This window comes from Lepidochelys kempii, chromosome 1 (genome assembly GCF_965140285.1).
Source record: "Lepidochelys kempii isolate rLepKem1 chromosome 1, rLepKem1.hap1, whole genome shotgun sequence".
Taxonomy (NCBI): Eukaryota; Metazoa; Chordata; order Testudines; family Cheloniidae; genus Lepidochelys; species Lepidochelys kempii.
Genome location: NC_136380.1, coordinates 155,804,100 through 155,948,278, shown reverse-complemented (window position 1 = coordinate 155,948,278; position 144,179 = coordinate 155,804,100). Strand labels below are relative to the sequence as shown.

The window sequence follows — 144,179 nt, the reverse complement described above, 5'->3', positions numbered from 1 at the left end:
ACTGATAATAATGTGATAATACCATAGTTTTATGTGTGTATCTTCTTAATTTACCAGCCTGTTGACCTGTATTTACCTCAAAATTTTAAAAAGATGGCTGAGACTTTTGTACTGAACTACTTACAGTTGAGAAGCTCAGAACTAATGCTTTTATAACTTGCTTTGAACACTCACTAAAAGGAGAATCACCTATGTTATTTTTTATTTTTATTTTTTTAAAGAGCACGACAGTGATGATGATTCGTATGAAGTATTGGATTTAACAGACTACGCAAGGCGTCACCATTGGTGGAATCGTGTGTTTGGCCGAAATTCTGGACCAATTGTAGAAAAGTATTCTGTAGCCACTCAGATTGTAATGGGCGGAGTGACTGGTTGGTGAGAGAGGATCACTTTTGATTATCGTGCCATGCATTTGACTGTTCTTAAATTCTTGACTGTTCTGTATCATTCGAAGTGATAAACTGTTTGAGCTTGCATGGTTTCCTAATTAATAACTGTAAATTCAAGAGATAAGGAAAGAACTTGCCAGTTATTGCAAAAGAGCTTTGAAGAAGTGACAGAACTCTTAAGATCATTTCTTTAACAAACAAATGGGAAATTACTGTATATAATGCTAGTGTTACTAATGAGTAGCATATTTTATTTGTTATAATACAGACATGAGGCCTGTTTGTTTTGTTACTGTGAATAAGACTTGCATGTAAAACAGGTCAGAAGAAATGTGGGGCAGACTTAGTCAAGGGCCCCAAATACATTTTTTTTTTTTAGGTGAAGATGTTTTTTTGTTTAAAACAAAAGCCACTTGAAATTGAACAACTTCTATGCAGTTTTTACAGATAGTGAAATGTGAAGTTGTGTTATATCACCTCAGCTAAAAAAGACATTTTATCTGAGTATTCTGTTTTAAAAAAAAGTTTACAACCATAAGTACAAAGTATTAACTTAAGTTCTAATGTTAAAACATTAATATTATATGACAACACTTTTTAAGTTAATGAAAACAGATATTTTTGGATTTAAACAATGCTATTATGTTTAAAATGCAAATACACGGGAACCTGAAAGTAAAATGGGCTAAATGAAAGTGAAATGAATCTCTATTGTACAAGCTGAGTGCAGTGTAAAAACAAACAAAAGAGCATAAATGGTGAAAAGACCATTATTATTTTAAAATTGTTTAAATAATATGAGGTGTTTAATAATAGAGTTGGGGAATTAGTAGTTTCAATATGATTTTTAACCTGTCTGTGTCTCCCTACAGTTTTTATAAATAATAGATAAATGTACAATAGCCTTTGGAGTTTTTAGAACAAAGTGTAATGGGAGTTTAGTGCCAAAATCATGAAAAGTGCCAAATTGAGGAATCTAGAAATGGAAGTATCTTTTCTATAAAACAGGTGCAGTTTGTGGAGTGACAGTGAAACCTGTTTATAACAGCCCTACAAAAATACCTCAGTCCCGGCACACACAGGCCAGCGCTAGAACTGACAAGGTGGTAGACTCATCTCAGAGTGTGCCAACAAGAATGTTAAATAGAAAGGAAGCTTTTCTCCACTCGAAAATAGACTAGGACCTTGTCCACATGCAATTTTTGTGCTGATTTAATTATTTTGTTGGGGTGTGTGTGTGGTGGTCTTGTTTTTTTACTGAAATAGTTAAATCGGTATAGCCCCTACTGTGGATGCAGTTATATTGGTACAAAAGTCCCTTTAACCAGTATAGCTTATTTCTCCTTCCCTACCAGAATAGATATATCTATAAAAGCACCTTTATTCTGATATAATTGTTGGCACTAAGGGGGTTGTAATGTTTTAACTGATTGTACCAGTTAAAGTGATGCAATTTAATTAAATTATTTTGTGTAGACAAGGCCTGAAGCTACCAACTCAATTTCCAGAGAACATCAAATAACCATTAGTTGATAACGCCCTTTCTGATCTAGACTTATGCTTCATCTAAGTCACTGAAAAGTGTTTGTATTACATAAATCTATAATTTCTCATAAATTGCAGGCTACAGAGTAAGAAATAGGAAAGTGAAACTCTGTCATTTTAGCAATCCAAAATTTTAGTAGGGTTTAATATGAAAATTCTGAAAAGTGGCACTGTGGGCCAGACAAACTTAACTTTATTGGAATGTTGTTTTTTTGGGTCTTCTAAGGTGTGCAGGATTTTTGTTCCAGAAAGTTGGAAAACTTGCAGCAACTGCAGTAGGTGGTGGATTTCTTCTACTTCAGGTATATAGAATTTCATATTTTAATATTTAGGGAATGTTTTATATTTGAATTATATGGAAAAAACTCAGCAACTGGCTTATACTTGGGTTGGGAAGGGGAAGGTGAGTTCCATATCTATTTCTTATATTAGCCTTAGCACTTAATAGAAAAATACCAGCACAGCAGCAGTATATTTTTACTTAGTTTTACATTCAGTTTTTAAAAGCTATTGATCAGAAATGTTATAACAAAAAGGAATAATCAAATATTTTAAAATAAAAATAGTTTCAAGTGAGCTGAAAGAATGAAAACCGTAATGCAGAAATTGAAATACTATTTTTGAGTTGATCTTGCCAGACTTAGCAAATTGATTATAAAATTACCACTGCAGAGATCAAGGAATGTAAGCAATCTTTATTTTCTGTTAACGGGGATGGAATCTCAAAGGTACCTGAGTGAATTAGACTCCTTTGACAATCATAGTCTAGGTGTCTAGTTTATTATTATTGTAATGTTGAAGACGTAAAAAACTGATACAAATAATTGCATTAGGAGTTCTTAATATAAGAATAACTGTGGACAGGTTGCCTCCTCCAGCATTTATTTGAGACTCCTTCCACATTTTGTTTCCTTTTCTTCATCTGCTGCTAGCTCAGCTCTCTGGCCTACTTTTGAGAGTAGCCTTTCCCTTAGCACTAGTGTTGCTAGTTATATTACCTTTTCCTCAGCAGCAGCTTCCTCTGACCTCTCCCGGCTCCACAGCTTTCTCCCTGCCCAACTGTTCTCACCTCCTCAGCTCTACTGTAGGGCAGATTAATAGGTTTTTGAGGACAAAATAATAATTTTATCACCTAGTCTGACCTCCTGCATTATATCCAATGATTTGGGATTGAGCAAGAACATACATTTTAGAAAGACCTCAAATTTTGATTTAAAGACTTTGAGTGGTGGAAAATCTACCACATGCTTTGGAAAGCTGTTCCAGTGGTTAATTATGGTCACTGTCCCGCCCCATCTCAGAATGACATGTGGCCTAATCCATTTTCTCCAGGTCACTTCAGAGGAAGTGAACTGAGAGCCTAGTAATGAACCAGTAGGTTCATTCAAAATTTATACCCACCATTTTAAAGACTGGACAGTCTTCTCACTAACAGAGTCCTTGAAGTTTCTGAAAAACCTCTCCCACTTTTCTTTTATTTATTAGTATGGGACCTGTAAGTGCTGCTCCTTAATTAGCCAAAATGTTGTTGTGCTGTGAGGTCACTTCCATCCACTAGCAACTTTTACTTTTTACTTGATTCCCCTAGATCCTTGTTAAGTGTTGTGGTGTTCTCACACATAGGTACTTGTTAGTTTATATGTGTTCCAAAAATGGTGTGGGTTTTCAGCAGGTCTGAGAAATGTTTCTATCTGATCCATTTTAGCACCAGTGGGGACAACACTGAAATGGGTCAAACTGAAACGGTTCTGATAGTTTTCCCAAAAATGTCTCTCTCGCTACTGATGACCTTTTGAAATATCTAAGACTGACTGTTGCTGTGAGTTGTGCCCATGTATCCCAAGGGTGTTGCTTCCGAAATGGTTTAGAATAACCCAAATATGGAGATGGTGCACAGTCAATCTGACTAGCATGGATACACTGAATTCTTTGCCTTAAACCAGTGCCGTACACCTCTGGATCAGTTGGGAATGATTCAATTCTTTGTGTAGGCACAACCTGTGGGGTTTAGGAGTGCTCATTGTACTTAAATATTTAAATTCCATTTATCCAGAAGAGCATGGGTTTGGGTTTCAGAACTGGCTTTTCCTGCTTAGCAGTACAACATTCTACCACTTGGCTAGCCTTATCAATTTGTGTCTCACAAATTTTGAATTAAAAAAAGAAACAAAAAGCTTGTAAATCACTAAAGAGCCTATATACAAATGGGGAAAACAGGTTTGCTGCACAGTAACTCCCCACTTAACGTCCTCTCGCCTAACGTTGTTTCAGTGTTATGTCCCTGCTCCATTACAGAACATGCCCATTTAAAGTTGTGCAGTGCTCTCCTATCATGTCGTTTGGCCTCTTGCTTTGTTCACAGCTGGCAACCCCCCTATTAGCTGCCCTACGCCCTCCCACCCACTGGCGGACCTCGCGGATCAGGGCCTTCCCCCTACTCCTCCTGCCCAAGGCAATCAGCTGTCTTGCAGCATTCAGGAGGCTGAGGGGAGGAGCAAGGACGCAGTGCGCAGCCTCCCCCATTCCTCCCCAGCCTCCTGAATGCCGCAAACCAGCTGATTGCTGCTGGGAGGAGGGGGGAGGAGCGAGGACACTGCTTGCGGAGTAAAGGGGGAGGAGGTGGAGAAGAGGCGGGTTAAGGGTGGAGGATTGGGCGAAGGGGTGGAGGTTAAGTGAGAGGACATTAAGTGGGGAGTTACTGTATTAAATTGCTTGTGTAAAATGTATATAATGCCTTTTGTCTGGCAAAAAAAAATTCCCTGGAACCTAATCCCCTTATTTACATTAATTCGTATGGGGAAATTGGATTCACTTAACATCGTTTCACTTAGTCGCATTTTTCAGGAACATAACTACAATGTTAAGTGAGGACTTATTGTATCCATTTATGTATATCTTGATTTTTGTGTGTGTGTTGGCCTTTCCTGTGGAAAATATCTGATAAGGAAATTTATGAGGGGAGGGTTGGACAGGGTAGAACTATTATACTTCAGTTGTACATTTAGGTTCAGTTGTCTCCATCTTTGATTCAGATCAGATTCTGCTAGAAGTAAATGTCTTAGTCATTTAATTCTAGGTACTTTGCATATTAAAGATTAGTCATAAATTGAATGGTGGTCTAATTACGTTTCTAGTCTTTAAAGTATTTTCATTTAAAAATCCTCTGTAAATACACAGTGTAAATTCACTTTAATTCAGGAATATATGCTGAATGCATTCATCGAACAGGTTCAAGGGTTTTCAGCAGGTGACTAGAAATTAACTTTTTTTTCAAGTTTCCTTGAAGTTTCAAGTTTTGTTAATGCAAAATGTTGAGAAGTTACAGGTATCAGTGGAATCCACTGGAACAAGAAGGGGTCCTGTTTTTTGGGTAGGGTACTCAAGTAGAGTCCTATTTGTTTAGTTTTTGAGATTCGAGAAAAACCTAACTTTTCTTTTAGTGTATATTAAATTGATTTCAAGGGATCTAGTTGGAAATGAAAAACAAAATATATTACGTGGTTTGTCGCAGGTAGCAGATAGTAAGTCAAATTCTGAAAACAGGCTAGTTCAATTAGCAACATTACAACTGATCCTATTAAAAAGTAGTCTTGTAGCGTGGGGGAGAGAGAAGGAAAAGAATCCGTTAAGGAATAGGCATGGCTTTTATAAGTAAAGACCTTATTATCCTCATCAAATATCATGGAAGTTGGATATTTTGAACAATTTAATATGATTAATTGTGTATTATTTTTTGTAGAAAGAGTAAATTCTCCTAATGTGCCTGATACAAGGCCAGTTCAAGTCCACTATAATATATAGGCACTGGAAAAATAAAAGCAACTAATAAAAAATTCATTTCTCATAACAAACAGTATCAAACTTAACATCTTTCCTTTTATAGCAGGGGTGGGCAAACTTTTTGGCCCGAGGGATACATCGGGGTTGCGAAATGGTATGGAGGCCAGTAGGGAAGGCTGTGCCTCCCCAAACAGCCTGGCCCCATCCCCTCCCACTTCCCGCCCCCTCCTGGGACCCCCCGCGCCCCTAACCGGCCCCCCCCGGGACCCCACACCCTATCCAAAACCCCCTGCCCCATGTCCCCTGACTGCCCCGACACCCTATCCACACCCCCACCCCCTGACAGCCCCACAGGGACCCCTGACCCATCCATCCCTCCCCCACTCCTTGTCCCCTGACCGCCCCCTTCCAGGACCCCCGTCCCTAACTGCCCCCCCCCCCCCGGACCCCATCCCCTATCCAACCCCCATGCTGCCTGTCCCCCCCCAGGACTCCTCCCATCCAACCTCCCCTGTTCCCTGTCTCCTGACCGTGCACCCCCCCCCCACCTCCATCCCATCCAACCGCGCCCCCCCCCTTACCCTTACCATGCCACTCAGAGCGGCAGGACAGGCTTATTTGAAAGCCTGGGAGGTGGGTGGGCACAAGCTGCGCAGCTCGCACAGTGGCATGGCTGCAGGGGTTGGGGGACAGCGGGTGAGAGGCTGGGGACTAGCCTCCCTGGCCAGGAGCTCAGGGGCTTGGCAGGACGGTCCCGTGGGCCGTAATTTGCCCACCCCTGTTTTATAGCCTTTAGATTAACTGGTTCCTTATAGTAGGGAGAACTATGGAGAAACATGCCAAATCCTTAAAATGTGGTTCCCCTCTGAAAAGTGACTTTGGGTTAGGTTTTTTTGTTTGTTTATTTTGGGGGTTTTTTTAAAGCACTTTGTCACTTGAAAGATCTGTTTCTTGAGACAGAGTGCTGGGAGCTAGTAAGTGAGCCAACACTCTGATCACTTAGGCATCAATCAGCTAATTGGCTGATCAGGCCAATTTGTCCACTAATAGAGGGGTGTAAGGAGGACATAGGAAGGAACTATAGAAAGGGAGTAACTAGGACTAGCTGAGCCCAATGTGTGCCAAGATCTCAAAGAAGGGAGACCTCTGATCAGCCAATTTGTCCACTAATAGAGGGGTGTAAGGAGGACATAGGAAGGAACTATAGAAAGGGAGTAACTAGGACTAGCTGAGCCCAATGTGTGCCAAGATCTCAAAGAAGGGAGACCTCTGTTTTTTCCTGGCCCTGCAGGAAAGGGCTAAAGGTAGAGAATCACTGTATATAAAATATTGCTACATGGGACTGTAGTGGTGATGGAAATGTAAATAAATCATGCAAAGTTGCCACCTAGCAGTGAGAGTCTGAGAGGTTCCTGGGGCATCTGAGGATGTTGATGGAGCATGCCCCTTTACTTCTGTATATTAGTCATATCTGTTCAGTTCAGTGGCAAAATGTTTTTACTGCTCTTTGCTCTTGTTAGACTAAGGTCTGTGTCTGAGTCAATCTTTTGTTAGCCGTTATTTAATCATAAGTTTTATCTGTAGTAATTTATTTATTATTTCTTTTCCATATTTGGACTCATTCCATTTAAAACACCATTGATGGGTTCATGTTTTCACTCAAATGATTCTGTAACAAATGGAACCTTTGAAAACCATACAAGGTGCAAAAATAACACTAGGATTTAGCTGGCCTACTCTGGTCTACGTACTTCACTGAGGTTCTGTGGTAGCTATGATATTGCGGCATGATGCATGCTGGGACATCTCAATGAAGTTAGGAGAGGGCAAAATGCTACGGGGGGATAAAAAGGTGAGGGTTTCTCAAATTCTTGTGTTGAATATCCGACTTCACAGTTTTGTGCACCGTTTGAGAGGGGCATTCAACAGAACTGCCAAAGCAAATAGAATTTTATATTGGAAATTTGCCTTTAAGCAAATGCATTAGGTCTGACAAGTTTTAGTAGAAATATTTTGGGTCAGATCCTTAGCGTGTGTAAACTAGTGATTTTTTTTAATGGCACTATCTGAGGATCTAATCCCTAGAGTTTAAGTCTTCAAAAGGAAGATTTACCTTCTCTGTTTCTTTTAGTTCATTTGTTAACTCCTGTATGATAAAAATTAGTGTTTTAAACACCTTGTTAAAGTATACACATGTGTGGTAGGTAATGCTGCCTGTTTAAGTATCAGATTTATGAATCTGGAACAGGGTAAACTTTAAGCATTTTCTGTTGTAAAACTAACTGAATGCTATTTAATGGTAACAAGCACTTCCTCATGTTGGTTGGTTTAATGTGAGTGAAACTTCCTGTTGGAGAAGCTGGTTCTTTAGTCCGCTCTTCCTATTCCATCTGCTTCTGCATTTTCTTTATTGTGTTCCATAACAAAGGTGTTCACAGCCCATGCGAGTAACTGCAGCAAGGTAATCTAGCTAAGAAGATTCTTTTGAGTTAATGACTTCAGCAGAACCCAGTGACTTCAAATTAAAATGTGGTGTTTAAGTTCAAGACATCATGGAGGAGTTATTCCTGGCCCCATACTTAAGATTGTGAACAGGGTTCCATCGTATGACTTTCTCACTAGATGAATCTCAGATTTTGAGTTCATATTAAAAACAAAACTTACCCATAAAGTTTATGGATAATATATATAATTAATGGATATATAGACTGATTTACCCAACGTTTAAAAGACAGTTGCAGATCTTTGTAGCCTTGATTTTCCTTTCTTGATTAATTGTGGTGTTTTCCAATTAAGAGGAATTATTTGTAGTAAGTCATTGTCCACAATGTGTTCTCCACTCTTACAAGAAAATGCAGTCTCTGCCCTAAAAATTTTGCAATCTATGGCCCTCATCCTACAGCCACTTAAATGTACATTACTTTACTCATGTGAGTAGTCCCATCGACTTCAGTGGGACTATTTGTGTGTGTCAAGTTACACAGCTGCGTAAGTGTTTACAGTTCAGTGCCTAATAACAAAAATATGGGGGAAAGGGATAAATCATTCATAGTAAAAAATGTGGGATTTTTTTTTTGGCTGTTTGAGGATTGTTTTTTAAAGTTAGGGTGAACTTGTCTGCAACTGCTCCTCTATTTGCCCATAATTAGTTGCCTAATATCTTGTTGGCATTATGGTAGAAGTGGTTCATGTTATTCACTGATACTTGTACCATTTATTTGGGGCTTAGTGATGTGGAGAGGGCTAGAATCCTATAGTATTAGGTTCTTATTATGCTGAACAATTTATAACACTAAAGACAAGAGGATAGTTCTCTCTATTTCTGTGTGAGGTTTAGATAATAGATTCTCTGAGCGCCCTGTCCTAAATTAAAATTTCAACAGGGATGCTGAAAGAAACTAAAATGAAACAAAGCTGCCTTTTAGTCCTTTGATAAAAGTGCTTTCAGTTTCTGTTTTGCAGCAAGTAAAGCAGTAATAAATATTGAGTATATAAATTGACCTATATAAATTAACCTGTAAATTAATCTCAAGCATAGTATAAAATAAAAAGTAGAAAAGGAAGGAAAGAAATGAGAATCTATTGAACCTTGCCAGTTCTTTTTCAAAGTATATTTTTGATTTATTACAGAAATAATTTCTGGCATGTTAAAACACAATATCTGTAGCATCTGTAATTAAAGGACCTGAACTTCTATGGTTGTCTTTCTCTAGAAAAAGCAAACCCAAAACAGTTTTTAAAATTGGGTAGACACAAACATCGTGTGATTTGACTCTTTGGATGTTGGTTAGTGTAATTATTCTTACTTAATACTTTTTTAATTGCCCTAGATTGCCAGTCATAGTGGGTATGTGCAAGTTGACTGGAAGAGAGTTGAAAAAGATGTAAACAAAGCAAAAAGGCAGATAAAAAAACGTGCAAACAGGGCAGCACCTGAAATCAGCACCCTCATTGAAGAGGTAAGATGTTTTTAAAAAATTGTTCTGAACTGTGTGCTGTTTCATTTCGGTTAAGATTACATTGATTGAGGTTTCTGGCCTTCCACTGATCATAGTTATGCCTGATAACTAAAATTCTAGGCAGCATTTGAAAACTTGTGCGAGCATAGTCCCGCTTCTTCAGGAAGACTTACACAATCTTATCAACAGAACATAGTTCTATGTTTTAATAAATGTTAGCAGTCCTGCAGGACAGCCCAGTACCTATTTGTTATATTAATGGTCACTTCCAGGTGAGATTTTTTGTTCTCATGCCAGACCATAACAATTACTTCTTGCCTTATGCTGATCAGGCTTCAGGGCTTGTCTTCATAAAATAGAGAGGTACAACAGCCATGTGCCAGTTCTGGGAATTTGCATCCTACTGTAAGGCCAATTAACATCCCAGTATATTGGTTGCTTATCACTTTACTTGAGTAAAATAAAGTTGCTTTTTGGTGGTGGTGTTGCAGCTCAAAATTATGATTTTGAAAAAAATTACCCTTTCCCCCTTTTTGAATGAAGTAAAAGCATTTTGGAGCTGGTATTGAATCCTTAGGTGTTTGTAATCTTTGAGCTTCTTGTCACATCTGGATAACGGACTGGTGGTGCAAACATCCATCTACAAGGCTTTACTGTCCCCTGCTATACTCTCAACCAAATAAATGCAGAGAATCTCTAATTGCTGGTGGAGTACTGTACTAAAAGTAATTAACCCCTAAGTGTTTTCATATTGACTTTAAAATGAGGAATAAGTTTGCCTATGTACAAGTAATGGGAATTATGCTTTAGATTGCATGAAGTTGTCCACCTCGTTCCTTGAACCAGTTTAGCGAGTGTCCCTCTCCAAAACGTGTCTGTGGTGTGCATAATATTGATGCACTCAAGAGGAATTACCAACATTTTTCTAATATAGCTGAGGCCCATTTAGTTTTAGGAATAGCTTCTCATTCGAGGACTTCCCTTTACCAACAGAATATTAGAAAAAGTGAGTCTTTTTTGCCTGGAGATGTATGGGCTTTTTCTGACTACTTGTCTTGAAGTCTGACGTTTGTTATGCTGCAGAGAATCATAGCAATGCCCACACTGGTGTCTCTGTAGTTAAAGATGTTGGTATCTCCAACATAACCTATATAAAATTATACCTTCATTTCCAAATTGTTTTTATAATTTTAATTCCAGTCTGAAACTTGGTATACAGCTCTCTAAATCAGATGTAATTTAATCAGTCTCTTTTGACAGGCTGAGGGGTGGACCCCGGAGGAATTGAAAATAGTGTTCAAATGACTTTGATTTTAAAATTGTACACTACTCTGTTGCCTGAAATATCTAATGTTGTTGGTTTACAAAATGCCGATTACATCATAGTAAAGATGTAAATCACATTTATTTTGCATACCTGTCATAACCCACAGATTATATTGTGTTACTACTTGTATCCAAACATCTGTTGATATAGTACGATGCTTTCCTCTGGTATATGATTTACAGCATTAAAGATTACAAAAGTGTGGATCAGAAAGAAGTGACCTTGAGATTATAATTAATCTAATTATAATTAATTCCCTGTGTCTGGTTAAAACAGAAATGAGTTTAGTGGTGTTACCCTAGCTCTCACATTTTTACAAAGGAAGTGTACAGTGCAGAGTTTCTGCACAGAAGAAGGCCAGTATTGGCATAAGAGCCATGCTACAAGTCAAGAATGAAGTGTGATGTTAAAGTCTGCAGAGTCAGCGTGCACTATACCTGACTCCAGCATGTGCTATATCTGCTAAACTAACAGGTTTTGAAAAATAGTAAAAACCTCTGTTCTTATTTAATCATAAAAATACTAAATGTTCCCATTAGGTGTAATGGTTTTACACAGATCACTAAAAACTATTTTCTTTTTCAGTCAACAGAATTTATCAAACAGAATATAGTAGTATCCAGTGGATTTGTTGGAGGCTTTTTGTTAGGACTTGCATCTTAAGGACCTGAATTTGTCTTCCTGATGGCATCAACCACAACAAAGAACAGTAGTAGTGATTAGTGCACTGTCTTAAAGCAAAGCAGTGTGGGTCACTGATCACTCCAGAGCAAGGAGAATGGACTAGCCAGACAAACTGGAAGCTTTTATGTTTTAGGCTTTTGCCTTCTGACGCTTGGCATAAGATTTGCTGAAAAACTGCAGTGTGCTCATAATAGCATTTTTTGGACAAAACTGGTTAATTTTCATCATGACTTTTTTATTCTGTGACCATTCAGAAAATAGCATTTTCAAAATGTAATTTGTGGGATATCGCTATGCTACGGTAATGTAAGAAGGAAAGCTCCATTTTCAATCTGAATGTTTTCCAGATAAATGTTGCTTTATCTTTATTTAAAAGGTATTGTCCTTCATGCTGTAGTAAATAGTGCCAATTACTAATAATGTATACAATATGTAGCTTCAGCTGGAGGGCTGACAATCTTCCTTAGAAATCACTGCAATAATCTATAAACCTGTAATAACTTTTTACAGAAGTATTAAGTAACAAAGAATCATGATCATATTAAAGGTGAAAATCAAACCTTGATGGGGGTCTTTTTGTACTTTATTCTATAAACTTCCCACATCTTTTAACATTCAGGGATATGGCGCAGGTATTTGCATACAAATTACTGTATTGTACAAACAGTACACACATTATTTCATCAAATGCATATCATTCATAAACTTGCAGATAGTTACAATTGAAATACACGTATTTATTATGTAAATATGTACTCTTTAAACCTTTGACACTTAAAATTACATTTTTATATTTTGTAATCCAGGGAGAACAGCTCATTTAATCCACCTGTTGGAAATCTCAAGTGTTGAGGTTTCCGTTTAACATTGAAAATGTTTAGTTGAACTTTAAAGCATGTCATACAGTGTAATTTGAGTAATCCAAAAGCACTTGCCACAGTCAGTTTCAGTAGGCAATAATTATTCACTTCACTTCCATGTTAACCCCTGGAACTAAACAAAGCTTATATTGCTGGTGTGTTCTATCTGAGGTTTTTAGTAGAAGGCGAGTCACTTACTTTGATTTGTAGAAATGTACTCATCCAATATTAAGTAATCAAAAACTATAAATTGGAGGAGGCGAATCCCTGTTTTGTTACCATCAGTCTATTGGCAACAAATTCCTACCTCATCCTGATCTCAAAAATCTGGGAAAGAAAATGAGTCTTACAGCATGCTCCATAAGTCAGCACACTTGAGGCTGTGTCAGACCAAAGCAGGAAGCAAGTTCTAAAGGGAGGGAGGTCTACATCTGACAGTGAATTTGCAACCTTCCACCCAAGCAGAGATTTAAAAAAAAGTATTTGTCTGCTGTTATCTCTTTATTCCTAACAGATCTACCAACTTCAGGACCTGCCCTGGCCCTCAAACTTGTGAACGTGTATCACAAAGAGCAGGCAGATCCCTTCAAGCAAAGGAGATGTCATATTTACCAATTCTCCTAGTTACTCTCTGCTTCCAACCATACCGATAAGCATTTTCTCACTTATTTCTTGGATTGAGTCTGTTTCATCCAGGTTCAGCCACAGTGTCTGGTTTATATCCGATGAACCAGCCCTGAACATGTAACCCATTTTCCTTTGCTAATATGTTGAATGGCCCAATATATTTTTAGAATACACAGTGGGGAGCCCCACATGTAAGACAGCATGTGTGATATGTGGGCTATGTATGCTTGCTTCTGAATACAAGGGAACAAGGAAAGTAGGAAGTAAACTATGACTACATGGCAAGCTTAGAAGGCTATCTGAGCCAGAGACTCTTCAAAATGCAGAAATCTAACCATAGAGAAACCAATCACTAGAAGCATAAATTAAAGCAGGTAATATGTAAGAGGGCCAAAATAGATTTTGAAGAGTAAATATCTAAAGAGAGAACACAATATATTAGCTTCCTGCTTCTATTAGAATGAAAAAATCTGTGGGTCCTTAGTATCACTAGAGGTTAAAGAGCAATTAAGGAGGATAAGGACCCTAAATGATTTATTTGTATTAACCTTCATGCCAGAGGATGTTAGAAAGATTCCTCTACTGGACCTCCTTTCTAGTAATAAAGATGAGGTGCTATCTGAGTCTGAGGTGTCAGAATACAAGATATTGGAACAAACTGATAATTTTAAAAAATAAGTCACAAGGCCTAGATGGTATACATCTGAGAGTTTTTTGTTTTTGTTTTTTTGTTAATCGCTACATTACAGAAAGATTTTGAGGATAGCAAATGTACATATATTTTTAAAGGGCTGGAGGGGCAAGCCATGAAAGTACATACCACATAGCTTTATGTTTTATATATGGTAATGTGGTTGAAATTATAATTAAAAATAGAACACCTGCCAGATAGTGATATGTTAGTGTCTAACCAGCACAGTTTCAGTATCTGACTAAGCTATTAAAATTATTTGGATATGTCAGTAAAGAAATGTCAAAAGGAGAGATGGTTGACATAAGTTATTTGGGCTTCCAAATTGACTTTGGCAAGGTTCCTTGCAAGAGGCTACTGCAGAAATTAATTAGCAATGGGATGAGAGGCAACATTTTCATGGATCAAAAGCTGGCTCATGCAGGAAACTGAGTAAGAATAAATTGTCATGGGAAAAGGTGAACAGTGGGCTACATCAAGAATTTGCACTAATGTATTAGTGATCTGAAAAGGGGAGTGATCAATCAGTTAGCAAAATTTGCAACCAACCAACCTAAAGTTAGTCAAGTCCAGAGACAACTGAGGAATTTGAGAGACTAACAAGCTAGGTGAATGGGCACCATGAGGTCAGATGGAGTTCAGTGTTGATGAGTACGAAGTACTGCACACTGAAGGCAAACATTTCAACTACTCATATATCACATAGGATTTTAAATTAACAGTAGCAGCCAAGGAAAGGGATCCGGATGTTACTGTAGACCACTGGTCACCAACCCATTGATCGCGATTGACTGGTCAATCCTGGAGATTCTCCCAGTCGATCATGATCTCCGACCACTAAAAGTCCAGTGGTGTAGCAGAGATGCCACTAAGGCAGGTTCCCTGCCTGTGCTGGCCCCATGCTGCTCCCATAAGCAGCCAGTGTGGCTCCGGGGAGGAAGGGGCATGTGGCTCTGCGAGCTGCCCCTCTCTGCAGGCACCTCCCCCGCAGCTTCCATTAGCCACAGTTCCCCATTCCTGGTAAATGGGAGCTGCAGGGGCAGTGCTTGCAGGCAGGAGCAGCGTGCAGAGAACCCTGCACTCCCCCCAAGGTCTGCTCCTTTCGGGAGTGGCGTGGGGCTGGGACAAGCAGGGTGCCTGTCTTAGCTATGCTGCACTGCCCCCCAGGAGCTGCCTGAGGTGAGTGCTGCCTGGCGGGAGTCCGCACCCCAGCCCTGAGCCCCTTCCTGGAGCCAGCATTCCATACTCCCTCCTGCATCCTGAACCCCCTCCTGCACCCTGAACTTCCTCCTAGAGCTTGCACCCCTCACCCCCTCCTGCACTGCAACCCTCTGCCCCAGGCTCAGCCTGGCGCCCCCTCCCACACTCCAAACGCCCCAGCCCCGAGCCCATGCCCCCTCCCCAGCCCGGTGAAAATGAGTGAGAGGAGAGTGAATGACAGAAGGAGGGGGGGGATGGAGTGAGTGGGGCAAGGCTGTAGGGAAGGGGCTGGGTAGATCCTGGGTTGCACTTAAATTCAAAAAGTTATCTTGTGCGTCGAATGGTTGGAGACCACTGCTGTAGACAGCTCAGCTAAGTCCTCTCAATGTGCAATTGTGGTCAGAAAAAGCAAACAGGGTGTTAGGATGCTGCAGGAACAGGATGGAGAATAATGTAGAAATATATTGTCATTATACAAATCAGTAGTATACAACCATTTAGAATACAATGTGCATATATGTCACCCCATCTCAAAAAGGATGTTGCAGAACTAGAGGGGCTCCAGAGAAAGGTGACAATGTTAAGGGATGGGAAAACTCATATAAAGAGAGAGTGAAAAGATTTAGGATTGTTCACCTTAGAAAGGAAACAATAGCAGGGAACAGGATAAAAATATGTAACATAATGCATGGTTTAGAGAAGGTATTTCAGGATTTTCTGTTTTCCCTCATGTAATTTAACAACAAAGGGATATTCAAAGAAATTGAAATGTAAAAAATTCAGAACTGGAAAAGGGAAATACATTTTCATTCAGTGCATATTTGGATTGTGGAACTCATTGCTCTAGAAAGTCATTGAAGCCAAGAATTCAGTGATTATCAAGGAGGGTATCATAAATATAAAGGGAAGGGTAACCACCTTTCTGTATGCAGTGCTATAAAATCCCTCCTGGCCAGAGGCAAAATCCCTTCACCTGTAAAGGGTTAAGAAGCTAAGATAACCTCGCTGGCACCTGACCAAAATGACCAATGAGGAGACAAGATACTTTCAAAGCTGGAGGGTTAATTCATTCCAGAGAATTAAAGGTTTGTCAGTTTATAGCCCAGGGAGGAGATGACACTGAGTGGCTGGAAGGTGTCGACTACGAAGGGAAAAGTGCTGGTGGTGTGGAAGAGGTGAACCTCTCATGACCCTTGGGCATATGCAGAGACAGCAGATCAAGGAGCTGTGCACTAGCTACGTGCCAACGTTCTCAGCCACCCCAGGACTGACTGAACGGGCATACCACTCCATTGACACAGGTAATACTCACCCAATTAAAGCCCAACCTTACCGGTGTCTCCTCAAGCTAAAACTGCTATAGAACGGGAGATCCAGGATATGCTACAGATGGAGGTAATCCGCCCCTCTGGCAGTGCATGGGCATCTCCAGTGGTTCTAGTTCCCAAACCAGATGGGGAGATATGTTTTTGTGTGGACTACCATAAGCTAAATGCTGTAACTCGCCCAGACAACTATCCAATGCCACGCACAGATGAACTATTAGAGAAACTGGGACAGGCCCAGTTCATCTCTACCTTGGACTTAACCAAGGAGTACTGGCAGGTACCGCTAGATGAATTCGCCAAGGAAAGATCAGCCTTCACCACCCATGTCGGGCTGTATGAATTTAATATACTCCCTTTCGGGCTGCGAAATGCACCTACCACCTTCCAAAGACTTGTAGATGGTCTCCTAGTGGGATTAGGAGAATATGCAGTCGCCTACCTTGACAATGTGGCCTTATTTTCAGATTCGTGGGCAGAACACCTGGAACATCTACAAAAAGTCTTTGAGCGCATAAGGGAGGCAGGACTGACTGTTAAGGCTAAGAAGTGTCAAATAGGCCTAAACAGAGTGACTTACCTTGGACACCAGGTGGGTCAAGGAACTGTCAACCCCCTACAGGCCAAAGTGGATGCTATCCAAACGTGGCCTGTCCCAAAGTCAAAGAAACAGATTCAATCCTTCTTAGGCTTGGCTGCTTATTACAGGCGATTTGTACCACACTACAGCCAAATCGCCGCCCCACTGACAGACCTAACCAAAAAGAAACAGCCAAATGCCGTTCAGTGGACTGAAGAGTGTCAGAAGGCCTTTAACCAGCTTAAAGTGACACTCATGTCTGACCCTGTACTAAGGGCCCCAGAGTTTGACAAACCGTTCCTACTAACCACAGATGCGTCCAAGCGTGGTGTGGGAGCAGTTTTAATGCAGGAAGGACCAGATCAAGAATTTCACCCTGTAGTGTTTCTCAGCGAGAAGCTGTCTGAGAGGGAAAGCAACTGGTCAGTCAGTGAAAAAGAATGTTATGCCATTGTCTACGCTCTGGAAAAGCTACGCCCATATGTTTGGGGACGGCGTTTCCACCTGCAAACCGACCATGCTGTGCTACAATGGCTTCATACCACCTGGGGAAATAACAAAAAACTTCTTCGGTGGAGTTTAGCTCTCCAAGATTTTGATTTCGACATCCAACACATCTCAGGAGCTTCTAACAAAGTGGCTGATGCACTCTCCCGTGAAAGTTTCCCAGAATCAACTGGTTAAAATCGTCCTTGAGATGTGGAAAATATTGTTAGTCTTTATATACTTGGTAGTATATTTAGAGGTGCATGTGTCTTATTAACTCTGTTTTCTCCTAGAGCTCCAGGAAGAAATCACAGCCAGTGTTTCACCCTATCTTTGATTTGGGGGGCATCATAAATATAAAGGGAAGGGTAACCACCTTTCTGTATACGGTGCTATAAAATCCCTCCTGCCCAGAGGCAAAACCCTTTCACCTGTAAAGCGTTAAGAAGCTAAGATAACCTCGCTGGCACCTGACCAAAATGACCAATGAGGAGACAAGATACTTTCAAAGCTGGAGGGGGGCGGAACAAAGGTTCTGTCTGTCTGTGTGATGCTTTTGCTGGGAACAGATCAGGAATGCAGCTCAGAACTCCTGTAAAAAGTTAGTAAGTAATCTAGCTAGAAAGGCATTAAATTTCCTCTTGTTTAATGGCTGGTAAAATAGGCTGTGCTTAATGGAATGTATATTCCTGTTTTTGTGTCTTTTTGTAACTTAAGGTTTTGCCTAGAGGGATTCTCTAGGTTTTGAATCTGATTACCCTCTCAGGTATTTACCATCCTGATTTTACAGAGGTGATTCTTTTTACCTTTTCTTTAATTAAAATTCTTCTTTTAAGAACCTGATTATTTTTTCATTGTTCTTAAGATCCAAGGGTTTGGTTCTGTGTTCACCTGTACATATTGGTGAGGATTTTTATCAAGCCTTCCCCAGGAAAGGGGATGTCGGGCTTTGGAGGATATTTTGCGGGAAGATGTCTCCAAGTGGGCTCTTTCCCTGTTCTTTGTTTAACATGCTTGGTGGTGGCAGCATAGGATTCAAGGACAAGGCAAAGTTTGTACCTTGAGAAAGTTTTTAACCTAAGCTAGTAATAATAAGCTTAGGGGGTCTTTTATGCAGGTCCCCACATCTGTACCCTAGAGTTCAGAGTGTGGAAGGAACCTTGACAGAGGGACTGGACATTTATATGAATAACAAGACTATCCCGAGTTATAATAGTTAATTCTAACACATTTTTTGGAAAAGTTCTAAAACTTCATGTTTAAAGACTTAAATTAATATTTGTCTATTAAGGATTAGGATGACACCTTAATGAGGAGCTGATTAAACCACATCTGCTTCCTGGTGGGTTTTGTGCATGTTCCTCTGTAGCATCTGATGCTGGCCACTGTTGGAGACTGCATACTGACCAGACAGACCACAGGGCTGATCCAGTATGGCAATTCCTATATCCCTATATATATATCCTATATAATGAACATAATTTAGTTTTCTGCATAGTGGGTTTTGAGAGAGCTCTTTAATAAGTTGTCTATTCAATTTGTATATGTATAACTTGGTAATCAACACTTCAACAGTTATTTCTAGGTAGCTAAACCAACGTCAAGCAATTGTTTGTCATTCATACTGACCCTAGTTCTCTTCCCAATGAAATCAATGGGAGTTTTGCTATTGAATTTTCAGGGATCAGAATTTGTCTCATTGTCTGTGGAGGCCATTTTCATGCAAACTGAAATGGCAGCACTGAAATTAAACATACAGCAGATATTCAACAGTGCAGCAGTTTTCAAGTGTCTTTGTCTTAAGACTAAAGGCATAAGCATGCAGTAGTCTTTAGAAATGGAGAAGCTACCAAAATTAAACACAGAAGGAGAAAATGTTGCTCTTTAAACAGTAGTACTTCAAGATGTTTCATAAAGTCTGTAATTTCCAGTGCTGCGAAGGAAGCATCACAATATATCCTAGAGACCTTTATTCACATCTAAAGATGAGGGGGAACTAAGCAGAAGAGTGTTTTCACAGTTGAGTGCTGTTTTTATTTGCAATGCTCATGTATATTTCATAGAATCATAGAATATCAGGGTTGGAAGGGACCTCAGGAGGTCATCTAGTCCAACCCCCTGCTCAAAGCAGGACCAATCCCCAATTTTTGCCCCAGATCCCAAATGGCCCCCTCAAGGATTGAACTCACAACCCTGGATTTAGTAGGCCAATGCTCAAACCACTGAGCTATTCAATGGAAGTATCTGCAGCTGGCTGATTGTGACCCAAATGTTGTGGTGATAGAGGTACACTAGAACTCCTTTCTCCTTCCCAGAAATGAGCAGAATGGTCTTTAATACATGTGCAAACATTTCTGCGTACATGCAGTGTACATTTTTCAAATCCTTAATAGAAAATAGTATCAAGAAATCAGTGAATAAGTATTAAATCACGAATCCCATTTACAATAGATGCTTTGAAGAACTTCCATTTCAAGCAGAGGTTGTCTACATATGCTTGCCAGTATTGATTCAACAAAAGACAGAACCAGTGTGTCTTGTAATGATTGTTAATAAAACTTCATACTTTCTCAAACTATACATAAATTGGGATGGGAAGGTTACCCAATTTTCTCATATAGTTAAGGAACAACAAACTTTCAATGTAATAAAAAAAAAAAGTGAAGATGGTTTTATTTTGAGATTTTAAATTCACTGCAATGAGTCAGTCCAAATGTCTTGGTGGTTAAACACTGAATATTGAAGATGCCACACTTCATCTAACCAAATTTTTACAAGAAAAACCTACAGCTGATAAATCCAGACATTTTTTCAGTTTTCCTTTGAAATAAAAAGAATGAATCTTAAGTATTAATAATGTACTCCACCGTATGTTCCCACAGTTGCGTGTGATTGTCAAGGATAACAAATTTCTCTGGAAATTACAGCATTTTAAATTAAGGCTGTTGTTATTTATATAGCATCAAATGTGATTACTGGTTTATAAACATACAGTTTCCCCTGCCCCACAGAATGTACTATCTAAGGCCCTGATCCTGGAGACACTTATGTATGTGCTTGATTTTGAGCACGAGTAGTCTCACTGACTTCAATTTGACTGGTTATGTAAGTAAAGTAAAGCCCATGCTAAAGAGTCTGCATGATCGGGGCTTAAATGGATGAGATTTAAATGAAGGTTGATAACAGTAAAACTTTTAAGTTGGAAGAGGTAACTTGCCAGCTACACATTTTTTTCTCTTTCAACAATGAAGCTCATTTCTTCACAAACTGGTGTCGATGGCCTTCAAGTGGTCTGTAGAGCTTTCTTATGTGGATCACAAAACCAACAGAAATGATACCATCTATTGAGGAAAAATAGAAGAATTAAGGGGTTTGGAGTAATGAATGAGCCACACTCTTACAAAGTAAGGTTTAACCGACTTGACTATTGACTAGCTGGCCTTCTGTGTTTATCGAGCTGTTAAGTATTTCACATTTTCAATTGAAGTCAACACTACTAGTATATATTATCAAGTTGCAGGTGGCAGTGTTTTGGGGGCTTTTTTCAGTTCACTACCTCCAGTGATTCTTGAAATGAATTAACTCATCTTTCAGTAGTGGGAAAGGTTGATAACGTTGCAGTAGTACTGTAGAAGGCTGAGGTGCATTTTGGAATTGCCAATGTACAAAAATCTGAAAAAGTCCATATTATTCCCCTTTATTCTACCTTCCATTCTTGTGTGTTCCTGAAAAAAAAAAAAAAAGCAATCAAGTCCATGGCTTAGTCCATGGCTAAGTCCATGGCTTAGTTCCCCCCACATGAAACATTGTATAGAGGATGATGTAGTTACATTTATTTTATGCATGTGTTTTTCATAGGTTACCTGCTTCCATGTATTTTCAGACAAAGTCTTTCCATTAACTTCAGTGGGTACAACATCAGGCCCTAAGTGCTTGTATTTCTGAGTGTATAGAATAAAAGATATTCTTATGGTTAGTATCCTCATACTCATGAGTCTCATACTGACCAGAATAAATAGGTACTGAGGGCATATTATGATATTATAACTAGTTTTAGGTCTTTTTTTTTAAAAAGGGGGAGTTCATTGTATAAAAGTTTAGAGTGTAAAATAAACTAATTCGCCTTGCCTGGCTTACCTATACTGGTTGCAATATTGGAGACTTGGATTAGGATGGGTTGGAAAAGATGGATTTCTGTCTGGCCTCTCTCAGTCCCAAGAGAGAACAACCACGTAAACAAAGAGCACAAACAAAAGCCTTCCCCTGCCCAAGATTTGAAAGTATCTTGTCCCCTTATTGGTCCTTTGGGTCAGGTGCCAGCGAGGTTATCTTAGCTTCTTAACCCTTTACAGGTGAAGGGGTTTTGCCTCTGACCAGGAGGGATTTTATAGCACTGTATACTGAAAGGTGGTTACCCTTCTCTTTATGACAACAGCACTGGTAAGTGTGATACTAGAGTACTGCATACAGGTCTGATGTCCACATTTTTAAAAGGATAGTGAAAAGCTGGAGAGAGTGCAGAAAAGAGCCACCAAAATTATTCAAAGGCTGGAAAAAATGCCTTACAGTGAAGGACTTAAAGAGGTCAATCTGATTAGTTTACCAAAAAGAAGACTGAGAGATGACTTGATTACAGGGAATAAGTACCATCTGGGGAGAAAATACAGGGTACCAAAGGGCTTTCTAATCTAGCAGAGAAAAGTAGAACAAGATCAAATGGCTGGAAGCTGAAGTCAGACAAACTCAACTTGAAAATAAGGCACAATTTTTTAAGTGAGTGTGATTAACAATTGGAGCAAACTGCCAAAGGAGAAGTGGTGGATTCTCTATTTCTTTATGTCTTCAAATAAAAACTGGAGGCCTTTCTGGAAACTATGATTTAGCCTAACACAAGTTGTGCTTTAGTCAAACACAAATTATTGGGCTCAATACAGGGGTATCTCGTTGAAATGTAATGACCTGCAGCATCCAGGAGGTCAGACTAGATGATCTAATGTCCCTTCTAGACTTAAACTCTATGAATGTATGTAATTCCTCAGCAATGTGGCAGTTTGGGGAGCAGGCGAGTATAGCAGGCATTGGTATGTACTTTGCAGGTCACCTTAGCAAATAGAAATCGAGACCACTGTCCATTACTGCCATACTTCAGAATTAATGTCCCCTTGCAAATTCATAGTCTTCACTCCCATCAAGTAGCAACAGTGCATGTGGCTTGCTATCCCCCAGGCAGTGTATCAGGATGTATAATTATTTACTTGTGCAATTGACACCACACAAGGACATGGTCCGGGCAGCATAGTGATCTCATCAGCTTACATGGGTTGAGGATGTCAGTGAGACCACACAGGTGTAGCCATGAACCATCCTACTGCACGGAAATGATAGGCATGCTTAACATTCCAACCATTCCCACTACACAGAAGGTATTTTGTACCACAATGGAAGTGTGATGTTATGTTAGTATAAGGAAGTGTGGGTACAGTCCAGTGTAATCAGGGGTGCATGGACATGTTGGTGTTAGCTATGGCACCAGGAAGAAAAGCAACTTGGATGGACAGGGCATTCTTCCAGCACAGGCATTTGAGGTGTCAGAACATGGGCTTAGCCTGGACATGCACATAGTTCCCTGGACCAATACCATCTGCCACACATTTTATGGATCTCACCTGGATAGCACTCACAGTGCACAGCTGTGTTGCTCCAGATGTTGTTGCTGAACACTGAAGTTCTACCCAGGATCATTTAGCATTGTCACTCCCACATAGCTGCCTCCTGCATAACCAAGGCATCAGTGGAAAGGTGTTTAGCCATAATAAAAGAGCGTGATGTGTGGAGCATGCAATGTATGCTCAAGTTCCCAGCCATCCCTTACTTGGTTCTCTTTATTATTGATTATTAAAGTAGTGACTATGAGCCCCAGTCACGGGCCAGGCCCCCATTGTGCTCCATGCTGTACAACCATTGTGCTGATCACTGTATTCTATGGGCATGTGTTTTATATTGCCACATCTTATTGCATAAATTTACTCCTACTATCCACACCAGGGATTGACTCTTCAGCTATTACATGCTGAGGACATTGGCTAGAGGAGCTACATACTCTTCTAGCCCCTCCCTTTGTTTCTCTGCTTCCCTAGTAATCTATGCAATTCCAGCTAGGTTCTGTTTGCAAAGCTACCAAAGGTAAACAGAATGCTGTCCATAGTTTCTGGCTGTCTTCCTACCCAGTATCTTTTCATAAATTCCTTTCCATCTAATAATACTTACACCTTTTGTAAAGCACTTTGAGATGTACCAAGTAAAAGTGCTGTGTAAGAGCTAAGGATTTTTATTTATTACTATTATCATAAATGATGCTTAAGTATAGGCACATTAGAAATGCATAAACTGTGATAGATTAGATCATCTTCTGTTGTTCTGAAGAAGTCCTTGGTATGTATTGCGGCAAGCCAAACCAAAAAACCAATCTATGTGGTTAGATATATGGCACAACAAATGGCATCAATACTCATTTTGCCACTCTGATTCCATGTGAAACAGCTGGCTCAGGAGTGGTTCCACATCCATGAAGCCAGATCTTCTTTCTCTTTGTTAGCTGGCAACATGAGCAGGGATTTAAGAAGTTGTGTAACAAAATAAAGAAAATGCTAGCGCTGTTCATTTCTAAATGGGTAAAAATTAGCTCACAAGAGAAATCATCTCAGATTCACTTGAATGAGGAGGAGGACTATACACCTCATCAAATCACAACCCAACCCACTTTTTGAGGATGCTGGCTGTTCTATACACCGCAGAGGTACAAGACAGGAGCTGGGTCAATCTAGCCACAGGTTAGAAGGAGAGTGCATTGGCAGAAATGGGTGGGATTCTTGGACAGCTCCAATCTAAGCTATGTTGGCTCTGACCAGCTCTCTGACTCTCTCAGGAGAATCAGCTTCACTTACCTTTTTTTTTTTAAAAAAGCCATACAAACAAAACACGAATCTCCTCTATTTAGATCAGAGCAAAACAATTAAAGTGCTGTTACAGAGGTACAGCTGGTAAGCAGAGATGAGTCATGGAAGCAGCTTACAGACTTTTATTCAAGTAGCTCAGGCACCTGAGAACATACTTGGCTGGGGTGAAGACAATGAGTTGAGAGAAGCAGAAATGGGAGAAAAAGCATATTCTACAATGAATGAGTTAGAGCAGTGGCTCTCCGCCCTTTCTATGATATGACCCCACATTATAACAGAAAAAGGTTTTGGGATGCCCCTGCCACTAATTTACACCTCTCTCTCTCTCTCAGCCATAAAGAAAGGGAGGGTATGAGCCCCAGGTTAAGAATTTTTGCTTATACTGGTTTGGCTTATTCCCATATGGAAAGAGGAATAAACTATACCAGTATAATGCTCTTTTATACTGGTTTAACTGCATCCACACTTGAATTTATACCCATTTAATTATTTCATAAAAAATCACACCTCTATCTGAAATAGGTATACTGTTAAAAAAAACACCTCTATATAGATTAGACCTAGAGAGTTGACTGGAGCGTATATCATCCAGAACATTCCATATTTTTGTCCAAAAATTGTAATTAAAAATGCTGATGATAAACTACAACTAGGATACTATACTGAAACAAATTATTTGTGGCAGAGTGGATTAATAGTTTTAGAGAGGACTAAAAAGTGTTACTTCAAACTTCACTATAAAATGTATAAATGTAGAAAACCATTTGAAATAAACTAAACGGTAGACATTATTGGAAGAGTAACAGTAAAGTTTAATATTGAAATTTGTTCTTGCATCAGTAGGAAGGGATTTGCATAGGTTACTCCCATTTATGTTAATAGGAATTATGCATGTAAATTCTTTGTACAATGATAGACTATACTCTATTTGCATCGTTTACATTTCCAGTGACACTTATGTTTAAATAATATATTCTGTTTATGTATCCATGCTGTCACTTACTAAATTATACAGTCATGACTCATCAACATTTCCAGTTTCTTCTGTAGAACCAAAGGCAATCTCACAGGTCTATAAATTCTTGGATTTGTATCCTCTCTCATTCATTTCGGAGTATAAACTACATTAACTACTCATCAGCATTTAATAACCCTGTTTTTAAGAAGCTATCAAAAATGTTGCATAAAAGCTTTCCAATTTCATCTGCTTTCTTTAGAATTCTAGGATGTGATTTATCATTCTGGGCCCAGTGCTTCATCAACTTTTAATAGTTCTTATTGCCTTATTATCCACTCTAGTGCAATAGTAAAACCTTTTGATATTTCACTTCCTTCCCCCCAGGAAAATGTATCCCAATTCCCAGGATATTACCTTCTGTTACTTCTGTGATTACTGGGGCGAAGAATTCCTTTAGGGCCTCTGTGTTATCAACCTCATCCATCTATTCCTGCATCCCAAAGGCCCCTAGCAACTTTGTACATTTGGTTATTTAATGTCATTTTTTTTTCCTTTTTTTATTTGCAATTTTAATCTTCTTTGTCAGTATTCTACCCTTTTATATATGTGCTTTCCATAGTCTTGCTTTCCTCATAGTGGGTTTTGTGGTATATATCCCACTCCAATTTACTATTTTTAAATGTAGTTTAGGAATCCAAAGCCATAACCAGTGCGGGGCAAGTGAGGCAGCTGCTCAAGGCGCAGAGCTGCAGGGGTGGGGAAAAAAAGGTAGGGGGAGCAAATACTGTAGGAATCATGTGTGTTAAAAACCAAACAAACTGTGACCTATACACCAAGTGGCTCTGCTGCCCCATATTATAAACGTGTTTCTTACATACAAATGCAAATCTTAAATCAACTTTTTTGTGACTTTTTTTTAAGAAGTTTGGAGACAGATTATCTTTCTTTGCTCAGTATTTAACAGGAACTGCAACTGCTTTGTGGAGACAGAAAAAGTCATCTGGTTTTACTCTTACTTCTGTAGCTCTCTTCATCTTCTACAGAAATGGCATTTGACAAAAACTATAACATTAAGTCTAAGCAAACCACAGCGAATATTCCTACATGCCCTCTAGCAAAGGAATTTATTTTTCTCATGACAAAAATATACCAATATCACAGAAGAGTTTGGTAGATATCTTACACGCTTGGTGGTGGCAGCATACTGTTCAAGGACAAGGCAAAGTTTGTACCTTGGGGAAGTTTTTAACCTAAGCTGGTAAGAATAAGCTTAGTGGGTCTTCATGCAGGTCCCCACATCTGTACCCTAGAGTTCAGAGTGGGGAAGGAACCCTGACAGCTGTATACAGAGGTAAAATCACCTTCTTACTCACTACTCCTCTGTTCATACATCCAAGGATTGCATTAGCCCTTTTTTCCACAGCATCCCACTGGGAGCTCATTTTCAGTTGTTTGTCTACCATGACATTTAATCATAGAATCATAGAATATCAAGGTTGGAAGGGACCTCAAGAGGTCATCTAGTCCAACCCCTGCTCAAAGCAGGACCAACCCCCAATTTTTGCCCCAGATCCCTAAATGGCCCCCTCAAGGATTGAACTCACAACCCTGGGTTTAGCAGGCCAATGCTCAAACCACTGAGCTATCCCTCCCCGCGAAATCCTTTTCAGAGGAACTGCTTTCCAGGATACAGTCCTCCTTCTGTATCTATGGCCTGCATTCCTTGTTCCTAGATGTGTAACTTTGTATTTGACTGTATTAAAAGGCCTTTTGTTTGAATGGGCCCAGCTCAGATGTGGGAGTCCTAGTAGGACAGTGGGGGCTAATGTGCCCACAATAGAAATATTGTGGGAGCTATTTCCCCCCTCTCCCCACAATATTTCCTCTGTAGCTGGGGGGGTGTGAGATCCTGCTCCTTCTCCAGCCGAGGCCCCGCAGTGCCAGGGAAAGGGGGTGCTTGGAGGTGGGGCTGGAGGTGGACCGGGCAGGGAAGGAGCTGCACCTTTTGGGGACAGAGGGAGGGCTGTTTTCCCAGCAGGGCAGAACCCACTGACATTTATGTAAAAGCAGCAATCAGGGTAGGGAGCTGGGGTATCTGGAGGCCTGGAGCGGGATGCCGGGATACTATTCTGCCACAGATACCCTCACCACTCCACTTCCTCTTCCTGCCATGCCTCTCTGAGGCCAAGGTGAGTGCCTGCCCACCACTGCCAAAGCCCTGGCAGTGCCTGAGCTCCCTCTGCACCCTGGGCTCCTTGGCATACCCACCCCCGGCTCCAAATCTCAGCCCTCCCACTGTCTCTGGCCCAGCTTACCAAGTGATCCAGATTGCTCTGTCCTCATCGTTATTTATCATTCAGCTGATCTTTCTGTCACCTGCAAATTTTATCAACTGTGATTTTATATTTACTCCCCGTTCATTGATGGAAGTGTTGGAAGAGTGTTGAGCCTAGTACTGATCCCTGCAGAACCCCCCTAGAAATACCCCCATTGCATAATGATTATCCATTGACAACTACTTTTTGAGATCCATCAGTTAGCCAGCTCTTAATCCATTTAATGTGTGCTCCATTGATGTTGTATAGTGCTAATAAATGTCATGTGGTACATACATTACAAAGTTGGTGTTTTCTGAGTGAAACTTGCACATGCATATTTCCATAAAGGGATTTGCCAAAGGCCCTGATGTGCAGTCTCTGTTATTCCAGCTCTTCTCCTGGAGTATCTTTCAGGACCCACCAGACCTGCTCCCCTGTGTACTTTGCAGGTAGAGCATGTGAAGCTGCAGTGCTGGGGGTTGGATATGTTGAGTCCAATCGGGCTACTTCATTTCTTGCTCAGGAATGCCTACCTAACTTCTAAAAGCTCCTTCAGATCCATATCACATGGGGAGACCTCAACATTGATTCATCTGAACTGTTGGTTTGTCAGGCTGGGCATTCCCCCTGCACCTTTTTTTAAAAACTTTGGGACACCGACCTATCCATAATGGGGCAAAATCCCCGCTCTTGGACTTTTTTTTTTTTTTTTGGATGGGCTTCTCCCTGTAGCTTCCCCTCCAGAGGTCACAAGTTTTTCCTTATATCCAATCAGTTCATGCAGTGAGCAGTTACTGAGACTTTAAATTGAAGCAGTCCTGCTGTGGGCTCCTTACCTTAGGACACAAGTTAGGCTCTGGCCAGTTTGTTCAGTAAATTCTGTAATCAAAAGAAAATCCTGTATTTCTCCTGGCTACATCAAGGCCCAAAGAGGCCAGTGATAAAAAGGAAGGAGTGAATTTACCAAGAAGCAGAGCAGGTCACAAAGGGTAGTAAGTTTCATCTGAGCCCTGTGGGGAAAACTTGTTTTCAGATATTTTCCTTGCAATTTCTTTTGTTGGAGGAAGAAAGGTTAAAGATTGAACCTGTGCTGATTCTGTTTGCATCATGAAACAACTACACTTTGGAAATCATCTGTATACTTTTTTGTATTAAGTATTAAATAAATTCAACCCTCCAAAAAAAAAATACTTTGGTACTGTGAACATAGGTCCTCAGCCATGATGTGAATATTGGCCAACTTAATGCCATTGAATGGAGCAAAAGGTAAATGAAAAATATGAATTATTTTGTTCAGACTCAGGAGATAAATAGTCACCTTTACTTCATATTCCTTTGCCAAACTAGTCCCTTTAATGGTAGCATCAATGGCATGAACTGATCTCCCTTATTCAATAAACCAAACACTAAAATGATAGAATTAAAAGTCTGCAATTTTTTGCTTCTTTTTGAAAGGTGACAAACATCTCTCACAAATCAATGAAAATAGTGCCAACTTAATTCTGGGCTTTAGCAAATCAGACAGATTTCAATTTCTGTGATAAACATGTCTTATTTTTCAAAACAGAAAAACACACCCAAGTGTTTTGCAGACGTGTTTTTGAAGAGAGAAGAAGAGACAATCTTGGGCATAGAAATGAGCAGCATGATCTACAAGAATAAGAAGAGTCCAAAAAGGTATGGCAGAAGCAACAACATTGGTTCCTGGTGGATGAGGTAATGCTGAGTAATGGAGTGACTGCTCAAGACTATATCTCAATGTGTTTTGATCTCCTTGATCATCCATTTTGCTTCTTCTAATCTCTAATTAACCTTATTGGAGATGGACAATCTATTGCCTTAATATCCAAGATTACCTAATGTCGCCTTCTTTGACTCAGCAACAAATCACACAGGCCTCTACAAGTCCAATAAGGGATCAGAGGCAAAAGTCAATTAAATGTTCCAAATATTTTTATTGGAACCAAACTGCAGACCTTTATCTCATTAGAAGGATTTACAGATTATACATGGCACTGATAAATGAAGTATCAATTTAATGTCTGACATGTCTCCTGTCAAAGGATTAAATGCTGCATTTGCAGAGGGATGGAGATGATAATCAATTAGGTATATTCCGTCTCTTCTTTTTATGAAAATAATCAAAGCGATCTTGTGTCCAACTAAAACAAAAGGAAAACAATATGGAAGAGTTCCCCTGAGGATAGAAAGACTGCGCAAGTGCTCTCAGAAGATTGATACAAATCCATTAATGCTATACATTTTCATTGACTACAATGTGATATTTAAAAACAAACAAAAATCCCACATTGCTTATCAAAATCTGGGAAAGTGTCGCAACTCAAATAATTTATATTAAATAAAATTTATTTTCAAAAAGCCTGACGCTGTACTACAATGCCCCCCTTTCATCCTTCAAAGTAACCACAGAAACATAAGATTAATATTTAAAATTAAAAGAAAAATTCTTAGGCTAAACACACTAATAGAATCTATCTATCATTACCGCTTTGGTCTGAGTGGTCAGGTTGTCTCTGTTAGGATATGAAATTCATGATATGAGTCACGTATATTTCTGGTGTAATCTTGTGTTTTTACAACAAAAATATAAACAGAGCCCTGTTTCCCTGAATGTGGTATAAACAAACAACACCAGGCAGTTTTCTTGTTCAGAAATCCCCAAGTCTGCTACTCCAATGAATTCTGCAATCAAAAAGCCATGTCTCTCTGCTTCCTCTCAGTGTCATGCTCATAAATCCTTCTTATGACTTTTTTCTCTCTCCAACACAAACTAGCCTGCCACTGATATCGCAGCCCTTGCATGTGCAACCAGGGAAACCTCTCAGTTCACATAGCTTAGCTCTGCCCTGCCATGCAGCCTATTGTCTTTGAACACAAGTGACACAATCCCGACCATGACTGATTGAGCACTATGGACAAGGACAAATTATGTTGAGAAGTGGTTTTCAGGAAACTGCTCAGTATTACACTGGTTTTCCATAACCGGTTGATACAATGTTGAACATGACTTATCCCTATGTTAAGATTGCACAATTTTCTTTAACATTGTGTTAGTTAACACAACTCCTCAAGGTCATGTTCTGACACAAGCTAATTTTCTAGTGGAGATAATCTTTCATGGTGCAATAGGAGAGCAGTAACCTTAAAAATAAATAGGAAAATATGATTGTGGAACTACAGAAATTGGCAGAGGGGCCCTTTGCAGGGTTGGTACCTGAAACTACTTTAAATTGAAATTTTTAAGCTTTGTTTTGGCTGACAGGGTCCCTTTAAAACTAAGCAGATCATGTAGCTAAACTAAGCAAGAGCTGGTCTTCTGTATGAATTGCTGTGAGTCATGTTTGTACTCACAGGGAATAGCGTAATGCGTTAATTGAATCTCTCTCACTGATTTAATTTTCAATTGACAAGTAAATAGGTCTGGTTTAAAAAAATTAACATAGAAAAAGAAGCTGTCACTTTGATGATAAATTTCTCAGGTGCACATTTTCCCTTTCTCAGACCAACAAAAATTGCAAGGGCTTAGAATTTGCAGCATTCTCTTTTCAATGAATTCTACCACATTTCATTGCATTAATTTGATGGCTCAGTGTTTTGGCACTTATTTCCAGAGAGATTTTCTTCACATCTTTATATAAAGCTGAGTGTTTCCAGGAAATTTTAACACTTAATAGAACTACTAGTCATTTTCATACCCCAAGAGGGTCAACCCTGACCCAAGCCCCAATACAGAACGTACAAGTAATGCAAACTTGATAGATAAGAAGCCCAGTTTGAGAGCAACATGACTACATTTTAGAGGTCAAATGCTCCCATCCACTTACAGGAGCAGAAGGAAACTGGAACCTCTTGATGTCTATCCAGGGGCGTGGAAGTGGAGTGCATGTTCTTCTAGTTCCCCAGACTACACAGGAACTCCTCTCTTCCTTCATGGGGTTTGGACTCCACTGCTCAGGTGGGGGAACACCAAAGGTAGGATGGGGTTGTGACTGTGGGCCTGTTGTACAATGACATCATTCCTCCACCCCATTTACATGGGGCCAAGTAGCACAAGCTCTCACTGACTGAGTCAGCATTAACATGTGCCAATTCCCGTTACATATTGGAAAACCTATTGCGAGGGGGAATTCCAGGGGCAGGGATGATAAGGTTTGAAATCTAGAAGCCTCTGTTCATTGGCTGAGCCTTAGTCAGGGATGGGGCTATCAAGAAGGCCAGGGCTTTATAAAGCAGTGAGCAAGCGACCAGGGAGCTTTGCAAACAGGGACCACTAACAGGGAGTTTCAAGAGGGAGTTGGGAAAGGGAGTGGAAAGGGGGTGAGGTACACTTGCCATTCTTTAAAACCTTTAAACTAAACTATAATCAAAACTTCATGATTTAAACAAAAACCCTATCATTAACCTAGGTAGCTGTAGGAGAAAATGCAGGCAGAAGCCCAGCAGCAGAGTGGGGGCTATCTTGTTTATTGCTCTCAGTGTAGCATGTATGATTACCTGCCCTGTGGGCGGGTGGCGTATGTGTGCATTCGGTGCAAGGAGCTCCTGGCCCTCAGAGACCGTTTATGGAACCAGAGGAGTTAAGGGAGGCAGAGAGGTATGTTGATGAGGCTTTCCGGGACACTGTAGATTTGTCCCACCTCCGGTCAGACAGCCCCTCCGCTGTTAAGGAGGATGAAAGGCCCAGAGAAGGAGAGCAGTCAACGGGAACAGACAGAAGTCTTCCTATAGTTGGGACCTTCCTTCTAGATGATGTTGGGGTATCCTCTTGCACGAGGTTACCTCTCTGGTGGAGGGAACTCCAGTCATTAGGAAAAGGCAGGTGTTAGTAATGGGAGATTCGATCATTAGAAACAGAGATAGCTGGGTTCGTGATGACCGGGAGAACCGTATGGTGACTCGCCTGCCTGTTGCGAAGGTTGCGGATCTCTGGAGGCATCTAGAGAGACTTATGTGAAGTGCTCGGGAGGAGCTGGTGGTCGTGATACATGTAGGTACCAGTGACGTAGGGAAGGGTAGGAGAGACGTCCTGGAGGCCAAATTTAGGCTGCTAGGAAAGAGACTGAAATCCAGGACCTCTATGGTGGCATTCTCAGAAATGCTTCCAGTTCCACGTGCAGGGCCAGGTAGGCAGGCAGAGCTTCAGAGTCTCCATGCGTGGATGAGACGATGGTGTAAAGAGGAGTGGTTTAGATTTATTAGGAACTGGGGAAACTTTTGGGATGGGGGAGCCTATACAGGAAGGATGGGCTCCACTTAAACCAAAGTGGATCCAAACTGCTGGCACTTAACATAAAAAAGATTGCAGAGCAGTTTTTAAATTAAGAGATGGGGGAAAGCTGATTGCTGCAGAGGTGCACGTGGATCGGACAGAGACTTCTCTTAGAGGAGAGTCTATTGATAGAGATTCTCTAGGTTTTAGTCAGGACGAGGGGATGGAAGAGGACAAAGTATGGGCCAGATCAGACAAGAAACATTCACATAAAGAATCTGACATCAGAAAAGGGCAGACAAATAAACAGTGAAAAGTTTTTAAAGTGCTGATACACAAATGCTAGAAGTCTAAATAATAAGATGGGTGAACTAGAATGCCTCGTGTTAAAGGAGGATATTGATATAATAGGCATCACAGAAACCTGGTGGAGTGAGGACAATCAATGGGACACAATCATTCTGGAGTACAAAAAATATCGGAAGGACAGAACAGGTCGTGCGGGTGGGGGAGTGGCACTATATGTGAAAGAAAATGTAGAATCAAATGAAATAAAAATCTTAAATGAATCTGCATGTTCCATAGAATCTCTATGGATAGTAATTCCATGCTCTAATAAGAATATAACAGTAGGGATCTATTATCGACCACCTGACCAGGACAGTGATAGTGACGATGAAATGCTAAGGGAGATTAGAGAGGCATCAAAATAAAAAACTCAATAATAGTGGGGGATTTCAATTATCCCCATATTGACTGGGTACATGTTACCTCAGGACGAAATGCAGAGACAAAATGTCTTGATACTTTAAATCAGTGGTTCTCAAAGCCAGTCCGCCACTTGTTCAGGGAAAGCCCCTGGCGCGCTGGGCTGGTTTGTTTATCTGCCGCGTTCGCAGGTTCAGCCAATCGCGGCTCCCACTGGCCGCGGTTCGTTGCTCCAGGCCAATGGGGGCTGCGGGAAGTGGTGCGGGCCAAGGGACATGCTGGCTGCCCTTCCCGCAGCCCCCATTGGCCTGGAATGGCGAGCCGCGGCCAGTGGGAGCCGCAATCGACCAAACCTGCGAACGTGGCAGGTAAACAAACCGGTCCAGCGCACCAGAGGCTTTCCCTGAACAAGCGGCGGACCGGCTTTGAGAACCACTGTTTTAAATGACTGCTTCTTGGAGCAGCAGGTCCAGGAACCCACAAGGGGAGAGGCAACTCTCGATCTAGTCCTGAGTGGAGCGCAGGATCTGGTCCAAGAGGTAACTATAACAGGACCACTTGGAAATAGTGACCATAATATAATAACATTTAACATTCCTGTGGTGGGAAGAACACCTCAACAGCCCAACAGTGTGGCATTTAATTTCAGAAAAAGAAACTATGCAAAAATGAGGAGGTTAGTTAAACAGAAATTAAAAGGTAGAGTGACTAGAGTGAAATCCCTGCTAGCTTCATGGACACTTTTCAAAGACACCATAATAGAGGCTCAACTTAAATGTATACCTCAAATTAAAAAACACAGTAAAAGAACTAAAAAAGAGCCACCGTGGCTTAACAACCATGTAAAAGAAGCAGTTAGAGATAAAAAGGCATCTTTTAAAAAGTGGAAGTCAAATCCTAGTGGGTAAATAGGAAGGAGCATAAACACTGCAAATTAAGTGTAAAAAATGTAATAAGAAAAGCCAAAAAGGAGTTTGAAGAACAGCAAGCCAAAAACTCAAAAGGTAATAACAAAATGTTTTTTAGTACATCAGCAGCAGGAAGCCTGCTAAACAACCAGTGGGGCCCCTGGATGATGTAGATATAAAAGGAGCACTTAAAGACATTGCAGAGAAACTAAATGAATTCTTTGCTTCAGTCTTCATGGTTGAGGATGTTTGGGAGATTTCCAAACCTGAGCCGTCTTTTGTAGGTGACAAATCTGAGGAATTGTCACAGATTGAAGTGTCACTAGAGAAGGTTTTGGAATTAATTGAGAAACTTAACAAGTCACCGGGACCAGATGGCATTCACCCAAGAGTTCTGAAAGAACTCAAATGTGAAACTGCGGAACTATTAACTATGGTTTGTAACCTGTCCTTTAAATCAGCTATTGTACCCAATGACTGGAAGATAGCTAATGTAACGCCAATATTTAAGAGAGGCTCTAGAGGTGATCCTGGCAATTAGAGACCGGTAAGTCTAATGTCAGTACCAGGCAAATTATTTGAAACAATAATAAAGAATAGAATTGTCAGACACATAGAAGAACATAAATTGTTGCGCAAAAGTCAATATGGTGTCTGTAAAGGGAGATCATGTCTTACTAATCTATTAGAGTTCTTTGAAGGGATCAACAAACATGTGGACAAGGGGGATCCAGTGTACTTAGATTTCCAGAAAGCCTTTGACAAGGTCCCTTACCAAAGGCGCTTATGTAAATTAAGTTGTCATGGGATAAGAGGGAAGATCCTTTCCTGGATTGAGAACTGGTTAAAAGACAGGGAACAAAGGGTAGGAATAAATGGTAAATTTTCAGAATGGAGAGGGGTAACTAGTGGTGTTCTCCAAGGGTCAGTCCTAGGACCAATCCTATTCAACTTATTCATAAATGATCTGGAGGAAGCGGTAAAAAGTGAGGTGGCAAAATTTGCAGATGATACTAAACTGCTCAAGATAGAAGTTAAGACCAAAGTAGACTGTGAAGAACTTCAAAAAGATCTCATGATTGGGCAACAAAATGGCAAATGAAATGTAATGTGGATAAATGTAAAGTAATGCACAGTGGAAAAAATAACCCCAACTATACATACAATATGATGGAAGCTAATTTAGCTACAACTAATCAGGAGAATGATCTTGGAGTCATCGTGGATAGTTCTCTGAAGACATCCATGCAGTGTGCAGTGGCAGTCAAAAAAGCAAATGGGATGTTAGGAATCATTAAAAAAGGGATAGAGAATAAGACAGAGAATATCTTATTGCCCTTATATAAATCCATGTACGCCCACATCTTGAATATTGCGTACAGATGTGGTCCCCTCATCTCAAAAAAGATATACCATTAAAAAAGGTTCAGAAAAGAGCAACTAAAATGATTAAGGGTTTGGAACAGGTCCCATATGAGGAGAGATTAAAGAGGCTAGGACTTTTCAGCTTGGAAAAGAGGAGACTAAGGGGGGATATGATAGAGATATATAAAATCATGAGTGGTGTGGAGAAAGTGAATAAGAAAAAGTTATTTACTTGTTCCCATAATATAAGAGCTATGGGCCACCAAATGAAATTAATGGGTAGCAGGTTTAAAATAATAGGAATAAAAGGAAGTTCTTCTTCTCTCAGCACACAGTCAACCTGTGGAACTCCTTGCCTGAGGAGGTTGTAAAGACTAGCACTATAACAGCGTTTAAAAGAGAACTGGATAAATTCATGGAGGTTAAGTCCATTAATGGCTATTAGCCAGGCTGGGTAAGGAATGGTGTCCTTAGCCTCTGTTTGTCAGAGGGTGGACGGCAGGAGAGATGACTTGATCATTAGCTGTTAGGTTCACTCCCTCTGGGGCACCTGGCATTGGCCACTGTCCATAGACAGGATACTGGGATGGATGGACCTTTGGTCGGACCCAGTATGGCCATTCTTATGTTCTTATGGGGAGTTCCTGGACGCAGAGTTTCTTAGAAGCCCAACAGCTAAGGAGCCTCAGGAAGCAGGAGTCAGGGCAGAGGAACAGAGCATCTGTGCAGAGGGCCTTGGCTTCTGGTGGCACCTTGGAAACCTGTAGGCTGCTGAGCTATTGCCATTTCAAACCTTCTCCACCCCCTGCAATAGAAGTATTATGAGGAAACGCTGCACGTATCAGCTCATGGAGTTCCCAGTGCTCTACCTGAAATATTCCCAGGCAAGGAAGCACGATGTCCAATCTGGTTTTGTTTCAAAGAGGTTATTTTATTTCAGTGGGACACCCAATCTAAAAAACCCTCCCTTATTTAATCATAACCTCATTTGTGTCTATAATGTCCCCTTGGAAATTTGAGATGGAGGGCCCTGATTCTCCACTATAGTTGAACTGCACATGTATACAGGAGAGTGGTGGCGATAGGGAGCTCCTTGATCCTTAGCTGCCCAACTCCAGTGGAAGTTAGAGTAGCCCTCCCCAACTCTAACATCTGCTGCTGGTAATAGAACTTTCAACAGTGAAGGATCAGGCTTAATGGAGCTTTGCTCCACCGCACGTTCTTCTGTCTTGCTCTGTCTATAACCCATCCATGTAACATGCCTGACATACCCCATGAATAGAGGAGAGTGCATGAGGGGGAGAGAGACAGCTGGCATAGGAGGTGGCAGAGTGATCTCTGTTGTCTTTCCACAGAGAAAGTTCCCCTGTGCAAGGGAATTCTCCACTGGCTATCTTTAGCCATTTTAAGATGGTTTTTTGGTTTGTTGTTGCAAGGTTGCTTAGCAGTGTTGGCCTAGTAGTAATGCTTTTTATTTTATTTTAGAAAAAAGCATAGTCAGTCATTGGCTTGGGAAAAACACATATATAAAGAATGACACAGGCTTTGTAAGCAGATATAAGAGGATAAACTGGCACTGTAGGCCATCTCTTTAACTTTCCATAGAACAGTGTAAAATGAAAAATCTGTTAAAATTTGTCATTATAATACTGCTCCTTCTTCTCAGGTTCTATATGCCATTAGGGATGGAGCTCCCATGACTTTCATGGAGTTGATCTGAGGTGACTTTTCTATGTGTATGTAACCAAACTTCTGTTGTGTATTATTATTTCAAAAATCCCTTTAATTAGAAACATTAATAATTTACTTCATAATTGCAATGAATGGCCTCTGTGCCGTGTTTCTCTTTGTGTGGACATGTAACATTAATCTCTGGAATTAATTGTGATTGCACACCTCATTGTTTTCCTTTGAACAGCGGACATTCAAAACAAAAAGTTCATAGATGCATGAGGTAATAATAACAACACAATATTTTACTACACACAGCTGATATTTTTAATTTTTACTAATCTGTATGGGCTATGTTTTTGTAAATTATACAAGACAGACAAATGTAATGGTTGATTGTAATAGTTTACTGCTACAGCTACCAGGCATCCCACATCTCTATATTTCCTAATGTATTACTAGAACCAAGCATGCACAGAGCAAAATCAACACGCTTTTACCTTTCTCTTAAGGACGGCAGCTTCACTATTTATTTAAAAGAAAAGCCAGAATAAAAGGACTCATCTTGATGGCCTTTTTCCAATCCCACTTGTATAGATACAAAACTAAAGTAAATCTCTTCCATTGGAAACAGATTGGTACAAAGTACATGCTTTCATCATGTATAGAGAGGAAGGGCTAGACTGGGGTACACCTCAGGCAATCTAGGACTGTATTCCCAATAGAGCTTGAGCATGCATTTATTTGCAGGAACCATATGGCTTTATAATTTGTTAATAGGCATTCATATGAATAGCTTCTCATTGTTATCAGAAGAAGATAATCCCCAGGTGAATAGAACACTGACATTTGTGTAGTCATTGCAGTGGTTAATCACAGCATAAGCATGAGCAACAGACTTGGCTGGATAGACACACAAAAATGTCCTCTTCACTGATGACATTGAAAGGTGGTTTGTTGGCTTCTAGGTGCTAAACTGAGGAGGTAATATCAAACCAGTTTCTGAAAAATGCATTCCAACAATGGCAATTAGAATCAGCATTGACTAATGCAGGTTCCTCCTCCACACTTCTGAAAACCTCCCTACGGTGAGTTCTTGAGATACCTGGGAGCATGGCTTTGTGCCTGACCTACAAAATTTGGTTCTGGATTCAAACTTCCCCAAAGACCGGTGGTATTTAGATCTGGTGTTTTAGTATGCCTCATTATAAAGATGGGGCCATAAGTAAAGTCAGGGTCTGGATGTGAACTGACACCAAGTTTAGATGGTCTTTGGATCTGGAGCTTCAGTTTGAGCCCATTTGTATCAATTTTTGTTGAATTAGGAATACCTTATTGCAAAGGTTAGTCATTTCAGTTCAGCTCTTAATGATGTTATCTATCAAAAGGAATTTCATTTAATATGAATAAAATAGATGCAGAGGCTATGTAATAGGAAACATCCAACAAATACTTCATAGTTTACAGTTCTTTTACTCTGCCTCACTATAGAAAGCTGTCATTGTTAAATGAAAAACTAATTGCAGAAGTCACTAATTTTTTCATGTATAATGCTCTGTCTGATCATCAAGCTAATTTACAATAGGAAGAAAAAAAGGAAAAATGTAAAGCCTTCAATTTTTCTAAAATTGAATTGTGGCTGGTGTATAGATTAAACCCCTGATGTGTTGCACCTTTAAACTATTTAAACTCTACAACCCCTCTCCTCTGTGAAGCCCACAGACAATAACCCAACTCAATAAAATTACTGTCACCTACCCATAAGACTAAATAGACCTGAAATTAAAACAAATATAATGCTTCTTTTAGGTCTCCCAGTGCAGTTTATGTTGACCATCTACTTAGATAATAAGTACATTGGGCTATTTCGTGGATCAGAAATATTGAATGGCTATCTATTCAGTAAAAAGAAAAGGAGTACGTGTAGCATCTTAGAGACTAACAAATTTATTTGAGCATAAGCTTTCGTGAGCTACAGCTCACTTCATTGGATGCATTCAGTGAGCACCATCTATCCAGTGCACTAAATGAGGCAGAAGTCCTGTGGAAAAACAGTATGTGATCATGTAATTAAAGTCTATTCATAATGCATACACACAAGAGGGCACAGGTAGCCTTAATTCTGGAATTTCCTAAATTTTGAGGGCTTGACTTTGCAACCTTAACATTCTTGTAATGTCATTTTTGGGGATGTAATATGAAAATGATAATACCATGAGGTATCACACTAGGACCAATGTTGTTTAACTGTCATTATTTGGAAAAAGGCGGGAGCAATGTGGTCGCAAAATTTGCAGATGACACCAAATTATTTAGGTTCCTCAAATCAAGAGAAGATTGAGCAATTCCAGAAAGCTCTAACCAATTTAGGTGAGTAGACAACACAAGAGTAAAAGTATGTCAATGTTGATAAATGCCAAGTAATGTACATTGGAGGGAACAATCTGAACTGTCACAAACATTGCTAGTTCCTAAATTAACTGTAGGAAGTCAGGAAAATGACCTGAATATCTCTGTGGATAGCTCAGTGAAAACCACTGGTCAAAAAAAGCAAAGCAGCTGTTAGGATACATAAGGAATGTGATGGAAAATAACACTGTCATAATTTCATGTATGCAGTGTTGTAGCCGTGTTGGTCCTAGGCTATTAGGGAGACAAGGTAGGGTAATATCTTTTATTGGACCAACTTTTGTTGGTGAGACAAGCAAGCTTTCAAGCTTACACAGCTTCTCTTCAGGTCCAGAAGTTGGCCCAGTAAGAGATATTACCTCAACCACATTATAATTTCATGGTATAGTGTGTTCAGTTCTGGTCACCCTACCTTTACAAGGATATGATATGTAGAGGAGATTCACAAGCTGTAAATGAAAGTGACCATAGGTATGTAAGAACATTCAGAGATGGAATGTTTAATTAAGAGAGGAGATGAATACGAGGAGTATACAAAATAATTAATTGTCTACAGAAAGTAGGTCACATTTTTTTTTCTAATAATGCAAGAACAAAGGGACATTAAATGAAACTGAAAGGCAACACATTTCAAAATGACAGGAGGAAATACTTTTCCAAGCAATACACAATTAACCTATGGAGCTCATTGCCACAAGAGGCTAAGAGCTTAGCAGGATTCAAAGAAGGACTGGACATTTATATGGATGATGAGAACATCCAGATTTACATTAGTAAAGATTACATTTTAAAAATCCGAAAGATTTGAAGAGACAAAAACCCTCCTGCTTCAGAACCTAACCTAACTTTTAAATGAGTGGATTAGAAAGAAATGTTACCTACTCTTGCAAGACACCGTCTCTGCTGCCACAGGCTCAGGGCTGCCCCCTCTGGTGGTGGGGGCCTGGACTCTGATGGGAGGACAGTGTTGTGGAAGTGACTGAACCTTCTTCACTTGGGAGATGTGACAGACCTGCAGGGAGGGGCCCATTTGTGTGGAAAATCTATGAGGAAGATTTCTCCACTATCTCAAAAAACCCCAAACAGTAGTAAGTTAGCACTTTCCCTATCCTATCACCTATAATATCAATAACAGTTACCTTATTTTTTCCACTTCCTTCCCTCACATCCAAACAGTTTTAAATTCTGTATCAAGCATATTCAGCATCCCTAAGGTTAATCTGATTTGATCCTGTCTTACTCCTTATATTTAGATGTCTTTATCGGGCACTACAGCTTGAAACAGAGATGTCCCAGATACATTATATAACAACAAAATTACGTGTACATGTAAAAATTAACCGGTAGTAACTTGACTTATTGTTTGGGCTTGAGGATCAGCATGATCCTGGCCTCCTCATCCACATAAAAGTTATTCAGCCGCAAAAGGCCCTTGAGCATAACATGACATTTACAGCATCTATCTGTATTTCTTGTTTATTTCACATAAATTTCCTTTGGTAATAACTTGATAACTGAGAAACATTCTGCAGCATCCAAATACGGTACATGATTATCCCATATTTTATACAACACATGTTAAAGTAATTAATTTTCCCAGGCAAATGTCATACCATTTAGTTCATAGTTAAGAGCCAAATATTTGTGCACTCATTTGTTAGAAAGATATGCATAAGCACAGAACACTTTAGTTCCATTGTACTGAACAAGTGTAATTTAAAGGGACACTGTCATGGCTGTTAAGTTCTTAACTTTCACATTAGTTGTTGTTCCAGTTAATTGCAATTCCCTTAAGAATTCTGCTCAGTTTTATTTTTTTTTAAATATCCTTGCTACAGCATTTAACATGGAAAAAAAAAAAAAGACTGGACCTACTGTGTTGTGGAGTGCACTGCAGGCAGTCTGATATTTGTGTCCTATGGTGCCAGAAGGACAAGTTTTATTTTAACCCTCTCTATCCTTTTTATTGACACGATCTTGAGCCTGTCCCATTTTTAGTTTGGAACCATAGCAATTGGGAGCCTGTAGGTGAACTTGAATAGAATTGCAAGTTGGAGAAAGAAACTTCTTTAATCTTTCCCCCCTCCCCATCGCAGCCCCCAAAACAATAACAACTCTGGAGCAGCAATTCACAAGACAATACCCTCCATCAATGAAATACAAGTTAGCAGCATTACATCATCAGAACAATCTCGCATTGGTGAATCATGCTCTGAGGGCATGAAACCATTTCTGGCAGTTTCTCATAGCTGTTTATTTCCAAATTAACCCTTTTACATATACTACACTCTATAATACAAAAGACCCTCACAGCACTATATTTAAATTGGAACTGAACAAACCAGTTCAGTGAACTGAAGAGTAGAAATACAGCTGAGCAACTACAAATTCTCCTCACACTTGACAAGATTGGATTTCCTGAGCGAAACCAGAAATTTCTACTGAAGCTTCCAGTTCAATAATTCTAACCTACACAGCCTCTCCTATTTCCTGCATGGCCACTTGTTCTTCAGCATGTTCAACATGCTTCCAACAGCTTTGGAAGCAGGGGGCCTGATTCTCTTCTCACTTACATTGGTTTTCCACCAGTGTAAGTCCACTAACTTCAGTGACATTAAGTGAGAGGAGTTTAGGCCCACACCTCTTGTCAGTCACTGAAAGGCAGGCAGTGCTGCTTCTGGAAGAACTGATTTAGAAATGGGAATGGGTGGCTTGGCAAAAAGTATGAGGAGGACTGACAGACATACAAGCAAAACATGCAGCAGATGAGAAGATATGGATGGTCAATGGGAAGAAATACAAAAGAGGCCGTGAGAATAAGGAGGATCAAGAAGAAGCCAGGAAAGGGATGTTGTGGGGAGGGAAGAAGGGAATGTAAGAAAGCCGACAAAAATACAAGACAAAGGGGGAAGAGGACAAAAAGAGACAGGAAGAAGTGCAAAAATAAGAAAACAAAAAGATGACAAAATGAAAGGCAGCGTGAAAAGAGATGGGGCTCTGAAACATCTGATTTTATTCGTTCACAGATTTTTGAATCCTTAGAGTTTCTCCCAGCACTGCTTCTAATGCAAAAATGTACCAGCTGTTTTAATATCTTACACTGTATTAACAGTCTGTATGGACAATATGCTATCCTATTCCAGGCAAAACAGATGATTCCTCAAAGCAGCTTTGATCAATACCAGATCCTCAAAGCAGCCTGCAAGGATAGCTTGAAAGCTTTTTATTTTAAAAATAAATGGCATTTCCTCCTCTATTTTCTTAATTGAAATAGATGCTGAATCTAGGACACAGTGTACCAGTAGCATGAGGGTGGAGTATAAGTACATCCTTAGAAAAGCCTTGATCAATATTACAGTCTCAAGACTGACTGGAAAAAGGAAGCTTAAACATGGGCTTGGAAATTTTTTAAAATGTTTTTCTTTTTATCCATCAGCCTAAAAGATTAAGCTGGGAAATGCAGAATTTGGAGGAGAGAGGGAACTGGTAATTCCTTCATGCAGCTCCAACTGATGTCAAAGCTTCAAGGCAGCCTTCTTCCTAAGGGGAAACTTGGAGAAATGCCTGGGACATTGTCAAAGACAGTAGGCAGCAGGTTAACCACCCTTGATGAGCAGAGACAGCAACTGGGCTTTTAAGCAACTTGCTGTATTTCAGTTATTATATTTCATAGTGTTTACAATAGAGTATTCAGGCTGCAGACAAGTAACCAAGGGTGGAAACAAGAATAAATTTCTCTGGGCACTTCCTCTGGGCCAAATCTGTAAGTTTTGTTACTTGGGCACAGCACACAGACACTGCAGAAATTCACAAGATGCATGTGCTGTGTGTAGTTTTGTGTCCTATCACTGAAGGGACATGTTACCCAGTGATTAAAGTAAAAGGAAGTGTATATAAGCAAAGTACAGCTCCCCACTCCTCCTTGGTTGGTGCAGTGAGAGTTCCTCCTCCTCTTTCATTCTACTTTAAACTCTGACGTTGCCATTCTGTTTTTTAGGTACTGCACCTTTAAATATAGAGGCCTCTCCCTGGCAGCTGCAGGGTTGGCTGGGGGACAGATTGCCATTTTGCATTTCAGTTCAGTTGCAGAATGTCACAGAGGGAGTCACAGGGCTCTCCCGCCTTATGGTGACTTTATATTAGTTCTTTCTGTGCAGTTTCTAAATCTAAAATAAATGTCACCTAGATTGAGAAATGCATGCTTTGTGTATGAGAAAATATAACAGGGAGGCCTCAGTAAATGATGAAAAATGGTTATTGCTGCTGAGCAGTGTATTCATACTTCCCTTCGTTGCTTGTGTATGTCATGTCACAGGGGGCTAGAGCTTTCCTAGTCTTCCCAGCAGTTGCTGTGTGTTTTAGTAAAAGTGTGTCTACAGTTTTCCTGGAAAAACAGAGCATTCCAGCTCTGAGTTTAATCGGATGCTTTACTTTCACACGCATACTATTTCACGTGCTTTACTTTCACATGCATCTCGCGTTGGCCCATGATGTGGGGGTGAGTAGAAGCTGCACGCTTACAGCATATCCCAGGTCACACTGAATATATACAGTGGTTGCACTTTAAAAGTTTCTGTCAGTTGGAAAGTTTTTGCTGCTTTTACTGGTGATCCCCAGTATGGGTATGATTTTCAAATGCACTCCATGTAGGTCTAACTCTGCTTTTTTTAAAGTCAGTGATGAAATTCCCACTGATTTCAATGGCAGACATGCTGACTTCTTCTGATCACTTCTACCTACATGTACACAGTATGTATATCAAACTGGTAAGAACTTCAAAACCTGTAGAGACACTTTAAAAGTACCACTGTACCTGATGTAACTTTACATCCTAGTCTATCTCATATTCATACTCATTATTATGAAACGGCAAGCTTTTACTATGAAGTATTTCACATACAAGCTCAGATTCTTCCCTGTATTAGGGCAGCTTAGCCAAAGTAACTAGCCACAGGAAGGTCACTTCAATGTAGGGGGATCTGCCAGTAGTTTAAAATTGGCATAGCTGCTCTTAAACCGTCCCTCTCTCTGAAGCTGGCATAGGCCGTATGGCTGGGAGAAGGGGATTATGGTCCATGTGCCATGGCTCTTTCCGACCGCTATATCGTAGATGCTCCAATTACGTGAAGATTTTGCAAACATGAAGGATATATAGATGAAATGCATTCCTGGGACCGAGTTCTCTACTCATCTATACTGGTGTGAATCAAGTGTAACTTCATTGAAGGAAATGTAATTACTTCAGTGTAAAACCAATATAAATGAGAGGAAAATTAGGCCCTTTGTGACAAAACTGCCCAAGTGGTGAGTAGTTTTGTTCAAAGCAAATCAGGAGATCATAGTTTGAATATTGCTTGAAAAACAGTCCCAATACAGATTAGAATCACTACGTTTCTCTTTTCACCATGGTAATAATATATTGTATTTTTTTTAGCCCTTTGGCTTCCTTTCTGCCTTCTTCCTCCTTGTACTATAGAACCAATACAGTGTCTGATGTACGTTTGCCATTATAACTCTCTGTTGCTGTCAGGATGTACAACTCTGTCCACATCTCTATTCAGGGGACACCATCATAGGACCTAATCACATCAGCCACACCATCAGAGGCTCGTTCACCTGCACATCTACCAATGTGATATATGCCATCATGTGCCAGCAATGCCCCTCTGCCATGTACATTGGCCAAACCGGACAGTCTCTATGTAAAAGAATAAAGGGATACAAATCAGATGTCAAGAATTATAACATTCAAAAACCAGTTGGAGAACACTTCAATCTCCCTGGTCACTCTATTACAGACCTAAAAGCGGCAATTCTTCAACAAAAAACTTCAAAAACAGACTCCAAGGAGAGACTGCTGAACTGGAATTAATTTGCAAACTGGAGACCATTAAATTAGGCTTGAATAAAGACTGGGAGTAGATGGGTCATTACACAAAGTAAAACTATTTCCCCATGCTTATTTCCCCCCCTACTGTTACTCACACCTTTTTGTCAACTGTTGGAAATGGGCAATCCTGATTATCACTACAAAAGGTTTTTTTTCTCCTGCTGATAATAGCTCACCTTAACTGATCACTCTCGTTATAGTGTGTATGGCAACACCCATTTTTTCATGTTCTATGTGTATATATATCTTCCTACTGTATTTTTCACTGCATGCATCCGATGAAGTAGGTTTTAGCCCACAAAAGCTTATGCTCAGATAAATTTGTTAGTCTCTAAGGTGCTACAAGTACTCCTCGTTCTTTTTGCTGATACAGACTGACACGGCTACCACTCTGATATTAATTTAATATTACTGTCCTTTGTCATTAAAATCTTCATTTAATATAAAGATTTTATTAAAAAATATTTTCTTTTAACACTTTTTCAGTAATGGTACTAATGAATCTGGTTTTGTTTTGGCCATATTCTCAAATGAATATAAAAAGTGAGGAACAAAAGATAGCCATGATAAATCATTCTCAAAGAAAACTGGATGTTGTAACAGAATCAATGATTCTAGACAGGATATATTGCTCCTCCACTTCTGAAAGCAAAATGTGACTGAAGAGTAGATAGAAAATGTTTGCAATTGTGTGTTATGTTCTTACAGCAGTTCTCAAACTGTGGGTCAGGACCCCAAAGTGGGTTACAACCCCATTTTAATGGGGTTGTCAGGGCTGATATTAGACTAGCTGGGGTCTGTGGCCAAAGCCCAAGCCAAAGCTGAAGCCCAAGACCCCACTCCCTGCCCAGGTCGTGTAGTAATTTTTGTCATCAGAAGGGGGTCACAGTGCAATGAAGTTTGAGAATCCCTGAAACAAAGCATATGCTTCTCTCACCTGTTACATCATGTAGGCCAAGAGTAAAGTCCTAACTGTGCTGAGTAATTGTGCAGGGTGAGGGATGATGTGGAGGGAAAGCAGCAATTCTGTATGTGTTCCCCTCCACAGCTGCCTCTGGCCCCTCCAAGGCCACTATGCAGGAGCTAATTTCCATGCAGCTAAGAAAAGCTTGGCCAGAATGTGAGGAAGAAGTCATGGGACTGTTCACTGTGGATGTTCCCTTGTTAGTGAATTGTACTTTGCAATGATGTCATCTGATACAATAGTAAGGGCTGAGGCATTTTTATCACCATGTTGTCTAATCTTGCTCTGTGTTGTGTTACATGACATGGTAGCAAAAAGGTCTGAATCCTGTCTACAATATGACTCCCACTCTTACTACCTCTGATGGAGCTACACTAAAGGTGAAATATGGCTGCCAGTTTTCCTAGTGAGATGCACAAAAGAAGTAGGAAGAAGTGTGAGCTCTTTTTGGGCTATAGCTGTGTGAGTCAGACTTCCATTGCTATCTGGAAGGCAAGAACAACACAAGTCTTGCCTATATTGGAAATTTAGATCAAGTTAAACCCAACGTTGTGGGTTCATGTTAACTAACGGGATGTTAAACACAATTTTGCAACTGGTGTAGATTTGTACAAGTTATGTTTAACAACATGTCAGCTGGTTGCGGTTAAATGTATAGTTCCATGACCATCTGACACAATATTAAACACAACAGTCCCTGCCGATATTGGTTGCAAAGTCTGTTTGACATCATGTTAGTTAACATGTCACCTCAAAGTCATGTTCTAACGTGACCTAAGTTTCTAGTGAAGACAAGCCCTCATATAAGGAAACCCTTATATAGCCTGAGATCTGAAGGGTGTTCCCTGGGTATCCCTGTAAATCTCTGGGTGAATGAAAAATTCTAGTTACATATTCGTCCTGGGCTCCTGCTCTATTCAGAAGTCAGGAGAGTGGCAGCTTTTTGAAAGTCCTGCAACTTTGAGGGCTGTGTTTACACTCTGTGCATTTTTACACAGGCAGAGAAGCATATGGCCCACAGTGAATAACATGTTTTTGCAGAGTGTTAATTGTGCTAAGTATGGCTTTCAAAACCTCACTTGGAATTTACTTATGATTTTTAATAGGATGCTGATAATACTGTAGTATAAAACCATCTCTTGTTGCTTGTGACAGATGAAAGCACACATTCCTTCAGCTACAGAGAGGAAACTGATTTTTGTACACTTTCAAAATATATTTACAATCCGATGTTACCTAGCAGCTCTGTGTTCTTGGGAAACCAGGGTACAGTACCCAGCCTGTCTGACTCACAAAAGACCTTTCACCCTCTTCCCCACCCCCCGCCCAGCCTCTGCTTGAACCAAAATCGATCAGAAGAAAGACTTACAAAAAGCAATGAAAGGGCAGTGAGATACACACCTAAACCACTGGGATAAGGGTGACAGGATTAAGGAAACTCCCCTAGCCTCATTTGCATCAAAGATGGGACAAGGAGGCATCTCCATTAACATACAGAATGGAGAACAGAGATTCCAAGGCAAGAACCTCAAGGAACTCTGGGACCAGAAAAGCAGAGTAGCACTGCATCATGGGGGATCTCTGCTCCAGATGTTAATGATCCAACCCAGGCCTGCATACACCCAGCTCAGTAGCTATTCAGACCAATTCTAGTAATAAATCCTTTATTGGTATCCAAAATAGTGAAGCTCCCTAATTGCATTGTGAGCTCCATCCAAGGAACACCACCCATTGCCAGGAATGATCAGCTCCGATTGTCTAACCTGAACAAAACAACTTTGGTATACTCCCATGAGCTATCAGTTTACACATAAACAAATCTAGTGTTCTCCCTTGAACCATTGTTGTTTCTCTACAAAAAACTGCTACCCATGCTCAGGTAAGTGTTCTGATACCTGGATCCAAAATCTGCAGCAGTTTCATTAGGACTTCATCTTCTCCTGACTGATCGTGTTGGAGGCTCTGCCTGTCTCCAGCACTCCGGACCCTCAGCTACCACCACTACCTGGCCCCCCCCCGAGCGATTCAAGCTTCACGGAGTGGTGAGAACCCAGCTCTTTCTCTCTCTCTAGGTATAGCCTTCTGACCCTGACTTGTGTGGGCAGTTACAGTTTTCTAAACCTCACTTTTATAATCAAATTTAAGCTAGATTTAATATTATAACTGTTTTGTTTGTTTGGCTCCCCTATGGTTATTACCTGGCAATAAATAACTTTCATGACTGAGCTGGTTGCTTCTCTCTCTCTCTCCCCCACCCACCGTCCCCCAGGTGTTTTTTGGTTTCCTCATTCGCTCTGCAGCAACGCTTCTCGTACCTAAGCTAAAAGATCCCTGCAGCGCCCAAAAATCCTGTGGGGTTTGCTCATCAGGTAGGTTACTACCAGAACAATCGTAACGTGAAAGTGGGGATAGGGAAGTGCTGAACCTGGGACATAGGAGGGTGGCAGATTGAAAGTGCTGCTTGACCCAGCCTGCTCAGGCGCGCTCTATTCTGGAGTGGTGCCCATGGCATAGGAGGGGGACAGCTTGGAGGTGCTGTTTGATCCAGCCCGCTGAATCCAGGGACATATAAGGGGTCAGCTTGGGAGTGCTGATTAACCCAGTCCTCTCAGACATGCTCTGTTAATGTGTGTGTGTTCCTCTGATTCTGGGGCTGGAAGAATTCAGCCCTGGGGAACCTAGGTCCTGCAGGATAGCTCCATTGAGAGGGAACTTGCAGCAGGGAGAAGTAGAGCTCCATATGGGAACACAAGTGACACAAGCAGTACATGGGTAGAAGTACAGAAACCCTCCCACCCCCAGAAGAGTAACCCTAATAAATGAGCATACCGCAAAGTAATGGGCAAAGCTGGTAACACTGATGATTTGAGATGAGAAAGTTAAGGACATTATTTCAAAAGTAAAGTATGTAGGAGGAAAGTTTGCATTTTTGTTTATTTGTCTTGGATCCGATAGGGCTTTAATAACATTGTGCATCGACTACAAGAAAGGGACCAAGAGACTTTTTCCATTGGACCATATGAACTGGAACCATAAACTCACTGAATATTAAATCTCACCAAATGAGGGTCAATCCATCCTCATCATCGTATCCACTCATTATACTCCACACCTGAACATAGCCATTATATGAACAACGTAACCTCATATCTCAATGTTTGTACTTTGACCCGTCAACCTTTTACCCCCAAGCGAGGATATCGCAGATTATGTATTCCTCACACCATCCTATGTTAAACCAAACTTTTCACCCCTTGCTAATCTGTACGTTATTCCCTGATAACCAGAAACTTCTGTGCTTAAACTCTCTACCGTTCACTTTTTTAAAAATCATCTTAATAATGGCAGGAGTTCATGCTGATGGAAAAGCCATGCTCACTTCTGTATTTTCACATCTTTATAGAATTGTCCCGACCTAATTTAGGATAAACTCTGCAGTACTTTCTCAATTCTTTCTGAGTTGAAAACTGAGGTATTAAAAGGTATTTTACTAATGTAGTAATATCATTTCATCAGCCTATTGGTCAATACAAGAAGTGTCCATGAGTAGTTATTATGAAATTGCACTAGTCCATTTAAGCTTTCCCTGTGGTTAACTTATGTAGTATGGAATGGGGCTCATACCTGCAACAGAGACTGAACAGAAAACTCTATTTTGCTTAGAAATTTTAAAAAGTAGAAATAATTTCTCACCATGAATTAACAGTGAAATGTATATGAATGTAGACCTTTTAATTGGATTATCTGAGTCTATTTTTGATAGTCCCCCTCTTGCTTTCAGATAGGATTTATGATGCTGGATCTATGGAAGTGAAAAGAAGCTTCTATGCTAGTTCAATAATCATGAAAAGAGTAGGAGCATATTGGCATGTAAGCATTCCAAGATGCTTTGTGTCAATGTCCTCCAGACCCTCTCTTTCAAATGAAAGCTACTAACATTGAAAGTTTTGCTGCTTGAATATACACAGTGTTTCCTGAGGACTATACAGATAAATAAAAGGTAAAGACACATTGAAATAGATATAGAAGGTACCTGTATCGTAGGGGTGTTCTTAGAACTTCAGTCAGCACAGAAAGGGGTTAGTCATATGCGTGGTACTAGTGCTACATACACACAATGGCACCTTCAAAAGTTGTACAGCTTTTTGCAAAACTTCTTTGAAACCAGAGGTGGTAACAAAACAGGTTATTTCCCCCAAGGAAAATTTCAACTTTTCTGCAAAACGTCAAAAACTGAAATATTTCTACCAACAATCAAAGTAATTTGATCAGGAAATGCTGCTGTGGGGATTCTTTGAGTTGTTGTTTGGATGCCTCATATTCCCATTTTTCTCTACAGGCTGGGCTCCCTGATCAGACAATATAGCCTGTGATCCCCCCCCCCCCCCCGCCCCCGGTGAAGGGAGGCAGTGCATTATGGGAGTCTCATGATTATGGTGCACAAGGAGAACTGACACCTGCCTGCAGAGTCTGACCCATGGAGGATACAGATAGGAAGCAACTGAACTACAGTGCCGAGCAGGCACTGTGGTGGCAGATCAGAGTCAAAATATTTGTTTTTTTGGCTAAAATATTTCAGCTATTGGCCAAAAATCAAAATCTTTTTGGATCTAGGCAGTCCAGTTTTTTTTATAAAAAATTGAAATCTGCTGTGGAAAGCAGAACTTTCTGAATTTTTTTTTTTTGGCAAAAATCCAGTTTTCTGTGGAAAAAACAGTTTTGATGAAACAGTGCTAGACCATCCATACGTGAAACACAAGGACAGGCAGGCCATTCAGCTGCTGCTTTTCTGGACTATGTTTTGGACGTGCACTGAGCATCCAGAATGCCCCGAAGAGGGTGTCCTATTTACGGGGAAAAATTAAACCTCCCTTGGGCACTATCAGCTTAAAGTTTGTGCTCAGAACCGTGCTCGCCACTACTTATAGTGAAGGTCTTGAGTAAAACATCATCATGATGTTTTTCTTTTTAATGTCAATGAAAACGGTTTAAAAATGTTTACATATTGCCACTTAATCCTGTAAATGCAAATAGTGGGCATGGGGCCAGTGCATGGGAAGCAGAAAATGAAATCCACTGAGCTAAATTTCATGGTCAGAACCAGGTTTCAGAGTAACAGCCGTGTTAGTCTGTATTTGCAAAAAGAAAAGGAGTACTTGTGGCACCTTAGACACTAACCAATTTATTTGAGCATGAGCTTTCGTGAGCTACAGCTCACTTCATCGGATGCATACCGTGGAAACTGCAGCAGACTTTATATACACACAGAGAATATGAAACAATACCTCCTCCCACCCCACTGTCCTGCTGGTAATAGCTTATCTAAAGTGATCATCAGGTTGGGCCATTTCCAGCACAAATCCAGGTTTTCTCACCCTCCACCCCCCCCCACAAATTCACTCTCCTGCTGGTGATAGAACCGTGTAACGTGCAAGATCAAACAAAAAAGGTACGAGATTCTCTCTTTAGGGGGTGCGTTTTGCACCTTCCAGGGGGCCACGTTTCCAAGCTTTTCTCCACAGCCACCAGGGTTGGTCACTGAGCGCCCGTAAGCGGGGAAGACAGGAGGAAATGCCGCCCCGATCCCCTGACTCCCGGAGCTGGCGCTTTAAGGGAAGCACCCCGCCCCCCGCTACAAACCCCGAGGAGTCCCCGGCCCAGGGAAACCAGCAGCAGGAGCCCAGGCTGGGCGCTGGGTCCACAGGGGCGGGGCAGCCGGCAGGGGCACGTGCAGTGACCGCCCCAAAGCCGCAGGGGGCAGCCGAGAGCCGGCACTCCTCGGCCGGGCCCCGCCCCGATGCCATGACACCTCCCCCTGTGATGTCAGACGCAGGTCTCTAGGCAACAGAAGCCCAAACAGCGCGTTCACGTTTCCTCTCCGCCTGGCAGCGCGGGGGGCGCGAGCGGCCGGGGTCCGGGCAGCAACACCAGCCCCGGGGCGGCATCGGGCTCGAGACCGGCACGAGCATGGCGCTACCGCTCCTGCCCGGGAACTCCTTCAACCGCAGCGTGAGTGACAGCGGCAGCCCCGCCCCCGAGACCCCGCCCCCAGCCGCATCCTGTGCCCCCGCTCCTCGCCCTCCCCTCCCGGTCCTTTGCCATCCCGCCCAGCCCCCTGCCCCTGCCCACCCTGCAGAGCCCCCTCGGCACTCCCCCTTCCCCATCATCCTGCACCGCTACCCTCCTGTCCCCTTCCCACAGCAGCCCTGTGCATAGCCCCTGCCCCTAGCCCTCCCCCACCCACTCTGCCCCAGCCACCCCCGGTTTCCCCCCCAGTACCTCCCACCCTGCCCTCCTTGCATAGCTCTTTCCCCAGCAACCCTGCATAGCCCCTGGCAACCTCACATAGCCCCTCCCCTGCACCTACCACCCTGCATCGCCCCTCTCCTGCACCACCTACCCCTTGTACTCCCTTGCACCTAGCAACGCCTGCACCAGAGCCCCTTGTATCTAGCAATCCCACTCGGCCCCTTCACCTGTACTCTTTACCCATCACACCTACCTTTCACAGAGTCCCTACCCCTGACCCAGCACTCCTGGCACCTAGCAACTGCACAAGCGCCTGGGTCTGCATCAGAGCCCCATCTGCACTGCTTCTACCTTCTGGTACCCTCACACACCTTGTAGCTCCTGCACCTAGCAACCTCCCCCTGCACCCCTCTCCTGGCACCTGCCCCATGAATGCAACAACCCCTAGATATTCTTTCTAATCAACCCCCACCTACCCACACACTCCCAACTCCCCCTTTGTTCCTCTCTATATGCTCCCTAGGTATCTCCCCAGCATACCATACTAATCTACCATGCAGGTGTTCAATGCCTTTGTTTTCTTATGTGCGGGGAAATAGGGACAATGATACTTTGCTCCCTTGATAAAAAGCTTTTGAGATCTACTGATGAAAAATGCTCTGAAAGAGCCAAGTGGTGTTGTTGCTCCCCTGCAACGTACTTCCCAAGTGCACCCTAATGAACTCCAGGCTCCCCCAATATTCTTCCACAACATACCCTTCAGCATTATCACTTCCAGTATGAAGAAAAGGAGGACTTGTGGCACCTTAGAGACTAACAAATTTATTTGAGCATAAACTTTCGGGACTACAGCTCGTTTCATTGGATGCATGCATAGCCCCAATGAAGGCATGCATCTGATGAAGTGAGCTGTAGCTCACGAAAGCTTATGCTCAAATAAGTTTGTTAGTCTCTAAGGTGCCACAAGTCCTCCTTTTCTTTTTGCGGATACAGACTAACACGGCTGCTACTCTGAAACTTCCAGTATTCTCTCAATATACACAAGTATAGCTCTTGATTGAACTCAAGATGTGATTGCTTCACACTGTCTCTCTTATACTTATCATGTTCCTAGAAACCCATACATTTGAAATGACTGTGCTTATCCCAGGGGAGAAGGGAGTGTAAGTCTAATTTTCAGAAGATTGTTAGAAAAATGTTTATTGCCAACATCAGGTGTTGGCAGCATTTGCACCTGAGGAAATATTGCTACAAATGTGTTCTAGCAGCAAGTGTAGATGAGGACAAACACAACTTGTCCTTGTCTATACTTGCTGGTAAACAATGTTTCAGCTGTACCTGTCGTCAGCAATAGGTATTTTTCTCTGTGTATATGAGGCTTTGCTTCCAATACACTTATCCTCTCTGGCCTTGTCTGCACTGGAGAATTATATAGTGTGTGATTAAAATATTAGTTTGGGCCCAGCGTAAGTGGTATACTACTACAGTGTCCACACTATCAATTATATTTCACTTGCACTTATCTGTGCATCCACCCACAGCTGTAAAGTAAGCACATTGCCCTCAGGGGTCAGTGATGGGAGGACTAATTATCATTTACAAACTAGTTTTAGTGCTTCTCAATTTCATGAATACTGTAATACTGCAAGCTAGCATTGACTAAGAACAACTTTATTCAGACTTGCTTACAGTACGGCAAACAAAAAAAGATATAAAGTATGCCTTTAAAACATTTGTAGCAAATCTGGGACTTGGGGGAGAGAAGGGGGGGAACTGACCTCTAGTACATCAAAAAAAATTCCAACATAGGTATGTCATAGGTGCTTTCTTCTGCTTCCATTGAAGTCCATGGCAAGACTCCTGTTGACTTGTTTGGCAGTAGGATTGGGCTCCACAGTAGTTGTCACAAGCAGACTTAACTTAAATTCTGGAGTTTGCTACCTTCTCATTACACATTTATTGAGCAAAAGTAAAATAGTGTTACATTTATAACAATTCTTCTTTTTGAAGGCTAAAGTAAAAAATGAACGTATTTAGCAAGCAAGGAAGAACTGAGTAACCAACCAGTAGTTTTTAGGACAGTTTGAACTTTGCTTATTTATGTAACAAAGGAAAATGGAAAGACAAATACACTGTTTAAAAAAAACCACCAAAATCAAAACCAGGACACTTCAGGGATAAACAAAGTTAAGAACGATAATACATCATTCATAGCTGACAACAGCATTATTTATATAGTTCCATAAGTATTCATGGCTGTTTGTAAATATGTAGAAGGACAAGGTTCTTACCATGAACTCTAAAATAAAAGAAAATAGAGTTTAGACAGCCACCACTTTTTCAGATCTGTCCATTAAGGATGGGGAAATTTAAATAATAAATTTGCTGAATAGCACAAATATTATCAAATATTTTTGAACATCAGTAGGTAAATACTCGGAAGTGAGTGTGCCAAAATGAAGTTCAGGTTCAAAGGCTAGAGAGAGAGAGTTAAATCTTCATGAGAATATTCTACTTAGTCATGTGGCCTCATTTATCTATTTTGTAATCATTCTTCAGATATTTTAGCTGCTGGTTGTTATTGCTAGCTTTTGCTGTTCTCAGTGCCCTTTTCTTGGAGAAGACTAGGAGGTGGGATGTGGGGTGTAAATCTCACTCTAAAATTTTTGTCATGAGCCACTTTATCTCAACTACTACAGTTGGCCTACTGTGTTTTCATTTTGTAATGAACTGGCTGGTGTGTATATGATTCCTCAGATACTCTGGTGATGAGTGCATTCATAGGTGCTGGTGCACCCCCTGGCTTGAAGTGATTTCTATCATATACAGCAGGGCTGGCCAACCTGAGCCTGAGAAGGAGCCAGAATTTACCAATGTGCATTACCAAAGAGCCCCAGTATCAGGCTCCCCGTCAGCTCTCCCTCCCGCCTCCAGTGTCTCCCACCTGCCAGAAGCACCTAACCCTCCGTCCCTGTGCCTCCCACCTGCTGCAATCAGCTGTTTTGTGGTGTGCAGGAGGCTCAGGGGAAGGGTGGGGGGAGGAAGAGGAGCAAGGGTGTGGCAGACTCAGGAGAAGGGCTGGGGGTATTGGGGGAAGGAGTGGAGTGGAGTGGGGCTGGGGCCTGGGGCAGAGCCAGGGGTTGAGCAGTGAGCACTTTGTAGCACATTGGAAAGTTGGCGCCTATAGCTCCAGTCCCGGAGTTGGTGCCTATGCAAGGAGCCACATATTAACCTCTGAAGAGCCGCATATGGCTCCGGAGCCACAGGGTGGCTACCCCGATGTACAGGGGTTTACGGTTTGATTCAAAGGCTCTCAGCACCCCTATGATACAAATAGTTCCAGCAACCCTGGATGCATTAGAAATACCTACATAGATGTGTACCATCTCTATCCACTGGATGGAAGCAGAACTGCTCAATTGTGTACTATATCTTCTTTCTAATAGGGGAGCTCCTTTTAGCTTAATCGGTAAAGGTTTCTTTCTTGGTGGAGAAATGTTAGGAGTTGTCTCTATTGCTTCTGTGAAGTTTTGAACAGACTTTGAGAACCGTGAAGGTTCTACTTTATCACAGATTAGATACAGTACTTGGCTTTATATACTAAAGGTCTAGATAAGGAACATATATATATGGTGTGTGTATGAATATATATATATAGTTAGAACTCATTGAATTATATATACGTGTACATACACACACACACACATAGTCCAGAGAGATCTAATTATATGCATCATTTTCAAAAATTAAGTCACAGTTAGTACAAGACAGTACAGAACACAACAGAGCCAGATGGTACCATGCTCACAGCACTAAGGTGGTCTTCCAAGGCTATGCTTGCTGTAGTGTAGCAGTGATGCTTAATTTTGCTGAGAGGCATGTTTTTGGAGGTTGCTGCTTTTATATACTTTTATATACTATATACAGACTAACAAAAAGGTTTGGACCATTCCTGCCACAGCTGCCTTCCCTTCTCTTATCTTCACCATGAGAACAACAGGTGCAGAGCAGCAACAGTAGCAGTGTTCTGGATGTTTTTGGGGGTTGCTGCTTCTATATACTGGAAAACATAAAAACCACATTGGTTACTACTAGGAGCACTACCACCAGTGCCTCATCTTTTGTGGAGAAATCTAGTTCCAGCAGTAGCACCTACAAAATAAGAAGGATTAGTGGCTTTGTCCTTGCTATTCCTGTTAGCTCTTGGCTTATTTTTTTTTCTGCTGTTAATTCCATCATTCCGCTTCCTGTTGCTGTTGTCAACACTACTACAATGACCATTCTCTTCTGTTCCCACTGCTACTGTTATGCCAGTTACTATGCCTATGTGAAGGGCAAGAAGAAGTGTGGATGGAGAGGTGAAAGTACCCATTTTATTTGATTTGTACATGTGTAATCAGCAAATTTGCCGAACTAGGATGTCTCTCAGGGGTACTGGTTGAGCTTTGTGATTTTTGGCAATTATTCTAGCTCAGTGGAGATGATGAATTTGTTAAAATTGGGGCTTGTAAAGTGATTTCATGATGCTTAGATCTTTGTGTATGTCTCAGTCTCCTTCTGGTTCTATATTTGTCAAAATTTATCTATCAGCAGCATTCAGTCTCTCCTTAGCTATGACACATACAGAAAGGTTTCATCTCTGCTTGTTTCCTCTTTCCATATCAACTGTACACAATAGATTGCTAAGATGGACATCTCACAGCTGCCCCTGTTGCTGGCACTTGGTAGGTAGCATTCCCTGTCCCTGTCCTACTGTAAATAGTGCCTCCTTCCAACTTGGCAGCTTCCCAGAAAACAGTATTACTACTGAAATGGCTTATGCTGTTAGTGACCATTCTACTTAATCGAGACCAATGTCTAACCATTTGGGCACCCGAGTTAATTAGACTCAAGGATTATATATAAATCCTTATATATACACCTTATAAATACCTAAAGATAGATTTTTACAGTATCCACCCTAGTGCCCTCTTTTCACTGGATGAAACAGCAGAACTAACAGAAACCGTGCAACTTTTGATGTTTCATTTGCTGCAGAGGGTAGGATGATTTCTGGTAGAAACGGATCAGGAGGCAGCAGAAGCTTGAAACATTCACTGCTGGAAAAGGGAGGAACTCGCCTCCCTGCCCCCTCCTTCTTCTTTTTCTTTTAAGGCACTTATCATGCTCCATTGAAAAACAGGGGAAAATATATTGTGCAATTCCGTTTTCCTGATCCTGCTAGTGAGGCCAGGATTAATTAAGAACCAATGATGTCTTAGTAGTAGTTACAGCAACAGGACAAGCAAGCACAGCTTCAGGAGCAGGAAGTCTCAAAGGCCAACTAGCATTGCTATTGTTAATGTGGTGGTTGATTTTTAATCCATGTAGAATGGCAGCATTTTGAGCTTCATATAGTCAGTGCCACACAAGCTGTAGGCATACACTTTGGGAATGTTGTTTGCTGGGACAGAAACTTGTGAAGCCTGATAACTATGATCCATCTGTTGAATCTTCTGTGTAATGGATGTCCCAATTTAGTGCATGAGAGTATGCCCAAGTACAGCAAAAAGAATGCACAAGCTGTTTTGAGTCCAGAATGGGTAAGGAAAGTGGTGCAGTGGCATGCCTGGCACTATCTCCCTCTGTCATCCTACTCTCCTGCTGTTAGTACTGTCCCATCTGCCTCCATTCAAGGTAGCAGTACCATCACTTGTATTCTCTGTTCTCTTCTCCACTGGGGCTAAGGGCAAAAAAAACCCCCAACCTAAATTGGTGGTAGCAACATGAATGCCTATTATTGTTCCAATCATGCAGTGCTTTAATACCAAGATCAAGCACACCCCACCATGCAGCTGATCACACAGCTGAGATGATGACAGTGGGCATGCAGCCCTTTTAAATTAGTGGGGTGAAGGGGAGAAAGCTGGATTTTAGCTGACCAATGAATTTTTGTTCCAAAAGTTTGAGATCCTATTGAGATGCATCTTTTCTCAAACAGTTCTGCCTGGTACTTCTCAGAAGACCTGAAAGTGAGTTTACAGACCTGAGAAGAAGGGGGAAGGTGGGGGGGAAGGTCTCATCTTCTGTGCCACTAATGTTTGGAACAGCTCAAATTCCATGCATGCACCTCTGACTTCAACAGCTTACTGGAATTACCCTCAATGATGCTAATGTTGCTATTGTTACCATGACAATTGCTGCCTCATGCATTCTCTGCTACTTCTCCAATGTTGCCAACCTCAAGAGATCAAAAGTTGCCCCCCCCCAAAATCATGAGATTTAAAAAAAAAAAAATTACATTGTGTATGGCAGTGGTTCTCAAAGCCGGTCCACTGCTTGTTCAGGGAAAGCCCCTGGCGGGCTGGACCGGTTTGTTTACCTGCCGCGTCCGCAGGTTCGGCCAATTGCGGCTCCCACTGGCTGTGGTTCGCCGCTCCAGGCCAATGGGGGCTGCGGGAAGGGTGGCCAGCACGTCCCTTGGCCCGTGCCGCTTCCCACAGCCCCCATTGGCCTGGAGCGGCGAATTGCGGCCAGTGGGAGCCGCCATCGGCTGAACCTGCGGACGCAGCCGGTAAACAAACCGGTCCGGCCCGCCAGGGGCTTTCCCTGAACAAGCGGTGGACTGGTTTTGAGCACCCCCTGCCCATCCCCAGTGTGTCTATGTGACAATTAGTGCTGCCCACTCTCCCAAATGTACTGGGTAAGAGGATTTTGGCCCCTGCTGTAGGAGCTCTCACCCCCACATCTGCATATCCACTATGCAGCGATTAATCCTGTCCCTCCCAGCCTCACCTCTGGTCCTTCTCTTCATTCCTCTTTTCCAGGCCTGTGGGGTGGGGGCCATCTCTCCCTTCCAGGCTGTTGGGGCAGGTCCATGGACTCTTCCCACCCCTCTACCCCTTCCCAGGCTGGGTGCTGCAGGGGGAGGGGGTGGATCAGAGGCACTGTCCTGTCCGTGTTTCTCACAGTGGGAGGAGGAAGTGGAGCTGCATTGAGCTGCTGGGCTTTTTGTTCCCTCCTTCCTTCACCCCTCCTGAGAGTCCAGCAAGCAGAGGAGTAAGACTCTGCTGGCTTCCTGCAGGGCTGAACTTCACAAGGGGGCTGCAGCTTCTCACGTCATCATGAGATGAGTGTTGGCAACACTGTACTCTCCAGTCAGTGCCACCAGAACTAGTGCATCACTGTTTCTTCGTGTTATTCTCCTCAACAAATACCACACATCCCTAAACATATTGGATAATCTGCAGGAAGTCTTGGATGGTACATGGCTAGAAAATGGTCAGCTTAAATTTGCCTTCTTTGTTATAGCCGTAAGGTCTAACATGGTGAGAGAAATTGCCAATAGATATTGTGGCAACTTCTGTTGCTTTGCTTATCCCTCAGTTTCCTGGTCATCCATTATTTCCAGAGAGAACCTGAATGTCAGAGTGATGTCACTGCCACAGTGTATACCATATGTATTCACTTCCAGTGTTTGGTCAAAGCAACCAACAAAGTATATGTGTAAAGAGACCTTTGTGCTTTTCTTCCTTTCTTACTTAAAGGAATATGCTGGCACATACACACTGTTTGTTTGAAAAGTTTATTGTTCGCAGAACCTTTTAAGGTTAGTTTGCTTCTAATAATGATTCTGCATATAACCATTTTTAAGTGTTCTTTATGTAGAACCCTCTATGATTTTGCAGCAGACAGTGAAAGATTCATGATGGAATTTAATTATTCGGCCATTTGGTTTTCATAAAAAAGTTACATTTCCGGAAGAATTCCTATGGGAGCAAATCTTGATCACTTAACAATTTAAGACACAACTAACCAAAATAAAAAACAGACAGAACAACAGGAAGGCTGTCTCAGGACAGGCTCGAGATACACAACACCTAGTTTTGAGAGCTGTTTTCCTTTACCTAGATAAAATACTTCCCTCACTTATTGGCCATGGTTTTGACAACTGTGTTTTTCTCCCCAGCTATTGCTTCAGTAATAGAGGGGGAAAAAATAAGAAATATTAGATGTGCCCAAAGTGGTGCTATTCTGTAGAGCCCTTTGGTATAAATCAGCCATTTTTGCCTGCAAATTTATCTTTTTAAATTCAGCTTTATTATATTTATTTCCCATTTGAACTCAAATGTAGAAAGCTTTCTCCTGCTATGTCTCCTCCACACCACCTTTCCCAGTTTGGTGAGGAGCTACTAAGATAAGAAAATAAGGACACAGAACAAGAGAGCCGTTGACCAGCATCAGAAAAAAAAGACGGAGAATAAAAGTAGCAACCCGCAAACCTTTTACAAAGAAATTGCCATACTGGATCAGACCTGTGGTCCACCCATGTCCCATTTCTGAAGGTAGCCAGCATCAGATGCTTCAGAGGAAGATGCACTGTGTTATAAAGGAGTACTTCTTTAGTTGCTTTCATTATGCTTCCTTGACCATGAACATGCTCCTTATACACTTAAACAATACTTCGCTTCTCACTGAACATATGGGTATACATTCCTATTGCCAGAAGCAGGGAAAGAATGGAAAGGAGAGATCTATTCACCCTTCTACAGGCATAGGGGCAACTGCACACAAGAAGATGAGGGAGGACCAGTGGAGTAATTTTTGTCCAACAGTTGGACCGAACAAGGAACTGGTTCCACAGATGAGCACAATTCCCCCTCTTCCCAAATCCCCTCACTAGTACTATGTCCTACGTTTATACTATAAAAGTTTGTGTGTGTGTGTGTGTGTGTTCATGCGTGCTCATCTACATATGATCAAATATATCAAGGATACAAATATCCCTATCTGTAAGATGGGTATTGAGAATTGACCAGCTGGATTGGTTCACTTGACTGGCAGTATTCTGGTTATGATATATTTTTAGAATTTCCATTTAAAATTAATTTGAGGGAAGTTTTTAAGCTGTTGATTTAAATACATCTTTTTACGATTATTTAGTAATGGCGTATTCTCTTTTTTCCAATCTGTTTACAGCTAGGGAAAGAAAAGTTTCATAAGTCTCAGCATTGGGGTTACTGCAATAAAATTGCTATGTTGGTGGGAGAAGATAAACCTGGAATAGGAGGTGAACCTTTGCGTGGACAAAAGCTGAAACCTAAATATACTGTGTTTCCCAGAGGTGTGGGAAGTGATGCTCCTTCATGGGTAGCATTTGATAAACAGGTATGTAGAAGTCGATCTCTGATATAAAAGTGTTTTTGCAAGTGGTTAATTTATGCTAAAAAAGTATAAAGTGGGTAGAACTTAAAAGAAAAAGAAAATATTTTCTGCACAGCAATGGTTGACATTTATTTTTCCACAGTATTAAGTGTAGCTACATTGATCGATATACTAACTGCAACTGTCTAAATAGTCCACCACAAAGTTCCTAACTGGGGATTGGAGGATACAGTGTGAATTTTGCAGGACATAAAGTATAAGGAAGGACAATGATATATTTCTTTTTAGTGAAATATATAGGGACCAAGAAATTATCTGGTTATCTTAAAAAACATCAGTGGAGCTCATATATGAAAAGTTACAAGATGTAATTGATAACTTCTATCCCTGTCCAGTGGTGAGCTATGTATGGTTCAGAGACCCACTGGAACAGAATTGAGGCTCTGCTTCTACAAAGCAATTCGCCTATCTAGACCTTTATACCTGTGCGAAACGCCATTGATTTCCCTGGAACTCCAGATGGGTGTAAGGGTTTGATTGGATAGACTACCAAAATATTTTAAGATGTTTAATATCCAATAGAAAAAATGAGTTATTTGATTTGTCACCCTAAATTGTGTTTATTCTTAAAACATAACTAGTCATTTTTCAGTTTAAGGTAATCTCCTTTTCTCTTCCCCTCTGCCCCATCCTTTCTAAATGATTTTGCATTATTGAAATGGATGACTTAGCAATTACATATATTTCAGTCTTACAAAGCATAAGCATATTCATATACAAGGGTATAAAGAGAAACAATGTTTGTGGAGCAAAAAGCTTAATTGATCAAACTAGTATTACAAAGTGAAAAGCAATTGGGCATATGAGTACAGTAATGAATGGTTATTTAGGACCTGATCTTGCATAGAGGTCCTTGCATGTGGGCTCTTCCATCTAGACGGATTCTCATGGGGGTCAGTGAGATTCCATTTGGGCACAAGGGACCAGCTGCCTGGATTCCTGTGCGGATCAGGATATTAAAGTAGAGAGGTGTGTCAGCACATAATGCATCCCATTATTATGGGACCAATGGCTCTGCCCCAGAGGTAGGCTTGCAAACAGTCTTCTCATTATAAACCCTAATGTAACCTAATCACATCTGTTTAATCAAGAAGCTGAAAATGTGACATGCTTACTCTATGGCAAGAGGAGTTTATTTTGCCAAGTCTGAAGGATCTAGATAAAACTCATTTTCAGTAAGAAGCAAGTAAAAATTCCCCCTACTTTTGTAATATAACAAAAATAACTAATACTTTTTGGAGTGTATATAACGGAAATATTGACTTAGTTTTAAATTCTCCCTGAGCCACGGCAGCTTCTTCATGCTCCTCTCTGGGACAATGATGCTCCTGGGGGTTGGTGGTGGAATGTCTCCTTTGGGCACTTACAAGCTCTGAGAAGAAGGGTGCTCTGTGGAAATGTGCTGTCCAGATGTGGGGAGGGAGGGGAGATGAAATCTCTCTTCTGTTCTCAATGTTGATGTGTCTGATGCACCATGCCTCCAAAAGTCTTCTCCTTTCAGAAGCAACTTTGTCTCAACAGGACCCCTTCCCAAAAGGCAGATGATTCTTTATCTACACCACTCCTGCAGTGGATTCGGCAAGTAAAGGCAGAATCTTTCTTTGCCCTTTGCTGTTACCAACCTTTCCCTCTTTAGCCTTAGTTAATGGACCATTGTATGACTTACAGGAAAAAATAGAAAATGATGGAACCATGACTTCAGAGGGAACCATGACAGAAGTACTTTTCCACTAAATGTATGAGACAAGGGTTTTTCTGGCACACAGAACACACTACTGTGTAAAGAACCGAATGGGGTTGGAGAACATACCAGCCACTGGCAGCCTCATGGTCCAGGTGCCCTGCACAATTAGCCTAGTTCCAGCTTTATTTAAGTGGAAGTACAAGCACTGGTTTGCTAGAAAAGCTTGAGTGGAGATGAGAATAACCAAGGCAGACAGGCTTGAAGGCTTGGAAAGGGATGGGTTCTGGAGGGCTGTCGGGAATGTCAGGAATGAAGCTGGGGAAGACACTTCCCACAGAGAGAGGAAAAAGAGGATGGGGGAATAGTATCAGCCCAAACCATTCTCTGGTTCTTACCTTACCCTTTTCCCTCCTTGGAGGAATTCTCATTCATCATTTAACATGCCTTCTTTGAGATGCTAGCTATACATATGTCAAGTTGCCCAGTCACCTCCCATGGTTATTCTTGCTGCCAGAGGTAAGATTTAAGCTTCTACAGAATTAAAAATAAGTAATAATAAAATTATGTTTATATAGCATTTGCATGAAAGCGCTTTACAAATGAGTGGGCATTAGTGTCCCCGTATGGGAAAACTGAGGCAGAGCGTTGAAGAAAGTTGTCTGTGGACACGCAGCCAGTCAGCAGCAGAGCCAGGAATGGAACAGGTCTCCTTGTCCATTGAATCACAATACATCCAGTTTTGTTAAGACATAAGTAATGTCATCTGAAATGGTTGATGGTTGAGGGGTATTGGGCAAAGTTAAGATTGTTTATGTTTACTTCACTGACCACCAAAAATTTTAGCTAGTATTTTCACATCTGGGTGCCTAAGGTGAGGCACTTAAATCCATGATTAGAAAACTGTATAAATGCCCAACTTAGGCACCAAGTGTGAGAATTTTGGCCTTATTTTTTAACTATATCAACTCAAAGTTGATCGGAGACTATATTTTACTATTTAGACAACCTTAACTGATAACTTACAGATTTGTTATGTTTTTAACTCCTAATGTTATTGTCCTGAAGCTTAAGTGTTAACTCATTTGTTAACTTGCAATCAAGGTTACTAAAGTTCTTAAGATTTTTTTGTTTTTTTGGGCCAGGGAAAGGGTGGAAGTCAGAAGGGCATTATCATGTACTGTTCAAGTGCTGCAAGCTGCCCAGGTCTTTGTTCCTTCAGGGTAAATTTTAACCCCTTTTCTGTAAAGAGAGATTCTCCACTCTTGCAGTTACATCCTTCTTCAGCAGAGCAGGAAGGACAGCCCAATTAAGAAACAGGACTGGGAGCCAGGAGATTTGCCATAGAACTTCCTGTGTGATCTTAGACAGTGCACTTGGCCCTTCTCTGCCTCAATTTCCCCAGCTGTAAAAATGGAGATTGATACCTGCCCAGGGATGTGCTCAAGTCTACTTAATTACTATTTGAAAAAGTACTTTGAGTGTCTCTGGTGGAAATGCTAAAGAAAGGCAAATTATTAGCAATTATGTGTTATGTTATGTAGAGAATTTTGACATCTTTAAAAAATTTCGAAGCCTACTTCAGTCAGACATCCATCAGTACCCGTATGGCATGAAGAATGGATAGATAGGGTCTTTCTTCCATTGGTCAATTTTATCAATGGATTCCAGATTAAAAATGCATTCTTTCATTACGTAAATCTTGAAAATATAATGCTTATGAAAGAGGTACTAGTTAGCACTGGTTTGAGCTGGACATGATAGGGAAAACTATGCAAGTTTCCTTCGTGTTTTCTTGCCTGTTTGTGCTGTGCTTACTTTCCTCTTGGTCCATATACAAACATTTTTTACAATTTTCCCCAAGCTTGACCTCACGAATAAAGACAATAAATGGTGCCAAGTTGTTGAGTAGTTTTGCTATGTGCACAAATGAGTAGTAATAGATGAGCAAAACTCACTAGTACATGTAACCATATGGAAGAGGTCAGGGTCTCCAGAGGTGAAAGCTGCTGTAGTAAACTACTGAGCAGTGCACTCACAAACATTATTTTAGGATTACTACTAGTGTAAGTTAAAGGAAGGGAGGATCTAGATTTGTGTTTGGCGAGGCCAGCCCCAGCCTTCCCTGAGGTTCACACACTCACTGAAACACAAAACCCGGTAAGTTTTGAAGTGATTGTTTTGTACAGCCCTAAATGGCACCCAGTTTTAGGAAGCTTATATGGGGTTTCTCTGTGACAGTAGTCTGCTGATAGCTTAATATTTGATTTTTTTTCCCTTCTCTACTCAGATTTGGTGATAAAAATGCCACCCAAAAGAATATAAAAATATGCGATTTCATGTGGATTCGTATTCTTATATTTCTGAAAAGTAAATCTACCTGCTGAAATGCACACATTTTGTTATCTTTATAATTAATTGTGCATCTGTACAACTTCCCTTTATTGACATCTTTTTTTATTGCAAACACACTGGGTAAAGACTTCGCTTCTTTATATTTATTTATTTATGCTTTTTTGTAGGTATTGTCTTTTGATGCCTATTTTGGTGAAGAAGTGCCTGAAAAAAATCAAGAGCTATATAGAATAAGACATTGTAAAATATACTTCTATCTTGAAGATGACACAATTCAAGTGGTTGAACCCCAAGTCAAAAATAGTGGAATACCACAAGGTACCTATTTATAATAACCTTCCTTTGTTTCTTCACCTCTAATCTTTTCCTTATTGAAGTCTTTGTCCGTCTAAAAGGATACCTAAAGTGTCTGCTTACATAGGCCTGTTCTACACTACAAAGTTTTGCTAGCATAGTTATGTCCACTAGGAGTGTGAAAAAAATCACACCTCCTACCTGACATAGCTCTCCTGGCAAAGCCCTCACTGCTCTGCTGACAGAGGGGCAGGTATTAGCTTCTGTCAGCATAGTTAATGTTTGTGGAGATGGTGCAACTATGCTGGGAAAAGAACTTATGCTGGCTTATGCCACTTCTATACTAGGGGGCTCTGCTGGCGTAGCTATGCTGGCCAAGTCTTTGTAATGTAGACAAGTCCATAGTGTAGCTAATTTTGAGTACAAATCTATGACGGACTATAGATAAAATTCCTTTTCTTGCTATGGCCATTAATGAGTACTTCCTCACAGGCTTCAGTTTAGAGCAGGGATGGGCAAACTTTTTGGCCTGAGGGCCACATCGGGGTTCCGAAACTGTTTGGAGGGCTGGGTAGGGAAGTCTGTGCCTCCCCAAACAGCCTGGCCCTGTTCCCTCCCTCTTCCCGCCCCCTGACTGCCCCCCGCAGAAGCTCCCACCCATCCAACCTCACCTGTTCCTTGTCCCCTGACCACCCTCTCCGGGGACCCTGCACCCCTAAGTGCCCTCCCCAGGACCCTGTCCCTCGGCCTGACAGGCCCCCTGGGACTCCGACACCTATCCAACCCCCCCCCCCCGTTCCCCATTCTGGGACCGTCCCCGCCCAGAACCTCTGCCCCATCCACCCTCCCCTTGTCCCCTGACTGCCCCCCAGGACTTCCTGCCCCTTATCCAACCCCCCTGCTCCCCACCCACTTACCATGCTGCTCAGAGCAGCAGGACTGGCAGCCGCACTGCCCAGCTGGAGCCAGCCATGCCGCCGCGATGCCCGGCAGGAGCTCACAGCCCCGCTGCCCAGAGTGCTGGCAGCACAGCGAGCTGAGGCTGCGGGGGAGGGGCCGTGGTCTAGCCTCCCCGTCTGGGAGCTCAAGGTCCGGGCAGGACGGTCCTGCAGGCCGTAGTTTGCCCACCTCTGGTTGAGAGGATCCAGGTCTAGTTGACGACCCTCCTGTTTTTGAAAGAACATTCTGTGACCAAGCTGCTGGACAAAGTCCCTATTTTTACACAGCTATGATTGAAATTACATGATTATGGGTCTGTCAGCACAGTTGCATAAACTCTTAGTTTTCCAAGGGGATCCAAATTTTTATATATGCACAGGGCTCTACTTATCAGTGTTAGGGGTGAAATAAAATCCAGGAGTCCCTTTTCCTTTAGACAGTGCTTTGTGTACTGAATGACACTGCCTCTCTTGGTGTTGAGTGGCCCCTCCTTGTGATCAGAGGTCTCACTGGCTGTTCAGCAGAGGAGCTGGCTCTGGTTTCAGTAGGCACTCCTAGTCCTACCTGGGCAAATGCTCTATCAGGCTCTGGATGAAGGCTTGTCAAATCTCTGATTCTTTTAACGTGGGAAAATATGAAGAATTTAAACCCTCCGTCTGTGATTGGAGATAGCAGCCCGGAAATCTGTTCCTTGGTTCATGTGATACAGAAATGTGAGAAGCTACTTCTGGGTTAGATGTTCACAGCCTTTCTTGGCTACTAGAATGATCTTCAACAGCTGGTGCACCTGAAGCTTGAGAGCCTGCAATACAACATAGGGTGCCACTATGAGGCTTGTTGCAGGCTTGTTTCACTAAAGAAAGATAGAGAAGACCACTCTCCATTCCATTGGAGTTAGGTGTTGGAGCAAATATGTATCCCTATTGCCCGTGTAGTGGTAGGGGTTGGAGAGGCTAGGCTGCTGGGCTTAGAGTCCCACGCTGTTTGCTCAGGTTCCAGTGGGGACTGGAGGACTCTGACTGATCTCTTACATACTTGATTGAAGCTAGTGCTAACTGCTATTGGAGTACTTTATTTTTTTTTCTTTTGGTTTTAGATACTGTAACTTACCTTGAACATTATTGTAGAGAAGCAAAAATATTTTCAATGCACTATACAGGTGTATCTGGAAGAACTTTATGGCTTATACAACTCAGTCCTGATTCTTTACTACAGAATTAGCAACTATTCTTGAGAGACAAGGTGGGTGAGGTAATCTCTTTTATTGGGCCAACTTCTGTTGGTGAGAGAGACAAACTTTCGAAAGTTTGTCTCTCTCACCAATAGAAGTTGGCCCAATAAGAGAGAGTACCTCAGCCACCTTGTCTTTCTAATATTCTGGGGCTGATAAGGCTACAACACTGCATACAACAACTCTTGAAGCGTTAAAATTAATTCAAAAGGACTACTCTGAGATTTTTTTTAAAAACTGTCTAACTCTCTGTTGCCACTTGTGTTGGTGAAGAGGCTTTATGATTTCAGTGTGTCTATAGCAGAGTTTTTCAGACCGTGGGGCATGCCCCCAGAGGGGGCCATGGAGAAATATTCAGGGGGGCTCGGGTCAGCCATGCGTGGGTGTGTGTGGGGGGTGTTGGGCAGGGAGTGCCATCTCTACCCATGACTCACCTCAGCAGGCCACCCAGCCTATGGGTCAGTGTCAGCATATACATGCCCAGTGCTCGCTCTGCCCCTAGAGACCATCACATGCACCTTCCCCTACCCTGAAAACCCAAGGGAGGGAGGGGCAGGTATGGCGGGGGTCTGCAATCAAAAATTGTAACTCAAATGGGGGGGCTCAGCTCAAATAGTTTGAAAACCGCTGGTCTATAGAGAGATGATATGGATAGAAAACCTCTTCAGCCAACCAGATTACGGATTTCAGCCAAGTCATTTGAATAAAATAGTCCATAAAGACAAAATGAGGATTTTAAGTGTTCTAAATTTCATGGCGGCTGGTGAGCTTTCAGTTGCCTGATGTAGGTAAACTGCAAAATACAATGTGTCCATAAGGAATTTATATTTTGTGTTAAATATCCAGGAAAGGTAAGAAGCATGCATTAACTTGGCTTTTTGAAAAGGTGAGAAACTAGATTTTACAGAAGATTTTACAGAAGACTTCTATTACTGGTATATGTGAAAATGTCTATTACTGATGTATTGTTTAGCCTGAGCACATTAAAAGTACTTAAGCAAAGACAACATTTTAAAAACACTATTTAAAAAAAAAATCCAAAATCACTAGTTGCCAAGTACATTCAGTTGTAGATACAACAGTGGTCTAATGTTGTTAATCATACTTATATGCTGGTAACCCTCAGAACCCGTTCAGGACTCGGGCCACACTGCATTAGGTTCAGTAGAGATATGAGAAAACTCAGTCCTTACCTAGAAGAGCTTAATCTTGAAAAGGAGGAGGAAGGGAGAACAGACAAAGGGCGTGGGAAAGAATTACAGCAAATAAATGAACAGATCCTGGTAACAATGGCTCTATGTTAGTTGCATGTAGTTATTTTTATACACTTATTTTTGTTCATACTTACATATTCTCTTTTGAGTGACTGTGCACTTACACGTTACACTGCAGGTGTACGTGCACCCAATGCACTCGAGTCAGAGACTTTTGCCAGTAGTACCACTAGGTGCTGCATGTGCCCTCTCCCATCTTGTACACCTAGCCAAGGGCATAAAAAGGGCTGATCCACTGCCTCCCTCTTAGTTCCTTCACGCAACCCGTGGCAAGAGCTGGAGCTCCCCATACCTTTAGCTTAGGTTTGCCAGCTTTCTAAATAATTGTTTTGTATATAGCTATGTATAGGTAGTTCTAGTGTAGCTATAAGTTAATGTAATTACTCAGTTCTAGTTTAGGAAAAAACTGTTCATTTGGAATGAAGAAAAATCATCAGGATTCAAGCAATGTACCACATGCAGAGCTGTTTTCCGTGTGACAGGCAGGCATAAAAGCTTCTTGATTTGCCTTGGTAAGGGACATGCGCTGTACTTGTACCTCCTTCCCTACCAGGACTAAGAGACTGAGGGATTTCCGCCTCAAAGCCCTGCTGAAGCAGGGTAATGCATCCCTTTTCCTAACTGGACCCCAACAACAAAATAATTAAATCAAGTCGACAAGAAGTACTCCTTTTGCTACCTGGGATCCCAAGCAGAAATTGATGGGAAAACGTCACTCTTCACCCTCCTCCCCAGCCTCCTCAGAGCACTCCCAGCATTCTGATCCTTCATCTCATAAGAAGGCTTCCAGTAAGCACTCCACTACTGGTTTGAGGTGTCATAAGCACTCACGGGCTCCATTTTTGGTGACAGTGTCAACTTCGGCTCCTTTGGGGCCATTGAGAGTAGTCTCTTCATCCTTACTTGGTACATGGTCAGTAAAGCTGATTCAGACCCTATTGGCACTGCTGGCTGTCCAACTATCCTAGCTGAAGTCTTACCTGTCTTGGTCCCACTGGCTCCTCAGGCATTCCTGTCTGCAAAGGAATCTGTGTCTCCCCTTACCAGACTTTCCATTGTTATACCCGGCTCCAGTTGGGGCAACTCAGTATCTTTGGCACAGTTGATACGATCAGCACCACCAGCCTGCTCAGCAATGCCAGCGCCTTTGATGTAGTCTGGGCAGACAGCATGTCTCTCCACATTATTATGCCAGCACCATTGGTTCTGCCAGTACCAATCACCTTGTTGGTACTCCGGCCATCTTGTCCCTTGGTTTCTTTGGATCTGCTGGTGTCCTCCATACCCTGACCACTACAGACTCCAAGGGGGACTGCCCCTCCCTTTTCTGAAGAAACCTACATTTCTTCTTCAGACTTTGAAAGGGAGGAACTTGTATCACTTTGAAGGTCTTTTAGATCACCTTTATAGCCCTCTTACATGGGGGTTATGGGTCCTAAGAATCAGGACTGGTTTTCCACCCTGGGCTACTCAGACATTGTAGTATCCCTCCTAGCTTTACTGATCTTGGGCTGCTCTGAGGGATTCGAGACCACAATCACAATCTGAGGGGAGGATTCCTCCCACTCCAGTACAGGAAACCTCTGGTCAGGCTCCTGCTACCATCCCTTAACTTACTGGATTCAACAAAATCTGGAAAGGAGAAATAATGAAGGAGCTCCTAGACGTTCTTCTCTTCTCCCCCCCATATCTCATCCTCTTCTCCTGATGAAGCAGTCAGTCCAGATTCCACGTCTTCCCCACAGAGGACTTCGGAGTTATTAACCTCAACATTTGTGAGGTGCTCAGATTCTGCCATGATGGGGGCGAAACAGTTACTTACCTGTAAGTTAATGGTTGTTCTGTGAAATGTGTTGTGCACATATGCATGCCACTGCGGTGTATGTGTGCCAAAAACATTCGAGTCAGAGACTTTTGCCAGCAGGACCATTAGGTGGCACATGAGCCCCTGCTCTCCTCATACACCCAGCTTAGGGCATAAAACAAGCTCGTCTGCTGCCTTCCTCTTCATTCCTTCTTGCTGCTATCTAATGCCCAAAGTAGTGGGGAAGGTGGGAGGATTGTGGAAAGTTCATGCATACAACGCATCTTGAAGCGCAACACTTACTGTACAAGTAAGTAACCTTTTTTTCCTTCAGGTGATTGTGCACATGTACATTCCACTGCAGGTGACTCATCAGCAGCTCCAATACAGATGGTACAAATTCAGATCACCTGAACAGAGACTGTAATGCTGACTTGCTAGAGTTAGCATTGTCACAAGAAGCTTGAGTAATGGTGTAATATCTGGAAAAGGTATGTACAGACAACCACATTGCTGCACATAGACGTCTGCTATCAGGATATTGCTCAGAAGGGCTGATGAAGTGGACTGAGCCCTGATGGAGTAAGCCGTTATTCTCGGTGGAGGACAGATGTTAGCAGGACTGTAGCAGTTCTTAATGCGGTCAGAAATCCAGTGAAAGATTCACTGAGCTGACATGAAAGGTATGTCTATACTGCAGTTAGACATCTATGGCTGGCCCATGCCAACTGACTTGGGCTTGTGGGCTCGGGCTAAGGGGCTGTTTAATTGCACTGTAAATATTTGGGCTCATGCTGCAGCCTGAGCTCTGGGACCCTCCCACCTCGCAGGGTCATAGAACTCGGCTCCAGCTCTACATCGCAATTAAACACCCCCTTACCCTAAGCCCAAGTTGGTGGGCAAGGGCCAGCCACGGGTTTTTAATTGCAGTGTAGACATACCCTAATTGGCCTTTAACTCTCACACCGTAGGCTACAAAAACCCTGGGAGAGGCTCAAAAAGATCTAATATGGTCCAGGTAGAACGCCAAAGCTCTACAAACATCGAAGGTGTGGAGTCTTTCTTCAGCTTTGGAGAAGAAGGGGGTTTCGGGAAGAACACCAGAAGATGAACAGTTTGGTTCAGGTGGAAAGTTGACACTACCTTTGGAGTAAACTTGGGGTGTGGCCTAAGAGAAACTTTGGCTTTATGAAAGACCATGAAAAGAGGGTCACCCAGAAGAGCTTGAAGTTCTGAAACTCTCCTTGCAGAAGTGATGGTAGCCAGAAATGCCATCTTCATAGACAGTAGAGGTAGTGAGGTTGTAGCCATAAGTTCGTAGGAGGATCCCATTAGTCTAGAGATCCCATTCAGGTAGGGGACTAGACACAGATGGGTAAACATTCAGCAGACCTTCTAGATATCTGGATACCAAAAGGGTGAGAGAAAACAGAAAATCTATCTATTGCTGGTTGTAGTGAGATATGGAAGCCAGGTGGACTTTCCCAGAACTAACTGAAAGCCACATGATTTCAGGTGCAACAGATAGAATTTAGACACGTACTGGACTGTTTGATGGGGCAATAAATGTTGTGATTATGCCCAAGTCATAAACCGAAACTTTGCTGCATACGTGGATCTTTGCTGCATCTCTGCTGGATTTTTCTGTTTAACAAGATGGTTTAACTATCCTGGGAGCACAATCTCTCATGAGTTTTCAACCAGGGATCATCCATGAAGTGGGGAGACTAGAGGCTGGGATGTAGAAGAGACTTGCCCTGCTTCTGAGAGCGGTGGTGAAGTGGATAACATATCCCTCCTTTACAGTGCTGAGCACCTACTTGTCTGATGTGAAGTCTTTCCAAGCACAGTGAAAGAGAGAGGTGTCTTCTGGAGGAAGAAGATATGGTCAGTGTGCTGTCCTTGATCAAGCAGTCAAAATGAATGCTTGGAAGTTGAAGATGTCTGGTGAGAAGGGCCAGCTGTAGACAAGGTTGACTGGCAAAATCAAGCTGTTCTAGACCTTCTCTTCATGGAATCTTGTAACATTCATGAATCCTATAGTACGGATGATGCTGAAATTGTTTCCTCTGTCATTGGGGTGTAAACTCTTAGCGTAGGAAGCATTACATGGGAGTCTTTCAGGCTGTGCATAGCACCATCTGTTTTTTGGGGGACATAGCTTAGACCCTATGAAGAGCAAGTCCTTGATTGTATTTTGCAGCTTCTTTGGAATGCCAGAAGCCTGCAGCTAGGAAAAGCACTCATGGAGATGGACGTGGCCATGCAAGGTCCCATCAACGTCATCGGTGGCTGCCTGGAAGGGTGTTCAGGGTGTGAGGTGTCCTTTTGAAACCAGAGCCAGGAACTGTTCCTTATATTCTTGCGGCAACTTGTCATCAAATTTAGAAATTTTGCAAAAAATAATAAAAGTATGCTTAGATAAGAGAGTTTGATAGTTGGCCACTCTGAGGGAGTAGTGGTAGAATAAGCCTTCTGGCCATATAAATCCAGTCTCTTGAACTGCTTGTCTTTGGGAGTGGCTTTAGGATGGGACTGTCAAGAGCAGCCATGACCACCAAGGAATTGGGAACTGGTTGGGTGAAAAAGTAATTTAAGTCCAGCTGAGGGACTTGACAACATTTGTCCATCCATTCGACTTGGTATAGAGGTGAGGTTCTGCCAGATGGTTTTTGCCAGCTCCAACAAGGCTTCATTGTTGAAGGCAGGGGTTTGTAAAATATCAAGGGGGCTGTGTGTATTTTCTTGCACAAGCTCAGCGTGCACTCCTAAGGAAATGGCCACTCTGTTCATCAGGTTCTCCCTTCGCCTCCAGAGACTTCCAGTGTTAATTGATTTAACCTCTCAATACCTCTGTTAAGAAGGGAAGTAAAATTATCCTCATTATACAATTGGGGAATGGAGGCACAGAGATTAAGTGTCTTGTGCATAGTCACACAAGAAGTCTGGCCGAACGAAGAAGTGAACCCGAGTCTCTAAATCCCACTCCAGTGTGTTAACTACAAAAACATCCTTCTGGTGATTTTAAAAAAAGGCATTTAATTATTACTGAAAATGTATGGATTTTTTTTGGGGGGGGGCAGCGCTCAAGGTTGAATTGCAGGAGAAGGGATTGTTGGAGTAAGGGGAGTGGATTAAGTGAGAGGATAACGGAGTGGGGGGAAGTTGGAGGGGTGAGGGGAAAGAAAGCAGAGGGGGGTGTAAGAAAGATAACAGTCATGGAGAATCAAGCTGGGTAGCTAAAGGGCTGCAGTGATAGGAAAGGGGCAGAATGAGGGAGAAACAGCGAACAATGGCAATAGAGGTAAATGAGGCGAAAGAAGTCTCCAGGCCAAGTGTCAGGGTTGATAGAATGGTGGTAGAAGACTGAAAAGGCTCCTGCTGACTGATCCTGTTTTTCATTTGGAGAGGATATAGGAGGGTGATTCAGAGGGTCTTTCTGGGTGTAGTACTGCTAGGGTGGCTGGAGGGCCTTGACTTATCCCCTACGCTTTCAGCTGCAGATGGTTGCTTCAGTGAAGAGGCTTGGGTTTTCTATTGTCCATTCCCTGTGAGATCTCTCCAGCTTCTGCTGTATCCCATGTAGTGTAGATAGGGGGTGGTGTCCTGTGTGGGTCTCTCTGGGTATGGTGGGATCATGGAGGGTTGTGAGTTACCCACTGTGCTCTCTCTTGTGGCTAGTGCTGGCTGCTTTGGCAAAAGAGTATTATATAAACTCACATACCGAGAGAACATTTCAAGGTAGACACACTTGAAAAAGAGTTTTTCTGAAGCAAAAATTATGAGTTTACAAATGTAAAAGAATTAGCTCACAAACAAAACAGCAGAAAATGTGTGTTTACCAGTAGTCAAAACCCCCTAAGAGTAAAGGATTTCCAGAAATGATTTTCAGAGACTTGAAAAAAGTTTCTGTGAAATTGGCAACAATACAGGGATGTGAATATCTACAAAATATAAATAAGGTTGCTGTGACGGAACTAAAATTGTAAACTTGATTTAATGCTGGAAGATGAATTGCTAAAATTTGAACTTACAATACTAAAGGAGGAAAAAAACCTTCGGGTTTATTTTACACAGCAGGGTAATGTGCTCCATGGAGATGTGTTTCTAAAGCTCACCAACATGTTGCCCATTAAATGGTTCATATAGACCCTGCTGGTGCTCTTTAATGTAGTGCTGTTTGAAGCAGAACTGCATTAAAGCACATCAGGGAACCTTTACTGCACACCAGCGGGGTCTACGTGGACCAATTAATACACAACACATTAGTGCTTTGTAGAAATCTCGTTCGTGTAGAGTGTTACCCCACTGTGTATACAAGCCCTTAGAAGCATTAGAAGAAAGCTATCCAAACAGAGAAACAAATACATTCATTCATGTTTTGCCAGGCCAATTTGAAACTGACTTTGGAGAAACTGGAACCAAAGCTAAAAAATACCAGGACAATCAAAATACACAAAACTAAGTAAGGCTATGGGGGCACAGAGTGAAGGAGAGATCAATAATTTTGAAAACACAAAAAAAACCTCTACCTAAATCTTTCCAGGGTCAGAGTTTTACTGCAGAGCAGTAACAAGAAATCCTCCATGTGCAGAGGAGACAAGTTAGGGTGATTCTAATATACATTTCATAATCCCCAGCTAACTTGAACCCTGGCTAGCTGACGCTTTCTGTTATGAAAGTCATTTATGTCCCATGGGGTTAACTGTAGTTTCCAGTGCAGCTTAGGTCCCACAATCTAGAGCACAGTTAAGCAGCTGGCTGGCTTCCCCAAGGTCAGCCAGCTGAAAAGGAGAGTGGAGCTGCCTGCTGGCTGGCTTCCCCAAGGCCAGCTGGCTGAAGAGGAAAGTGCAATCAGGCAAGCGAGGTTGCAGTTAGCTCCTCCAATTTAACTGAATCTGATTATCTAAAGTTATTTGATGTTTCCTGGAACGTTTAGATAATCAGGATTCTGTCATGTTTATTTTTTAAGGTCAGGCTTGACAAAGCCCTGGCTGGGATGATTTAATTGGGGATTGGTCCTGTTTTGAGCAGGGGGTTGGACTAGATGACCTCCTGAGGTCCCTTCCAACCCTGATATTCTATGATTCTATTCAGGGCCAGATCATGCCCTTGCTGCATGCTTACACAGGTGAGTGGATATAAGGAGCCCTCTTACTCCTCCATGCTTGCTTTTTCTATTGTGGGGTGAGTAGAGGCTCCTGGGGTGCTACTCCCCTGTTCTGTGAAGGTTGCTTTGAGTGAGTGGAGTGAGGGCTTCACTCATTTCTTTCTGCCTCCCTTTACTCGATGCATGGGCCAACACAGCTGAGCTAGTGTGTATGGGAGGTAAGATATACCAGGAAGAGTGCTGGTGCTGTTTACTTTCTCTGTGGAGTTAGGGAGGAAGTGGAGACTCAATTTTGACATAATTTGTTCCCTGCTCTGCTCAGCAAGATTACAATTGTAACCCTTCTGCCTGTCAGAGTTGGCAGCAACAAGGGCCAGGTTCAATATCTAGGGGTTCCATTCCAATAACACAATGCAAAACCGGCTCGAGCCCCCACCCAGTGACCTGGGACAAATATATACCACCCCCGCTGGGCGCCTCCAAGAGGCAATACTTCCCCTCTCGCAAGCACATAGTCTGAGTGTAGCAAAAAGCCTTTTAATAACAGAGAGAAGCAATATGGCATTATGTTGGGGAAACACCACCAACAGGATTCATAACACAACCCACAAGCGAAACCCACCCCAAGCAAATTGGGGCATGTCCTTTCCCTTTGGTTCTTGAATCCAGCAACCCAAAATCACTCAAAGTCCCAAAAGTCCAACGACCCAAAAGTCTCTGTCCCTGGTCAGGGCAGCCCCAGAGTTCAAACGTTTATCTGCAGAGTTTTTACCTCCCAACCTGGGTGGAGGATGGGGGGGGGTGTTAAAGGGCACCTTATGTGGTCCAACACTGATGGCCCCACCTCTCCCTGGGGCTCCGCTCGCTGTCCCGCAAACTGCTCTGCTCCGCCAGCCACTCCACTTGCTGTCCTGCAAACTGCTCCGCCAGCCGCTCCACTCACCGTGCTGCAAACAGCTCTACCATATAGCTTCAGTCTCCCCCACTACTTAACACAACACTCAGTGATTTCAGCTCTTTTGTGATTTCAGCTTGTAGCAGGGGAGCCACAGTGCTGCTGCACCATTAGCCCAAAGTGAATTCAGCTCAGCATCCTGTAACTAGACTCCTAATGGAGTCAAAATTAGCTCTGATATTCCACAGTGGAGAGAGGAAGAAGTGCAATTAGCATGTAAGGCCCACACCAGGGGGCCCATGCCACCAGGTATTAATACCTGTTCCCAGCCTCTCTCAATTCACAGAGTTTTGGAACCCATGTCCCTTGCCTAGTAAGTGCTACTTAGCTGATGGCGTGTCCCTCCATCATAACAAAAGGCCAAGTACAGTTCCCTGTCCTTGATTCCCATAATCAGGGTAATAACAATTTATTCTTCCTGCCCCAATAACAGAGACGCTGGGGATCCCACAGCAGCCAAAGTGACCATTTGGGCAGCTATGGCCTCATTCTAGGTGGGGTGGGTGTGCCTATACAAATGAGATCAGCCCCTGAAGTTCTTTTCCACAACTTGCCACACCTCACCACCAGATGTCAGGGTGGAGCTCATCCTGACTCTGCTTACACAATCTAACCTCAAGGCTTCCTTGCATCCCTTTTTGGTATTAAAGATCTCTTGTAAGATGTCATTGGACGTGTCCAAATCAAAAATAAAAGCATACTTTAAAGAGACACAGGCATGGGTGCTCTATAAATATATCAATAACTTCCTGTCGCTCACACTCCAACTAGGATCGTGGAAAGTCAGTCCACCAGTCATGCCAGAAAAGATAATATGTTCTGGCTCCTGGAGTAAGCATATAGTGAAAATAAATGCCAGCACCATAGGCTGGTACAGAAGAGAAGCTATATTCCAGGTAGCAAAATGAGTATAATGAAGAAGAGGGTTGGCCCTACTGAACAGAAGGAGATTACAAAAAAAAAAAAATCAGTAATGCAGTAGAATAGTCTGGTGGATGCTGCACTGTATGAAGTAACATCTACTGAAAGAGGTGTCAGAATGTTCACTCATTCTGAGTGATCTGATTGGCTGAGCATGCATACACAGGTCCTCTTAAAATGGATTCTTATGGCAATTTTTTTTGATGCGGAAATGGTTTTCCCCCACCCCCCCCCGATGAAAGTAGGATAATAAAAACCTAATCTGTGCTGAACAATGTCTATTAAACTTTAGACTGGTGAATTTGAGATTTATCCTCTACAGCAGTGGTTCTCAAAGCCGATCTGCCGCTTGTTCAGGGAAAGCCCCTAGTGGGCCGGACCGGTTTGTTTACCTGCCGCGTTCGCAGGTTCAGCCGATCGCGGCTCCCACTGGCCGTGGTTCACTGCTCTAGGCCAATGGGGGCTGCGGGAAGCGGCGTGGGGCAAGGGATGTGCTGGCCACCCTTCCCGCAGCCCCCATTGGCCTGGAGCAGCAAACCGCGGCCAGTGGGAGCCATGAATGGCCAAACCTGCAGACGCAGCATGTAAACAAACCGGTCCGGCCCACCAGGGGCTTTCCCTGAACAAGCGGCGGACCAGCTTTGAGAACCATTGATCTACAGTACATGTGAAGAAATGAACCTGATCAGGCATAACAATATCTAATTTTTTTAAAAGGGTGCTTTTGACACCCTCTGCACAAGACATTTTTCAGTGGCAAAGAAATTCTTACCTACATAGCACCAAGATGAAATGTGTATCCCAGTCAGACACAGTATCCATGAAAAACTAGTTGAAAACCGACTCTCGGAGTCTTTTGACTACACTGGGAAGATGTATCATGTTAGAAAACCATCAACTAATGCATTTTAACTAAAATGCTAATTAAACATGATTTTGCCCCTTATATGGGTAAAGATAGTTGTGTTTAAAAATATGTAGCAGGTCATGGTTAACCCAGGGGGAGACCTGTCAGGGTGGTCACTGGGTGACTCAGTGAAGCAGAGGTGGAGCTCATTTGGGCAGGTGCAGGTGGATGCTAGTGTAGGGCCAGCTGAAAGCCTGAGGCAGGAGCCATGCATGCTGGAAGCCAAAGCAGTCTGTAACACCACAAGGCAGAGGGAGAGTTCCCAGCCAAGTGGTGCGTTGCACAGACTGGCTGACTGCTCTTTCTGTGGGGTAAATAGCTGTCCACAGGGGTCATCTGACTTGGTCCTGGCTTGTGTGTTGGCTGTTGCAGCATGCCTGGGGGATGAGTCATTGCAGGCTCTGGCTGAGAGATTACCTCACAAGACCCAGGTGTTAACCATGACCAGTTAACATTTTTTAAACACAACCCGTGCCTGTGTACAGTTGGTACTAAGTAGTGTTTTACATAATGTTAATTAGAATATGTGTTATGATTTGTTGTCTTAGCGGAGACATGGTCTAAACGTGCACATGGGTAGTATATTGATACATCATAATCCCTGAGGAGTATCTTTGCAACTCATTGTATGGCTCCATAGAGCAGGCTTTGTCTATCGTGGGTATCCAAACCTGGTGTTGGACTAGCTAGATAGTAGCTCATAATTATTTTCCAATGAGAGGTCAGTGACACAGATATGATATATGTGTGACATAACTGGGTCTTAAATTGTAGAATGAAAGTAGGGGGAAAACACTGGGAAATTTATTTATTCAGTTAACTACCCTGAAAATTAGAAGAAATTGGCATCTTTTAAGAACAGGAGTGAATATTTGACAAATAACTCTGATAATACAGGGCTGGAATGTAACCCATCTAGAACCAAACCCAGGGAAATAAGATATCCAATAAAGAGTTTCCATGGGCTAACTAAGAAACAGAGCAATTCACACACCAAACAGGAACACACAAGAAAAATCCCAGCCAAATTACCACTTCTCAACACTGGAGAAATATCAAAAAGGGATTCAGGTGGTAACAAGTAGAGTGCAAGATGCACAGCTGAAAGATATTGGGAAGAGACCTCCTACTTGCGCAAAGACTAGGGACAAGACCCCTGAGATATTGTATATGACACACACTTACACAGTACTCACTTAAGTACTAGAACTGTTTGAATATTGTTACATCTTTATTAGTATTGTAATGCACATTGGGAACCAACAGTGGTAAAAGAACTATGTAGCTGTAAGTAGTGATTATAACAGTTTACAATTTTTGATTGAATGAGTTGGTGATATTATTCCAGTCCTAGCCAATAGATGTCCTCATTGCAAAATTATTGCCACAAAGTAGTACCTTTGTTGCTAGGCTCCTCAGGGAGGCAAAGATTGAAAGGACATGAAGGCTTGGCTACCTTCTCATTCCCTAGAGATGGTTTCTCAGTAATGAGTTGAGAAACATTAGTGTGAGAGAGCTTTCCTTTTTACTATTGCCCATGCTGGTGTTCCTATGTGGATAAATCCTTGGACTAAAGTCATCTGTTGTCTTTTCACCACTTGTTATAAACACTAAATTCACTCAGAAGAGAAAAATAATCATTGTGGGTCCTAATGTATACATGCCTAACTGCAGCACATTACTTGAGCAGTAGGCTACAAACTGCTTCTTAAGTACTGTGAATAATATGTAATTTTAGGGCATTTATCACCACAATGCACAGTGCCCAATTCAGCAATGTACTTAAACACGTCTAACTTAAACAGGAATAGTCCCATTGAAGACAATTTACGCCCACTTTAAGGTCCCTTTGCGCGCTGCTAACAGTGTAACAGTGCATTAGTGTAAATGAGACTTGTATACTACAGGACACCATCTGCTGTTCATTCCACTCTTCCCCTGAGAGTCTGGTTTTCCAGGCATAAATATCTAAAGGAAAAACCAATGTAAAACTTGCAGTGTGATGGTTGTAAAGTTTGTCATTCTCAATGTTGGGAGTGCCTGTTGGGAATTACCAGCCCGAGAGGGACAAGTATCCAGACAAGGGATGGAAGAAGGGAACAATATTATCTGTGAGGGCTTGGAGGTGGCATTGTCTGTTATCAGTTGTATCCGTTTTTTGACTTCCATGATTCAGCATGGAGAGCAATGGTCTCAAGGATAGATGCTTGCAGGCACCCATGGGTATAGCAAAAGGCTGAAATATGACAGAGTTTATTTTGAGGGGTTGGGTGGGGAAAGGAGGTTAGACTTGTAAAAGCAAAACTAAGGCTGCTGTGGATGGGCCAACTATGGTTAGGCAGCTGGTGTGCTGTGACCACTGCTTATTGTTCTGTATTTAATTTGTCTCATTGTTACCTGGTGCTTCCCGTACCTGGTGGTGGTTTGTGCTTGTTATCACTCATTTCATATTTAGATTGTAAGCTCACTGAGGCAGGGACCATTTCTTTGTTATGTATTTGTACAGTGCCTAGCACAATTGGGTCCTGCTTCCTGATTAGGGCACCTATGTACTACATAATATAAATAATAATGGGTAATTGGGCAATCAGCTGATTATGGCTGGCTCTGTGTAACAAGAAATGGGGCAACAAGCAGTTTGAAGGTTACTAGGATTTAATCATGTTCAGAACCTCTGGAAAGAGATTCCGATAGTTAGTAACCCCAGTCCTCCTGGTGTTGTGTATATATAATCAATGAATGCCTTATCTTGTGGCTGCAGCACAGGAGGTGGAGTCAGGAGTTCTGGGTTCTTGTCACAGACTATCTGTGGCAAAACTGAGGCCTCAGGAAAGTAATTTAACCTTTGTTTCAGTTGATGGCTATCAGTTGATGGATTCTTCATGGATGGAGTGGTGTTTACAGATATTAGTGAACTAACCTAAAGTCTTTTGAGAACGCACAAAGTACTAGGATTGTGAATAATAGAAAATGTAAGATATATACTGGTCCCCCGGTGTTTGGCTGATAAAACAATAATGATTCCCTTTCTTAAGTGTGGATATTAGCAGTTACCTTGCTCCCAGGGAGGTGGTCCTTTGCTTAAGGTATTATAAAGAATAAAAGCAAGTCCCAAATTTGTCTAGGTTGTCAGATTGGTGAGCCCTGAGTCTGTTCTCCAAGTCAGTGGTCTGCATTTCCCTACTGGAAGCCAATCAGTTCAATATTGCCCCTGCTTTCAACTTACTTCTCAGTGACCTTAAGCTGAAGGCCCCTCCCTCCATGCTTGGAAGTTCAGGCTGTTTCTCCTGGGCAGGACAGTTGTCTTCTCTTATCACAGTGATGGATTACTGTTCTCACCCTGTAGAGTGTTGTATAGGGACATCCCATCTCTGCCATCCTTTGTTTCCCAGACTGTGTCATCCAGCTGTCCACCTCCATAGAGTTTTAGCCATTTGGTTTTTGAGTGACTTTTCACCTTTCTCTTTAGAAAATAACTGGTCATAAAAGGCAGTAGGGGCTGCCATAGCTTCTTAATAGAAGTGGCAAAGACCACCCCACCCTTTGGATGGTCATCCAGTTTAGAATGCTGCTAAGAAAATACCCGCCAGTCATGTCCTGAGATCTAAGGGCCACAAGCTGGGAATCTGTTCCAATAACATACTTGTAAATCTTGGTCTCAGAAGGTAATGATTTTCTTTACTTGCATCACAGAGGTGTGTTTGACCTCAGTATTTGGAGAATGATTTGTGACCTTCTGAAGGTGATGAATGCAAAGTATTATTATTAATTATTAGTATTAATATAATTATAAGAAGAAAAAAGATCCCCCTTTACATATAGTTATATGCACAATCTTTGTTGAACAAAGGAATAGTTGTCTCAGTTTCTCTGATTTTTTATTTTATGGGGGTTCTTCCATTTTTTTAAAAATCAAACAAGCCTACTAGGTTAATGTGAAATTGGATCCTTGGAGCAAAAGATACTTACCTTATCATTTTGCTACAGGAACTATTGTCCGGCGTCATCGAATTCCACTTCCACCTCCTAATGAAGATCAGTTTTATACTGTAGATTATTTCAACATCAATACAGAAGTAATCTTTTATGCCCAAAGGTATAAGATTGTAGATTGTGATCAATTCACAAAAAATTTTTTGAGGAAGCTGGGAGTTCGATTAAATCCTCCAGCATATCATCCAGAAGATCCATACACCAGAGCCCGGCAAAAGGTAAGGCAAGACAGTGATGGTGAAAATCTAATTTTACAAACACAAAAGCCTCTGTGAATTCATATGCAAAGAACATTTCCCCAGCAAATTAAAAATGCGTCCAAGTAACTATTTTAATATATGTTAATTAAATTTGGAATTAGTACCAAAAAATAAAGCAAAAAAGAAAACACCAATTTGGTATACTTTGACTCACTATCACAAGCAATAGCATGTAATATAGTCCCAGACAAGTCAATTTTCCTGTTGATGTGCCCATCTACTTTGAAGCAGAGGGGAAGCATTTGGGGAATAGCTAGCATGAGAAAGTCTTATGATAAAAGCAATATCTGTTGTGTGTATTTCCTTGATAAAACAGTTCTTATCTGTTACTAAAAATTGTAAGAACACAGGAGTGAAATTGTCTTCAATATTTGTGTGCATGTAACTGCACAATATTACATTTAATATCTGTATAAAATGAGTTGCTTCCAGCCCTATATGTAGTGAATCAGAATTATTAGAGACTTAGTATAAAGAACGAGATTGTCTCTTATAAATCTGATTCACCACGTGTAGGATTGGAAGTAACTCTTTTTATATAGATATTAACTGTAATACTGTGCTAGCTGTTTCCCAGATGCCTCCCCTCTGCTGAAAAGTAGCAAGAATTCCTCATGGTTATTTCCCACATAAGCGCTCAAATGGGGAGAATCTAGGAGATGATCGGGGAACTTCTCAAATAGCAAACAGGGGAGGAATCAGATGATCCAAGTAATGTGGGCCCTCAGCAATAAACTTTAACATCGTTTTCAGAGTCTGGTTGAATTCTTCAACCAGACCGTCCATTGGCGGATGATAGATAGACATATATAGAGTCTTTCGTTTTAGTAGATCACACTTCAGTAGCCAAGGCATAAAGTTGGTGCCTTGATCAGTAAGACTCTCCTTAGGTACTCCTTACTCTGGCAAAGATTTTTAGCAGTTCTGCTGTAATAATCTTTGCATTGAGGGCATGCAGTGGGATTGCGTCAGGATAGCGGATTGCGTAATCCACTGTAACTAATACGTGTTTGCACCCAGCGGCACTTTTTTCTAAAGGCCCTATGAGTTCCATGCTGAGTCTTTCAAATGGGATGCTTACTATGGGGAGTCAGACCACAGGGGGCTTTTGTCACTCCTTTAGGTCCTACCTGCTGGCATGTGGGGCAGGAGCCTTTGACTTCTTGGTGAATTCTGAGCCCAAAAAATGTGATCCAGAATCCTGACAGGGTCTTCTCATGATTGAGGTAACCCGCAGAGAGGGTGTTGTGAGCCAGTCGCATAACCTCGCACCTATGAGGCCGGGGAATGAGGAGTTGCAACTGAACTTCACCTGTCAGTTGGTCTTTCTCCAGTTGGTACAGTTGCTCTGCCTGGAGCTCAAACTAGGGGTACTGCTCTGCTCAGAGGCGGATTTACAGTGAAACACAGGGTGCCCTGCCACGGGGCCCCCCAACAACAGGGCCCCCCAGAGCCGGGCAGTTGCGGGGACAGAATCATAGAATCATAGAATCATAGAATCATAGAATATCAGGGTTGGAAGGGACCCCAGAAGGTCATCTAGTCCAACCCCCTGCTCAAAGCAGGACCAATTCCCAGTTAAATCATCCCAGCCAGGGCTTTGTCAAGCCTGACCTTAAAAACCTCTAAGGAAGGAGATTCTACCACCTCCCTAGGTAACGCATTCCAGTGTTTCACCACCCTCAGAGTGAAAAAGTTTTTCCTAATATCCAATCTAAACCTCCCCCACTGCAACTTGAGACCATTACTCCTCGTTCTGTCATCTGCTACCATTGAGAACAGTCTAGAGCCATCCTCTTTGGAACCCCCTTTCAGGTAGTTGAAAGCAGCTATCAAATCCCCCCTCATTCTTCTCTTCTGCAGGCTAAACAATCCCAGCTCCCTCAGCCTCTCCTCATAACTCATGTGTTCCAGTCCCCTAATCATTTTTGTTGCCCTTCGCTGGACTCTCTCCAATTTATCCACATCCTTCTTGAAGTGTGGGGCCCAAAACTGGACACAGTACTCCAGATGAGGCCTCACCAATGTCGAATAGAGGGGAACGATCACGTCCCTCGATCTGCTCGCTATGCCCCTACTTATACATCCCAAAATGCCATTGGCCTTCTTGGCAACAAGGGCACACTGCTGACTCATATCCAGCTTCTCGTCCACTGTCACCCCTAGGTCCTTTTCCGCAGAACTGCTGCCTAGCCATTCGGTCCCTAGTCTGTAGCTGTGCATTGGGTTCTTCCGTCCTAAGTGCAGGACCCTGCACTTATCCTTATTGAACCTCATCAGATTCCTTTTGGCCCAATCTTCCAATTGGTCTAGGTCCTTCTGTATCCTATCCCTCCCCTCCAGCGTATCTACCACTCCTCCCAGTTTAGTATCATCCGCAAATTTGCTGAGAGTGCAATCTTGGTCCTGCCAGCTCCTGGGGCTCCTGCTGCAGGCTCCGCACCCACCAAGGTGCGGTAAGGCAGCCAAGGTCCCCCCTCCCCCACCTTTCCCTCCAAGTGTGCTGCGTTCCTGCCCCTCCTCCTCCTCCTCCCCCTCCCCCTCCCTCTCCCTCCCAGCACTTCCCCCGCTGCCAAACAGCTGTTTGCAGGCGCTCAGGTTGCTCTGGGAGGGACGAGGAGGAGCAGGGCTGCAGCGCGCTCGGGGGAGGAGGCGGAGAAGAGGCGGGGGCAGGGCCTTTGGGAAGGGGGTGGAATCAGGGCAGGGTGGAGCAAAGGCAGGGCCCCCACACTCCCCCTACACCTACACCCTCCCCAGCCCCCTGCCATGAGCTGCTCAGGGCAGGGGGCTGGGAGCACTTCCATGACCCCAGCCCTGACTCCTGCACCCCCCCATCCACACCCCTACCCTGAGCACCAAATGGGAGCTCCTGCACCCCTTGCACCAAATGGGAGCTGCCCCAGGTAAGTGCTCCACACCCCAACCTCCTGCCCCAACCCTGAGCCCCCTCGTGCATCCTAACTCCTGGCCAGACCCTACACCCCCTGCCCACCCTGACTCCTGCACCCCCCACACCAAAGGGGAGCCGCCCCAGGTAAGCGCGCCACTCTCCTGCCCCAGCCCTGAGCCCCCTCCTGCACCCCAACTCCCAGCCTGCTCCTGCACCCTAACTCCCTCCCAGACCCTGCATCCCCAGCCCCGAGCCCCCTCCCGCACCCTAAGTCCTGGCTAGATCCCTCACCCCAATGTTTTTTTACATTTTTTTTTCATCGAGCGCTCTTATCCAAAGTGCTTTACAATCGTTAGCTAATGGTACAAACAATATTGGGAAAGATCATTAAGTGGTCTGCCAAGACCCTCAGTGATTTTCAAGTGGTCGGTGGAAAAATAAGTTAGACTACAAGAACAATCAAGGTACCTCACTTTATTTTCATTTACTTCCTATTACTTATAGGAGGAAGATGAAGAAAAAAAGAATGAAAAATGGGGGCAAGGGGGCAATAAGAGAGAATGTTCTTTTTCTTGGCTGCGTCCCAAGGAGGAGCCCCAAAAATGAAGCTGAGCACAGGGCCCCACTAACTCTAAATCTGCCACTGGCTGTGCTTGTTGAGGGTCTATCACCTACCTGTTCACCACTGGCAGTTGGCTGTAAATGGGGTCCTACCAAATTCACAGGCCATTTTTGGTCAATTTCATGATCACAGGATTTTAAAAATCTGAAATTTCATGATTTCAGATATTTAAATCTGAAATTTAATGGTGTTATAACTAAGGCGATGTTTTAGTCATGTGTATTTTTAGTAAAAGTCACGGACAGGTCATGGGCAGTAGACAGAAATTCATGACCTGTCCGTGAGTTTTACTAAAAATATCAGTGAATAAAATTTGGCGGGGGGGACTGCCCACATGAAAAGCAAACTCCCACTGCTGGCTGAGTGGGCACTGGCCCTAAGTCTAATATTTGAGGTCGCCTTTCCTTATGTGGCTTGTCTGCTCCCATACCTTGGCTTTCCTGCAGAGGAGTCTATGGGGCTCCCAGTGACCTTTGTTGAGCTGAGATGCTGTGGTTTCCCAACAGGGACAGCCCGGGGCCCCTTAGAGGCTAGTGCTTCTGAGACCATACTGCCTGATCGCAAATACCCCTGGTGAGTCGAGGGGCTCCCTCGGCGTCAGGCAGGTTCTTGTGTGATGCTGCCAGAGCCACTTCAGCAGCTAGATCATCTTCCATCAGCCAGACAGCCTCGGCTAGGGACTCTGGCTGGTGTTTGAGCACCTAGTGCCTACCCCGAGCTGGAAGCATGTGGGCAAACTGCTCCACCCATGATGAGCTCAGCCAGCTGAACTCCTGTCCAAATCTCTGGCTTTAAATACCTTCAGCATAGGTCTCAATTTCTGGGCAACCATGTAAGGTCAGGCTCCCTGGGGGTATTTCTCCCCATGGAACCTCTGTCAGAAGGTCTTCTCCATGATGTCAGGGTAGGTGAGTATAGCTGCTTTCACTTGTATGTAGTCTTGGGCACACACAAAGTCCAGCCCCTGATATGTAGCCTGTGCCTGTCCTGTCAGCCTATGCCTGTCCTGTCAGGTCAGGTGGCTACTGGGCTGCTGTTGCTACTCACTCAAACATTGCCAGGAAACCCTCTGGGTCCATCCTCAGGTCTCATCTTAGTGAGTTTCACTGACTGGTGAGGCCTATGGGCTCTGGAGGGGAAACTCCTGGGAGACCCTGAGCTGCATCAGACCCTTAATTGTTGACCAGCCTTTGCTGCTGTTCCTGCGGTTGTGCCTCTAGGGCCCAGGCCAGCTGTTGCTGTTGGGCTGCCACTTGCTGCAGGAGTTGCGGCTTCTGCTGCCTGTTGCTGCTGCTGATTCTCTGTCATGCACTTGAGAAGATGCTTGAGATCCATGTTGTCTGACCTACCAACTCAGACCTGTAGAGGTGTAGGGTGTTTGACCATCTGGGTCAATCAGTCTTCATCCTCTCCAGGGGTGGGGAGGAGTCCTGCATTCTTCAGCAGTTGTGAAGGGGTTGACTCACTGATGGTGCCTACTTGTGGTGAGGCATGGCATAGCAGCTCTCTCCCCGCTGGGTATCTCCTGGCGATGGTTGCTTCTCTGTGGTGATCTCCTTCTTCCTATGACTTGGTCCTCCAGCGAGGTCACTTCACAGTCCCTTCACTTCTGGGGTGGGGTGGTCCATGAGCAAAAAACTTAGGGAATTAATGCAAATAAACTGAATTAATAAGAGACAGAGGGGAATGACTCCATCTCAGAGTGTGTCAGAGTCTGGCCCTCACTTCCCTCAGGGAAGGCTTCAGGCAGTGGTTGTCGGGGAAGCTCCTGCCTTCAGTCAGCCCTTTCCTCAGGGGCTGAGCATTGACTGTCTGTCCTCTTTGCAGGTATGCCCACAAATGAGCTGCTGTTAAGCTTCTCCTTCAGCCTGTGAACGCTTTGCAAGTTTAGCAGGCGGAGCTGCCTGAGCCCAGAGTATGTCTTTAACCCTGTGTTGTTCAGCGTGGGGTTTGTATACCCAGTCACAACATCCTGCTTATGATATTGCTTAGGCTGAATGAATACTAATAAACCTATTAGTCCTCATCCTAAGAGGAAACCTGCACAACACTTTTTCAAAAGACGAGCCTGGAAACTTGCATTCAGAACTTTGGTAGACGCTAAAAAACATGGACTGAATAGAAACATTGGATTTATGGCTTATTACAACAATCTGTAACCCATTAATAACCCCCTCCCAGCTTCCTCCTCCCCCTGCCACTTCACCTTTAATAGTCCCTTGAAATATGGGTTAACTGCTTGTGCCAAACAATCTGTTCCACTTTATATTTAACTGTGACACTCAGAGTACATTTCCCAGACTTAAAAAAGAGCTCTGTGTAAGCTTGAAAGCTTGTCTCTCTCACCAATAGAAGTTGGTCCAATAAAAGATATTACCTCACCCACCTTGTCTCCCTAACATTTTTAAAGGTAGATTTAATTGGGATCATGGGGGTCTACCAATACGTTGGACAATAGAGCTATAATTCAGAGGTATGTTGATAAATTGGAGAACTGGGCTATAGACGACAAAATTAAATTCAATGAAGAGAAATGTAAGGTGCTACATTTAGGGAAGAAAAATCAAGTGCACAAATACAGAGTGGGGAATAACTGGCTTGGCAGCAGCACTGCTGAGAAGGATCTGGGAGTTTTGGTGGATCACAACCTCAGCATGAGTCAGCAGTGCGATACTGTTGGGGAAAAAAGAGAAAATGCAATTTTAGGTTGCATTAACAGAGGCATAGCATGCAAGTCATGAACGGTGATAGTACTACTGTACTCGGCGCTGGTTAGGTCTCAGCTGGAGTGCTGTGTCCAGTTTTGGTCACCAATGTATAGAAAGGATGTAGAGAAACTGTAAAGGATCCATAGGTGAGCAACAAAGATGATCCAAGGGATGGAATGCAAGCCATGTGAGCAAAAGCTAAAGGAACTGGGTATGTTTAATTTGGAAAAGAGGAGATTCAGAAGCGATGTGATAGTGGTCTTCAAATACTTGAAAGTTTACCATTAAAAAAGATGGAGAAAAGTTGTTCTCTCTTCCACAGAGGGCAGGAGAAGAGACAGTGGGTTCAAACTACAGCATAGCAGATTTAGATTAAATTTCAGGAAAAATGTCCTAACTGTAAGAACTGTAGGACAATGGAACAGACTGCCTAGGGAGGTTGTGGAAGCTCCTTCACTGGAGGTTTTCAAAGGGATTCTGGATAGGGATAGTCACCTGTCTTGGATGGTTTAGACCCAACAAATCCTGCAACTTGGCAGAGGGTTAGACTAGATCACCCTTACGCTCCCTTCTAACCCTATGATTCTATGGTCCAAGCACAAGTGTGACTGTAGATTCATTTGTTTGGGCACTTGTTTTCTGCAGGGCTTGGGATCCGTCTCCCCACAAATCAGGGAAGAGCAGTGGGAGTAGCAACAAGAGATTTTTCCCTGGTCACTTTCTTGAGGGCCAAGTCTCCTTTTCTTCCTCACCAGTATGAAGAAGAGGAGGCATTGTGCTTTTTTTCTGACCTGCCCCCTTGGGAGTTGTGGTCAGGGGTTTGCAGACAGTTGTCAGGGGTCCAGCGAGCATCCATGGAAGCAGCAATTAGTACAGACCCCACATGTCTGCCTCTCCCTTTCTGTTGTTGAGGCTCCTCTGTGACAGTGCTCAGCAGTGACAATGGGATTTAACACCCCATAAAGATATATGAGGCAGCCTGCACATCTTGGAAGCTGTGTCAGGCTGTCTGCAGCCTCAGGCAGACATCTGTGCATTAGTTGTCCTTTGATGTTTACAAGCTTTTCACCATAACTACAAGGGCTAGAAAGAAACTTCCTTTATTTTTTTGTCAAATGAAAACGGAATTTTTGAACTCATCACATGACTTCGGGTATTGGGCTTATCCCCTTGTCTTAATCTGACCCTGTAGAATACACCTTTGTGAAAACACACCCAAGATGTATTTTCCCAGTGTTGATGAGCTCTTAGTTGGTAGTGGGTGTCTTTGCCAGATAGCTCTCAGCTTTTATTGGTAAAGGTCAATCCTATTTCTTTTAAGACAATGCAAAATAAACTCACTCAAATGGGGAGAGAGAGAAGAATACCAAAGACAAAAAAATGCAGCTTCTCTCTTTTGATATTTGCAGTGCAGCTACTGGAAAATCATACACACAGTGGTAGTGCAAATTCCAGCTGACTTTGTGGCTCTTGTTTTTCTGTAACTAGTCCGTGGAAGACAAATATTTTATTTTACTATGATTGGGCTGCTCAGGACCACTTTGAACAAGGTGAAGCCTCTCTTGGTTAGCTAAACCAGGCTCTAAATAAGCAGATGGCAAAAAGAGAAAGATATGAAAGAAGCAGGAGGAATAAGGTGGGGATGGAAAATACTACACAAAAAAGGTGCAGTAGGAACGTTAGATTCACATCTCTGCAGTTGCTCAACGCAGCCTTGGAAAAAGTAATGACAGGTTTCAGAGTAGCAGCCGTATTTAGTCTGTATCCGCAAAAAGAAAAGTAGTACTTGTGGCACCTTAGAGACTAACCAATTTGAGCATAAGCTTTCGTGAGCTACTGCTCGTGCATCCGATGAAGTGAACTGTAGCTCACGAAAGCTCATGCTCAAATAAATTTGTTAGTCTCTAAGGTGCCACAAGTACTCCTTTTCTTTTTGCAGAAAAAGTAATGTTGCCTAGTTCCCTCCTCTTGTTTAGTCTGGTCACAGCACCTTGGAGGTCTAGGGAAAAGAATGCCAAATTGTGTGGTGGTAAATTCCTGCATTCCAACATTGGGGGATGGTGGTGGCTATGATGGAAGTGCTGGTGCTGGTTGGGTTTGACATGGATATGCAAAGCTTAGGGTCACGTTCTAGAAAGTTTTCAAGTTCCCCTTAAGGAGAAGAAAATATCCCAAAGTTGTTCCATCTAAATGATGTAAAGGTCAAAGGATGCGTCTACATGTAAGCCATCAAAAACTTGTCTTGATTCATCAAGTTTAGTCCTTTTCTAAAACAATCACGTAAGCTCCCCAGAAGCCTTGAAAATGCCAGATCAACAGCTTTTTCATTTCAAACACCATGGTTTACATCATCTCTTTGACTGCAACCTCTGCTTTTTTCAGCAACCATTTTACAGTAGTTAATTACTGATATAAAATATCTTTGAAAAAATCAAAGAGGGTGGTGATTATCATGAAACGTAGCCATATAGGTACCAATTGAAACTTCAACCAGTTGTTGAAACTTGTGTGGCACAGGTTATTAATATCTTATAGTTAAAAACGTGTTGACAATTTTCTGATTGGAAGGACTGTTTATAGCAGGAGAAACAAGGATTGAAAAGTCTAAAAATAATTGATCTTTTCAAAAATATACTGAGAGTATCCTCTTTTTTCAAATAGTGCTTTGGCTATGTGGTGTGTGATTTACCATAGCTAAATTACATAATTTGAAACCCTTGAAACTAATCTGATAACATGTCTTTACCCTGTGTTTTTTTCCTGCACTTGAGAACACGTCATTTTAAAAATGCTCTCTTTCATTTCTCCTTGATCTTCAGATTGCGGATAGTATGAAGCCCTTGCGCCCTTATGAGCGCTTTGACACTCTGAGACAGTTTCTGGAGTACGATGGACACGTTTTACGTTTTTACTGTATGTGGGATGATACAGAATCCATGTTTGGGGACCCACGAGAACTTATTCTGCACTATTTTTTGGCTGATGATACTATTGAAATAAAAGAAGTGATACCAGTAAACTCGGGCCGGGATGCTGTTCCACTTTTCCTCAATAGGAAGAAGCTACCAAAGGTGAAGAATAAAAAATGCAGCATACTTTGTTTTTTTGCCAACTAAAAGCGTAAATGCATTATTTTCAAATTCCTGTATTAGGAGTATAATGTTAATTACAGTATATTATCAAAATGACTGAGTATGACCACAATTACGAGATTTTTTTTCTTGCCCATGTATTTGATCACACAATAGGTACAAAAATTATAAAAAATAATTAGGCTTGGGAATGCTGTACTTAAATCAAGAAGAGAGAAAATTCAGATGGGCGAACTAATAGGTTTGTATTCTACAATTTCCTTTTCCTTATAATTTTATACTAATGGAGAAGTTTAAGTTTAATAGTTTAATACCCCAGCACACCCGTGTAAATCAGTGTAAGTCCATTGAAATCCGTGGAGTTACACCATCATAAAAATGATGTGCATTCAGAATTGGGCCATGATTTTTTCCTAAGTCCTTAGAAAAAGTCCAGTTTCAAGATTCAGCAATGTAAATTGTTGCTAGCAGCTACAGTATCATTGCTTTAACTTGAATTCTTAGAGTCGGGTCTAATCCAAAGCCAAATTGAAGTCAATGGGAGTCATTCCACTGACTTCAATCGATATTAGATCAGGCCCTTAGAGGGGGTCTACTAATTAGTTTAGTCCTCCATAACTTACTTACCATTTTAGAATTTAAACACAATGAGCATGAATCACCTTTGTGTCATTCCATTCTTATACTGGTGATAGACTTGCATCACTGTAGGTCTGGAGTAATTCAGTGTTGAATTATTTCCCCCCTCCTTTGCTTTTAATATTTGTTATAATATTTAATTCTGTAAGCCATAGGTGTTTATAGGCCATAGGTGTTTATAGGCCAATTTAAAAAAAAACAACCGATCCCTGCCTTGAAGAGCCAACAGTCTGGGACCCTGGTCTTGCAGTGAGTGCTGACTTAGCAGACCCTATACCCATGCACTGCTCATTGAAGGATTGGGATTCAAGTGTCTACTTCTCTCTGAAGTCGATGGAAGTTAGAGAAAGGGCAGCAAAAGATTACCCAAAATGGGGATGGTATACAGGAGGGACTGGGGTTACATTAAAAAATAATAAAATCTGTTTTAGTTATGTGCACATCTAGTTGATTCTTCATTTAAAAATGTTTTTTGGTTTTTTTTTTTTGGTTATAACTAGAATAAATTACTGGTATAAATTAAAAACCTACTATAGGAACATTTATTATAACATTCATCACAATAGAATAGGCTGATTAGCTCTCTTCTATATTTGTGCAGCACCCAGCACAATGGGGCCCCAATCCCGTTTGCAGCTTTTACATGCTACAATAATATAATAATAACTACCAGCAATAATAATAATCCTCAGAGCAGAATTTTATAGGTATACAATACTTTAGTTGTGCTAACCTTTGCTTTCCAGTTACTTCGGAGAAAGAGACTGTACCCTTAGGTGCACAATAGGACTCTGAATGTATAGTTTGAACAGCAGAGTGGCTTTGGAGGTCAGTAATATAAGCACGCCTCATTATGCTCACTAAAAATGTTCACACAAAAACAGTCATATAAAAATTATCTCATACAACCACTGGTTTTGTTTGGTAACTGAAGTCTCTGTTTTTTGCTTTATTAGATGCAGTTCTGAAGCATCTGTTCTCTTTCCTTGCAGTATGCTCCAGCAGGGCTGTATCAGCCTGGTGCAATCACAGATCGCACAGTTCTCAATGTGTTTGGAGGCTTAGTAGGAAACAAAGGCCGTTACATTCTGGACAATCGTAAGGTCAGATATTTTTGAATACCTCAGGCCATCTAACATAATTATAGTTGTTTTATCGTTTCTAAAATCCTGCTTATCTAAAACAAAGAAGGTTATTTGTAAGAATGGTGGTGTCACTGTAGAACTGCTTAAATGAGCAGTGTTGAAATTTAATATGCAGTGTTTGTGAAAATGTTTAGAAAAAGCTTTAGCTTGGAATGGGAGTAAAAACATCTAAAATGTGAAATATGGAGGGTTTTTTTTGTTAAAGATCAAATATTTATGTAAAATTCCAACAGTTTGTTTTTTTTAGAAAGTTCCATTTTATTCTGAGATTCATAGAGGTGCTTCTTAAATCTTTTTTTTTTCTTTTCTTAGACAGGAACTGTGCATCAGGAATTTTACAAAGACTCTGACCTGACAATAGGGGCAGTGATCAATGTTTGGGGAAGGAGGGTAAAACTCTGTGACTGTGATGAATTTACTAAAGAATATTATACGACAAAGTATGGAATCAGTAAGTAGTTATATTTATCCTTTTCTGTGCCCGCTTTTAAACTTTGAATTTAAAAGAATCTATTAATAGCAACCCTTTTATTTTTTTTTTTAATTAGAAACCGGGAGCTATAACCTGCTTTAAGTAGCTAACAGCAAAATAGTAGTTTTGCAGGGGTCCCAGTGGAGTTGTTATAGAGTCAAGGCCAGAAAGGACCACCCGTCTGAATTCCTGCACATCACAGACCACTAAACACCACCCAACCACATCCAGACCAAGCCCAACAACCAGCATTAGACCAAAGTGTTACAGTCTTCAGGAAACTGAACTATTGTGTGCCAAAGTCAGTGAACAGGACTGAGGTGCACCGATGCAATGGCAGGGAATTGATTTAGTAAGATATACCCAGATGATCCTAGCAAGTGACCTGTGATCCATTCTGCAGAAGAAGGCAAAAAATGCCCAATGTCTGTGCCCATTTGACTTGTGGGAATGTTGCTTCCCATCCTTGGATATGGTGGTCAGTTAGACCCTGAGCATATGAGTGAGACCCACCAGAAGCCCCTGAAGTGTGAGATTTTAGGAACATAAGGCATGAACTGTAAGAGATGTCCAGAGGTGCCTAGCCCAGTCCTCTCTCAGTGCAGGAAACCCTGTCATACAATCCTACTTCATAAATTATCTTAAACCTAATTAGGTTGTTTGCCCCCACAATTCCTGTTGGGAGGCTGTTCCAGATTCTCACCCTTCTGATGGTTAGAAACCTTCTTCAAATTTCCCGCCTAAATTTATTCATGGTCAATTTATACCCATTTATTCTTGTGCCAACATTGCCTCATAGCTTAAATAGCTCTTTGCTCTCCCTGTATTTAGAGAGAGCAATGATATTCCCTCCCAGCCTTTGTTTTGCTAATCTAAAAAAACCAAGCTCTTTTAGCCTCCCCTTGTAAGGTAGGGTCTCCATTTCCCTCATCATCCTAGTAACCCTTTTCTACACCTGTGCCAGTTTGAATTCATCTTTCTTGAATATGGGTTATCTTGTGTGATCTATTTAAAGCCAACCCAGATTTGCATGTTATGCCCTTGACTGTTTTTATTTCAAAACCAGAACAATAAAATGATCCTACATAAAGGCTATTGATTCTTCCACTTCCCTGTTCTGATATCCGTACCTTCAGTCAAAGTATGTAAAAGAATGTACATCTGAACATGTGTGTACACTGATTTCATATTCTTCCCCATCACACTGCATTTTGTAAAGATGTCAGATGATCTATTTTCTGAAAATGGTAGCTGAGTTTAGATGTTTGTCTCCCTTGAGATGATTCAGTGCATCCTCACAACGATTGTGTTTTCCTGCACAATGATGCTGGCAAATCTACATTTAATGCTCTCTACTATACAGAATCTGTGCAGTCTGGAACATCACAGCAGCTATCCCATAAAGCCTCAAGAATTGCAAACTGGGACACTGAATTTTGGAAAACAATCGGGGTTTGTCTCCAAGATGGGAAAACATTCTGGGAGTATGGGATTTAGTTTAGCAATCCCAGAATTCCCCATTCAGAATCAGAGCTGTTTTTAGTATGGGTGTCTCCTTGGAAGAGCAGTTTATCCTACCATCAATTTAGTTATCCAGTGAATAGATACTAACATGTATCTGGACTGCTCAAAAGTGGTGACAAAAGTGCTGCTACAACCCTTTCCTGACATGTGAAACCAGATATCAGGGTAGACTTGTTTGTGACCCAGACTCATGACCAGATGGAACACAGAGTTTGGACCAAAGTCCAATTAACTCCTTGGTGGAATGAGGTACTGTAGTGCTGTAGAATGACAGCAGCAAATGACTGAAAAACATCAGAAGGAGGAAGGCCACCTTTTTATTTCTCTGGAGCTTGGCCCACTATTACAGTAGAAGCCTTTATTGAAGCTAACTACACATATTGAATACTGCTGCTTGCCTCACTTGTTGGCATTAGAAAAAAAAAAACAGTTGGAACAATACTGGTGCAAATATGCCAGACATTAAACAAGACCCTATCAGAACATGTTGTTAAAATGAAGAATGTCCATACCGTGATTGCTGGAATGGTGAATGGGGCTTCTGTAATTGGGGTGGTGTGGTAAATGAAACACACACAACTATTATCTGCCCACCAAGTAATACAGCTAAATATTACGGCTGCAAAGGTTGTTTCTCTAGCGTAATAGTGGCTGGTTGACTGCTGGTACTAGTTTATGGATATTAACTTCAGCTAGTTGGGCAAGTTTATGAGAGGGCAGAATGGCACACTGTTTCCCATGCAAATATCAGAAAAATAAATAGTGTGTATTAGGGTGGTAGGATCTATGATTCTATGTAGAAATGCAGGCATCTCAATATGACCCACTTTGTTAGCAGGGGTTAGAACCTTGCATAAAGCTGCTAAGTTCTGCTGACTTACCGTGACGTGTTAACCCCCTGGATACCTTATCAGGATATAAAAAGGAGTGACCTTTTAGTCAGAGGGGACTAAGGGTAGAGACAAGGAGGTCCTGTGGGTAATTCTTGGAACAGGTAGGGTGGGGGAGAAAACTCAAGGTTGGGGTTTATGTTTTGTTGTTTGTGAGTTACCAATAAATTCAAACCCCAGGAAGAGGGTATGTTTGTCCTCCATGGAGCTTGTGCAGACTTTATTTGGAGCGGGCAGAAATACCTCTGTGGGCTTGATCATGCAATGTGCGCAGCACTCTGTTCCTGATCCAGAAAAGCATTTAAGCACATGCTTAGTTTTAACTTGTCTTCAGTAGGACTGTGCCCTTGGCAAAGGTTAAGCACTTGCTTAAGTGTTTTGTTAAATTGGGACCAGAGTGCTCAGCACCTTCTAGGACCAAGCTCACTGGTGCTGTTGCGACTTCGAGTTACCCATCTTACCTCTTGCTGTTCTTTGTTCAAGCATTTATTTGACTACATGGCTTCAGCAGGAGTTGTATGCTAATAGAATTGCCTTTTAGGAGGACAAGGAGATTTCTCTTGAAGTGCAGTTGTTATGATAATCAATATGTTTCCAATGTTTCTGCCTGTTTTGCTCTGCATAATATTTGTGAAAGCAAAGGGAAAGTTTTCAAAGGACAGCAGCTTTGTAAACGATAGCTCATGCCCTTCAGCGGGAAGCCTGACATTATTATGGATGCATGCAGCACTGGTCTGAATGCAAGAGAAAGACACCTTAATGTCGGATATAGTCTGCCTAAATTTTGCTAATGCAGCTGCATAGAAAGAGAAGGATGATCTGAATGCAGCAATGGCCACATATACATTATAGACAATGAATGCCCAAATGAAATGGGAAACATACTCTTGAGTGTGTCTCTGAGGAGAACTATATTTATGCTTTTTACTTACTGTCTCATCATAGCACAGAAGTAGAGTAAGAAGTGTCCTTTCATAAATAATATTTAATTAATAAATAATAGAAAAGTATGTGGAGGGGGAAGAGGGCCTCCTATTATTCTTGTGAGCCAAAATTAAATAGTGTCACATTTTTGGTTGCACTGCCAACCATGTGACAAATAGGTGCTCTTGTAATATTCCTTTTGGAAGGCAGGAGAAAAGGAGGCATTGCCTCTTTGTTTTACTTGGTAGGTGAACTGTGAAGCAGGATCTCATGTCACTAAAATAAAGTTGGAAACTAGGGGAGGCCTCTTCTATACCTGTTGGTTGTTGGCAAATGCATGAACCTAGCATTATGACCAGTACTAGTCATCTGTGTTTAGTCCAAGGGAATTGCAAGTACCCCTTCACTGGTACTTTTAAAACTCCATTGAAATTGGAAGCAAAAGATGAAATCTCAAATTTGAAAGCTGATTTCTTGCCAGCATAATGCTTTTGCTATGCCACCAAACTGGTCCTTATCACCAGTTTTGCTACTGAGAAGACTACATAATATTCAAGTTGTTTTTATTCTTAAGGGGGACTGGATGGCTCTGGGGATTAATAATGGGATATAAAGTTTTTTGCCTTGATGTTGCTGGTTCAGATCTTGTTTCGTGATTGAAAGTGGTTAGAATGTAGTGACTGGTATGTTATGTGAAATGAATTTGAGGGTGTCAGTGGGTAGGTGTTCTGGTCACCAAAACCAGCACCACAGTTAGGTTCCTTGAATTGCTCTGGAGACTGAACTGCTCTCTCACGCATCGAGTATGTCTTCACTACACAGATAACGCAGGCTTTTACCTGGGTTTTAGCCCGAGTTCCCTAATATCTAGATAGAAAATCCTCTGACTCAGATCTGAGGGTGCTTTAAGCCCAGGCTATCTTACATTGCTCAGCTGGAGGCATGGGTTAAAGCCCATTTTCACTTCGGCTAGAACCCACCCACTTGGCAGTGAAGATGTAGACAAAATCACTGATGTTCTGGTAGTCCTCCGATGCCCTTCCCACAGTCCCTCCAGACAGACAAGTTCTCCCTCAACTGACTGGGAATGAATCCTACAGCAAAGGAGTATGGGATATACCTCCCTCCCATCCCTCCAGATACGCATGGCCGAAGGCAGAAACAGTGATGACACATTAAGTAGGGTAGGGTAGGACTGTGCAGTGGGGGCACTCACACTTGGGCACCTAACCCAGGTGCTCAGACCCAGATGTCAATCATCCAGATTAACTGTGGAGTGAAGACATACCCATCGAGATGATCCTTCAGTTTCAAGATTGAGCTGCATTGATGCAGCAGGGTGGAGAAGACTGCCAGTGCCTATGGTGTACCTGTCCTGTCCATGAATAGGATTTCATTACCCAGGCTTTCAATACCACAGTAAATTCACATTAAAGTGTTACAAGGAATGGTACAAGGTCATCATAGTAGGGGACGACCAGTGAGGAGATGGATAGATGTTGTGCAGCAGATCACTGGAAGATCAACTGCTGTGTGTGCAAAGTTAGCTATGGATTGAGAAGGATTCTGAAAATATTGCTATGCTATCAAGAGTAGTCAGACTTGAATAAATGGACTTTACTTACTTTATTTTCTGTATTGGTCCCTAATGATTTGCAAGATTTCTTTTGTGAAGAACATATAAGAACATCGGGTTACTCTGCAGATTATTACAGCAAGCGACATATTTACAAATGTTCAAAAATACTTCTGCTAAACTGTTTTGTTACAGACTTTCAGGACTTTAATAGAGATAAAATATGAATTCAGGGATAACAAATCATTAAATTCTTAGGAATTGGTTCTGAGGGCCAAAGTTAAAGACCATACAGGAATATTACATAATTACACAGAGCCCAATCTAGACTGGCTTTATGTAACGGGACCTGGGAAGACAAAAAATGGACACCTAAATACAACAGCAATTGAATACTATAGTATTTTGTTGATATCGTGACTTATTAGTGCTACATTAAGCATGGTTGATTACAGGTATGACCGACACATTGAAACATGTGTACAATTGCTGAGTACCAAGAGAGTAAAACTAAATTGAGTAAATACACTAGGTGGCACTCTTGGAGTGCAAGAAAGATCTTAATCCGTGTTCCATTTGTTATGTAGGTCCCACAAATTAAAGCTACTGTAATTGAGAATAATAAACATTATAAATCTGATAGTTCTTTTTCAACTAGAGAATACATGTGTGATCACCTGTAATTCAACATACAAACTCACATAGGGGTTTTTCCCCCTCTCAATATGCAGAGACTTATGTACACAGTGTTTTGTTTTTTAACTAGAGTCGGACATGTAACTCCTCACACACTACACTGAAATTTTCTAGAGGGTCAATATTGCCAGAAATAATGTTTTTAGAAAATAATATTTTGTCATGTGTTTACTTATATGATTCTACTCTGTTACAGTGATGGCTTTTGGTGTAAAATTTGAAAATTTCCTAGCAGGAGACTTCTTTTTATGTATTGATTTAGGATTTGAGCCCCCACAGACTAGTTGCGCTATATCTATATCTGTATATATAAAGGGCATGTGTAACTTCTGAGGGAAATACATTGGCAGCTTTGTTTTTATAGAAACTCCTCTTGACTGGTTCAAGAGGAGGCGTTAGATTTTCCATTAAGAACTTATTTTCAACAGGATATGTTGCAATAGAAGTAACTGCTGAAGGAAGCATGGAGAAGGTGCTTCTTGTGTTTAGGACTTATACTTAGGAGAAATTCTGACATCTGAATTCTTGCTCTACTTTTCAACAACAAACTTGTGTTAGATAAATCTGAATTTAAAAGAGTAGGTTGCTATGATCTTCCTTTATTAGCATGTTCTAAATCACCGGCGCTCAAACTCCATTGTGCTGCGACCCCATTCTGACAACAAAAAGTACTACATGACCCCAGAAGTGGGGACCACAGCCTGAGCCCACCAAAGCCTGAGCCCTGCTACCTGGGCAGAGGGCCTGTAACCTGATCTCCATCGCCCAGGACTGAAGCCCAAACATGAGCCCCACCACCCAGGGTGGAAGCCCTCTGGCTTTGACTTTGGCCCCAGCAAGTCTAACACCAGCCCTGGTGCTCCCATTAGAATGGGGTTGTGACCTACTTTGGGGCCCCGACATAGTTTGAGAACCCCTATTTTAAATAGATATGTAGACTGAAAAAGCACTTCAGGAAAAGTTTGAATTGGCCCAAATTTCACCCTTTTCCTCTACATGTGCCAAAACCAAACCTACAGTACAACAATGTTGGGGATGTTTCAGATAAAAAATTCATTCTTCATTCAATCAGTTTTTCTTCCTATAGAACTGTGTGTAAATTTCACCATTTTCACTGGATACTTTTGTTTTGGTAATGAAAAGGGAAAAAATAGTGAATTAAATCTCTCCCACTCCAGGTAGAAGAGACAAGGCTTGGGAAGAAAAAAAAAACCCATTCTTGTTTGTGGCCATTGTTGTACACTGCCTTTCTGAGGCCCTCAGTTCTTTCATGGACCATGGATGCTGTGACATCCTTCTGGCTGGTGATTTGCCTAGTGCGTTGTCCTTTTGTTTTCCAACATCTATCAGTGTTGCTTCAATGTTAATAAACTTTATTTTCAGGGAAAATAATAATCAAAACTGTATCTGTTTAGGTTCTTATGTCGGCTGTAAGCCTCAATAGCTGTTGCAAGTTGTAATACTGGGAAACACAGGTTCAGGGGAGCAACTATGGCACGCTAGAGCAGCAGCTGATACTGGGGCAGCAGGATCTTTGCTAGATATAGGGATCAGGGTGGACCTTATAACAGCTTGTTGAGCTGACAGGCATATGTGAAGAGAGGACAGATTGGTTATTGGTCATGTTCATATGGAGAAAGGGATCATAGTTGTGGAATAATGCTGATGAGTGAGTCTGGAGCTAAGGCAATATATAAGAGTAGGGTAGGGGAAGGACTATAAAAGTAAAGCTTCAGAAAGTTTGGATGTATTTGGGATAAGACTGAATTTATTGGCAACTTGCCAAGACTGACAAACATTTGAGTTCTTCCAATACAAACATAGAAATTGACAAAAAACAGAGAAAAATATCACAAGTAAGGAATTTAAATTGTGGAATGATCCCAAGGGGTAAGAGTTGAAAAGTGGTTTTAAAAATTTGGTTCTTCTGTTTAGGAATAATATTTCCCTTCCTATTGACTGATTTCTGCCAAACATTACTGGGCATGGATGAAATCCTGGCCCTGTCAAAATTATGATTGCAGTTTTGCCACTGATTTCAATAAGGCCTGCATTTCACCCTATAAATAGTGAAGCAAGCATGATTTAAAGAGAGAGGTTCTGCTCTGTTACTCGGATATATTAATAGACATCTATACTGAAAATGCAATATCTTTAATAAAATAGCATTATCTGAAGAAAAAATCTTGCTATCTTATTTTCTTATAGAGGATTTTACTCCAGTTCCATTCAAGGCTCCACCTCCTCCAAAAATAGAAAGGAAGTTTCCACCATACACTGGATTTGGCTCTGAAGAGGATTCTCTAGGCTCCTGCATGAGCCTTCTTCCCCAACCTCCCCAGAAAGATTTCAAGAAATTCTTGGAGAAAGACAGGTATTTTAGTGAAAGATAATCCCAGTTGTGGCAAGATGGCCGATGTTAGTATGGTGGGTCCTGTGCTTTTCTTGGCAGGGGGCTAAGATGCCACCTCTTGCCCCTGCTCTTGGGCCACTGAGGTCCCCAACAGTGGCCCGGGAAGGTGGTAGAGGACGGAAGCAGGGGAGGGGTCTGGGTTTGCTCCTCACTCTGAGCCCCAGCCCCTCTCAACTCCTGTGGGTTCTTACCCTCCTCCCCCTTGGGTGAGGAACCTTCGGTCCTTAGATGTTGGGGGAGGAAGTCTCCCTCCCCTGCGGGGGCGGGTCTCCCTTACTTCAGTTCTCTGTTTTTTCAAATCTTACAATACATCTCCAAGTTCCAGTCCTCTCTCCTTCTCCTCCTCCCCTGACTGCCTGAAGCAGGGGGTTTTATTAGATTCCCGACAGGGCTTAATTGACTACAGGTGCTCCAATTAACCTGTAGCAACCCTTCCTAGTCTACAGGGAACCACGCCTTAATTAGCCTAGGGTTTATATATTTCCCCTCTACCACTGCTTCCTGGCCCACCTGTATCACATAGTCAATATTTTTAATTCCTAGTTGCAGGGGAGAGTGGTGTTAAGTGAAATCTCAAGGTTACCTGACGTAAGTTTCCAGGTGTATTAGGACTTGGTTAGCAACATTGCATTCGGCATTTCTGTGAACTAGGCAAATACGGTCTTCTATGAAGTTAGGGTCTAATCTGATTCCCATTAAAATAAATACAAAGACTCCTTTGACTTCATCTGGCATTGGATCAGGCTCTGAGGGTATGTCTACACTTGGAGTTAGGGTGTGATTCCCATCTCGAGTAGACATATTTGCACTAGCTCTCATTGAGCTATCGTACTAAAAAAAAGTTATGTAGCTGTGGTAGCACATGCAGTGGTGAGAGGTAGTTGGGGCTAGCTGCCCCAACTATGAGCCAACCAGGCCCCGTGGATACATACTCAGGGTGGCTAGCCCGGACTGCTGCTGCCACTCCCGGTGTCACCGTTGTTCCACTACTATTTGTAGCATGCTAGCTGGGTGAGAGTGTGAGTATATCTACTTGAGCTGGCAGTCACCTCCCCCAGCTCCAAGTGTAGACAACTAAAAAGAATTTCAGAAGATCCACAAATATGATATAACCCCCGTTTGTTTCTCTTGAGATTTCCTGAGAGTTCTTTTCTTTGTTGACTGGTTTTCATGCACAGTTGTACTATAGCAATATGAAAACATTAGCACCTTTTATTTCCGTTGTGGGTTATACAGACTGTGACATGATTTATGAGTCCTGAGTAAAAAACAAAGCTGCATTGCAGATCTGAGGTTCATTAACCCACGTGTAGAGCCTTCAGAAAAGAAGAATGCTATTAGAAGACTTGGTAAAATTTTAATAATTTATATAACCTCTGTATATTTTAAAATAGTAACGTCTAAATCAATAAATATACTATTGTTGAATTCATTTGGTTTTCACATTTAAAAAAATAGCCACATGGGAAAAGAATCTGATTGGCCAAATTTCCTGGAGAGGGTCCTGACATGTATTTTGATTTGTATTTAGGTTTGAAAATGAATACATCTAAAAAATGTTCCCCCCCCAATTAAATTTCTGGAAATAAACTTTGAGCCTTATTTGCAATTGAGATTGAATACAGATGCAATCAGAATCTGTAATCAGAGAACCAATTGTGCCCTGAAAAATAATTCCTTTCTATCTGGCTGACCCTGCTTAGCTTTGTTAACCCCAGCTGAAAATTATTTTTGAAAAAATAGGGAACTTCATTCCATTTCCTGTCCAGACCAAGAATAACACAGTTTATTTCACAAAATGCGTCTCCAAGTGATGAAAAGGTTCATCATTCTATATACTGAATTTCTTGCCACTTCTTCTGCCCTCATAGAAAAGGCCTCGAAAGTAACCTGCTGCGCTTTCTTGCAAAATTTATTACTGATAATCCCATTGACAAGGATCGGCAATTCATTATTTCTTATTTTCTGAGTGATGACACAATTTCAGTGTTTGAGACCCCACAGCGAAATACAGGTAAGAGATAATAATCCTCTGGAAAATATTCCAAGAGCTCTGCTGCTTTGATTAAAATGTAGTGATCATTAAACCCTAATGCAGAACTCAGTTCTAATGGAAGCCTGTGCAAATCCTTTTGAATTCAGTCAGATCTACATTTGCTTCTTTTGGGCTTGACAGAGGTCTACTGTTTTACCTTAATAGTAGTTTGTTGTGCTAATTTATAATCTGTGATACTCAGAATGAAACCATTTGTTGTAAGACAGCACTTCACAACATTTAAAGTTATTGGCTCCTAAAGATGGTGGCACATATTCTATTTGCAAATCTTATCCAGGGGAGCTTGCTTTTGTTATAGGTAACTTATAGAAATTGTATTGTTGTCATTGATGGTAAATAGGGATAAACCCATAGAAAACATAACAGATTGGAAATCATACAGTAAGTTCTATGTTTTGCAGGATCAATATTATTATTCTAGCTATATGTTTTCCATTATATAAAGGCACGGTATAAAAACAAAATCATTGTAATTATTTTAATATATGTAACAATATCTTAAACAATATACAGTTTATTGGCATTTGAAGGGTAAATTTGGTCTTGTGCCAGTAGCTGTCCTAGTGACCTACTAGAGTGACATTGATTTGAATTCGAGGAGACAGCTCATCCAGCCTTTCTAGAGATGAACGCTTCAAGTTCTTGTCCATATATATTTCACTGTTGGTGAGCATGCATCCAATACAATTAAGTCCAGATACTTTGGGCCAGCAATGTTCTTTGGGGGTCATGCCTGCGCCCTGAGTATTCTGGTGCCTCTGAGGGCCAAAAGGGCAGGGCGACCCTACCCTTCATTTCCTTCTCCCTTCCTCTGGGTATGGGTTGGAACTTGCAGTGTCCAAGCTTCTTTGCTCATTATGTGGCCTATTCTTTGTCATGTAAATAATTCTGAATAGTGGGGTGCTTAGTAGTTAGTTAGTTAATAGTGTTATTGTTACAGATTTTTGGTAGTAATTCCTTTCTTCCTTTTAGAAGGAAATTCACTTTTTTTGTTTTCCTGTGAGTTAGCTCTGGTACTCAGATCAGTCATTATGGCTGAGCAGAAATCTCCAGCCTTCAAAAATTCCTCTTCCTGCAAGGCTGTAATGCCTTCCAATGATGGGCACACTAGATGCTTGCTGTGTCTGGGTGAAGTGCACATAATGAAGTGCACATGATGAGATTACTGGTTCTGTGTATGAAGGGAAAGCAGTGGATGTATTGTTTCTTGACTTTAGCAAAGCTTTTGACACGGTCTCCCACAGTATTCTTGTCAGCAAGTTAAGGAAATATGGGCTGGATGAATGCACTATAAGGTGGGTAGAAAGCTGGCTAAATTGTCGGGCTCAACGGGTAGTGATCAATGGCTCCATGTCTAGTTGGCAGCCGGTATCAAGTGGAGTGCCCCAAGGGTCGGTCCTGGGGCCGGTTTTATTCAATATCTTCATAAATGATCTGGAGGATGGTGTGGATTGCACTCTCAGCAAATTTGCGGATGATACTAAACTGGGAGGAGTGGTAGATACGCTGGAGGGGAGGGATAGGATACAGAAGGACCTAGACCAATTGGAAGATTGGGCCAAAAGGAATCTGATGAGGTTCAATAAGGATAAGTGCAGGGTCCTGCACTTAGGACGGAAGAACCCAATGCACAGCTACAGACTAGGGACCGAATGGCTAGGCAGCAGTTCTGCGGAAAAGGACCTAGGGGTGACAGTGGACGAGAAGCTGGATATGAGTCAGCAGTGTGCCCTTGTTGCCAAGAAGGCCAATGGCATTTTGGGATGTATAAGTAGGGGCATAGCGAGCAGATCGAGGGACGTGATCGTTCCCCTCTATTTGACATTGGTGAGGCCTCATCTGGAGTACTGTGTCCAGTTTTGGGCCCCACACTTCAAGAAGGATGTGGATAAATTGGAGAGAGTCCAGCGAAGGGCAACAAAAATGATTAGGGGACTGGAACACATGAGTTATGAGGAGAGGCTGAGGGAGCTGGGATTGTTTAGCCTGCAGAAGAGAAGAATGAGGGGGGATTTGATAGCTGCTTTCAACTACCTGAAAGGGGGTTCCAAAGAGGATGGCTCTAGACTGTTCTCAATGGTAGCAGATGACAGAACGAGGAGTAATGGTCTCAAGTTGCAGTGGGGGAGGTTTAGATTGGATATTAGGAAAAACTTTTTCACTCTGAGGGTGGTGAAACACTGGAATGCGTTACCTAGGGAGGTGGTAGAATCTCCTTCCTTAGAGGTTTTTAAGGTCAGGCTTGACAAAGCCCTGGCTGGGATGATTTAACTGGGAATTGGTCCTGCTTTGAGCAGGGGGTTGGACTAGATGACCTTCTGGGGTCCCTTCCAACCCTGATATTCTATGATTCTATAATAGAATCACGTACCATCTGTAAATCATTTTCTATGAGAACCCAAAGAGCTAGGGAGTCTCCTCTGAAAATATTCTCTCTGGAGAGGTCAGTGCATCCCAGTCAAACTCCGAGACACCTGTAGCAGCAGTTTCGTAACACTCATCATCTCAAAGTGCTCTGGCTGCCTCCTTAACTCCTGGAGTCAAAGTGGGAGCAGAAGCAGCCAAACTAGGGAATGCTGCACTGGGTGTGGGGTAAAATGGGGCCTCATGGGGTGATCTCTGACTATAGCATCTCCTTGAACCGTGAACTATGCAGGGGAGACTTCCCGCTACTCTGGAGGCACTAGGATCCAGGTGGTGCCTCCCCTTTTCCCTTATAATGTGGCCTAGCTGACCAGAGTCTCCAGCCGGCTGGAGCAGAAATGACCAAAGTTTTAACTGGACTTTCTCTGCCCTGTGTTTGATTGGGTGTTCCAGCACACTCCTCTCCCTCCCTCCCTCCCTCCCACCCATTCTTTTCACCTCAGCTTCACACCACACCCGTCCCTCTTATCCTGTCTCCCTCATGCCCTGGCCTTCTGTGTCCCATCTCCTTTCCCTTTTCTTTCCATTTAACCAATCTCTTCCTAAATAAATCAACACCCTAACACCCCCACAAAAAAAAAAACTTGTGGAATTAGTTTAATGTTAGCTCCCATCACACTATTCACTCTGCCATTGTTAGCAACTCCTTCCTCCACTCTCTGTTTGTCTTGTCTATTTAGACTGTAAGCTCTTTGGGGCAAGGACCACCTACACCTCTGGGTTTGTACAGTGTCTCGCAAAGAGGGGTCCATTCTTTGTTGGCCCTTAGACACTATGATATTATTTATTTATTACTGTAGCACCTAGAAACCTCCGTCATAGACCAAGATCTGATTGTGGTAGTCACTGTTCAAAATAAACATGATTAATAATTAATAACAATAGCTACTTGTAAAGATCCATATTTCTAGTTTGATAAAATCTCAGGGTACAGAGGAAGGAAAGAGCACGGGACCCACAAAGGAAAGAGATCTCTGTCTTCTTCCTCAAGGAACCATAAATCCTCTCCAACTTCAGAAGAAAAGGCACCCAGTCTGGCACTTGTCACTATGCCTCCCTTGGTAACGCTTAAATCTCTCAGTACAGACCTCTCAGCACCCAGGCCCTGATGTCTCTCACACTAATAACCCTGGCACCATGACCATCTACTCACCTGTCTTTGATACCAACATATTTGGTATCGAAATCCTATATAGCATTGAAAGACCTACTGGTCTCTTCAGTGCTGGACTATCCACTATTAGCAGTAATGAAACTGCCTCCTCCAGCGCTGACTGCTGCTCTGACACTGGTACCAGGTACATTAGTGGTACCAACCAGAGCACAGACTAAAGGTGCTCCTAGCACACTAGCTGCTATAGCTCTTCCTCTCCAGGAGGACTATACATTCTCCTCCTCAGGTTCTGAAGGCAGTAGGGAGGTTGGACCAATTTGTTCCCCAGGGTCCAGATATTCAGGCAGCATACCATGGAGAGGGAGTCAAGGGTTGAGTTTTATTACCCTAGACATAGAAGCTCAAAGAGGGATAGAATTATCTGGTATCCTCTCCCTTGGCCACTTGTATCTTGTGCTTAACAGTACCTTTGTCTGTATTGGGCTCTGGGAGGAAATCATCAGGCTAGAAGGCCAGTGTCTGCCTCCCAATCCAGGATTAACTCCCCTTCTTCGCCTCAACCAACCCAATCTGCTCCACTCCAGCTGAACAGACATTAATGGTTCCAGTGAGGAATCCCAAGCAGAGGACATCTTAACCCACTTTCAAACGTCCTCATCATCCCTGCCTGAGATTGTAGTCCCTGAGTCCTCTACCTCAACCCCAGAGGGCTATAAGATGTTCCAGGAATAGCTGACCCGCTGGAGATTCCAGCTGAAGCAGTACAGGAAAAGTCACAGAAGCTTCTAGACATCCTACACAAGTCCATACTTGGATCTCTTGCATTGCCCATCAAAGGTGGACTGCTAGAGTCAGCTAAATTGCTCTGGCAGACACCTGTCTCTTTGGTATCAGCATCAAAGAGCTCAGATAATCATCTCCACCTATTGTCTTCCCAGGGTATTGAGCAATTTTATACACACTGGCTGGCATCATGGATGGTTCTTGTGGTGAATGAGAGGTCACATGGAAGGCAACACAAAGCAACATCAAAAGACAAGGAACCCCCCCAAAATAATTTTTTCTGGGTGGGGAAAATTACTCCACATCAAACCTCCAAATGAGAATTGTTAACTACCAAGCCTGGTTGGCAAAATACAATTATCTGAAGTGGGATTACATGGTTAAATTTGCAGACAGGCTTCTTTAAGACAGTAGGGAAGAATTTAAGTGGCTGAAGGTGAGGATGTGTTATGCATATCGCTCCAAGCAGCTTGTGAAGCTTCAGGTATAGCTTCTAGATCTATGGTCACCTCATTCCTATAAGGGATCCTCATGTCTCCGCCAGGGTGGATAAAAATCAATGATTTTTTTTTATTTAAATCCGATTGTTTTGATAAAATGCTTTTTGAGGAAAAAACCTATGTAAAGATAGATACATTATAGCTCAAAGATATTTCATCATGAATTATAATCCCTATTCCTTTAGCATGAGACAATATATTCATGTAATGTTTAAGAAAAGTTTTGTAAATGAGTTCCAATAGTTCATGGACTAGGGACCCAATCTTATGGGGTTCCAGAGGCTTCTGTATAGATTATTTAGGTTAATCTTTCTATAGTGCTCAGTCTAGAAGGTACCATCAGAGATGCTTAGTTTTGCAGTTCTCAAACTGTGGATTTGTGTCTCCAGAGATAACATGCTTGTTAACAGCAAAAATGTTTTAAAATAAATAAATAAATAATATATAGAGGTGAGAAATAACAGACCTCAACCCTATTGTCTGCAAATTTGTGTACACAGAATCAATCGCTTACCTCTCTTTAAAAGTGCAAAGTTTCAAAAAGTTCAATGACTAGAAGATTGTTGGGGGTGGAATAGACCTGGACAAGGAGAAGAAGTCTGAAGATAAATGTGAGAAGGGAGGGACAGGCAGTAGAAACAAATGTGAAACTGTTTGAGCAGCATATTCCAGAAGTCTTGATGTCTCTCTGAGTGTAGCCTTCATTGATTTGAGATCTACCATAATATTCTCTCACTAGGCGGGAAAACCCATAATGGCAGCAGGTCGTAAAAGAGACCCAGTTTGGGAATATTGTGGGTAAGACAGGCATGCGTGCAAAATGCAAACAGTGCAAGAAAGAAATGCAAAGCCTGGTTGCCCGAATGAAACAACATCATGAGAAGTATTTTAAAGAATCCTTATTGAGGTTACAGGAACAAACCATCCCAATATGTAGAAAGAATAGTAAATATGGCAGGCAACCAGCTTGGCTTAACAGTGAAATCCTTGCTGATCTTAAACACAAAAAAGAAGCTTACAAGAAATGGAAGATTGGACAAATGACCAGGGAGGAGTATAAAAATATTGCTCGGGGATGCAGGAGTGAAATCAGGAAGGCCAAATCACACTTGGAGTTGCAGCTAGGAAGAGATGTTAAGAGTTAAGAGAAGGGTTTCTTCAGGTATGTTAGCAACAAGAAGAAAGTCAAGGAAAGTGTGGGTCCCTTCCTGAATGAGGGAGGCAACCTAGTGACAGAGGATGTGGAAAAAGCTAATGTGCTCAATGCTTTTTTTGCCTCTTTCTTCACGAACAGGGTCAGCTCCCAGACTACTGCACTGGGCAGCACAGCATGGGGAGGAGGTGACCAGCCCTCTGTGGAGAAAGAAGTGGTTTGGGACTATTTAGAAAACCTGGACGAGCACAAGTCCATGGGGCCAGATGCACTGCATCTGAGAGTGCTAAAGGAGTTGGCGGATGTGATTGCAGAGTCATTGGCCATTATTTTTGAAAACTCATGGCGATCGGGGAGGTCCTGGACAATTGGAAAAAGGCTGATGTAGTGCCCATCTTTAAAAAAGGGAAGAAGGGGGATCCGGGGAACTACAGATCAGTCAGCCTCACCTCAGTCCCTGGAAAAATCATGGAGCAGGTCCTCAAGGAATTAATTCTGAAGCACTTAGAGGAGAGGAAAGTGATCAGGAACAGTCAGCATGGATTCACCAAGGGCAAGTCATGCCTGACTAATCTAATTGCCTTCTATGATAAGATAACTGACTCTGTGGATGAGGGGAAAGCAGTGGACGTGTTGTTCCTTGACTTTAGCAAAGCTTTTGACACGTTCTCTCACAGTATTCTTGCCAGCAAGTTAAAGAAGTATGGGCTGGATGAATGAACTTTTATGTGGATAGAAAGCTGGCTAGATCGTCGGGCTCAACAGGTAGTGATCAATGGCTCCATGTCTAGTAGGCAGCCGGTATCAAGCGGAGTGCCCCAAGGGTCGGTCCTCGGGCCGGTTTTGTTCAATATCTTCATTAATGATTTGGAGGATGGCGTGGACTGCACCCTCAGCAAGTTTCAGATGACACTAAACCGGGAGGAGAGGTAGATACGCTGGAGGGTAGGGATAGGATACAGAGGGTCCTAGGCAAATTAGAGGATTGGGCCAAAAGAAATCTGATGAGGTTCAACAAGGACAAGTGCAGAGTGCTGCACTTAGGACGGAAGAATCCCATGCACCGCTACAGACTAGGGACCGAATAGCTAGGGAGCAGTTCTGCAGAAAAGGACCAACAGTGAACAAGAAGCTGGATATGAGTCCACAGTGTGCCCTTGTTGCAAGAAGGCTAATGGCATTTTGGGCTGTATAAGTAGGGACATTGCCAGCAGATTGAGGGACATGATTGTTCCCCTCTATTCGACATTGGTGAGGCCTCATCTGGAGTACTGTGTCCAGTTTTGGGCCCCACACTACAAGAAGGATGTGAAAAAATTGGAAAGCGTCCAGCGGAGGGTAACAAAAATGATTAGGGGACTGGAACACATGAGTTACGAGGAGAGGCTGAGGGAACTGGGATTGGTTAGTCTGCGGAAAAGAAGAATGAGGGGGGATTTGATAGCTGCTTTCAACTATCTGAAAGGGGTTCCAAAGAGGATGGATCTAGACTGTTCTCAGTGGTAGCAGATGACAGAACAAGGAGTAATGGTCTGAAGTTGCAGTGGGGGAGGTTTAGTTTGGATATTAGGAAAAAACTTTTTCACCAGGAAGGTGGTGAAGCACTGGAATATGTTAGGCGGTGGAATCTCCTTCCTTTGAGGTTTTTAAGGTCAGGCTTGACAAAGGCCTGGCTGGGATGATTTAATTGGGAATTGGTCCTGCTTTGAGCAGGGGGTTGGACTAGATGACCTCCTGAGGTCCCTTCCAGCCCTGATATTCTATGATTCTATAAGTGTTCCTTCTCAGGAGGAAGCTGTGTTGAAGATGATGAAAGGAACATATCTGAACATGCAGGATCTTCAGGTTGGTAAACTTTTATTTCATAATCTTTCTTAAGGACTGCCTGTCTTCCTTCTGGACTATTCTTGAATTCTCATGTTTGAGCAAAAAATATAGTGGTATTATCATTTTAGATGCAGTTGTGATAAAAAAATAAGTAGCTGAAATAGACAGATCTTCCTTTTACAATTTCACCTTTAAAGTAGTACTGAGTGTCAGGGAATGCAATGAGTAATGCTAAATGAGCAGTATGGTAATAATTAAATAACTGCATTGACTTATTTTGTTTAGGAGACTTCATCCTCAACATACAGGATTCTGAAGACTATCCACCTTTAAGATCACCACCATTTTCTATAGTTTCAGAGTTTTCTGCCAGTGATAGTGTTTCACTCACATCATGTATGTCACATAGCCACAGTATATCACCTGTAGCAAAAAGAAAACAAAAATCTCCATCATCCAGAAACAGCCATAGATAAGTTTGTGATAAGAACCAGCAGATTACAGAAAGAGGTAATTGATGAAAAAATTGCCCCATTTGTTTATGCAACAAACTCTCATTTCCGTATGATTGAGAGCCCACACTTCATTAACATGGTTCAGTCAGTAAGACCAGGATACAGTCCACCAACAGAGCAGATGTTGCAGGCACATTGCTGGATAAAGTGTGTGAAAGAGAAATTGAGCAGTGTGTAAAAAGGTCTAGAGGATAAAATTGTTAACCTGAGCCTTGATGGGTTGAGCAATGTCCACAATGATCCTGTTGTATGTGCTTGTGTGACAACAGAAGAAGGGAATGTCTTCCTTACAGAAACACTTGATACATCAAGAAATGCACACACAGCAGAATACTTACAAGAAGTAGCAGTAAAAGCTATAACAAACTGAGAAAAAAATATAAATGTCTAGTATGCGGCTTGGTCACACAAAATGCTGCAAATGTGTCCAAGATGAGAAGAAATTATTTAGAAGAGTGTGAAGAGAGTCCCAAGCTAATAACATACGGTTGCAGAGCTCATTTGATGCACCTCCTAGCCAAAGACTTCAGTGTTCTGGAAATAGAGGCTAATATTGTTGAAATTGCAAAATACTTCCGTAACAACCGCTTTGCAGCAGCTGCTCTGAAAAAAGTGGGAAGAACCAAGCTAACTCTCCCACAAGACATGCGATGGAACTCAGTAGTGGACTGTTTTGAGCACTATATCAAGAAGTGGCCTAATCTGATGACAGTTTATAAACAAAATCATGAAAAAATAGATGGCACTGTCGCAGCCAAAGTTCTCAACGTTGATCTTAAGAGAAATGTTGAACACATGCTGAGTACCCTGAAGTCTATTTCTGTAGCCTGGAACAAAATGCAGGGAAATGGCTGTTTTATTGCTAACACTGTCGAAATTTGGAAGGAACTGAGTGAGATCTTAAAAAGAGAAATATGCAATGACAGAGTTAAATTACAAGTATTAAAAAAATAAATGGGACAAGCACTATCTCCAGCTCATTTTCTTGCAAGAATGAAAATTGAAATGGAATGAAAATGAAATATTCTCAATACTTGGTACCAGGGTCAAACCTTAACTGCTGAAGAAGAGGAACTGGCTATGACATGGACATCCAGCAATCATCCCTCCATAATGCCAACTATAATAAACTTCAGAGCTAAGGGTGAACCATTCAAGAAATATATGTTTGCTGATGATGTTTTAAAGAAAGTCACACCAGTGAACTGGTAGAAGTCACTTAAGCACTTAGATTCAGAGACTGTTGAAGTGATAATTTCACTTTTAACAGCAGTAGCTTCTTCTGCCAGTGTAGAAAGAATATTTTCTTCCTTTGGACTAATTCATTCCAAACTGAGATATCATTTGGGACCTGAAAAAGCAGGAAAGCTTGTTTTTCTTTCCCAGATTATGAACAAACAGGAAAATGAAGGTGAAGACAACTGAGTGAGCTGCAGAAGCCAATATTTCAAGTTTCTCATGTTGCCTTGGCTGACCTAGTCAATTTAATTTTTGTTTTTTGTTTTTAAAAAAATGTTTCATTTAATTATTTTAGTTTAAAACAATTTTAACAAAAGCAAACCTGATTTTTAAAAAACTTGAATGTTTAACTAAATTCAAAAATTCATATGCTTGTTTTGTTAAATATTACATGTTGCTGTTCAAGAAAAAAATCCAGAATACATAACGTTGTTGTTGTTGTTTTAGTTAAATAAAACAATTTAAATGTCTGTCTGGTGATGTTCTCCTCCTAATACTGCATGGCAAGAAAATCCTCCAAATATTAATGATTAACCTGTTGAATAGTCTTCCTGAATCATGATTTAAATTAAATCCACCCTGGTCTTCGCTCTTTAGGGATCTCTAAAGTGATTCAAATAACAATTGAGGATCTCCCATTCAAGGAATGTGAACTCAGCGCTAAAGCAGATGAGGCCTTATGCTCTCTGAAGGACTGACATACCACACTGAGATCCTTAGCAGTTCTATACTCCTGCACCATTGCATTTATCCTGAGTGTTCTCAGAATGTTCAGGCAAGATGCAGCCAGGATGATCATAGCTTCAGCATGGCTAACACAGTTCTGGTACTTACACCTAAAGAATCTCTCCATCCAACCTCCAATACAATTGCCTCTCCAGCCAGTAATATCTCAGGCACTATCAGATTCTCCATCTGGATCCATGTTCCCTGCACCTTATGGCATGGGAGCTGGCTAGCTGACCTGAGTGGAAAGATCCTATTAATCTGAAGTACAAAACATCCTAATCCGCAGTAGAAAAGATTCTACAAGGCATACTTATGCTGCCAAATGGAAGAGATTCATAATCGGGGTGCAGCATCAGTTATCACCATCCCTGGAATAGATTCCAGACATACTGGACTACCTTCTATCTTTAAAGAACTCTGGACTGTCAGTGAGTTCCCAGAGGGTTCACCGAGCAGCCATCTCAGTTTTCCGCCCTCCACTTCAGTGATATTTTACACTTTCACACCCTCTGGTAGCTAGGTAATTATATCCCCCAGTCAGAGAACCTCCCCCTCCTCAGGAACTATAAATATTGGACTGATTAGGGCTAATGGGCCCACCTTTTGAGCCAATGGCAATAAGTTCTCTCTTTCCACTTTTTATTAAAACAGCTTTTCTGTGACAGCAACACTGGCCTGAGGGGTTGAGGAGATATAAGCACTTGATGGCATGCCCCCCCATAAAGACAGGGTGTCAGTAAGACCTCACCCTAAATTTTTACTGAAAGTGGTCTCTGTCTTTCACTTAAGTCAGGTCATCCCTCTACCTGTCTCTCACACTTCCCCCCCATCCACATTCAAATAAAGGTTAGGTGAAATGGGACACCTTACAGAAGTTCTTAGAGTGCTCTCCTGCTGTGTAGATAGGACTAAGCCATTCAGGGTATTTCTAAGATTATTGATAGTTTATGCAGACAGGGTTAAAGGACAAGTCCTTTCAACACAGATGTTCTAACTGGATCTCTGCTTGCATCAAGTGATGTGATGAATTAGCAAACATACTCTCATAGGTGGGTCTAACATCTCAGTGTACCAGAGCAGAAACAACCTCTGTTGCTTCTTTGATAAATGTTCCCATACTTGGAGATACTAGGGTAGCTACTTTGGGCTCAATACACATATTCACCCAGCATTATTCCATCATGGAAGCATCAAGAGCCGATGCTAATTTTGGTAGGACTGTCCTACAATCGCTGGTTAGGTAGACTCCTAGCACCCACCTCCTTGTAACCTAGGTCATTGCTTGTGAGTTACCAACAGTGAAATGTTTATGGACAAGCTCTCAAAGAAGAAGAAATGGCTACGTGTAAGTTACAGTAACTGGTTCTTCGAGATGTGTTGTCCATATATGTTCCATGACCTGCCACCGCCCTTCCCCCTCCCCTCTTGGAGTAGAGGCAAAAATTCGGTGTAGAAAGGACCTGTGTTCCATAGCTTCTAGCTTTCACACTCTACTGTTCCATCCTACATATTGGATCCATAACTAGTTATAACAGAACTGTCTGTTGAAACAGTTGCTTCCATATATGTTATATCAATAGAGAGAGGATGCTGGTACAAATCCCACAGTGTGGAACAATATATCAGTGTCTTTCCATTGCTTTGGCTTTTGCTTATTTTAGATAGTATGCGATGCATATTGCATACACAAATCCTTTATCCACATTGATGCTTCCAGTTGCTGCTGCTGCTGTTTATTCCTTATTTTATTATGAAACATTTGTGTATAGTGCTATAGGCATGCATGGCAATTCACATAGCAAATAAAGATATGTTCACCTCGGGCAGCTAAATTGACACAAGAAGACACTGGAAAGAGAACAACAAGCAAGGGAAATGGAGGGATGCAGGGAAGAAGAAATACACAGAATAAAGTTAAGGGTTTGTTTGGGTACTACATTACCTATTGTAGTAGTTCCTAGGTGGTCTTTTTTGTTTTGTTAATTGCCTTTAAAAATTGTTTAAATGGAATTTGCGGATTGTTGTTTGAGGGATTGTGAAAAGCAGTGGGTTTTGAGAAGAAGTATTCTCAGGGAGATTGCTTGGCCTACCAGACCAGTGAGGCCACTTCAGGCTCGGAGGGCAGCACTTAGGAGAACACAGGCACTTGTGCGAGAAGGGAACAAAAGGGGATCAGTCATTGGCAGAGAGAGAGAGAGTCAGCATAAACATAAAAGGAGGGCTGGTGGCACCTTAGAGACTAACCAATGTGTTTGAGCAGAAGCTTTCGTGAGCTACAGCTCACTTCATCGGATGCATACAGTGGAAAATACAGTGGGGAGATTTATATATACACAGAGAACATGAAACCAATGGGTGTTACCATACAGACTGTAACAAGAGTGATAAGGTAAGGTCAACAATTACCAGCAGGAGAGCGGGGGAGGGGGGAAAGGGAGGCAGTGGGGAGGGGGGAAACCTTTTGTAGTGATAATCAAGGCCCACCTTGATCATCACTACAAAAGGTCCCCCCCACCACCCGCTCTCCTGCTGGTAATAGCTCACCTTACCTGATCACTCTCACTACAGTGTATATGGTAACACCCACTGTTTCATGTTCTCTCTGTATATAAAATCTCCCCACTGTATGCATCCGATGAAGTGAGCTGTAGCTCACGAAAGCTTATGCTCAAATAAATTGGTTAGTCTCTAAGGTGCCACAAGTCCTCCTTTTCTTTTTGTGAATACAGACTAACATGGCTGCTACTCTGAAACCTAGCATAAAGATAATAGCTCAAATCGAGTGGATGAGGTTACCCAGGCATAAAGTGCAGAGTATGAAGAGGAGAGGGGCCAAAGACAGAATTCAGATGTAGAGAGGGGGTAAAGAAGAGGTGGTGCCTCCAGAGGAAATACTAGAGGGAGCACTCCAAATCAAGTATCTGAAAGTCAAATAAAAGTACATGAGTTCAGAAACACAAAGTAGAAGAGAGTTAGGAAGGATGATGTGGTCAACAGTGTTGAAGGTAGTAGAAAGGTCAAGCAGGGTGAGCCTGGAAAGGTCAAGGAGGATGAAACTGAAGAAGAGAGATTTGGACTTGGCCAAGAAAAGCTAATTGGAGATTGACTCAGTGAGAGAAGTCTCTGTGGAACAGAGGAGTGAAAGGAAGTACAAGCAACAGGAGGAGCTAGGATGTGGTTAGGGAGACGGGGTAGCAGTTGGAAAGGTGGGAGAAACTGAGGAAGATTTACTTCTCAAGATGCGGAGAAGTAGGTATGTTTGAAGGCCAAGAAAAAGAAGCTAGCTGAGAGAATCAAGATTAAGAATGAGAGAGGAGTGGTGGCGGAGGTCACAGATGGGCGAGGATAAGGGCAAAGGGACAGGGACTGAAGGAGGAGAATGGGAGGGACACTTTGGCATAGGGAGCAAGGTGGGGCTGAAATGGGGCTAAGTAGGGGGGAAATAATGATGACTTCAGACCAGATGGGAGTTAGGAAGTAACAGTAAATTGTTTTTTTTTTAAATGAAAGCCTGATCATCCCCTCTTTTACTCAGATTCAATATGCTTATTATTCCTATTTTAATTTTAGAAATTGATGTTAATAGGCAAGTTAAACTATTTGGAGTTGCAAAGCTAACACTAAAACCTTAAAGTTGTTCTTATTTTTCTCATTACAGCATCCTGAAAATCACAGGGGGAGAAGCAACGCAATATTAATATTTTGCAAATTAGATTAGAAATTTAATTTAATTGGACATTTTGAAGCTTCTGTTGAAAAGGGGGGCAAAATCTGAGACCTATGGCTCCCCATACAGGAGACTATAACCCATTTTTCACCTTGTGTTAATACTAATCTAACAGCTGTACAAACAACTGCAAAGGCTGATCTGATCTCAGTGGAAGACTTTTTCCTTGGTGTTTATTTTGAGTCTGCTTCTTGTAGATTTCCATTTGGTCATCTGCAATCCAAATTGCTCATCTGATCTCAACCTAAGGTCCTTAACCTAATGGTGTTCCTTATTGTTATTTTCATTTTTCTTTGCACTACTAGAAAAGCACTACTTTTAAACATTTTTAAAAAACCCAGAAAAATACATTAAGGTAAATTTCTAATTTAAACACACAGAATGAGGGAAGTGCAGTCAGGGCTGAAATTCCAATCTCATGGTGGCCAGTTGTGCTTAAGTATTGCATACATCTTCTAAAACTGTATGTTAGTCTTTAAGGTGCCACAAGTACTCCTTTTCTTTTTGCGAATACAGACTAACACGGCTGCTACTCTGAAAGCTGTGTATGATCTAAAGTATCATATGTGTTGTAATACCTAGGTGAAAAGGAATGTGTTAAGTTGAGTTCCATTCTTAACTTTGAATTTTCATGCTTTATTGGGGTTTAAGCTAGACCCTGATCATTACCTTAATGTATTTTTTTCTGTCATTTTTATGATGTTAGTAAAGCAATTAAGTAAGATATCTGATCCAAACTCTTGTTTAATAAGTAGTTGGGTTTCACATTCACTTACAGTTTTGACTATAAATGGCACTTTATTACACTGTCCATCAGCCTTTTATTGGACTTACATCACTACAGAATATGTAAGACATCATAAAAAGTTACAAAAGTATGCTTTTTGGCTTTTGGTTTGAAAGGTTAGATATAAACAGGAAATGAAGCCCAGGCACTACGGAATTGGCATAGTGCACATTTAACATCGTAACATATCTTGATAAAACAGAACACTTTGACAGAGTGTATTCTAGAACTTGGTAAATGTGATGCAGATTTGCTGGGCATTGCAAAACTATAGTAAATCAATTCAAAAGAAAGCCTATTCCTTCTACTGTTTTACATGCTAGTCACTTTAGCTTTACAAACAACGGTACCCGTTCTGCCCTACTTGCACTTGTACTTGGCACTTAAATGTAATTTACATTTTAAAATCCCCCTATAGTATAAGTCACACAGTGCCCTTCAACCATGTGCTCAATTCCCATGACGTGAATAAAATAATTATATATGAAAACAAAATTACCATGAGGACATCAAGTTTACAAAGGAAAACAGATCAGAATTAAGTTGCATTGGAAGAGCTATTTGGGAAAGCTAGAGCTACCTCAGTGCTATGTTCTTCACATTCATAAGCTCTTAAAAAGAAGTTGAAATAATGGTAAACCAAAAATTCAGTATATATCACTAGGACGTTCTCCTTATCCAAAATTGTATTTGGCTTTCGCAGTTCAAGTGCAATTGCTTGTGTTGTATCCCTCCCAAGGATCCGAGTGTTGGTGTGTGGGTTGTGGAAACCATGAGAAGAGACAAACTTCTGTCACATTTTCATGAAAAAAGGAAGGTGTTTGGCAGCCATTAAAAGGAGTGTCATGGAAGGTGCACAGTGTAATTGTTGCTGTGGGCACTGATATAGATGGCCCTTTTCAGAAATGAGAGAGGGAGTATGGGAGATGAAACTTGAAGATGAAAACTAATATTTAAAAACAAAATAGCAAAGTACAGCTAATAATTTACAATTCTGTTCCTCCAGGGATACTTGGTGGGAAGTTCCTGGAAAGAAGTCGTATTAAGAAGCCTGGGCAGGAGCTCTTTAAGAGTGAGATATCTGAGTACTTCAAAGCTCAGGATCTGTTTGTTGGAGCCAAAGTTTGTTTCAATGGTCACAACTTTCTTTTGGTGGATGCTGATGAGTATGCATTCAACTATATGGAGAAGCATGCAGATGAGGTGAATTGGGCTTTTGCTACTTTATTTTGCCTTTCAGCACTATGCATTGAGTATCATATCTATATAATTTTCTCAGAACCAGGTTTACCATGTTTCTTCACACTACAATGTGTACTGAACTATCATTATGTAATTATTTATCTTAACAATTTGATCATTTCGTTCCCCTCTGCAAGGCCCCCCCCCCATGTGTATACAATCTCTGATCATTTGCTTTGTCACAAATATCACACATTCCCTTCACAGCTGGGGATTCAAGCTCTCAGTTGCATTGAGTTTCATGATCTGCTGACACTGGCATTGTTTTCAGAAAGGAAAGCAATAATTAGCAGAAGGAGGGGAAAAAGTGATGATACATACTTTTCCTGTGCCAGTTAATTTATATCTGGTCCTGGTAACAGAGTCAGTGTTAACCAAAGCCACAAAGTATCTCATAGTTGTTGTTCTGGCTGCATCTTCCAACAGCAGTGGTCATATGAGGCACTAGCAGAAATAGTAACTTGGAGGAGAAGATAAAAACAAGCTGCTAAAAAGAATGGCAGGGTATTATGGGTGGACTACGGGGCTGGGTATGTTGTAGAGAAGCATACACTTACAAAGATTCTGATGAAATAACTATAACTGTGGGTGTACATATTTGGGAAGTCTGTTCTCTGAAGTGTTGAAAACATTATTCTGAAATTATTTAAAAATGTGTTTGAAGAATATGTGACGTCAGGAACTCCTGAGTTCCAACCTCTGCTCTGCCATACTCACCTTGAGCAATGCCCTGAGGGCCAGACGGTGCCCTGAGGCACAGCTCTATACAAAGCATGAATTGCATTGCTTGTGGTGGAGCACCAGAAAGAAATGTGTCTCCGCTTGGCCACACTGGCAACGTGGAAGCGCTGCCACGGCTAGAGCTAGAGCTCTCTCACAGCGCTACCATCTCCACGAGGGGCATAGATACCAGCTCTGGGAGCGCGGCTCCGAGCGCTGGCGCACCGTCTACGCTGGCATGTTACAGCGCTGAAACTTGCCGTGCTCAGGGGGGTGTTTTTTCACACCTTTGAGGGAGAAACTTGTAGTGCTGTAAAGTGCCAGTGTAGACAAGCCCTCAGACTCAGTGTGTCTGAGTCATCATTTCTCCAAAGCTGCCCTTTCCCAAAGTGGCAGGTGAGGAGGGGCAAAGAATACATGGAATCAGTCCTTAATAAGAAAGGAGATTGCCCTCCAGCCTTGTGTCCTGCCATCTTGTGGGGGTGGGGGGGAGCACTGTCACTCTAGTCAGATCTTTACCTATTCCCTGCCCACCTGCTCACTGAAAGGGAAGGCAGGCAAGAAGCAGCCATTCAAGGACTCTGCTGTGCCGAAGTCCCAGATCCCAGGGGCGGGTAAGCCTAACACTGTTTCATGTGGGAGGGTGGAAATCCTTATTCCACTACCTAGTCGTGGTAGAGTAGACACAGTCTAGCCCTTAATGCCTTTGGGCCCCATGCACTACTCATTTGAGTGAGACAAACAGGTTTTCAGCCTCTGTTTCTTTGTAAAATAAGGATACTAACATTGTCTACCTCACTCGGTGAAGTAAGGATTATTTGTTGTAGAGTGCTTGTTGATATAAAGTGTTTTAACTGTTATGTATTAATAAAAAATAAAGCTATATATATACCTCTTATTCCCTGCAATTTGTTTGTACTCCTAGTATCATAACCAAACTTGCTCCAAAATATACAGTGCACCATTAAACTACAAATGTTCTTTGGAGCTGCTGTTTGCATTTGATTAATCCCTAAGCAAATAAATGAGATCCTAGTTTTTCAGACTAAGTGAATGCATATATCAGCATTATAATCTGCAGAATGTGAACAAGAAACATTGAGAAAACAGCCCTTTAAAAATGAGTTTTGAAAACTATTATTCGTGCAGATAAGACTTTAAAACAGATGGTGAGAATAAGCTTTACTGTTGTATTGATGCCTAGGTGATTTATACATGGTATTTGAATACTGAATATTAGGATTAAGTATACTTGTTCGTCACAGTGGTCCAGGGAGAGTACTTCATGCACCTCTTCAGGTGGAGTCATGTACTTCACTTACCTGAGCAAATGTAAGGAACTCCAATAAAAGTTGGAGATAAATAGATAAAAAATAAATACATTCTAGAGGAAGAGAGTTTTAAGATTATTCTTAATCCTTTTATTTTTAAATTCAATATTTCTTTAAACTTTACTTCTCTGTTTCCTTCCTTTGCCTTGATCACTTTCCTCATCAGTATCTGTTTTTAGAGTTGGTCAAAAAAGTTCCGACTGACCATTTCTCCATTACAAAATTCCATTGTGCCAAAACAGAAGCTTTCTGCAGAAATTTGTTGATTTTTTGTTGCAATTTTGTTTAGATTTTTTTAAAGGCATTTTGATAAAGTTCCATTTCTATATTTTTGAAACAGAGCATTTTGATTTTCATTTTGAAATTTAGTTTATTTTTATATTATAAAAAATAAAAAAATCTGAAAAGTTATAATCAAAGGAAACATTTTGATTGATCCAAAATGAATTATTTTCAAAAATGTCATTTTGTGGCAAATTGTGAAATTGTTTGGTTTTGTTTCGATTTGGAATGAAAACAAAGTTAGACACTGAGGAATTTCCCACACATTAGAAATTCCACTTCCCACACAGCTCTACATATTTTAGCCAGGTTGAAGAGACTAGAGGAAAGCACATTAAGGAGCTGGTAATGTGTGTCAACAAGGTACACACGGACAGATAGCCAGCCTGCCACGCACTCGTGCGCGGTAGAGTCACACTCCAGCTTGCTGCAAAGTAAGTATTCATGTAGACAAGCCCTAAGTCACAAAGCGTGCAGGTCCTGTCTAGCAAGTAGGTTAATTCAAACAGGTGATTATTAATTACACTAAGGCCCCTTTGCGCTGCTCAGGCAATGTTACTAGGGTCTTAAGGTACACCCACTTTTAGGGCCCTTAACACAACCAGAGTGATGTGAAGAGGACTAAGAGACGCTGGACCTGACTCTTGGTTATGCTAAGTGTAGCTGGGAGTTGGGCCCAACATCTCTTATGGTTAGATCCTTAATTGCCAGCCTTATCTAATTTCAGTATTTGCTACTCAAAATAACATCATGTATTGAATGGGAGAAAACAGTTTTCAGCTTGTTTCATTATACTGTATGTTCTGCAGCAGAGCATGTCTGACTTTGATTCAGCATTTGTTAAATGACTGTTTATTCCAAAAAATAAAAATCAAAGTTTTATTCTTGTTGACTACACACTTTTAAGAGTAGCAAGCAAATTATGTACAGGGTTTTAACATAGCAAAACTGAATGCTGGATTTGAAGCTCAAGTGCTCAAGTCTAATTGGAATGGCCTAATCGGGAAGAATGACACTTGTTGAAATAAATGTTCATCTTATGTTCTGGGAAAAATTGGTTCCTAATAATACAATCTGTGCTGAACTTAGTGTGAATGAAAAGTTTATATGACTGAGCATATACATTGGAACTGCAATGAACTGTTCACCAAAGCGAAGGACACAAAGATTTATTTTAAATTGATCATCTGTATTAAATGAGGATTAAGTGGGATGCAGCAGTGGACAGTGAGGGCAAAGGTACTGTTTAAACTTGTGCTTTAAAATGTACCTCTACCTGCTTTGATGTTGCATTGAAGCAAGACTGGGCAGCGTTTCAGTCACTGAAATTTAAGCTTTCTGAAGGTGTAACAGATAAGTACATTTAGTGAGATTTTAACATTTTCAGTAAAAAGCAAATTTTCTCAGCAGTTGGCTTTGTCTCAGACTCACCTAGAAAATGCTGTGATATGTACTGCACGTTTGAGAGGAGACAATGAAGATGATAATGCTTAGCAATTACACAGTGCCGTACATCTCCATAACACTGTGCATACATTAACTAAGTAATGCCTTTCTGCATGTAATATATATTTTCTGTCCTCCGCCCTCCATTAAGTTCCCAATGGCCAATATCAGCCTCATCCTGAACAAACTGAAGGCTATAGGAGAACCTAGTTCCAGAGAGATCAAGCAGATTTTTGCAGCCACTGACCCTGAACACACCAAGGTGATGGAATATAACCCTTTCAGGTAAGAACGAGGGATTCTCAGTTTTAACGTTTACTGAGGACGATTTTTGAGAAATGCACAGAGCATTGCTGTTTCTTGAAGCTCTTTGCACAATTGTGTGTTAAATGTTAAGTGATAGATGACTTGTATTTGATTTCCACTAGTTTTAGGACTTTGTGTGAAATGCAATACAATGAAAGGTTTTTCAGGTGAAATGTAAAGAAAAGGAAGTGATTCTGGCTTAGACCGAGAGAATTTTTTGAATAGCTTGGACAGCACAAATGAATGTGGCTGTTCCCTGTGGAGTTAGCCATGTGGCCACAGGAGAATAAGATCAGGACTGCATAGGCAGGGGAGTAGGTGAATGTATGGGCAGACAGGTAGGGTCAGCCAAGTCAGCTGGAAGTTCTGAAAATCAGGAAGGCAACTTTGAGTTGAATTCAGAGATGGATAGGAAACAATAAGAGAGAATGGGGTTAATTCAGTCCTGATTCTTTGAGCAAGATGATAGCCTGGTCACTGAATCCAGGCCCCTTGAAGTATAGGAAACAAACTGGGAAGATCTTAAAAGAGGGGAATGTAGTAGTTCACTCAGGCAGTGATTAAAGCGTGCATAAGTATTTGAGCAGAGGCTGGATTAATGGAAGTCTGGATTCTGGCAATGATCCATAGGTGGTAATGAACGAATTTATAGGCAAGTTATATATGGAAAGGGAAATTAAATTCAGGATCAAGGCTGGCTTCAAGATTTCTGGCTTTGGGGGTAAAGAAGGGGTCTGAGCTAAAGAGAGTGGTAGTAAAGTCAAAGCTGTGGGACAGGGAAGATTGTTTTACTTAGGACTTCAGTTTTTGAAACTTTGAGTAGTAGTATATGATGATATAATCAGGAACTTCAGAGGTAAGTTGGGTGGGTAAATGGGAAATAAAGAGATGTACCATGGGATGTCATCCATAGGGAAATGTTAGCTCAGATAGAAACTACTGATGAAATATATTAGAAGATATATAGGTGAGAAGAAAAGGGCCAAAGACAGGTCTTTGTAACACTTCATAGTAGAAGTATCAGCGAAAGAAAGAAAACCCATCTTCAGTAATGAAAAATGGGTATCTAGAGAGGTAAGAGTCATACCAGGAGAAGTCAGTGCCACTGGCACCTTCTTTTTGCTCGAGGTACTCAGGGATCAGTGTTAGAAGTTTTACTGAGATCAAATAGGTGTCAGTCCATGATCAAAGTCAAGATATTAGACCATTAAATGCATTGAGATGGTTAGTCTTACTACTACAGTAAGAAAGGGCAAAAAACCTAGTTGATGATGTATATGTTGAAAAACCATACTATTTGAGTAAGCAGTTTATTGCATATGCCCAGTAATCTGTTTAAAAACCAAATAACTTGATCATTAAATATTTGCTTTGGTCCCAATTCTGCACTAATGGTCTGAAATATTTTGTTGTTCTCTGCCATGCATTGGTAATGTGTCAAAGTCTCTAGCACTTGTATTACCAAACTGGAGGGGCAGATTTTAGAAGGACTGACTGCACTTACGTCTAGTGGGAAAAGGTTTTTATTTTGGGAGGTGTGTAGCTTTTGTTACATTTAAGCTTACTGTGTAGTCTTTGAAGCCCGAATTCTGCGCCGCTGTGAACCGCCTGAGTGCTAAGCGCAGGGCAGTGTGAGAGGGGCGCGGGATGAGATGCACTCTCTCCCCAAGGCTGTGGAGCCACTCCGTGGCCCTTCTTTAAGCAGCGAGGCTTCAGTATCCTTCTCCACAAATGTGAGAGGAGGGGAGGACGCACAAAGCAGTGGATCTTCTAGCCGCCTCTCTTACATGGTTCACCTCAGGCCTACCTCTTCATACCTCCTGTGTGCTGAGGTGCAGAGGGCTCCTGTGGGGATGAGCTGTACCTCATAAGGTGTGCCCATCACCTGCAACTGCTGGCCTTCTGAACCCCCTTGTGGGAGTGGAATCCCACCAATTCTGACCGGGGAGTATCCACAGATTTGAACTATCTTAACCAGTCGTCTTGTTCCATTTTGCAATATATGCATTACTATAGAACTGCCTGGAAATATATCCATCATTCGGAGGGAAAATATTTTTATGCCAAAGCAAACAGAAAACCTCTCTGCTTCTATAAAAAGTCAATTTTTTTGAGGGAACATATGTTTTTTATTTTATTTTTCTCTCATATGTTACTATTGCTTTTAATCTTTCACAGCATTTCACAATTAGAGGCCTTTACAAAATGCATATTTTTAGTACATGCACACACCTGCATGACAGTCTGAAGCTGTAAGGGACACTTAAGTTTATGCTCCAGTACTACAGTCTTCCTGGCTTGTCTTAGAATGAGACAAGAATTTTACTGTGCTCTGAAGTTTACAGTTCAAATATACTCCTGTCTGCCTAGTTAATGAGTCAAAATAGCTTTCTCCATAATGCACAGATCCTCTCTTGTGTACTTTTCCTCAAGCTACACTGAGAAGATACACCCTTAGATGTGATGCAGTGAAGCAGAATTCTAATTATAGCATTTATTTATTTTGTTTACAAACCCCAAATCATACAGAATAGAAAACAGGAAATAAATAAATGGAATATACAGAAAGTATCTGCAGAGGTATTGGTCATGCTATTGAGAAGCTTTGTTAAAGAGAGCAAAGAGCAGTCTGGAAAATTAAACACCCTGTCTCAGTCCTGTCCTGACCTCTGGTTTTCAGAAGGTGATATGCAGGGCCATTCGCTGTGAGAGACAAAGCAGAATCACATGGATTCTTAATGAAGATGCTTCTCTTTCATCCATCTTATGAAACAGTTTTCTTGAGCAGTTAATTATAATTTCTTCTCCGATCCTCCTAATCTCAACCTGCTTCATTCTTATAGAATAAAAAAATTAAAAGAAAAGAAAACTAAGTTACAGGGAAAATTCATGAGACAAAGTGGCTGAGGTAACATCTTTTATTGGACCAACTTCTGTTTGGTGGGAGAGACAAGCTTTCGAGCCACGCACAGCTCCGTGTGGCTTGAAAGCTTGTTCCTCTCACCAATAGAAGCTGATCTAATAAAAGATCCTACTTCACCTACCTTGTCTCTCTAATTTCCTGGGACCCACACAACTACAACTATACTGTACAGGGAAGATTCAGGTTACTTGACATTGTTTCCTGGCAGAAGAAGTCAATAAAATTCTGAGTTGGAATTTTGGGTCTTCAGCACTGTTCAGATTATAGTAACCCTAGAAAGTCCCTTAAATTCCAAAAGAGAAAATAATGTCATCTGGGGAAATCTTTGGTGCTTTGATTGTCATTGTCTGAGTTGAGAAAACATATGGAGGGACTTATTTAGATCCTAATCCTGCAAAGATTTAAGTATGGATGTTAAGTTGTGCATGTGAATAGACTCACTGAAGTCAAAGTGACTACTCATATGTGTAAGGTTATGCATATGCTTAAATCATTGAAGGATCCGAGTCTTAGTCGTAAGCCGTTTGGGGTAGGGATAGTCCTCTACGGTGGTAGTATAGTGCCCAGCACAAAAGGCTTCAATTTTGATTGGGGCCTCTGAGTATTACCATAAAACACATAATAACAAGGGAGGGACCAAGCTTTGGTATAGTGTTGAATTTCATGGTGGGCATTCAATTCAAATACAAATGCTCAGTTTGCCTGTGTCTGGAAATAAGATTTATCTGGAGCTCTGTATACCTTGTCCTCTCCTGATATTCATCTCCAGTCATTGTAAATAAAGAGTCTTTCTGTGTTACGTAGTACAAGTCCAGCTCACAGTGAACCAGCTGAATCAAAGCAGAGAGTACATTGTATTCAGTATCCTTCAGTGGATAGCTCTGAGAATTTAGACTTCATAGGCCCTGGATTGACACCTTTATTTGGGCAGGGCTCCCCAAAAAGCAAATCATTTAAACGAAACAAATAAAACAACCGTTAAATTTGTGGTAGAGTTGTGTGTGTGTGGGAGGGGGGCAGTATGTATTTGTGTTATGAATTAATTGTTGACTATTAAGGGCTACATTATCAGAGAATTGTGCAAGGTTTAGCCATGCACCATACTCCTGACATGTCTCTGCCCAGCTCCTTGTTTTTTCATCTGTCTGCCAATCAGAGCTTCTGGGGTGGGGCCAGCTTTCACAGCACTTCCTCTGTGCTGGGGAGTGGAACTTCACACCTCTCCCCCATTTGCATGCCTAGCTCTATCACTCTGTCCTTTTGGCACTATCCTCGCCTGTTTCCCTATTTTCTGTATTTTCTGTGTACGTGACATAAGTGCAGTTGCATTGCTAGCTCATAGTCTACAAATATCTGATCAAGTAGGGTGGAAGATGAAATAAGATCACATACAGTAGTTGGACATAGACAATCATACAATAAATACTGTCTTCAGTATGACTCCAATAGGACATTGCTGTGGAAAGGTACTTCAAAGATTACAAAGATTTGTATAGGACCAGCATTGTGTGAGGTATTTTACAGATCGGTAGGAAGAAATGGTCTCTTCCCTAAAGAGTTACAATTTAGGTAATTTCTAAAACAGTTTCTTGAGTAGTTTTGAGTTCATGTTAAACTATATGGACTTAATATCAGCACCACAAGTTGAGCATAGTTCATCACCTAATTTCACAGAACTCTTAATTACATTAAATACTCTGCTTTAAATTGACTGTTTTGCTTATTTTTGTCTATTTAATTTATTTGTTTCTTGCTAACAGAAATTTGATGGTGAATATCACTGGTGGAAAATTGTCAGAACATGAAATTATGACTATTGGACGTTATTACAGCGTGCAAAATGAGTTTGAAATGGACATCAACTTCCTTCTTGCAGTGGCTCAAGAACAGCTAAAGAAAAATAGCTTTGAGTATTTCGGACAACTGTCTGCTACCTTTGTATACAATGACCGTGAAAAGTAAGGTTTCTGTATTTAATGCAAGCTAATAATTGACTCCTTTTTTTTTTAAAGGTGGTTCACAATTTGATAAAACTCTATTTGGAGACCCAGGTTCTGTCTCTCTCTTGCCTAGCATATCATATGAATACATTCAAAGGATTTGGTTTCTGGTAGGAGCCACGTGAGGATGGATGAGAACTAGACTGCTTCTCTGTCCTCTTTTTTTTCCTTTCTGATTTGCTGATGGAGTCTCCATCATTTCAAATGTATTGAGTAGCCTGTGAAATAGTTATGTTCCTGGCCCTGTCACCATAGAAACACTTTTTTTAAAAAAATCTTGGAGGAAAAATAGACATTTATCAAAAATAAAAAACCTGGGATTTTTAGTCATTTCAAAATAATCACTTAGATAAATTGTTTGTCCTTCGGGTTTTGTGGATCATAGATTTAGAATTAGAAATCTGTAAACGTATACCTTCCACTTGTAGTATACATGTGTCTTAAATACTTTGGGGGAAGAGGGCTTACAAATGTGTTGATGTTTTTCCTATTATGCAAAAGTGAAGTTTTGTGAAATGTGATTTTCACTTTTACCCTTAGATTTTCAACAAGTTTTATATTATTTCCTTACTCACAAAAACATGCATTCGAAATATACATTTTGCTTCCATATTGTTAAACCTGTGAAGATAGACAACATGAAGGACATTTTTTCATTTCATTTTATATTTGTGCAGATGTGGGTTGCTGCCCCATGAGAAATGCAGGACTATTTGCAAGTCCTTCAGATTGCCATTGGCTGATGATCTTCTGCACGCTTTACTGACCATGTAAGTCATAGACAGATAAAGTGCAGTGTGTGAGTACAAGTCACTTGCACTGTAATGTAATGTATGTTTAATGGCAGGTGAGTATTCAACATAAATTGTAGAAATATTTCCTAAGAATTTCAGCAGTTCACAGAATTGTGTATGTGCTATTGTGCTGATTCTTTCCATGCATTTCTTTGAGTCTTCATACTGGTAAACATTTGCAATTAACAAGGAAGAGAATTGCAGCATTTTTGTCATTTTTGGTTGGCAGAAAAAATCACCTAGGCTATGTATGAATACTATGATTGAATAAGCTTACAGGAATTAACCACTAATATTTACTGTCTTGGGATAAATGGGTGGAGAATTCCCATTTTTACATTCACTTTCTCGGTGTATTGGTTCGGGGAAAAAACATAGTATCTCAAGAAGGTACAATATATATTATCTGAGAAAGATGCCATGATGAATAACGTTGAAAAGTTCATGAATCAAATAGATGGTATCACTATATATACAACAGTCCTTCTTTGTTATTTCTATATTACTCTTGGTGTTGTTCTTACCTGAAATATATGTTTTAAGTTTTTTAGAAAAGGGAGAGAAATTATTGGCAAAAGCAGAATTTACATAATAGTTTCAGTATTTTTTCTTGGAGTGTTAATTTGGTTGTACATATATTCTTTGAAGTAGAATTCTTGATCAGCTACACTGATCAGAACAAGAACAGAAAAGCACAAATGTTCAGTGCCCTTGTGTCAAGACTCTAGAGGGCAGAGTTCACAATAAAAACAGGTTTACCAGTTGGTGATCTGAACACTCATCGCAGATTGCTAGGCCTCCACAGAATCATAGAAATGTTGGGCTGGAAGGGACCTCGAGAAGTTATCAAGTCCAGGCCCCATCTTTGAAGCAGGGCTAAGCCAACTGGCCAACAGTCTAGTCTGAGTTTTAGAATATAGTCTTTGGTCTCTTTTTTTTCCCCTACTAGAAATCATTAAGAAAATTATTTTGAGAATATGGAGACCTCTTAACATCATGTCAAAAGCAGGAGGAGGTCTTATTTCTTGTCAGGAATAGATGCTTTCATGCATGCAAGCTTCTAGCTTTTAGCGGAAGTTCAATATATGCTTCAGGGATTTACTATTGAATGACAGGATTCTGTTCAAACAGGAAGGTGAGGGAAAGTTTGACCACCTTTAAATCCTTAATGCCCAAATCTAGCCCTCTACACTTCACCAAGCTCACAGGACACTGCTTGGGGAGAAATCTTTTAAAGTCACTCTTTACCTGCAAGTCTGCCTTAAGAAACCTAAGGCACCATTGTTTTTAAGCCCAGTTTGTCTATGCACCAAAAGCATTCAGAGGAGTTTCCTGTGGTAGCCAGATGGATGCCTTCTACAAATTGCTGGCCATTCATCACTTCTGATGGTTGGGTCACAAGCATTGGTCAAAAGACGTATAAAATTCATTTTTTTAGAACTCCCACAAAGCTGTCCAGCAGAAAAAGTGCATCGGGACAATTGGCATTTAGAGTTAGAATTCTCATAGTCTCAAAGACTGTGATTGAATAGATGCAACTAGAGGAGGAATGAAGTGGAGTTTTCCTTTATTTACTAACTAACACCGAAGAAGACCTGGCAGACCTGATACATCATAGGCTTCAAAAATAAATGTGTCTTGTTTGGCATGAGGGAAAGCTTTTGAAAGTTGACAGCCTCTCTTGTAAGGGAGGGCTGAATGGAGTCACTTCAGAACCAAAAATCCACCAAACCCCTTTCATTTAAAATTATTATTAAAATAATATGCAATCTTAGAGGACAAGGAGGATGCTTAATATCTATTGCAAGATCACTTTGTTCCAAAAGTTGCTTTATATGATAAAGGACTGCGAGTAATTTGAGTGATAAGATAAAGATTCGTTGCATTGAAAGATGTCAGTGTGTACAGCGAGTCCTTACATTACAGATAAGAGGAAAGTATTTAAATTCTTAAACAAAGGCTTGTGTAGTTGATACCACTTAAGTAAGGATGTGTATTTAATAGTGACTTTTGTTTATTTGGGTTTGTGGTCAGGAAAATGTTTCCTGTAACGGATTTAATTGGAATTAATTTCCATTTTATTGGGAGGCCTCAGACTCTACCTTGCAGGTAATAGGAGTGTTTGAAGGATATTTAGTATCTTGTCCCTCCATCCCCCCATTTATCATGAAGGTTGAACAGCCATGAAACATCTAACATAGTAGCATTGCTGCTGATAAGCCAGTTTCACTTCTGGAAAGTCCACTGTTTAATCTAAAGCAGTGTCGCTTATCACTGATGTCCCTTCACCTGTTTTTATGGATGAGGAAAAATTTGATTTTTATTTCCCTGGGTATTTCTAATGAACATTTCTGAATTTATTAAATGTATTAAGGAGGAAAATAAGGCAAATCCCACAACACAGGCAACTTTAGCTACTGCATTAGCTGGGGGTATATATCCTACAGCTTGCAGTTTTTTTCTAAATAACTTATTGTTAACTTTTAATTTTCTATTCAAAAAGTAATACCCATAAATATCTATTATTTAACATTTGTATATAATGCCGCAGGTGTCGGTGGCTCTTATCAAACAGAGTAAGGATTTAGGCCACATTGAAGTAAATAGGAGTTTTGCTATTGGCTTCAGTGAGCCCAAGATTTCACCCATGATTTCTGTTCCAAGGAGCATCCCAATCTAAGCAAGTGAAGAGAGAATCCTGGCCAATAATGTCAAGTTACAGTGCATTGAAAGTACTAAGGCAATTCTTAGTGTCTCACTGGTATAAATATATTTTTTAAAATTACAGAGCAGGTGCAGATTTTTTACCATGATGTATTAAGATATGCAGAGGCTTCCTATTTGTTTCTACCAGTAAAATGCAACATTTATTATAGCATTTCTTTAAGTTTATGCAAACATACAAGGAACAATGAGCTTGTTTAATACACAAGCACAATTAAAATGCTTGAAAAATAAAATTTTGCATTTTGAAATAATTGGTATTTTCTTTTGATCCTATTTTTATTTATTCACTGTGCACCTAACAGTGCACTAATAGACAATTTAAAAGGGCTTACAAACTAAATAGGGACATGGTGAATGAGGAAAGATAAAATGGAGGAAAGGAAGCAGGGAGAGGGAATGTACGACAAAGGTTTCAAATATAAGATCATAGAATCATAGACTGTCAGGGTTGGAACGGACCTCAGGAGGTCATCTAGTCCAACCCCCTGCTCAAAGCAGGACCAATCCCCAATTTTTGCCCCAGATCCTTAAATGGTCCCCTCAAGGAGTGAACTCACAACCCTGGGTTTAGCAGGCCAATGCTCAAACCTCTGAGCTATCTTCATGAGTTAGTTTGTCCATACTGCACGCATCTTGTGGCTTTAAAAAAAATGGTAAATTTTATGGTAAATAATCGCTGTGGAGGACACATCGGGGTGGTTTCTCTCAGCCCTGCTGCTGTGAGGTGGTTGTGGTGGGCTTCTAGGGCAGATGGAGGCTTGGCAGCTGTGACTCAGGAAAGCCTGTGGGGGCAGCTGCCAAGCTGGGGAGGGCTGGAGCGGGTGTGCCTCTGGAACCTAATATCCCAAGTGGTTGCTCCTTGTGCCAGGAGGCCCACACACTGTAACTCCAAAATTTACTGTAACCCCTATATGGGATGCAGTGATGAACATTCAGTAGAAGAGTGCATGCATCAAAGATTAACTTTATGCAAACTAGATGCATTTTGAGTAGAGCTGTGGAAAATGCAGCACCTTCAGGTTGCCGCTGTTTGCTGGCTGTTTTTTAGCTCCATTGTATAGCCCCCAAGTTTCCACATGTGTATGAGCCAACACACGACGAAACCGTTACGGTTTGCTTCAATTTTAATTTGAACAATGCAAAACTGTTAATTTCTTTTTACATGGTACCACCCCGAGGGTCACACATTCCTCTGAGCACCCCACCTCCCCAGGCTTAACAGAAAGAGGGAGAAGACAAACAGGCATCTTTGATCCTCAGAAGGGCCAGAGCAATGAGATTTGGGCCAGAATAATTCTGTCCCTAGAACTTCCCTCCCACAACAGTCCAGGACCTCTCTGTTTTTTTGCTATCTCTTGGTGCGTGAGCCCTGGTGACTTTTACCCAGGAACCTATCCTCAAAACTCTGTACATTTTGGGGGTGCTATGCTCCCTCCAGGAGGGTAGGCATAATTTCCCATCCACACCAAAAAAGATCTTGAGGCAGACAGCAGGACTCAAAAGGCTCCCCTGGTCATCATAGAATCATAGAATATCAGGGTTGGAAGGGACCTCAGGAGGTCATCTAGTCCAACCCCCTGCTCAAAGCAGGACCAATCCCCAATTAAATCATCCTGCTATACTCTCTCTCCAGCCCAGTGTGTTTGGCACCTTAGACACACCTGTCTCTACTGTGGCCTTAAGGAACTCGCAGGTACCAATATTTAGAACTTAACTTTTTACAAACATTTTTTTGGTTTTTCTGTTCCCTATGACAGACAGGTAGTGTGGTATACATTTGTTAGGTACATGCTAATCAGTATATTTACCACAGGTTAGCCACCAACATTACTCAGCTCAGACTGACCAGTTGTACAAACCAGCTTGTGTTAGTCCTTTAATCTTTCCCTGTAACCAGCTTAAACACTTATTCATACCCAGAAAATACAGAAGCTATCAAACAAACTGAAGTAGCAGCACAGCCATACTCAACAAATATTCCGTTAAGTCAAAGTGACATAGCCCTTTCCACGGCTATCAGATTAACATTTTAATAAAGTGTTTTTCAAAACAAAGGAACTTAAGTTCTGTAAATATTGCTATCTAGAAAAAGAACACTTGGGTTGCAACTTTCCTGGCTGGAAAAAAAAACATTTGTAAAAAGGTTGAGTCATTCAGCACTACATTCTTATAAATTGATAAAGCAGGCTTCTACACGTTGGGGTATTCCAAGGCGAACACATTCTGCAGAGGCCACAAACAAGAGCTATCTGTCTTCTGCCAAAGAAAGAAGAAAATTGTTCTCCAAGTGTTGTGGGGAGGAATGATTCTTAAACCATATTCTAACCTCAAATGCTTTGATGATGATCTAGAGCTAAACTAAAGGGGGACAAGGTGTCACATGATCTTAGTTGTCTCCTTTTGGAAGAGGCAAATCTAACTTCCTTTATTACTGAAAAGCATTATAGTATCTACTCATATTAACTCTGATCATTCAAATGTAGGGCATCTCTTTCCAGTCCATCTAGTACCTTTGACTCCAAACTCATAACTCAGAAATAGGGCATCTCCTTATTCAAATTCACTTGTGTAAGCAGGTGCAGTCCATGCGAGTCAAGGGCTTTGTAGCCACCTACTATATACCAGTATGAATTTGGAATATTTTCAAGCCACTTTTACATAGCTGCCTAAATATGGATTTAGGAGCCTAATTTTCATCACCCAGGCTTGAAAATTTTCACTCTAGTTAAGGGTACTAGTTCAGAGATGGCATTCCTAGCTGATCAGGGTGCTTTCACAGTCAGATCAAAGGACTTTGGCCCCAATCCAATGCTTGTGGAAGTCAGTGGGAGTCACTGGATTGCACCTATACAGTCTTAGATGAAAGTGGTCCAGTATAGGTTTAAGTAATTAAATTCTTTCACTTTTCCTGTATATAAAAAAACTGCTCGGTTAACCTGTAGAACTCTGAGTCTGTGCTGTGGATTATATCTTGACTTTCCACAAACCAGCAAAAGGCTAACCTATACTGAGAACATACAACTTCAAAGGGTCTAATCAATGAAGTTTTAGGATGTCAACATAATGTAGTACTCTAACTTTTTCTTCGGAAGGTTAAAGCAATACTACAGGTTGGTAATAAAAACAAATCACATGTCGTAAGTCTTATGAAATTCAATGTGTGTGCACCATAGATCGTATTAAAATAATATGTGCAATCAAAGGTTAATGCCAGTCAACTTTTATGGCACATACTTCCTACTTTTTGATTAAGAAAGCAAGCATTTGTCCTGCTATACTCAGCACTGGTGATCACAAAATGGGTGCCCAGGGCATTTTGGATGGGTGCTTATTTTTATGAAAGGATTATAAATCAAAGTAGCAAAATAAACCAGATCAGCTGTATTTTTGTGTGTCTATAGCACCAGCAGGTTCTCTTCTAGACATAAAGACAGGATTTTACAGGGTGCCTCCAAGAACATTTTCACTCCTTATCCCAAAACTATAAGGCTGCCACTGATCATAACCTTCGTTTATTGAAGAAAAATTGGTTAATAGTAATGTTTAAAAAATTGAAATGAGTTGAACTCTCATACACTTTAAAGACCATGAAAAGTCTTATGTGACAGACAATAATGAAGAGTAAAGTTTTATATGAAGTGTAATATATAGAACAATAGAGAAACATATTCTGCAGAGTCTTCTCCTTAGCCAGTTGTCCATTTTCTATATTTTTTAAATTAATGATCAAATATGCAATTTGTTGTGTGATGTAAAATATGACAAAGTATATTAAAATAGGTAACAATTGAATCAAAATATATATAAATATTCTGCTTTTAGGTTTGAAGATGGCAAGGAACAAGTAGATTATAAGAAGTTTGTCAATGGGCTGAATTGGAGAGAGAATCCAGTTCCGACTTTCCAGACAATAAAGGTTCCTATAAAGGTAAAGTTAAGACGTTTAAAATAAAAAAGCAGTGCACAAAACTTGAAAGCTCCTTTCATGCTGCCGCTGCTGTCATTAAGTCAAAACATATTAACACCATTGATTTATCCAACAAAGAATATCTGGGACTTGATCTTTATGGATCTTGCCCAGGTTTTTTGAGCAGTTTGTTTCTGTGGTGAGGTATTGGGTGAAGCAGAGAACCAGTGTAAAGCAGGGGAACTCTGTAGCTCTTTTGTGCACAGTGGATGCCACATCTCTAATGGATTTCTAGGGAAATATAGGAAGGAAAATGGCTGTGCTCTCCTGTGAACAAGGGCATGACTATTAGGTGCTCACACTTTCTATTACACAAACCTTATGTTCAGAAGTCACAATTATCAGGAAAGTCTACAAATTCCACTGACTCTGCAAAATGTAACTACAATTTCCTATAACTCGGTGGAAATTTGCACAGAATACACCACTTCCTTGGTAGGTAGTGGGAGTAGCATGGAGAAATCAACTAATATGTCTCTCTCAGCCTAGTACTTAGAGTAAGTAAAAATGTCATTTCAGCAAACGGCAAAGATTAATCTGACCTGGCTGTCTTGTGTTGGTGTGAGAATAGAATGGTTTAAAATAGAATTGTGCATAAGCTAGTCAAATTGACTTTTTTTAAAAATGTCACAGCAAAGAAATCCAAAGCATCTTAGCGCACATATAACTTTGCTTTTCTGACCCAGCCCTTGACTGCTGATATTGAATGTGTTTCATTTAGTCTCCTCTGCTTCTGCTGGTTTAGAAGCATAGGGTTCACTGCATTTTAAATTCAGCAGCTGCATATATTCACCAGTGATATACAAGTGCTGTGTTTTCATCCTGACAACATACTGGCTTCACTACTTGCTCAAGCTTCTGGAGCCTATAAAACTGTCTATAGGGGCTAGTGAGGGGACAGTGCTGCTGAGTTGCTAAGATTTCCTGGGTGTCATTTTCTTGGATTCCTTAATTCAGAAAAATTTTCTTGTATGCCTCTAAGCAAGATCCTGTATATATTTTTACAGCATCCACATTATACTGGATATGTGTTCAGATTTTAAAAGTGTGTGCTCCAGGTTTTGATGAGGGCACTTTTCAAACAGGGAGTTCAGAATTCTACTCAAAGATACTACTCAATGATTATGTTGTGATAGCATCCAGTGATGCTTGTCAGGATTAGGGCACTGTTGTACTAGGTGCTGTGCAAACAGATAGGTGCAGTTTCTGACCCAAAGCACTTACAAAACTACGAGGATGGGCACCATGTGAGGGGGGGATGTGTGTGTGAAAGAGGCAGAAAAATATACAAATATGTTGGCTCGTTATTTATTTCATATTTTTCTCCTAGCTGTATTGGCTGCCTGCCCAACTGCCTCAGGCTAGTCATTGAGCACTGATGGATTTCTTGTAGGTGGTGTGCCTGAAGTGAATCTTGAAGAGGGGATGGAGGACCTGAGTGGTAGTGAGGAGAGGCAATGTGCTGTTTGTAGTCATAATAAGCCAGTCAGTGGCTGTGATCACAGCTTGCCACTTTGCCTCACTGTTATCAGATGACAGTGTTTTGTAGGCGTCATGGCAGAGGTGATTTGAGGGAGGATTGGTTTTATGGATTTTGACAGGGAATTTCTTCAGTGTCTATGGGACAGCAAAGGAGAAAAGACAAAGGCACTTGTGAACCAAGAAGTCAGTTAGGATTGGCATCTTAAGTGGAACAAAGGCTGTGATCAATATAATAAAATATCAGGGATAATTTGGGCAGGGTTATACTGTAAAGGGTCGGGAAAAGACATTTGTGTTTGCAGTAGAGCCAGTGGAGGGGCTTACAGAAAGTGAGCTGACAGAGCTACAGGCTAGGAAGACCATCTTAGTGGCAGCAGAGTGAACGGACTTAAGGGGAGCAAGGTTGCAGACAAGACCAAAAAGATGGAAGTTGTTGGTTATATTCTTATTTTATTATTTGCATTACCGTAGTGCCTTGGAGCCTCAGTCCTGGAGCAGGACTCCATTGTGCTAGGCACTTTGCAAACACAGAACAAAAAAAACCTGCCCCAAGCCACAGAGGTGTATTCAGTTATCCACTAGATAGGAGAATCACTTCTGCATTCATTGTTTAAAAAAAGAAAAGCTGGAAATTACATAACATACTGATTTCAGAGTGCTAGCTGAGTTAGTCTGTATCCACAAAAAAGAACAGGAGTCCTTGTGGCACCTTAGAGACTAACCAATTTATTTGAGCATTAGCTTTCGTGAGCTACAGCTCACTTCATTGGAAGCATTCAGTGGAAAATAGAGTGAGATTTTATATACACAGAGAACATGAAACAATGGGTGTTGCCATACACACTATAACGAGAGTGATCAGGTAAGGTGAGCTATTACCAGCAGGAGAGGAAAAAAACCCTTTTGTAGTGATAATCAAGATGGGCCATTTCCAGCAGTTGACAAGAACCTGTGAGGAACAGTAGGGGGGAATCACTTGATTATCACTACAAAAGGTTTTTTTTCTCTCCTGCTGGTAATAGGTCACCTTACCTGATCACTCTCATTATAGTGTGCATGGTAACACTCATTGTTTCATGTTCTCTGTGTATATAAAATCTTCCTACTGTATTTTCCACTGCATGCATCCGATGAAGTGGGTTTTAGTCCACAAAAGCTTATGCTCAAATAAATTTGTTAGTCTCTAAGGTGCCACAAGTACTCCTGTTTTTATAACATACTGAGATATCCTGCACTATAGTAAATGAACAAACAAGTTAGTAAATTATGTCCAGGCTGGCTGTGGTGGCATTATTTATCCAATTTATTATTTTGATGGTTAGCTGTAATATATAATAATGAATTTATTTTAGATGAGTACATTTTAATGAAAAAATGAGTGAGAAAAGAAGAAAGAGAAGATACCAAAGGGAATGTAAATCCTTTTATTGATTCTTTGACTTTCTCAGCTGAATCTTTATCCGAGCTGTGGTTTAATATGCACGACAGTAATTTTGTCTAGGTGTAAGATGATTATATTTGACAAACCAAAATTTCAGTTTGTATTCTTACTCAGTGATGTAGTCCTGAAGTTTTGATCTTCTAACTTACATTTCTTCTTTGTTTTGTCTACTCGTTTGAAAGCTGACAATTCCTACAAAATGTCTTGTTCTCTTAGCTGACCTCCATGTCTTTGAAGTATAGTTGTGTGACTGAACAAAACAGTACACACTAGTCTTTGATTTTTAAAAAAAAATTGTGCAGAAGTGGAGATGATGGGATATTTTTAATAAAACCTTCAGTAGCATTGATCAAAATCAACACCACCATATTCTTTAGGAAGATATGCTTTACACATTTGTTTTTTTCACAGGTGATTTGCATGTAGAAATGAAATAACTTGCTTAACATTATTTTGTGACATTTCTAGTTATTTCTGTTTTCAAAACGGAGTTCTAAGTTCATCCTCTTGTTTATCACTTTCAGTATGAAGATGACTGGAGTGGGCAGCCACCATCTCTTCCAGTGAAAAGGATCAAATATTTACCCCTAATAGAGGATGTTTTTGGCACTGAAGAATAATCTGGTCTATGCAGGTCACTTCTTTTGAATTACTGTTGCAACTTCACCAAGCGTGTCTGGACAGATACTGTAAACTTTCCTTAAAAAATAAAAGAATCACAGATATAGATTTTATTGAATTTAAATTTCTTACTCCAATGTAGAAATATAGTTCATGAATTTTTGTAATTCTTTCAAAATACAAAGTACTGTACTGTAAGTACATGAGCACAATTAAAAATATCCTTTAAACTGAACTTCATGTTTGCTTATATGTAGAATGCACAAATATTCAGAAATCTTACAGTGAGAATCAAATGTAGCAAAGTGTGACTGACCCTAAACCATTCTCATCTGCAAACAAACGAAAATTATCACTGACAACATTAAGTCAGACTATATCAGCACAATAATTTAATATTCTCTTCAATTTTTTTTCATGCTGCTTAGTTTTATATTGATGTATCCCTGCTGAATCTTAAGTGTTGTTTATGTCAAAGCCAGTTAGTTTATGGAGGGGTTCTAGCACAGCATAACATTTCCTGGTATCAGAGATAATTACAGCCTACCAATATAGAAGTAAATATCTTGCAGTGTAACACAGAAACTCTGAGCTCTTGATTTTTGCTTTACATACATCCTAAATCGATAGACGTCAAAACTTATTTGGGGAATCTGTGTGAAATGAATTGGTGGTTTTAGTCCAGTCTTAGTGAACAGGTGTCCTCAGTGTAAAACTGCACTTTCCCAACTGAAACAAATTGATACCCTGCTTATCGTTCAAGATTGTGATGATTAAGTGGAGTTCCTGTCAGTACTTTGTACGTATATAGCACTGTACGAGTTCAAAGCCATGTTTAGACAGGAATTCCTTCATTATCACTACACCCCTGTGAACTGGTAAGTATTATTCCAGTTTAAGAAGGGTGGGGAAGCTGGGTCAGAGGTGTGGAGGGACTTGCCCAAGGCAATAGTGAGTCAGTAGAAAAACCGGGATTAGAACTCAAAAGATCCTGACTCTCAGCTCTGCACTAGTATTTTCTGGTTACTTTTGTGAAATTATTAAATTCTTTGATTGAGGATGACAGGTTTTTATCTCAAATTGCAATTCAAGGAGAAGGACAAGTGCTTAATTTAGAAAGACAAATACTTAGCTTATTTTATGATTCTGTATTACAAAGAAGTTTAATAGATCATTTAAATCAGATTTGTTTTGTGGTCATACATTTTAAACACAGATTAGACTCCATAATGTCATAGATTCCAAGGCCAAAAGGGGCCATTGTGATCATTCAGTCCAATGTCCTACAGGCCACAGAGCTTCCCAGAATTAATTCCTGTTTGAACTAAAGCATATATTACAGAAAAAACATTCCATTTTGATTTAAAAATTGCCAGTGATGGAAAATCCACCACAACTCTTAGTAAATTGTTCCAAATCATTAAAAATGTGTACCTTATTTCCAGTCTGAATTTGTCTAACTTCAGCGTCCAGGGATTGGATCCTGTTATACCTTTATCTGATAGATTGAGGAGCCCTTATTACCAAATTTTTGTTCCCTATGTAGGTACTTATAAACTGTGATCAAGTCACTCCTTAAGCTATTTTAGACTTGATAATGCCTTCTCACATGTCTGACAAGATCTATGTGTAGATAAGTAACAAGACTTGTTTTTCTTGGAAAGAAAGGTTGAGAACTACCATCTTTCTGTCTTTTGACTATTTTGTAATGCTGTTCTGTGTATTTTTAATAATACTCACTGAATTTTCTCCCTGCTTCTGTCTGTGCCTTCTTTTCTTTCTCATGCACTAGGCAACATGGATAACCACAGAAAAATCTACTAGGAATGGTGCATAGCAGGTTCATGTAAGGATTTTCATTCCTTGCCACCATGTTCACAATGCGCCTGGCAAAGTTGTGTGGAACTACATAGTACAAATAATTTTCACCAGATCTTCTGTTCACAAGTGGCAATGAAAAGGCCCCAGCCAATCATCAGCCAGCCTTATTGTTTGTATAATGTAACATAAAGCATACAACCCCCCTGACTATTTCAACCCCTTAATCCTGCCACCAGGTTCCTCTCTCTCTTCACATTGCTAATGAGATGCCTGAATGAAGACCATTTCATAACATTATGTTTCCAGATGGCATAAGGCCACAACTTTAAAGCACTTATCACATAAAGTGGGAGGCAGTCCTTACCGTTGATCTTAATGAACAGTCTCTGGAGAAGAGCCTCCCTCATATCGTAAATATATCTTCTGTCCACAGACACCCCAGCTCTGCATGACAGTAGCTAAGAGATGCACACTGAGGTACTGCCTCACCCCACTATGCTGACTGGAGCTTGAAAGGACCCAATGTTGACTTACTAGCTCAACCCAGTACCTGAGAATGTGTCAGGGGCCACAGTGGGGCAGCATCAGAAGCCAAACCACCCGTCAGGGCCAGGGTGGAGT

General features: G+C 41.4%; 2 protein-coding genes across 5 annotated transcripts in view; both read left to right on the top strand.

The window, feature by feature from the left end:
* The window catches only part of FUNDC1 (FUN14 domain containing 1), a 13,852-nt gene extending 1,602 nt beyond the window's left edge, over window positions 1–12,250 (top strand). The window contains exons 2-5 of the mRNA XM_073358928.2: window positions 222–378; window positions 2,164–2,239; window positions 9,548–9,676; window positions 11,589–12,250. Coding sequence (XP_073215029.1) covers window positions 222–378; window positions 2,164–2,239; window positions 9,548–9,676; window positions 11,589–11,666 — 440 coding nt within the window. The 3' untranslated portion in view covers window positions 11,667–12,250. The remainder of the gene's footprint in view (window positions 1–221; window positions 379–2,163; window positions 2,240–9,547; window positions 9,677–11,588) is intronic.
* A 40,441-nt stretch (window positions 12,251–52,691) lies between these two features.
* Window positions 52,692–143,481, top strand: EFHC2 (EF-hand domain containing 2). 4 transcript variants are annotated; one of them, XM_073358880.2, is made up of 16 exons: window positions 52,692–52,842; window positions 62,041–62,229; window positions 66,490–66,640; window positions 83,745–83,968; window positions 93,050–93,301; window positions 94,954–95,064; window positions 95,419–95,557; window positions 102,367–102,504; window positions 103,397–103,562; window positions 105,473–105,615; window positions 121,462–121,658; window positions 125,628–125,761; window positions 130,466–130,663; window positions 131,383–131,475; window positions 138,049–138,154; window positions 141,641–143,481. In XM_073358880.2, the coding sequence occupies exons 1-16, from the start codon at window positions 52,801–52,803 to the stop codon at window positions 141,734–141,736; spliced, it is 2,379 nt and encodes a 792-aa protein (XP_073214981.1). In that variant the 5' UTR covers window positions 52,692–52,800; the 3' UTR covers window positions 141,737–143,481. The 4 variants fall into 4 exon arrangements, with proteins under 4 accessions (XP_073214981.1, XP_073214987.1, XP_073215008.1 ...); XM_073358886.2 differs by lacking the exon at window positions 102,367–102,504 and having other exon boundaries at window positions 141,641–143,480; XM_073358907.2 differs by lacking the exons at window positions 52,692–52,842; window positions 83,745–83,968 and adding an exon at window positions 63,808–63,864 and having other exon boundaries at window positions 62,145–62,229; window positions 141,641–143,479.
* The last annotated feature ends 698 nt before the right edge of the window (window positions 143,482–144,179 follow it).

Bases quoted from the DNA above. Each gene is read 5' to 3' on its own strand.
- EFHC2 (XM_073358880.2), top strand. From the start codon at position 52,801: ATGGCGCTACCGCTCCTGCCCGGGAACTCCTTCAACCGCAGC. The intron at 105,616-121,461 runs GTAAGAGATAAT...CTGTTCCTCCAG, and splicing joins GACCCCACAGCGAAATACAG to GGATACTTGGTGGGAAGTTC. The intron at 138,155-141,640 runs GTAAAGTTAAGA...TATCACTTTCAG, and splicing joins CAATAAAGGTTCCTATAAAG to TATGAAGATGACTGGAGTGG.